Raw genomic sequence first — 144,179 nt, 5'->3', positions numbered from 1 at the left:
AAATGGTTAGGGTGACCATTCGTCCCGGTTTTGCCGGGACAGTCCCGTTTTTTTCATTCCTGTCCCGATTGCCGGTCCGTACCGGTAATGTCCCGGTTTTTGGCCCTGGTCCCGGTTCTTATAGCAGGATGCAGTGGAGCGCGATGCGGGGGCACTGCGCGATGCGGCGGTGGCGACGCACGGGCGATGAGGAGAAGAAGCGGAAGCAGGTGAGGATTTGCAGAATTCCGGGGGGTTGGACTTTTGGAGAATGCCGGCTGGGCCACAGGAGATTGGTAGAAGGTCGGAGGAAGCCGGGGCGGGGCTTTGCAGGATGCCAGGCTGCAGGGGACTGATTGGTGGACAGAGCACACTGAGCTGCTTCCTTCTCAGAGCAGGTAGAGGGCTGTGTGTGTGTGGCTGTGAGTGTGTGGCTGTGAGTGTGTGGCTGTGAGTGTGTGGCTGTGAGTGTGTGGCTGTGAGTGTGTGGCTTTATGAGTGGCTTTCCGAGTGTGTGTGGCTGTGAGTGTGTGTGTGTGTGTGTGTGTGGCTCAGTGTGTGTCTGTGTGTGTGTGGGGACTGTGTGTGTGTGTGTGGGGACTGTGTGTGTGTGTGTGGGGACTGTGTGTGTGTGTGTGTGTGTGTGTGTGTGTGTGTGTGTGTGTGTGTGTGTGTGTGTGTGTGTGTGTGTGTGTGTGTGTGTGTGTGGCTCTGTGTGTGTGTGTCTCTGTGTGTGTGTGTCTCTGTGTGTGTGTGTGTGTGTGTGTGTGTGTGTGTGTGTGTGTGTGTGTGTGTGTGTGTGTGTGTGTGTGTGTGGCTCTGTGCCTTTGTGTGTGTGACTGTATGTGTGTGGCTCTGTGCCTGTGTGTGTGTGACTGTATGTGTGTGTGTGTGTGTGTGTGTGTGTGTGTCTGTGTGTGTCTGTCTGTGTGTGTGTGTGTGTGTGTGTGTGTCTCTGTGTGTGTGTGTCTCTGTGTGTGTGTGTCTCTCTGTGTGTGTGTGTGTGTGTGTGTGTGTGTGTGTGTGTGTGTGTGTGTGTGTCTCTGTGAGTCTCTGTGTGTCTGTGTGTGTGTGTGGCTCTGTGTTTGTGTGTTTCTCTGTGTGTGTGTGTGTGTGTGTGTGTGTGTGTGTGTGTGTGTGTCTCTGTGTGTCTGTGTGTGTGTGTGTGTGGCTCTGTGCCTTTGTGTGTGTGACTGTATGTGTGTGGCTCTGTGCCTGTGTGTGTGTGACTGTGTGTGTGTGTCTGTGTGTCTGTGTGTGTGTGTGTGTGTGTGTGTGTGTGTGTGTGTGTGTGTGTGTGTGTGTGTGTGTGTGTGTGTGTGTGTGTGTGTGTGTGTGTGTGTGTGTCTCTGTGAGTGTGTGTGTGGGGGTGGGGGGCAGTGGCTCTGTGTGTGTGTGTGTGTGTGTGTGTGTGTGTGTGTGTGTGTCTCTGTGTGTGTGTGTGGCTCTGTGTGTGTGTGTCTCTGTGTGTGTGTGTGGCTCTGTGTGTGTGGCTGTGTGTGTGTGTGTCTCTGTGTGTGTGTGTGTGTGTGTGTGTGTGTGTGTGTGTGTGTGTGTGTGTGTCTCTGTGTGTGTGTGTGTGTGTGTCTCTGTGTTTGTGTGGCTCTGTGTGTGGCTGTGTGTGTGTGTGTGTGTGTGTGTGTGTGTGTGTGTGTGTGTGTGTGTGTGTGTGTGTGTGTGTGTGTGTGTGTGTGTGTGTGTGTGGCTCTGTGTGTGTACGTGTGTGGCTCTGTGTGTGGCTCTGTGTGTGTGTGTGTGTGTGTGTGTCTGTGGCTCTGTGAGTGTGTGTGTGGGGGGAGGGTCAGTGGCTCTGTGTGTGGCTGTGTGGCTTTGTGGCTTTGTGTGTGTCAGTGGCTTTGTGGGTCAGTGGCTCTGTGTGTGTGTGGCTCTGTGTGTGTGGGGGGGAGGGTCAATGGCTCTGTGTGTGTGTGGCTCTGTATGGCTGTTTGTGGATCAGTGGCTCTGTGTGTGGGTCAGTGGCTCTGGGTGTGTGAGTCATGACAACAGGACACATTATGGCGCAGAGGTATCACGTGATGCCACATTGTCATGGCAACATGTCACCGCCTGTCAGTGTCTCGTTGTCATGGCAACGTGGTGCGTCACGTGATGTAATTTGTTTTATAAATATTTTTTTTAATGTGTCCCAGTTTTTCATTCTGAAAATCTGGTCACCATAGAAATGGTCAGGGCTCATAAGTGCATTAATGCAGGCTATGTGCCCTTTTAGCGCAATATGGCCTGTGCAGCTATTCACATAGCTTCGTTAACAGGTCAATATCGCACTAAAACAGCTTTTAATCATGGTATAACACTCTGGCTATAACCTCTAAGGGAATTAAAGGGTTGGAATTGATTTGTTGTTGGTACAGGGGTTGGGTTAAGGTACTTGTGCCATGGTGGGTGTTTAGGCCTCGCGGGAGGGTTGCAGTAGAAGTTAACCCCATTCATTACCTTAGCGGTTACAACCGCTAAGGTAATGAAGAGATTAAATCCTCACGCTACCATCCCGCAAAACCTAAACAATCACACTGAGTCAACTACCATCTTCACCCACCCCCTGTACCACCAACACCACACCGGAATGGGTAAAAGTGCTATTAGCCAAAGATGGCTAATAGCGCTTTCCCCCATTCTAAAAAACAGTACAGTGCAATACAATAAAAATAAATACAACCCCTCTCTCCACCCCCCCCCCTCCCTCCAACAGTTGTACTTACCCCTGCCAGGATGAAAGCCATCCTCGTCTTCCTCTACATCCTCTGCATATTCTGTGGGCTGCAACATTAAAATACAAAAAACTAACTACTGGCCACTAACCCCTTAATCAACTTAGCGGTTAGTAACCGCTATAGTAATTAAGGGGTTAACCCCCCCCCCCTGTCTGACTACCCACCGGGAGGCCAAACCACTCTCGCCGGGAAAACGACCCCCACCCCGCACCCCCTCTACCCATTGATCGTCACAGTGGTAAACCATGCCCACAATATGGGCATAGATTGGCACAATTTTTATTATTTATTCTACTTTTCATGTAGCCCGGACTACACCAACCTCTCACAAAACAAGTGCAAAATTAATACCCTATTCTCTATCTGTAATGCACTTAACTGAACTCATTTATTTTCATTATTTTACATACAGTATGATTTGGGTTATTTAATATTCATTCACTTTATTGGAGATTGCCATTCCATATGTCATCATGAACTAGAAAAACAAATATTATTTTTTACTTTATTTCATATATTATTTTGTGGACGTGCACATTTAAATAACATGCTAAATGACAGTATATCAGTCCTATACAATAGAAGTGTGCTTTGTTACGGAATGGAAATACTGAACTCAAATGCCAAACTGTTGGGAGGACACCATTTGAATATCTGGGTTTGAGTGATTTCAGTGCATTCTATAATGGAATAGATTACATTCCAAAACACTATACTGTCATAATGATACTGAGCAGAACATATCATAGTGCAGAAGGGAGCTTATTTCTTTATAAAATGTTTTACCAGGAAGTAATACATTGAGAGTTACATCTCGTTTTCAAGTATGTCCTGGGCACAGAGTTATGATGACACATATATGGTTACATTAAGTGAGCAGGTTTATACATTATATACAAGACATTGCATGCTTAGCATTGCGCTACAATAAAACCCTAAACAGCAAATCAAAACAATAACTTTAGTGAAATGCACAATATTGTTTACTTGCTGTCTCCCTCTATTTTCTTGGAGTTGTAGAGATAATACACTTCTGATGGGCACGGTGACACTGTTATATGTGCTTTATAGCTGTTTTTTAGCTCCAGATCATTAACTCTGTAAGACTATTTTGAATCTGCATTTTTAATAGTAGACTAGAAATAGTTAATATTTACTTTAGACAGTGTATGTATCCTGAAACTAGGGTCACGTATTGAGGTATGAATAGCTTCAGTTAGCTTTAACTCATGTCTTCCCTCTTCCAAAGCATGACAAGTCCTTAATGTCTTTCTTAACTTTATTGCAGAAGTAGAAAACAACAGGAACTTGTAGGTATAGTGTAGGCAGAGAGTGCTTCTCTATGTGTATGAATACCAGGTAACCAAAGGTTAACTATCCAGGCGCTTCCAAGAGTCATAAGACAGCTGCCTCCTGATAGTAAATAAATGTACCAAGTGCTGGCTTGTTTCCAACATAAACCGATGAAACAGTCTTTCCAATGAACAAATAGCTCTCCTCAGAGCACCAGTAAGATTGTAATGGTAGACTCACGGTTATAGAAGTAATGAAATGCCAGTAGTAGGTATAAACAGCAGCACCAGGGATCTGCAGACCACTAGGAAACTTCTCCCTGCCCACAGGGAGGCATATCTAACTTCAAATTTATTGGCATTGAACATGTCCCCATCAATGTTAGAGGAGGAGATAGAATTCAACTTCTCAACAGGAGAGAAATGTATTGGATCTTTTCTCTCCACACACTGCATCCATACGGTTTAAACGTTTATTGGGAATTGCAGCATTTTCTTTAGAGCAACCTATTGTGATTTTGTGACCCACATTGTTTATTTATACATATTACAACCCTGTTATACCTATCCCCCCTCCCCCTCTCCCCCCACCCTCTCCCCCCCTCCCGTCCCCTCACTCCCCAACCCCCCGCTCCCTCCCCTCCCCCCTTCCCCCTCCCCCCCTCCGTTTACCCCCCCACTTTCCCTTCCCCTGCCTTCCACCACTCTCCCAATTCACTTATCATTATTGTGTTCATTTTTCATTTTGTCATTTTATAACATTGTTTAAAGGTTGCTATCTTTATATGTTGTTTCTTGCAGAGAACTATAGATACTATGTTTCATAATATGTCATATTACTATACATGCAGTTTCATATATCCTTCGTCCATTATTAATTTTATTATGTTTAATATATATCCATGCATTATTGTATATTTGTCCACTTATTCATTGAGTCTGGTTTTGCCATTGTTTTTAAGCTTGTTCATCAGTTGCAGAGTTTGAGTGTGTTCTGTTTGTATATCCTTATTAGCAGTGGTCGACAAATCACTCAAAAATCTACTCGCCAAACTAAAAAATCTACTCGCCACCTAGTACCACACGTGTGCTGCTTGGGCCAATAGGAGCTCGCCACGATGTTAAATCCACTCGCCCGGGGCGTGCAAATGTATAGATTTGTCGAACACTGCTTATTAGTACACATTTAACCAATGCCATATATCTGCAATCTGTTTTTTAACTTCTGTTACCTGTATGCCCGGGATGATTTGTTATTTGAGGCACCTGTTGATCATTACCTGGTCACAGGTGTGCTGTATTGTGACATCTCATATTAGGGCGGTGTGTATACTGGTGGATCACTCTTTGACAAAGGCCCCTGGGCTGAAACGCGTCAGAGGATCCGCCAGACTTTTTTTACCTGATGTTTGATTAAACCTTTTTCTACACCACCTCTGCCTGCTGTGGTTTTCATTCGGCTGCGCGCCGTATTTGCCTCCCACGGGAGGAGTGTTTCTATGTTGCTTCTCTATGTGGAATGCTTCTATGAGGTTAGACTACGGTAAGACAGAAAGGCCTTACCAGGGGTGGATGCAGACAGGTCTGTACTCACTGTGATCTTAGATGGAAAAGGAAGTGAGGGGGAATGTGGGTAGCAGGAATAGTCTTGGGACAGACTATCTGGAGGCAAACAAGAGGGGAGGGCAGAATAGCCCATTCTGAGAAGAATCTCAGAGGTTGCTGTAGCAACTCACTGGCTGCCTGCTCACAGGCAGAAAGGGCAACATATTGATACATTACACAGGTGTGTGTATGTGGAACAAATGCCTGCAACTGAACTTAAGGAGCTGACAAGCAGAAGGGGGGTCAGGCAGAAATGTGAATCTTGTTCCATGATACTCCCCGTCTGGTATCTGGAGATACCACTATATAACTGGAATATGTGGAACATATGTGCAATGCATAACAAAGATAACATCACATTCTCAAACAATGCAAGGGTCCATGTCCACATAGCGATGTGACACCGGCCGGTATCACTGGTATCAAGATCCCTTGGCCAAGGTTCTTTGGCAAAGGATGCAGGGTGGATGCACAGCTCCAGGTTAGCTGGTTGCACCACAATGTCTTTGTGTAAAAGTCTCTGGCACTGTTTTCTTTTAGCCTTGTGAGAGAACAGTCTTTTTGTCTTTGTAGTTTTACCTACAGAGTGCATCCCCTTGTAGGTATGCCAGTCGTGGTAGCCTGTCACTCTATCACCTGGCGTTTGGCAGAAGGAGATGGCTTTTGGCTCCTTGCGGAAGCGGAACAACACTCCTGGAAGACTGGTTGTCGAGTCTAGTCCAGTAAAGAGGGCGTCGTTCAGGGAGACTCCCTGGAGCTGAGCGCTGGGGCTGAACACTACCCAGATTTGATCGTGTTCCTGAGGGTGGTAGGCCCCAGATGATTGGAGGTACCAGCATTCTTCACCTTCCTTCATTAGAGGTGCTGGCTTTGCGTGGCCGGTAAGGAGTCTCTTCTGGATGAAGGCCACAAAGTTGCTTTTGGTCTCCGGTTTCCTTTGTAGGTCGCAGCGGTGCGAAGTGAACCTAGAGATGGCATGTTCTCCATTATTGGGGAGGCGCCTTTGTGTCTCTTTGTTGACTGCCCTCAGGAGGTTGTTCTCTCCCTGGACATGACGAAGAACAGTCTCTTTTGTCCTTGTAAATCCTTTTGGGAAATGTCTCTGCAACTGTCTCCTCTTACGTGTGTGAAAGAACAGTCTTTTTGACACTGTGGCTTCACCTGTAGGGCGCAATCTTTTTCGGCTATGCCAGCCGTGACAGCTGGTTGCTTTGTCACTTGATACTCTGTGGAGAGGAACAAATGTACGTCTTAGTCGTGCCATTGCTCACGAGAGGATCTTCCGATTGTTTATTGTCTTTTGGACGATCCCTTTGTCGGTCACCTTTGGGAGGTTACTTTCTTCCTTCAGTGGAGTCGACTCATCATCCTTGGTTGTCTGAACCACTAAGCATCCTAGGCCATTGTCACATCCCCCTGATGTGAGGATGTTTTTGTTGATCTCAGTGGTATGACCTTGTCTCTTCTCTTCACTTGGCCCTCCTGTCACTTGGAGATGGCCAAAACACGGTTCGGAGAGGGATGTGTGTCCACATTCTGTTATCACAGTTCTGCGGGCGTCAACATAGTCTTGTCCGTGCCCTTTGTCAGTGCACGCGCTGCCCTCTATCACCCATCCTAGGTCAAGTCTTTGGGCGTATGGTGCGTTGTGGGGTTCGTTATGCTGTTTACGGACTTTATGTACCCTCATGATGTCCCTACCGAGCAGCAGCAAGATCTTGGCGCCTTGTTCTACCCATGGGCGTCCGCAGAAATGTTTTCAGGGGGGGGCATAATTTTAACTAGACAGAGAGAGAGAGTGGGTGTGGGGGGTGTGTGGGTGACGGGGTGGGTGACTGACACTTGGGTGGGTGACAGACTGACTCGTGTGTGACTGACACTTGGGTGACTGACTGACTGTGGGTTGGTGTCTGTATTCATTCACAGGCAGACAGACAGACACAAACACACACACACCCTCCCTCTCAGACTCTCCCTCTCAGTCTCTCCCTCTCAGACTCTCTCAGACTCTCCCTCTCAGACTCTCCCTCTCAGACTCTCCCTCTCAGACCAGACTCTCTCAGACTCTCCCTCTCAGACTCTCCCTCTCAGACTCTCTCAGACTCTCCCTCTCAGACTCTCCCTCTCAGACTCTCTCAGACTCTCCCTCTCAGGCTCTCCCTCTCAGACTCTCTCAGACTCTCCCTCTCAGACTCTCTCAGACTTCCCCCCCCCCCTCAGACACTCTCTCCCCCTCAGACTCTCTCAGCCTCTCTCCCCTTCAGACTCTCTCCCCCTCAGACTCTCTCCCCCTCAGACTCTCTCCCCCTCAGACTCTCTCAGACTCTCTCCCCCTCAGACTCTCTCCCCCTCAGACTCTCTCAGACTCCCTCCCCTTCAGAATCCCTCTCTCACTCTCAGACACTCTCTCTCACTCTCAGACACACACACACACACACACACACACACACACACACACACACACACACACACACACACACACACACACACACACACACACACACACACACACTCACTCACTCACACTCACCTTGTCTGGTGCCACTCTAATGCAGATAGTCCCAAGGTGTAGCCCCATCTCTTTCTTACCCCCTCTCTTCTTCATTCACTCTCCCCCCTCACCCCTCTCTTCCTCACTCTCTTCCTCACTTCCTCTATTAACCCCCTTTCTCCTCACTCTCCCCCCTCCATCAATGATCCCCCTCTCACTCAAACCCACTCCCTGAATCCGCCCTCCTCACATTCATTACCTCCCCCCCTGATCTCAAACACACACACACACACACACTCACACTTGCACTCACACTCACACACACACTCAGACTCAGACTCAGACACACACACTCAGACACACACACACACACACACACACACACACACACACACACACACACTCAGACACACACTCAGACACAAACTCAGACACTCGCAACAAGGGGGAATCAGAGCGGGGGGGGAAACGGAACGGGGGGGCCAGAGCAGGGGGGGAAACAGAACGGGGGGTGACCGGAGCAGGGGGGGAATCGGAACGGGGGGGGACCTGAGCAGGGGGGAATCGGAATTTGAAGGGGGGACCGGAGCAGGGGGGGAATCGGAACGGGAAGGGGGGACCGGAGCAGGGGGGGAATCAGAACGGGGGAGACCAGAGCAGGGGGAAGATTTTGGAACGGGGTGGATCGGAGCAGGGGGGGGGAATCAGAGCAGGAGGACAAGGGGGAAGCGAGAGTGGCACGGAGCAGTACTCACCTGACTTGCTCCATGCAGGAAAGGGCGGGCCTCGCTATGCAAGCTCAGATAGAGCTTGCGAGGGCCAAAAAAAAAAAATCCTGGCAGCGTGCCAACACGCGCCAGCCAATCAGGAGACAAGGGAGGTTTTTTTTTTTTGCAGAGACGTGCGTGCTTCCTTGCACATCGTGAGCGCGTTAAATCCTGTCACCCTGTGGTGACCGGGCAACGGAATTTATCGAGGGGCACAGCTGCGCAGGGGGCCTGGGCGGCCAGGCCCCCTGACTCATGGGGCCTGGGACACCAGTGCCCTCTGTCCCCCGCTGTTGGCGGCCCTGGATCCAGAGGGGGGGGGCAAGCGCCCCGCCTTGCCCCCTCCTGCGGACGCCCATGGTTCTACCGGCAGGATGTAGTTGGCTATTCCTCTGAGGTGCGGGTAATGGCGTGCCACGTCTGGTGTGGGAATCTCGTCCCTGTTTGTGGCCATGTGGTTGCACTCGATGATTGTGGGAGAGCTATCTTCACTCGGTTATCCACTGAACATATGACGTAACCGCTTGCTCTTCTCCCTGTTGACTCAGTTGAACCTGCACAGGTTCTGAGGGTGTAGGGTGAGGCATTGTCTTGTAAGTTGAACAAGTTGAAGAACTCCGTCTTCGCCAATGATCTGTTGCTTTGGTCGTCGAGGATTGCATACATCCGAATAGCCTTCTCAGGTCGTCCCTGGGGGTGCACTGCGACAAGGCATATTTTGGAGCAGGACATTTTGTTGCTTTCTTTTCCACAAGATGAGATGTGACGGATGTTGGCTCTCCTTCTCCTTCCTCCCCGCCATGCTCCGCTACGGAGTATGGGTTGTTGAGTTGGTGGAGTGTCAGCACCTCTGGATGTAACGATGTACGTGCTTGTCACTTTTGCACCCTGTACATTTGATATCTTCTTTACAGTCTCTGGCTAGGTGAGTCATGGAACCGCAGCACCTGAAGCAAACTCTGAATTCTCCAAGTAATCTCTTGCATTCCTCTAGGGACTTCATCCTTAACCCAAAGCACTTGTTAAGTGGGTGTGGCTTCTTGTGTTTGGGTCCCTTGGTTCCTCGTCTCCGGCCACCGACTGATCGGGAGTAGTTTGGGTCAAGGGTGGTACGTCAGTCCTGTGGACCGAGATGGGTGTTTGGATGTTACTGTATCTCGCCACTGGTCTCTCATTCCTCAGGCTGTTTGCACTGTGTGTGGTTTGCGCACCAAAGATGAAGCTGGGATCGTTCCTTGTCCTTGCCGCTTCGCGGATGAAGCTCAAGAAGAATGAGAATGGGGGGAAGGCAACTTGGTTCTCCCTTTTGTATTTGGAGTCTTGTGAAATCTACCTTTCTTGGAGGTTGAAGGGTAGCTTCTCCAGGATGGGTCTCACTCCACGAGCTGAGTCTAGGACGTTGAGACCTGTTAAGGAATTGTCCTTTCTTGCAAACTCCAGCTCTTGCAGCAGGTCCCAGAGCACTCGTAACTTCGAGTAGTCTCTAGCTGTGATCTTGGAAAAGCTGTCGACTCTTTTGAAGAGCGAATCCTCGACTGCTTCGGGGCTACCGTAGCACTCTTCTAGCCTTTTCCACACTAGGTCAAGACCTACTTTGGGTGGTTCGCGTTTGCCGTCCGAAGTCTCTTCGCGTGCTCCCTGGATTCGTTTCCCAGCCATTTGGATAGCAGGTTGAGCTCTTCCCTTGCTGAGAAGCCCAGGCTGTTGATTGTGTCCTTGATCATGAACTTCCACGTCCGGCAGTTCTCAGGATGGTCGTCAAAGTTGGTGAGTCCTGTTTGCACCAGGTCACGCCGGATCATGTACTTGGCTATGTCTGTCAGGCCTGAGGCATCGGCGTGTTGGTCACGTTCTGGGGTAGTTGCTGGGAGGGTCCGTGTGGTTGCCTCTTCCTTGGCGTGGACGCGTGATGACTGCTGGTCAGTGTGAGGGGCTGTGTTCTCCCGTGTGGGTATACCTAGATTGCGAGCCTGTTGTGGTGCATCCGTGTGCGCGCTGGCGTGTGGATCACTGTTGCAGCTGTGGCTATCACAGGCTATCACAGGAGCAGCGTCTTCTCCTCGTGGACCTAGCAAGTCTTCGGTGTCTGTGGAGTCACTCCCTCCGTGTTGAGATGGTGCACTGGTGTTTATGCTGAAGAGGCTCCTTACCTAGTCTTCAGTGCATTGGACTGGATCCTCTGAGCCTATCCGTCTGTACAGTTGCTCCCCGCCATCCTGTCGCGCAGCTGCTTCTAAGACTTCGGCTTGGGCTAAGGCAGCAACGGCGTCCTCTTCTTTGCTTAGAGCTTCTAGATCCGCGTCCAGTTCAGCCTTTCTATGCGCAGCGGCGGCATTATTGGCAGCGGTGGCGGTGGCAGCAGCGGCATTGGCGGCGTTCTGCTCCTCCTCTTCTATGTGCGCTCTTTCTGCCCTTACAGCTGCCTCTCTCCTACCATATTCGTCCCTGCCACATGCGGCCTCTGCGGTGGCTCGCGCTGGCGCTTGCGCTGGACACGTTAGATTGCACTGATCTAGCTGACCATGACGAGTGTCTGGATGTGCTGGAGCGCTGTGATGCGGTCTCCAGGAGAAGGTCTTTCTCTGGTCTTCGGCCTCAGTGATAGTGGTCTGCACAAAGCCGTCGCGCTCCCGGTCAGTTGCCTTCTGCTGGTCACGTTCGCTGAGGCTTTCTTCTGTGTTGATTCTTTTCAGGTAGGCGAGATATGTTTGTGAGAGCATTTGGTAGCGTTTGTGACTTGACCTCAATTGTGCTGTCGCTTGCCTAATCTGTTTCTCCTGATCGCTAGTACTTGCAACGTTATATATTTCATGACCAGTGTCCTCCCAGGCCTTCTCTAGTTTAGCGCGGTGCGCTTCAATGCCATTCTCATATTTTTCACGGGCCTTTTGTGTCAGTGTGACTGTTCGTTTAGGCCTTGCGTCTGCCTGCGCCTGATGCAGTTGCGCAGCGGTCTCTTTGTCTGAGTGGTCACTCTCCTGTGTGGTGTCTGGTGAGGCTCTGAGTTCTGCCATGCTGTAGGTGTGTGTAGGCCTTTAGCCAGTGCGTGTGGCGTGCGGTCTTTTACCTGTGTCAGCGATGGGCGACTGTCTCAGATGATGCCGAGTGGTGTCCTGCAGCGTTCAGCGTAGGGGTAGCTGTACTCACAGGTGTCCGGTGGCTCTGACCCGTGTCCTGGCTGGCGTCCGCTGGCGTGGCCCTTGGTGGTGCTAGCCGTGGGGACGTGCGCAGGTGTAGGTGAGATGGTAGCTCCTCACTATGGAGCTGTGCAGAGGGTGAACTCAAACAGAAAAAGGCAATCAAAGTTCTGTGTAAGATGTACTGTCTGACTGCAGCGCTGCTGCCTTGTGTGAAGTTGCAGGCTCTGTGACCAGTGTAAATCTGCTTGCTTGTTTGTAAGGCTGCAGGCTGTGTGCAGTGTGCTGTATAAAGCTTGCTGCCCTGTCTGGCATTGTAAAGCTGCTTGCTTGTCCTGAGGTGCAGAGACTATTCTGGATTAGCATAAAGTCTTTGAGTAGTAGCTCCTGTGAGATTTCCCAACACACGGTCTCTGTTTTACTTTCCTGAAACCAGGGTCACGAATGATGTATGATTAGTTCCAGTAAGCTTAACTCATGTCTTCCCTCTTCCAAAGCACAAACAAGTCCTTTTCTCTTTCTTAGTTTTATTGAGGGAAAATCACAGGGAGAAAGGTACTTGTAGATGTAATGTAGGTAGAGAGTGCTTCTTTGTCTGAAGTGCAGTGTATCAACGATGAGACCGTGTAAAACAGAAAGGCCTTGCTGGGATAAATAGCAGGCAGTTACTCACTCAGAGTTCAGGGTGAAAAGGAAGTGAGGAGCAAGGGTCACACTAGATGGGAAGTGAGACTATACTATCTGTCAGCAAGGACAGGGGGGTAGGAATAGCCCACTCTCAGCTAAGAGAATATGAGCTGCAGGCAACAAACACAGGCTGTGTAAACAACATGTAGCAATAATGTTGCCCTTTCACATGCAGCAAGCTGCTGGGACAGGGAAAATAACAGACAGCCAAACTAGGGAGAAATGAATCCCAAAACTATAAAGGGGAACAGAGGAATATGGAATATGGTTCCAGGACAAGCATTATAATCCTACAGCCACGTCCCTGCATGACCACTTTGCAGGTATGTAAGAGATGTGTGCAGAGGTACACTAATGGAGACTGATTTGTGTGAAATTAAAACATGGCTTTATTGAGCCTGTTCCTTTAAACACTGTACAGCATACAAAAAGAAAAAGAAAAAAAGCAACTAACACCTACTGTATCCCTGTGTAGCCATGGCTGGGCCAGCTACCTTTCTGCCTTCCCTGTTATGTAAGTTCTAGTAAGATCCAGACAGTGACAGGCTATCCTGTGAGGTTTTCCCCTCCTCCTACAGCCTCTTTGAGTGACTGAAGTGGAGGTGACCTGGGAGTCTGCATGTGTCCAAAAAGGATGCAGATCCTGTGCCCTCCACTTTTGCACCAAGGAGGATGTGTCCTAAATTAAAGAGATGAACCCAGCCCTCACAGGGTGGGGTTCAGTCAGTTCCCTTTCCCCCTTCAAAGGATGAGGATGTAACCCAAGTCTCCTCCGGGCTGGGAGGAAGATGTGCTGAAATTTGTTATGCAATGTCTTGTAGTTTATGCAAACTCCTGTAGATGTCACTGTTGACCATTAAATCTACAGTATCTCCGTTTTTCATCAGTTCCATTAAAGAGGCAATCCAGGTGCTTTCTTTTGACATTAAAATTAATTTTGTATAATTTGTACACAGGATTCAAGCAGGGGATCTCCGGAGCTGAACCCCATTAATTTCAGCTCAGGGGACCCCTGCTTCCAGGGATACATACCTCTGTAGGGGGTTTCGTGGATAAGACCATAATGTGAACCCTTGATGTGAGCCTAAGCAACTGGATACAAAATACTTGGTACGTCTAATAAGCGATAAGTTATTCAGCTAATAAGGCGTCACATAATATATGCTGCAGTGCGCGTACACACACACCAGCCCTCTTACATGCATATGTACCTACATAACAGACTGAAAGCTATAGAGATTATACTTGCCCTGACATACCACACCCAACCTCTAAAAACAGTCCCAGCCAACCCATTTCAACACCTACCCACACCATTGTTATACACTCCCCTGCCACACACACCGTTTGTAAAGCGCTGTATACACTGTGGGTGCTTTATTAATTAAGATTTACACACGTACATATACAGACAAACACATACACACAGTAAATGCGCACACACATTCTCTTACATCACAAGCATTCAGGGACCATTTAACACCTCGGGTCATAAATCGCATACTGCCCAGGGGGGAGGGATAGCCTTCACCCAAAGATGCTTTGTTTCAAGAAAGTTTTTTGGCTGAATCAATTTTAACATCGTCCGAAGAAGAGATCAGTGTATCTCGAAAGTTCACACAAATAAAAGCATTAGCCACAGAATGGTATCGACTATCAGTTTTTGATTATTAAGCTTGGCTAACACGGTACAGATACATATATATATATATATATATATATATATATATATATATATATATATATATATATATATATATATATATATATATATATATATATATATATCAAACACACAAAAAAGGAATGTTGCTCACACTATATGTAAGTGGCTAAACCAGGACCTAAATATCACTGATTTATTGGGGATCAAAAATAAACCCAAAGAAAAATCAGAGATGAAATAATATAGGTCAGCTGTTGGTGCTGGGGGATGAAAAATAATATAAAACACACAAGAAAAGACTAAGGCCTTGCCCCCGCTGCCTGCTACAGCGTCCGCTGTGGCGGACGCTGCGCTCACGAGAGCCCTCCCCGCAATGGCGCGGGGCCCGCTGCGAGGGGGGGCCACAGCGCTCGCGCGAGAGCTACTCCTGCTCTCAATAGAATTGAGAGCAGGAACTCGCGTCGAGCGGCTAGGCACGCCCCCCGACGGTTCAGCCAATGAGGGCGAACCTGCCGGGTGACGTCATGGCTGCGCCCCCGTCACTCCTCTGCTACGCCCCCCCCCCCCCGGTCTCTGCTCCTGCAGTGAGCTGCAGACCGGGGAATCGCCGGAACGCGCAGCCAAAAGCGCGGCCGCGCATTACAGCGCCGTGACCGGGGCCTTAGCCTAAGACAATCCCCTAATGTAGCACTCTAAAATATACCACAAAAATAATCAAAAAATAGAATATAGCAAACAAAGATCCGGATGCTCTGTCAGAATAGAACATGAAAAAGATTTTATTAGTTGAACAGCAATAAACACTAACTTAAAAACATAAACACACTAATGGCAGCTCAAAATATATAGGCTATGACTCACTAAAAGAAAAAATATTAAATAAATGCTAACTAATGATCCAATAACTATGATGTGTCTAAATGGTAAGTTGACACAAAAAAAGTTAATTGATACAAAGAAAAACCCATGTAGTAAAAGACCTTGCTACAAACTGTGAACTGCAACAACAGGCATAATGAAAAGTATGATGTAAAATAAACCTATATGCACAACAGTGTATATAAGACAAAGATATAGCTTTTACCAAGGGAAAAACACAGGGGAGAAAAAAGATACTAATAAGACTCAAACCCTGGTCAGCAAATACAAAAAATAATAAATAAATAAACAGCATGAATGCATATGATGTCCATGGTCCTGGCACATAGGCAGACAAAGTGCAACAGTTAGAAAAAATGCAGATTGCCAGTGATCTTAAATGAATCAAACATACAGAGCATAGATCCCACGGGGAACCCTGACTCCAAACAGGATCTTTTTCATGTTCTATTCTGACAAAGCATCCGGGTCTTTGTTTGCTATATTCTATTTTTTGATTATTGTTGTGGTATATTTTAGAGTGCTACATTAGGGGATTGTCTTAGTCTTTTCTTGTGTGTTTTATATATATATATATATATATATATATATATATATATATATATATATATCAACAAAAAAAGAGGATAGATGTAGCGCCTACTATATTCCTGAGCTAATAATGAACTATATAATATGTAGCCGTCATAGATCGCTATTATAAAGAATATTAATACCTTGTACTGACCAACATATAATGGAGTAAGTGCTAAACTACTAAAATACACTAATTCGAACAACCTAATAATACAATATAAAACAAAAGAATGAAAACAATTATAAATCAATATAAATTACCAAAAAAGTGTATATAAAAAAAATGTTAAATTTAAATTATAAGAAAAACTAGTCCCGGTACACAGTCCTCCGGAGTCTTTGCAGCCTAAATACAGGGATCACTAATCCCTCATGGATTTCTATGGGGGGAAAAAACAGAAAGAAAACAGGTGCAGTCCTAGTGTATTCAAGGTTCAACAATTTTTATATAGGACTGGAACAATATAAAATATGCACTCACAAACATAGCTAGAACATCAGCATTCATGAGAATAATCTCAAACCCCAGCAATGCAAATTGGATCCACGAAGCTTCTGCTATAATCAGGTGCCTCTCTCCGCAAACCAGATGTGGTAGCTGTGCGCCGTTTACTCTACAGATGCGGCTCCTCTTGCTACAAACACTTCTCCACTGATCATCTCGGCTCCCACTTGGTACCTATTAGGACTTGCGGTATGGATCCTCTGCTTTAGCTGCCCTCAGATGTAAAGGTTTTCCGTTATAGAGCGTCTCAGCGTTTGCACAATAAAATCAATAACTGCTGCACTTGTCTCTCCCTCTGGGATATATATACAGTATATAAATTCCTTTCAGTTATTGTATAAAACTGCAGCAATGGGCCGTTTCACTTGAACAACAGACATTGGTGATTAATGACAAGGAAATATATATATTTTTTGAAAATGTGTATTTCAAATGCATTTGTTTGTCCGTCTTTACTGCAAAAAGAAATAACCCTTCCTTGTTATAAAGCAAATTAGGAAAGAGAACACATTAAACAGAAGAGCAGTACCCTCCACCCAGTAGCATAGCTAGAAATGAGCGGGCCCCCGGGCAAAAAAAAATTCAGGGCCCGTTTTTATTAATATTGACTGCAATTGTTTTCTCCCTCCCCACCATCCTCTTCCCTCATCAACCCTCCTCATCTCTCCCCATCATCTTTCCCCCTTATCATCACTCCCACTCGTCATCTCTTCCTCTCCATCTCTCCACCTCCCTATAATCTCTCCCCTTCATCATCATCACCATCACCAGCTCTCCCCCTCATCATCATCACCAGCTCGCCCCTCATTATCACCACCTCCATCACTATGCCGCCACATATGATGGTATGCGGGCCGCCACCGCATACCATCTCCCCCGTCTGTCCGAAGAGAGATGGCCCGCTGACAGTGGTGGGGGGGGGGGGGGGGGGAGAGCTGGCCCCCAAGAGTGTGGGCTTTGCCCGGGCTATAACTACACCCCTGCCTCCACCCCCATTACCTTCAGTTTCACAAACACTGGTCTCATATTTGTAACCCCTCGAGTGCCAGAGGAGCATTGCTGCCCCCCTCTTGCATCCAAGGATTTAAGATACCAAGGCTCTGATCCACAAAAGGTTGCCTAGCTTTAATACATCTATCTTCTCATTAATGTGCATGGAAGTGAAGGCATGCTTACCTCAGCTCCAGTCCCCAAGCCCTCACCCAGCGGCCCCCCCCCCCTCCACCCCACAAAAGGTCAGGTTTTCAGGATATCCCAGCTTCAGCACAGGTAGTTCAATCAGAAGCTCAGTTGAAGACTGCACCACCTGTGCTGAAGCAGGGACTGCCACCTTCTCCAGCTGAATCAGGGATATCCTGAAAACCTGACCCGCTAGGGGGGCTTGAGGACTGGGGTTGAGCACCCCCGGCTTAGCACCCATCTATGTACACAATTGTCTCATTTTCACTTCGCAATTTGTTCTTCTCCTGTTTTGGAGCCAGGAGACTTTGATATCTATTATTGTCACCCATGGTGTTTATTAAGGGTGAGTTGAACTCGTCAGTGCCGAAGGAGCCAGCAACAAAGAGATCCATGGCTTGCAAGGCCACCAACAGCTTTCCCAGGGCCCAGGACTTCAGTCTTAACCTGGGCCCCAGGTTGTTGAGCAAGGTAGAGTTCCCCTCAGGCTGCCGATAGCAGAAGTCCAAAGGGAGGGCCACTGACAGGGGGGGAGGGGAGAGCCAGGACAGGTGTCCCAGGCCCGGTAGCTGTGGGGGGGGCCTGACATCTGGACAGAACTGGTTGCGGTCCTCTTACCGCTGGGCCGCGTCTCTCCCCAGCTGCGGGCCTCCTTCACTCCATCCCACACAGAGCTGCTGGTGTGCGCCGGAAGCAAGCTGGGCTCAGCTTCCGGCGCGCACTGACATGAGAGAGGCTCGGCGTGGGACACATATGAGCAAGGAGAGCAGTAGCAATGAGGGGAAGGTGAACCCTTAGCTGCTCCTCTGGGCTGGCGCTCCCACCAATCAATGGCCTTGCCAACCCTCTGACACAGAAGGGGTTAAAGCAGCAATCACCCCCATTTTTTTTAACAGAACTGGGGGGCCCACCAGACTTGAACTGTGCAAATCGTAGTTCTGGGGTCTCTCTGGTTCCCAAGACATTTTCCTTTGTGTGTGCTGGTGAAATAAAAGTGAACTCAAAGATGGCTGTGCGTGTCATCCAATAGAAAGCTACTGTACCATGTCATACTCTGAGGGCATTCCACCATCCAAGTAGCCTGCAGAAGTTAGGTTTGGATAGCAGCCATATCTATTTCTCAAAAGGGACCATTAACACTGGCACATAAAAAGGTTCTTTCAGGACAAGGGGAGGGGGTGGCGAGGAGCCTATAAAAATAGTACTGTTCAGTTCCAGTCCATTCCAAAGACCAAATAGGGGAGCCTAAATATTTTTTATATTTCAACAGTCATGAATATAGCCTTTGTGCTAAATATCTCTAATTGTGGCACACCAACAGCTCTCAAAAGGCCATTTTGATGCTTTCACATTATTCCTTACTCCTTTTCCTAAATGTTACTTTTATGTCTGAAGCGCTTATGTCCATTATGTGTTATTTATATTATTAGGTCACGTGTATTACTGCTGTCAGGGCCGCCGACTACGGTTTCCAGGTATCTTCTCCAAAAATACTGGACACAATCGTGAGAGATGCGACACGCTCAGTGGGGAGGTATGTTATTTATAAATAACCAGACTGTCATTTTTTTCACTCCAAGTATGTACCAATTTGCACCATTTCACATTCTATTTTGTTTAAAGATTCTGGGGAGGGGTTTGGGGATTGAGCACCTTCCCACCATTTTTTACGAAACAGAATATGAAATGGTGCAAACTACACCCCCCAATACATATAAAAATACACCCCCCTCCCAATACATATAAAAATACAGAACCCCCCCCTCCCAATACATATAAAAATACACCTCTCCCCCCTTGTCCCCCAACACATATAAAATACAGACTTACCTTGGAGATGGTCTCAGTGGCTGCAGGGGGCCCCTGCTGCTGGTCCCGTAGTTGCCGCCAAGCCCCGGCTCTCCCCAGCTGCAGGGCCTCCCTCACTGTCCCACATCGGGCTTCTGACGTTGGCACATGCTGGGCCTCTCTCTCCTGCCGGCACGTGCCGGAAGTTCCGGTGTGCGCCAACGTCAGAAGCTTGGTGTTGGACAGAGGGAGGCCCCACAGCTGGGGAGAACCAGGGCCCAGGCAGCAACTACTTTGTCCAGCCACCAGGCCCGGGACATCTGTCCAGGTTCCCCCCTGTGTGTGACCTGGCTTGCGCAGCCCACAACACTGTCAGAGAGGTAATACCAGACACATACATGTCCGGTATTACCTCTCATTTTTTACCAAATACAGTAGCAAAATACCGGTCAGTCTGGTTTAAAAATGGACACCTGGCAACCCTACCGCCGACAGGTGCCGTGCCGGTTTTTGGACACCCTGGCGAGCGCGGACTGCGCATCCGACTGTGCATGCATGATCGCCACTTGCTGGCTGCTTGTTCATATGCGCAATTGTCAAGCTCCAATCACGTATGCACATGAGCAACTGATAAACGGCGTTTAAGCATGCGGCAAGCTCTCTTCGTCGGGACTATTATGGTCAACCTAATTCTAGCACTATGCTTATCCAGATAAAAATCTACATCTGAGGATTGCTTAAACTGCTGTTCTGCTCACAAATTCTGTCTGTATTTCTAATAGTAAGAGACAGGGCCACCGACAGGGTGGGACAGCCAGGATTGCTGTCCCGGGCCCGGTGGGGTTAGAGGGTTTGGCCCCCTGCCCTCACATTAGTTCCTTGCAGCAGCCCTGAGATACAGGAAGCAAAGAGGTGAAATCCCTTCCTCTGCAGAGCCTCTGTAGGTGGGCGAGAGCCTAGGCTAGGGGACAGGGCCTTGAGGAGAGCGACATGGGGCAGAAGCTGCAGCCTGCTGGGAAAGGGGGTTGCAAGCAGACATGAAAGGAAGAAAAAAAAACAAAGAAAATAAAGTACAAAGAGAAATACATACTGTAAGAGGGGGACAAGGGGGGGGGGAGAGACAGGAGGGTGGAGAGAGTGGGAAAGGGGGAAGGAAAGAGAAAATTATGGTTCGGAAAAGAAACATCAGGGGGGATAACAATGAGGGGGAAATAAGGAAAAGACATATGGGTAACATGGGGGATTAAATAAAGAGAATGGAATTTGGGAGAATAGAGAAGAGGGAGGAAAAAAGACACAAGAGGAACTAATATAAATACTTGAGGGGAGAACAGAGAAATAATGAGATGAACAGTGTGAGAAGAGAGACAGGCTGGGGGTGGGGGAGACAGTTTGTGGTGGGCGAGGGTGGAGACAGCCTGGGAGGGGGGGAGGAGAGATAGGCTGGGGGGGGGGGGGAAAGAGATGCTGGGGGTTGAGGGGGAGAAAGATATTCGGGGGGGGGGGGGGAGTGAAAGACATGCCAGGGAGGGGAAGAGGAAATATATGCTGGGTGGCAGGGGATGGAGAGAAGACAAAGACATGCTTAAGAGAGGGGGGCGAAAGACATGGGGGGGTGGAGGAAAATTGAGAAGAGAAGATTTTAATGTTAAAGAGAATTACATGAAGGGGAAAATAAGTTAAAGGGGGGAGAGACATTGGAGGAAGCAAACCCATGTGGGTGAAACGAAAATCGTGAAATACATTAGCGGAAGGAAAGAAGAAAATGACATTAGAAGCTAAAGAAAGACATGTTGATGGGGGGGAGGGGTTAGGAGACATACTGGAGGGAGACAAAGACATGAGTGAGGAAAGAGGAGATATACGAGGAGGAGGGGGAGAACTAAGACACAGAAGGGGAAAAAGATGGAATGACATAAAAGGTGTGAGAGAGGGAAGGGGGAAAGCAAAGACATGAGGGGGAACAAAGAGACATGATGGGGCAAAGTAGATCGAAGGTAATGTCATAAAATTTGCAGGGGCCCGATTCTCCACGTGTCCTGGGCCTCAAAAATTCTGTTGGCGTCCCTGGTAAGAGATGCTGCTTTTGGTCTCACGTGTTGTTGCGATAGGGTTAGCAAGGTAAGAATAAGGGAGAAACGGATAGCTTTGTATACTGACAAAATATATTTGCTACTGTTGCTTTACAGCACAAGATAAATGTGACAGTGGTGAGCGGTGTATACATCTTGCATCTGATCCTGAAGGTCATTTCTTCTCCTTTCTCGTTTCACACCCACAATATACTTAGCACATTTTGTACCAGAAAAACAGACATTCAGGCAAAGCACATAGTTTATTCGCTGTATGAGATGCTGATGTGTTGGAACTAGATCCAAGTATTAAAGAGCAACACATATTAAAACTGGTCATTATTAGTTACCAATCTGAACCCAGGCCCTAGTATTTATTCAATTTAATTAAAAAATCAGATTGCTATTGCCAAAGAACAATAATAACAGTTTATGTAACTACAGTGTGTTAATGTAAATATGCAACATACTCATACTGAAATAAAATGTTTCTAGTATTTTTAAACCAGTCTTTCCAATTACACATACTAGGCCTTTTGTGATGAAAGAAAAAAGGTGGGTCAAAAACCAAATGAATAACATCAGTGTCATTGACTCCCTTATAGATTCAATCACCCATAGTCATTGGCTTACCTATTTCTATCTTGTGAAAAAAACAATATTAAATGACTTCTTGCCCGGAACACTAGCTTCAAGCATGCCAGCTACTTATGTTTAATCTCTTTCACCAATGATGGCACTATAATTACTTTGTAAACAAAGACACAAAGCTAAGCTAGAAATGTTGATGACCAACTTTCTTTTAGTGATGAGTTGAGGTGCTAAGCATCGTCAAAACACTCCAAACCAAATGTTTTACTATGGAAATGTGAAAAGTTAAAAAAATATTTTAAAACACTACTTACCCGATTCTTAAACAAACAAAAGAAAATATCAACCAGCTACATTTAACTTGTCACTGTTTAGTTCACTTTTGTTCTAGGTTGGACATCCCCCTTTAAATTTCATAAGGGACATTGGGACATCATCGGTGATGCCAAGCTTTCTTTTGCTGGGGAACCACAATTACAATGAATATGTGGCGGGAAAAAGAGAGTCAATGTATTTGTATTCTACCACTTGTACTGCAGCGTTGCCGAACCAAAGATCCAAAGTTCTGGTAAAAAGCTTGAAAAGAACGACTCGACAGACACATTTCTTATAGTAATTAATAGAATAGTACTCGCTCAACAGCAGAAACGCAACTGCAGAAATGAGTTAGGTGATAACTGCAAAGATTTTCACAGTAGGGCCACCATCAGGGAAAGGGAGGGGGGTGGGGGGTGGTGGTGGAGCACTGGGACAACTGTCCAGGTCCTGACCGACCAAACCCAGAAGTTATGCCTGACAGGAAGTAGGTGGCAACCCCCTCCCTCCCCTCCCCCCCCCCCCCCTCACTTGAGGCACTGGATTACATGTTCCAAACATGTTGACGGGTCTGTTTCTCAGGGACTTGCATTGAACACTTCATACCTACTGCTGGGAACCCACTATTTAAAACTTATGTTTCACTTGTGAATATATATAACTCAGCTCATATTCTTCAACAATGTGTTAAAAACTCAGCAAGATAAAGTAAGCTAGTTCCGTTTTTAGTTCTCTCATTTCAATATGGTTGAAAGGCAAAGAATGATACATTTTTATTAAATGTATACACTATATATACACATATACACGCATACATATACATACATACATACACTTTAAATTCAGAGGTGAAGTCACCTAACCCCCTGAGTGGCAGAAGAGACTTCGCTTATGTAAGAAATCCAGCTCAGTGATATAATTATATTGCAATATGTATGAATCGATTATGAAGACAAAATGTCAAAGTATACAGAAAATTGTTTGATTTGCAATAGTTCTTTCTTTCTTTGATATATTCTGATAAATTCAGTCACATTGGGATGGTATATTGATAGTGCAGCTGTGCTGAGTTCTCTGTAGACTAGCCATGTGTTGGTGACATTTGAGTGACTATAGACAACAGTGATTAGAGCTGATGTAACCGGAAGAGGCTATGGCATTAGGTGGGATCTTTCCAGAAGACATGCCATATTAGGTTATTCTCTGTATGGAGGCATGGCAAGTTCCTGATCAGATAACATCCGTTTGAAGCTGAAGGACCTGATTTGGTAATAGAATTAGTGATGATCAGCTCTTGCGAAGGGTGGTAGCTGAAGGATTACACCAGGAGGAGAACAGAGGGATAACATCAGAAGGGTGTGAGAGAGATGGGTTAACACCAGGAGATGGAAAGAAATTTTATCATGATATTAAGATCAAATACAAGGATTCCACTCAAACAGAAAACTATGCAACTATCTTTAAAAATATTATGACTTCTTTGGAACGTCACTGCCATTTTGTACTATTTTTGTATGCGAGTATTTATTAAGTGAACACCTTCAAAATAAACATTTCCTTTTTTGTGTGATAAGACCAGAATGCAGAGTATTGTGGTGCTGGGTTAATCGAAGACAGAGAAATAAGGACATTTTACAACTTCGTCTAAAGCATGGCTTAGTTTAAATACTTTGCAATGCATTGCTGTCTCCTCTGGCCCCCAAAGGGGTTAAGCAATATCTGGTCATAAGAATAGGTTAAGTGGCAATCTCACTTAGCAGACAAAAAAATGTTAAAACTTAGCAATGTAACCAACCTATTCAAAAAAATATTGACTGTCCCTTACAGGGGAAATATCATGTCTATTATCATAATGTTATCATTAGCCCAACCATTAAGGCTGTAGGATTATTTTTTCACTTCTTAATAAAAAATAATAAAAAAAAAGAAAACCAGCCAAAGGCTGGCAATTTATGGACAGGTGGCTTCTACAAACCGTCCTATATAACAGATTAGATGATTTTGGATAACTCCTAGATCTTAGTTACCAGGGAAGGTTTAAAATATATTTTAAAATATTTCTACTTGCCCTGGTCAGCCACTGACTTTTCTGCTCTTATTCTGCTTACTTAGTAAATGCTGCATTGCTTATTTTAGAAGAGGAGACAAACGTTACCCACAGTCACGCATTTTAGATATTATCGTCAGGGTGCATTGGGGTGCAAAGAAAAGAAAATACAAGGGAAGGAACTTGAGAGTATTAATTCACTATAAAAATCAGAATACATTACACTCCTTGAAACAGAAGACAAAACACATTACAAGACCATGCACGTTACTTGCCAAATTAACAAGCACTCTTTTCAAATTTTCAAGAACTATTTCAACTAGAGCTTTAACAAAAGCCCCACGAAACGCAACAGTAAAACATTTTTCCTAGTCATGAAAGGGTCACAAAATTACAATTCATAACAAACATGTTTTTTAAAAAAAATTCAGGTTTCATATCAACACCGAATTGAAAAAAATACATTCCAGTGTTAACAATCGTATACATTTTCATAGCTAATTAAGCAAGACGTTTGCAATTACTCGCGCCATAACCCCCTCCCACCAACCCCCAAAAATACATATCTTTTTCATTATGAAAAATAGACAGCAGAACATTAAAAGAGAGCATTGTAAGCTATACAAAATAAATAACATGTCTAGTTACATGTGATACACTGGATTTTGCACGGAATGGTTGGAAATATGCAACAATTCCTCAAAGACTGACATTTTCCAGCCAAAGAAGGTCATTTGTCAATGTAAATGAACATGGCGCATAAATTCACCTGTTTGCAACAGTTCAGCGATATCTATTAAGGTTCAAGAGATAACAAGCAAACATCTATGCGAGATTCACTTATGTGTTGCAATAAATGTATCAATATTTCTAAATATCCAGTAACTGATCATACGAAATGTTGTATGAGCCAATTGTTGTTGCTGAATAATACAAAAATCAAGAAGCTTGGAGCTTCGATCATGTCTCGGATCTTGAATGCCCTTCTTGCAAAGGGTAGTTGCATAAAAGCCACCCTAACGAAAACGTTTTGTAAGAAACACTTCAAAGTGTCAAACACCAGCCAACCAGTGGTGGTATCGCTCTACCCTGCCCATGTCTGGCTTTTACCTTCATGTAAATACAAATACTAATGTGATGTAGTAAAACTGGCACATAGTGCATCATTTTACATTGACCTCACTCCCAGGATGCTGACAAACGAACCCCGTGTACAGATCTAAAAAAACATTTTCTTTTCCTAAATGTTGCTCTTTAACAACTAAGCTGAAAATGTTAATCAACAGTACCGCAAACATCCACAAGAGGCACTGGATAGGTGAAGAAAATTGCCAGATGAATAAAGAATAAAAAATAAAAATAAAAAAGATATATTTACATATGTAAAAATACCCTTAAAAGCAAATTCAGTCTGTCTTTAACAATAAATAAAACATTCATCATAAGTAATTGATTTGTTTTTGTATGGCAACATTACTAAAGTACACACGGTACAATAACTTGTTCTCCATTTCCCCTCTTTCACATTTTTGTGTTCCTTCATTCTTTTTTGCCCTTCATTATCTTCTGTTTGTTTCACCAAGAGAATAACAAATCTGATTTCCATATAGTCCCATCTGGACTACTCCTTTCAGGTAAGATTTCACAGTTTAGTCCAGAAAACAATTCTCCTTCATGTTATTTTTCTCCAAATCCCTTATTTCTTGAACGGTGTAAGTTTGGTGATTGTGTTCCAGAAAGGGGAGGTCTTTCGTTTGGGTTCTGCCAGGGAAAAAACCTGCTGTTGAGGAATGCTGGTGGGGACGGTTACATGACGCTGGTGAATTGGATGCAAGTTCTGATGTGGGGGTACAGTTGGAAATCCATTATAAGCAATACCTGCATTGAAGAAAGAACAATGAACATCAACAGATGTGACAAACAGTAACAAAGGGGTCATAAAAAGAATAGATTTATGTTTTGTAAATGTACAAATCTCATCATCGATTTTTACATGGATTTCACTGCGGTCTGTTTGTTACTGGAGATCTCTGCAGGTCTCAAAAGCTTACACAAAACCATTTAACCTGTGGATCCATTAAAATGCATCACAGCCTAAAGCAGTAGTTTCCAACCTTTTTTTGAACCCTATGTGAAATACTGGAGGAACCTCCAACCATCTCTAATAGCAACTCTTAAGATGAGATACATTGTAAATTCTCCTGTATTTGATTCAATTTTGAAATGGCCAGATAATTGCATGGAACCCTTTTTAGGAGTATCTTCCAGTTGTCTTGAAAAAGGTCAACGACCCAGATACACCAAGCAGTGGAAAGGAAAACTGGAGTTGTTAACTCCAACCTGCATGCTAGTTGACCAACAATTTACACATTTTTGGAGATGACTCCAGTTTTTCTTACCACTGCTTGGTGTATCTGGGCCAATGTTGTTTTGGTAATATAACGTTAAAGCAGAAGTCTGCCCTGCTGTTTTTTTGGGGGAGAGGGGGCGGGTTACTACCTGAACCAGGTATGAACCTATTGGAACAGATCAGCGGTGCCCCAACATCCAGGGCCCTGGAGTCTCAAAATAGAAGTGCTTTTGTGCACCATACAATGGCACTTGCCTGGTGGACATACTATGACTGTGGGGTAAGGCTAGGGTTTAACCTCATGCATTATTATGACATGTATGGGTTATGTGCACTCATTAATGCATAGACAGAGGATGAGACACGCACTCAATATCAATGGTAATAGAGGTGGGGTACTTAGTTGCCGGTGCGCTGGTCCTGGGGAGCTCCTGTAGTCCCAAATGTTCCAGTACAAAGAAGAACAAGCAGGCACACGGTCTTACTCAAAAGGAGGTTTAATATGCCATAAAGTCCAACGTTTCGGCAGTCAAATACTGCCTTTCTCAAGAAAGGCAGTATTTGACTGCCGAAACGTTGGACTTTATGGCATATTAAACCTCCTTTTTGAGTAAGACCGTGTGCCCACTCATTAATGCAGACACTTATGTGGCACCTTTAAAATGAAACAGCCTAACAAAAAAAGCATACACCAAAGCAATAATAAAGGTGCCAAAAACATAGCCCCTATTCATTAATTATTCATATTATTTAATGGTAATAGCCATTACTGATATTTAACAGCTAGTGCGTACGGGAGTTTAATTAGGAATAAATGAATCTCCCTCAACATTTTTTTGAAACTTCCTTCTAAAACAGCAAATATAATTTTTTTTTAAATGTGATTGTTAAAATAAAACAAGGAATTGCCAGAATTGAAAAAGAACTAACAGCCATACTAACTATTGCACAGCATTATTTTTGGCTTGAAGACAAAACCAAAACTGAATAGTGACTGGTAACTTTACAGGACAACAATGAACATTTTAAAATCACTGCCTGCAAAAAAGTATACGAAGAAGAAATGTAACAAGCACATACGTACATACATACAGTACATACATACGTGTAGGAACAACATTTGGATTATCCGTGCCTTGTGCACAGATGTACTATTACAACATACTATTGGTTAATTCAATGCATATACTATTTGATAATTCAATATAGAAATATAAAAATGAATGGTATATAAGGCTCATTTAAAACCTTGCCTTCCCAATTTTCCTACTCCCATATGGTCCTATTTGGTGTACCCTGGGCATTCTGGAATTCACCAACTGTATTCTGTATGATATAATTAATTGCACTACCTACCGGTTTCCCTTTTATGATTCTTGTTATATTTAACATAAAATAAAGGGGACCACGGCAGATCGTAATCTATTTTGTCAACATTTTTAAGAGAAGTAGATTAATATTTAGCACTTTGAAATGCCTCTTAAAAACACTGTTTCGTTCTTTAGAACTGCAGAATACATTGTAAATGAACTCTGGAGTGTCCTCGTTATGAAATGAGGTCCAATTTTATTTCCAGTCAGTTATAAAGGCGTCATGAAATGTCCTAGTGCCAGGCTCAGCTGCTGCCTCGGGGTTCAGTTTTTTCCCCGTGCTATTGATGACAGATTCCCAACATAATTAGACTGAACCTGCGACCTGAGCACGCCACAAACATTTATTTCACACGGGACTGGATGGTTTGGAGTTTACGTTTATTTTCTTGTATTTGGGTTTGTGAAAGTCTTGAGGAGCCATTTAGTGTTGTGCAAATAAGTAGTGGGCTTAGAGCATGACATAAACACATGCTCAATGTATGGGGTCTGAGCCCAGGAGTGTCTCTCCACGTTAAAGTAAAACCATGCAACAACAAATATACAATATTGTCTACAGTCCCTGTTGCATGTAATACTTTTTTTTCGGGATTTACGGTTAATACAATTAATGAATTTTAAACCTGTAAAAATGATACCAGTCCACAGCTGGTGCTTTGAATATGAAATCTATCCAGAAGATGGAGAAAAATATGCAATATTCTGACATGTATATTTACACCTTACTGTGTGCCTTTCTTGCACCACGTGTTCTCACCATTTTCTGTCTTCCATTTAACTTCCCAGACATGACACGATCAGTACTTGTTACTTAGGATCACTGTCTTGCATGACATGAACCTGTTCAGCATCTCTCTTTCCCTCGTGTCACTGACTTCTTCCCCACCCTCCTGATATTTATCATCACTGTCTTTCTGGGTTTTTTTTTACAAAATTTGTAGATCTGAGAAAAAAAACTATTGTTCTCAAAAGTTGATCTTAAAGGTGCAATCCCACAGACTGCAAGTAAACAACATTTTGTGAAGAATTAGACAGTCTTATTGGTTTCACCTAAACAAATCTAATGAGGAAGTGTCAATCAATGAAGTGTTTTCTTTACCCTAAGCTTTTCCTGTCCTTTTTCATAGAGCCAATAACGACAAGAGGAGGGCTGGGGTGTCTGGCTGTGCAAACTCTTTTTAAGCACGCAGACATCACACAAAAGGGAGCAGCCAGAAGAAACCGAACCCCTTCCCAAGTCTCGCTCAGGTCACCACATTTACCAACTAACTTTAAACAATTATTAATAATTGTAGGTGTCAGATTTGGGTAAACAAAATAATAATACGTTGATTACCTATATGTAATCCATTAAATATCACTAGAAGGGATTGCACCTTTAAAATACATTGTTACGCCAAATAAAAAAGGCATTGCCTACTATGCCCTCGTTTCTGTACAAGAAAAACACAATAGTGCCACTAAAACAAAAATTAACACTTTGATTTCTCTCGGTAATTATAAAATATGCATTTAGAAGTAACTGAATTGTTGTTATTATTATTGGAAGGGCAGTGTTAGTACAGTACAGGCTGTATTCACTTTTTTTTTTAATATAGATGGCACCAGCCACCGAATAAGGGGAATTCTGTTTATAGGAAACAGTGGCCATTTTTATTTCACAAAGTAGCAGGACTTTGCGCGTAAATAACTGGTGCACTTGGCCCTAAATTTGTGAATCTCAGACACTTCTAACAGCAAATGTCAGACATTTTCTGTCCACTAAGTTTACAGCAGCAGCCATGTGGTTAGGCCATGCTACCAAATGAGCATTTATTTGTAATGGCTTTCTTGGTTTAGGTGTTACACTGTATATTATTATTATTATTATTATTATAATTATTATTATTATACAACTCACCTTTCATCTTTCCATGCCTTGACCTCTTGGCGTTATCCATGGCTTGCTTCTGTTGGTCTTCTGAAATTTCCATTCCTAGGGTTAAGAAAGAAGCACTTCAGTATATTGTCAGGCCAGATACAAATCTGTCCTATAGGGTATGTCTGGTTACTACTTCTGGTGTTCACACAGAGATAATGAAACCATCAAGTTCGGAATCATTGGTTTCTACTTTGGAAACTCCCAGAGTCGGGGATTCTAAAATAAAACAGAACTCCAGTGTCAGAGTCATATCCAAGGTCAGATTTAATTAGGAACAACGCATATGCACCATAGGTTACACATTGTATTATGCAGCTATGTCCCGATAATTACGTGCAGCAAAGTGTTCACTTAACTCGTGACATAATTTAAAAAATAAAATAATTCAATGAAGACAACCTTCTCAATCCCAGATTATCTAGGTTTGTGGAAGTGGTTGATGCCTTTTTAAATAAGACAACTGTAAGTCCTCTTTTGTAATGTGTATTTGCAAATATATCTAAATTGAATCTGGCAGGGATTTTACTTGTTTTAACTACACTACTCGGACAGTATTTGTTGAAAAGAACATATCCTCCATTTCTCTACGGGTAATGTGTCCTTCTCATAAATAGATTAACACTTCCAGTTAGTTCTCAATGTCAGCGACTCCCGCTACATTTTTTTTTTTCAACTTATTTTTTTTGGCAATTTTCAATTGGGATACAGAAGATAAAATAGGAGCGGTAAGGATGTCATACAGCAAAAACCACGACACAAACAGTCCGGACCCACAGATCCCTATTTAACGAATAGCCAAATTGTTGGGGTCCTCCTTGGCATCCCACAATAACTCTACAACTAAATAATAATGGACACAACAAAACAAGGGGAAATGAGGGGGAGGGAGAAATGAGGGGGAGGGAGGTGGTAACATCATTTGTAAAGGTCCAAGTATATTTTTCTTGCATGCTACAAGTCATACCTATTATTCATAAGGAATAATTATTACTCTAGCTCATTTGAGTAATGGCTCTGTGCCAGACCAGCCCGGGAGGATTGTCGTCTCCTGTCTAAACACAAGCCAATTCACGGCTATCTCCACTGGCCCCATTCTCCTGCCGCTATTTTACATGTCTGCCAACACATGCTTTGCTGACAGGGCTTTTCAAATGCAAGGTGTCCACATACAATTAACCAAAATGGCTTCCTCACATTGTGCCTCTTCAGGATGATGACAAGGCAAACGAGCCTTTCAGCTACATGTTACAGGTGCCTCGGTAAATATACTTTTATACTCTCTTAGATTGTAAGCTCTTTGGGGCAGGGATTTCCTTTCCTATTGTCTGATTTTGCTGCTCTTAATGTATTTTAACTCCCTGTACTGTATTCTTTGTGAAGCGCCGAGTACACTTTTGGCGCTATATAAATAAAGACATATGTAGCCGGGCTCCCCTCGCCCGCATTTGTTGTTGTCAGGTGGGAGGGTTGCAGCAGGGCAGGGAACGCTCCGGTATATCGGAGGTTCCGCGTATCAGGGCGCCGCCATGTTGAGAGTTGGCGCAGGTGCAGTAGGTGTGGAGCAGGAGGTCGCGCAGGCGCGGGGATAGCAGACAAAGCCCGCGAAGGAGGAGTAGCTCCCATAGGGGGGGGGGAGGGGGAGCATAGAGACTACGAGTCCCAGCAGCCCCGCAGGACCAGGTGACACAGGGGACCAATCGGGTGGTTGGGAGGAAGGAAGGAGGATATAGGGGTCGGAGGGTGCGCACGTTACTCAGAGCTAGCGGGAGGAGGAAGGAGACGGAGCTCCAGGTGTAGGGAAGCATTCAGCCCCTACCTAGGCCTTATACCCCAGGCCCAGTTAGGCCCTGAGTCACCATAGTGCGGAGCAGAGATAGGGACTGGCCCTAGACAGGTTCCGGTTCCCTTATTGTGCCGTTCAGTGATCGCTTAAAGAGACAGTGTGTATCTAGCAGGTGGTCTGGGATCAGACCCTGCTATCGTACGTCTGGGTGTGATCGCCCTGGACGTCTACTGCCGACATCACCTCGGCCACACTGATCCTTTGTGAAGACCCTTGCAGGCCCGGGTACTGGAGTGCCCGGCAGGTAAACCACAAGTGCACCAACGATATCACCTCTTATTCAGGACACAGTGGCTGCGCAGACACACACATATATAGGCTCAGTATCTCACTTGAGGGTGGGGGATATATTGGACTGGGGGGAAATTGGACACGGGGTGGGATCACCCGGTGAAGGAGGGAAGTTAACGTCCTGCGAGACGCCGTAGATAGTGCCCCTCTAGAAAGTGACACCTGTTGATACGTGAGAGACACGCAAACCCTTTCATGCTAGTAAAGTTATTTGGTTGGTTATACTGCTGTGTGTGTGTTGATGTACATAAGTGTCCTGCGAAGAACCACTCCCCCTCTGGCGGGAGCTGTCGCAGGTGGAGGCGCTGTACCAAGTATCAGGTATTAGCTATTATATTGTGTGCCCCAGGCTCTCCGTGGCGGAGGCTCAGGCCCTGTCAGCCTGCAGGTCATACAGCATAGGGTAGCAGTCTGTGTTCACTAGGAAACAGGGCTACACATACAATACAAAGAAAATGAGTAACGCTATAAACATAGTTAATATATATATATATATATATATATATATATATATATATATATACACATACATACATACATACATACATATATATACAGCCTTTGATTACATTTATTGAAAACTAATTACCTAAACTGTCGATCAATTCATTCTCCCGTGATCGATCTGCAAAGATCCTGCTTCCCAGGGTTCACTAAATGGCTGCCTTTCAGATTCAATCAATCTTTCAGTAAGTGTAACTCAGCAGCTACAATGTATTCTTATATTGCTAAGGTAACATTATCTATATTTACAGTTTGCAGCTCAAACTGCTGGGAATATTGGCAACAAATTATCACAAACAGGAAAGTGTGACAAAGATCTTGCACTTCTGGGGAGATGTGCTAAAGCAGGGGTGCGCAAACTGGGGGATGCAAGATTTTTGAGGGGAGGTGCGGCGGTTACAGAGGCCCTCCGCTCTCTTCCCCAAGGCATTTCAATGAAATGGCCGGGGATGGCGCGAGGCCTCTGCAACTTCCCTTACATTGGACGATGCGTTGCCATCATCAAATGACGCTGCGGGTCACGTGACGTCACATTGCTACCTGATCCGCCGAATCACGTGGCCCTGCAGCGTCATTTGCCGCCGGAGACAAGGTAAGGAGGGGGCGCGAGCAGGGGGGGGGGGGGGAACAGGCAGGGGGCGCAGACTGCAAAGTTTGCCCACCCCTGTGCTAAATCCTGCTATAGAAATCAAAGTATATTAAAACTCATTAAAAATGTTATTAGCAGTTGAATTAATTGAAAAAAATGTAGTAAGTATCACCTAATACTACAGAACGGATGTAAAAAAAACACATGTAGGATATTGCATGAACTGCTTCTTCAAGTCCCTTTCAAATGAATAAAGCTGACATTTTCTAGAGGAAAGGGAAAACTGCTTCAAATCATATTGAGTAGGGGTCGTACAGTGTATTATATAGGCAATTCTACCTCAATTTCTCTCGGCACTAATGTATTATGACAAAGAATATTGAATCAAATTCCTTACACTAGGGGTGCGTAAACCGGGGGGATGGAAGTTTTGCTGGGGGGGCGCGGGTCGTTGCAGAGGCTGGGAGATCGCGTGAGGCCCCTGCAACACTTTACTTACCCAGATTCAGCCGCTCTATGACGCGTCGCCATGGCAACGCAGCGGCAAATAACGCTGCAGGGTCATGTGACATGACGTCACATGACCCGCAGCGTCATTTGACCCAGCTCTAAGGTAGGGAGGGGGGCCGCGGGCGACGCAGCAGGGAAGACAGGGGGGCACAGCACAAAAATGTTGCACTCCCCTGCATTACACCACGTACACAGTGCTTACGGTATTTAACACAAAACTTGTTTTGGCCTTAGAAATGAAACAGACCTCCCTGATAAAGGGACAGGGACTATTTACCTAGATCTCTGAGCTGCAAAACTCGAATAATACTGATACAAAACAGCACCAGATTTATGAAGGATAGTTCCAATGGGGTTTCTTTCTTGGATGAGCTTGGTGTTGCTTTTTTACACCGGATTTGGAGCAGGGAGCTTAAATAGACTAAATAGTCAATGGATGGTGAGAGATCTTCCTGCACCAGAAGGTGTCTTATGGCAGAAATCGGCTTGTAAATCTGGTCCTTCAAATGTAAAAATGCTTAGAAATGATGTGTGTCCAATGTTACTATTGTGTTTTTGGTGTTTGATTGCATATAAATGCTCTCATTTAAACTAAAGGGGTCATTCAATAAAGGAAATAAATAGTTCCATAGAGCAGAGATGTCAAGGTACAAAGACTGAAACCAGGGAGATGTGGTGGTTATTGACCAAGAAAATGGCGCTGTAATGGAAAAGTACTGATTTCATTCACTAATGCTGAACATCAGGGGACTGGCTGCAAATCAGAAGAAAAGCCACAATTCTGTTACACGAGTATTACTCCGTAAGCTCTATAGTACCACACTAGTCATTACTTGCTAATCAAAACGTGTGTGTGTATATATGTGTGTGTGTGTGTGTATGTATATAAATATGTGTGTGTATATATATATGTGTGTGTGTGTATATATGTGTGTGTATATATGTGTGTGTGTGTGTATATGTGTTTATATATGTGTGTGTGTGTGTGTGTGTGTGTGTGTGTGTGTGTGTATATATATTCGATTAAGCAATGAACTATACCTGCATTGTATTATGCAAACTAGATTCCGCATGCAATAGATATTGCCACAAGTAAAGTGAAAAAGATGATTACTTGCCCATTTCTTTATCCTCTTGAACTCTTTTCCTTTCATCTGAGAATCCCTGGAGCCACCTCTGCTTGTCCTCCGGCTTCTTTGCACAAAACAAATGAACTTCCTCTGTTTGCCTATTTACCATTTTAAACGAATTCTTAATATTCAGGTTAAAGTCTCTATCTTTCCCATCTTCAACATTGGTAAACTCCATCTCATCCATGTCAATCCGGCCCTTGTAGTACAAGAGGTCCCTCCGCAATAAATCCTTCTTGCAGAACACCAATTGATGGTCAAACAGAAAGAATATCCGCTGCTGGCTCTTGCCATGCTTGAAGATCTTTGTCAGTTCTCCTGAATGGATCAGTTCGGAACTTCGGGCTAAAATATCTTGTCCCTAAAACCAAAAGCCCTCATCATTCATACTGCTTATATCATGGAACCTTTAGGAGCTTATTCTAGAGCCAGTCCGACACTACCGCACGAAAAGCCCCATTGAAATCAATGGGGTTTTCTGTGCCGCAGCACCAGATCAGGGATGTCGCACTTTATAGAATAAAGCCCTTCGTAGCCAATTACTTGACAAATATGAAATCGGTGCTGTAAAACTACAAAGTGAAAGTCAGTAATGACAGAGCATATTGCCTGATTTTCATAATTTGCCTGTACATGTGTGAATAAACGTTTTTATTTCTCCAAGAGTACAGCAATAGAAAGTCTTAGGCCAGGGGTGCGCAAACCTTTCAGCCTGCGCCCCCCTTCCTGCTCACCCCTCCCCCCCTTACCTTGTCTCCGGCATCAAGTGACATCGTACTGCCATGGCAACGCGACCCCACTGTGGCATTTGATGCTGCGTTGCCATGGCGACGCGTCGTCCGAAGCCGTCGGAGACAAGATAAGGGAAGTTACAGAGAGCTGTATTAGTGTCTGTACATTGATGGGATACAATGACAAACCTTTAGAAGAGAAGTCTATTTGTTTTGTCATTTTCTGTCCTTGCACCATCGATACGTTCATTTTACAATTAACATATATTTTTTTAAACTGAACTCTGTCTGACTGTAACATGTCACTACATTAAAGACTTCTTAGTAACAATTAATGGAACTTACCTCCCACCCTACAATGGAAACCTGCCAGCGAGCGATCTTGTCTATACTTTCCAGGCGCCTTTTCCGCTCATTAATTAAGCAGGCAACATTTTTCATGGCTTCATGAGCTTCTCTTATTTTGCTGTAATCACTGCAAAAATAAACAACAGCCTTTAATTACATTGGACATCCTTTAATTACATCTGCCGTGATCTGTAAAATACAATTAATATTACCTCGGTTCAAATAGTGTAACAGACAAGGGGAAAAAGTTACGGTACAAATTGCTGTTTGAAGAGGGAGGAACAATGTCAATGACAGACGGTTACTAATTGCTCAACAGAAAATAAGGATCAGCAGATAATTACGTGGATTCTCTCAACGGTTTATTGTGTTATATTTTTTGATGCACTTAAAGCAGCAAGCCGGTCGGATTGTGTAAAAAAAAATAATACATATTTCACAATATTTTTTTTTTTTTTTTGCAGCATTGGAACTGGGAGATCCAAGAACTAAAACAGCTTTATTTTAAGGTCTGGGATCCCTGGTTCCCGAGATATTTGCCGGTGTAGTTACCAGGGTTAAAGCTTCCTCCACGGAGCTGTCAAGTCTCGTGCGTCTTGCGGGCCAATAGGAAGACGCTACATCATTGATATCGGCTTCCTATTGGGCGGCCATTTCAATACCCAAGAAGTAACACCGTTCACACCAACGGTAGGTATCTCGGAACCGTGAAATCTCCGGAGCTAAAGATACAGCTCTGGAGTGCCAGCAGTTTTAAAGCAATGCAAAATTTTGGAGAACAAAAAAAAAAAAAAAGAGTTTTATTGCTAATTAAATAAGGGATTGTTGCCTTAATGTTAAATCTCACATGTAACACACATCATATACAGACATGTTTTATTTTAGCAGTCCATAGCTGCTGGTTGTGCCGTGTATACAAATCGCATTGTAATTCCATTACTGTGACCAGTTCACATTCTGTTCCCATTCAACTGCGCCTCTGAATTTCTAATGCATTCACATTTCTGATTTTCCGTAACTGACACGCATATTACTTGAAGATTAGGGTCAACAAAAATCCAACCCCATCCCCGCACTGAAAGAATACACTATTTTGCAGCTTTCACACATGACTACTTTTGAGGCTGTCCCCCTGCTAGGCTCAAAACAAATATCCTCCACAGTACTCTCCATTGTACACTGGAGAGCACAATTCCCTAACTCGGATCAAGAGAAATCCCTGGTCACACGATACACTAAAAGCATGGGTTGATAAGAGAAACGAAATTAGGAATATGTTTCGGAGGCAAGGAAACAATAAGCATGAGAGACATCAAAATAGCATTGAAAGCCAAATGTAGATGAATGTCCCGATTCACGAGTGAACACTGCCAGTTTGTACTTGTGGCTGAGAAACGTCTCTGTGAATGTTCCATGCACGGGGTCGGGGAGGGGGGAAATGAAGCCCATTAACTGGTTGCATTTGCATTTTTTTCCTCCATTATCCAGATGAATGTTGCTACTCGGGAAAGTTTGAAAGTTCCAACAGATTAAAGACGTCGACATGGGCGAATTGTCTATATGCGAATGGCACATGTTAACTAAAATGTCGCAGGCCACTATATTAACGCCCATACATATTCCAGGCCCATGGAAATAGTCATCTTGGAAATTGCACAATTGGTGGCGAAGCGGCCAAGTGTCCCTACGGCGAGATCACTTGCCGCTAAATGCCAGTGGTCAATTAGTCATGGCGAAATGGCCGTGACCAAAGGTCCTAGATGGTTTCATTGTGTGTTGTGGGTTTCAACTCTATCCCATTGCTGACAATGTGCTTACCTGTGCTCTTGAGTTGTATATTTCAATAACTCTGCTAGCTGCAGAGGGTATTTACAGATCTTCTGGACCGGAGTCAGCAGGAAACCATCAATAGCAATGTCTATCATTTGCTGCAGCAGTCGGCAGGCCTCAAAGAAGTGGCGATATTTCCCTTGTTTCATCAGGTTAGAGAGCTCCAAACATGCACTCGGGTGGTTGTTGCAATACTCAGAGTAGATAGAAAAACAGTCTTGCTGCAAAGGAATGGAGGAAAAACAAAAACAAATGATAGATGACATGCTTTTTTTGTTTTTCATTTCTTTGCCAGCCGTGTACATGTTTGGGGTTATTCCTTGTTTAATTGGATAAGCACTGGGGTTCAGATTGCGATGATGTTTTGCCTCAAAAAAGCTATAATAATTAATCTAATAATAATAAATAATAAATGATAATTTCATCTGCTTATCCCAAAGTGGCCAAGTAGGTGGCAATTATACGGTAACCTGACATTCATGCAGTCGTTCATTCTGACAGCTTGACGTTTCTAAAAGGCAATCAAGATGTATGATGCTTTTGAGAAGTGAATAAGCACTTCATATGTTATATCAGATTATAGAATAGTTTACCTCACCTACTGAAAAGTTAAAATCTAACCTTACGCTCTACCACCGGGGTTGCCACCTCTCCGGGTTTCACCCGGAGACTCCGGGTTTGGCATCCCCTTCTCCGGGCTCCGGGTTTGTCCCTGAAATCTCCGGGTGGGCGGGTTATTACAGACAGGGCAGCACAGTAAGTGAGTTCGCATTGCTACATCATACATCACTCACAAATCCTCTGCATTTCTCACAGGACTATCTGTGTGCACTTCACAGCCTACTACATCCGGGTCACAGCCCTATGCTCTACTGCACATGCTCACAGGTAGGGGATCATGGGAGTTGTAGTTTTTATTAGACAAGATCGATTGGCACATAAGCAACACAGTAACATTCTTAGAAACCCTGCTAGAGAACACACACCAACCCCATGTATCTTATCTCCTCTCTCCCTTCTCCCTCCCCCTCTCCACCCCCCCTCTCCCTTCTCCCCTCTCTCTTCTCCCCTCTCTCTTCTAGTCCCCCTCTCTCTCTTCTCCTCCCCCTCTCTCTCTTCTCCTCCCCCTCTCTCTCCTCCTCCCCTCTCTCTCTCTCCTCCTCCCCTCTCTCTCTCTCTCCTCCTCCCCTCTCTCTTCTCCTCCCCCCTCTCTCTTCTCCTCCCCCTCTCTCTTCTCCTCCCCCCTCTCTCTTCTCCTCCCCCCTCTCTCTTCTCCTCCCCCTCTCTCTTCTCCTCCCCCCTCTCTCTTCTCCTCCCCCCTCTCTCTTCTCCTCCCCCCTCTCTCTCTCTTCTCCCCCCCCCCCCTCTCTCTTCTCCTCCCCCCTCTATCTCTCTTCTCCTCCCCCCTCTCTCTTCTCCTCCCCCCTCTATCTCTCTTCTCCTCCCCCCTCTATCTCTCTTCTCCTCCCCCCTCTCTCTCTCTCTTCTCCTCCCCCTCTCTCTCTCTCTTCTCCTCCCCCTCTCTCTCTCTTCTCCTCCCCCTCTCTCTCTCTTCTCCTCCCCCTCTCTCTCTCTTCTCCTCCCCCTCTCTCTTCTCCTCCCCCCCTCTCTCTCTCTTCTCCTCCCCCTCTCTCTCTCTTCTCCTCCCCCCCTCTCTCTCTCTCTCTCTTCTCCCTCTCTCTCTCTCTCTTCTCCTCCCCCCTCTCTCTCTCTCTCTCTCTTCTCCTCCCCCCCCTCTCTCTCTCTCTCTCTCTCTCTCTCTTCTCCCCCTCTCTTTACAGTAATGCTGCTTCAGTTCCTCCCTTTTGATAGCAATGAGGTAACCTTGTCTTTGTTAAATTAACTCAAGTAAAGTTAACTGAGGTAAACATTGTAATAAATTAATATTGGTCAGTGACGACTCTGTTTGCAACAATTGTCATCAGCGTTAGTTATAAATAATAGAAATGATGTAAGGTATAATTCCATATACCATTAACGCAGCAATAGTGCCAGCAATAGCAGTCTCCCGCCATCTCCCCCTGCAACTACTCTCAATATGGCTCCGCGGCGTCAAATGGCGCTGCGTTGCCATGCCAACGGGAACGTCACGTGACGTAACAGCATCACGTGATGCTCGTTGCCATGACAATGAGACGCCACATGATGTCACGACGTCATGCGGTGCCACGTTGTCATGGCGACTTGACGCCACGTGACGTTACATAGCATCCCGTTGTCATGGCAACACAGTGTCATTTAAAAAAAATAAATCTCCGGGTTGACCGTCAGTCGAAGGTGGCAACCCTGTCTACCACTAAACTTCTCATTACTTATTTTAAATAGCAGTTACAGGCTAAACCCATTTGTCTTGAAAGAACAGTGACCAGTGCCTAATTAGTAAGATCTAATCAGTGTAAACATGATCATACAGTAAGAAGCACACACCAAGACTTACGTTTTCAATGAAACAGCCCCCAATTTCACTCAAGTGGGGCTCTTCTTTGTTGTACTGTTTCTCAAGGTCTTTCAAAAACTTTCTTTGAAATTTATAAATGTCTTCAATGTTTCCAAAAATGGTATGTAGCTGCACTTCTGTGAACATGCTTGTGTGCTTTCGACACTGCTTGATATAGCCCTGAACAGAAGATAACAGAACTTTTAGGATGTGCAATGTCATTGAAAAATGAGCAGATGGATAGCTACAACACGTCTTGCAACCATTGTGGATTATGTTTCCCTGGGCTAAAGAGTTTGTAAGTGTTCTTTCTCGTTCGTTCTCTCTCAAAAATGCACAAGAATGATTGCAAGACATTCTTAAAACTGAACTTAAAGCAATTCCCCCACAAGTCTATACAAGTTTAACCTATAATGTGAGGATATTTTGCTTTTTTTTTTTATCTGACACTTAAGATTTCAACTGTCTCCTGAACAAAGCCTCACATTTAAAAAATAAAAGCGAAATTGGGCAAATATAGATCTCTTAAGGACAATGCTACTTTAACTTGATGGAGAGAACCCTGTTTATATCTCAGATTTAACCAGACCTGACCATAAACAACACGATGCGACATGCTGAGGCCCTTATTCTGTAAGGTGTGATAACGCAGATAACGTGATATCACATGAAAAGTCCCATTGACTTTAATGGGGCATTTCATGTGATAGCACGTCATCTGCTCTATCACACCTTACAGAATAAGGGCCTAAGACTTGGTCCCCGCTGGCTGCTGCAGCGCTCACTATGGCGGGCGCTGCGGGGACAGGAGCCGCCTCTCAATGGGGCCGGGCCCGCTGAGAGGGTGGGCTGCCGCGCGGCGAGTTTTTCAGACATACATTAAAATTGTGATTAGACCTAGCGACAGATCGCTAGGCCACGCCCCCCCAGCAGTTCAGCCAACGAGGGTGAACCTGCCGGGTGACATCATGGCCGTGCCCCCAGCACTTCCGCCCCCGTCTTTTCCCCTGCAGCTCACTGCAGAACGGGGAACTCTGCTGCACGCGCCACCAGCCTCGCAGGCGCACATGCAGCGCAGGCAGTGGGGCCGTAGCCTTAGGCTTAAAACCAACTCCTGACAAAGGTATCCAGGGGTATGGAATAGTGCCACAATTATTTTTCTTATTCCCATGTCTAGGCCGCAACAAGCTCTAGTATACAGACGTGCACCTCGTGTAACTTTTCCTTTGCCTGTATTTGTACTATTTCATATATTCCTATGACGACTGTGAAGTATTATTGCATCCTTTCAGACACGGCAAATAACCTTGTTACAAACATCTCAATTTCACAAAGAATGATGATTAGAAATATACTGGTTGTGACCGTTGCATCGTACCTCACATATATCTTTCAGATGCTTTATGTAGACCCGCTCCGTGTTCATTATTTCCCGGATGACGTTTGTTCTCATCTGATCCTTGTTTTCAGCATTCTTATGGCGGAATTTACCAACATCTGCATCTTGTTCTTCGTCCTGAATACTGCCCGAGTTTTCTGACACATCTTCCTGATTGACTCTCAACTAAAAAGACATAACGGCAAGAATGTGGAATTAGAACTTGTTTTTTTTTTCCTTCTTCTGTAGATTGCAAAGAAATGTTTTTTTTTCTAGCATCTGTTTAATGTTTTAAAGCAGTAAAGATTGTGAAGCTGCATTACGTACATTTATACAATTACTTCCAACAAAGCAGCAATTTACATGTTGCATAGATGGCCCGTTCGGACTATAAATCTCACATAATAAGTTATATAAAAGAATAATATTTTCTTGGTTGCACCAATATATTATTTTATTTTAAACCTTATCATTGGCTGTTTTCCCCCCATTTTGTATTCAGTGTAATTCTGCTGTGTCATATTATAAACATTCCCAAGAAATTAATGTGTTTGACCACAGCCTGACACATGTAGAGCAATATTTGCATGACTTACCCTGACAAAACTTGCAGGAAACCAGGACTCATTGCCCCCAATTCTTCCCCACCACCAGTCTTTATTCGAAGCCTCAAGAACTCGAATAACATCTCCTGCTTTAAAGGCCAGCTCCTGATCATCCATGGTCACGTGATCCCACAACGCTTCTGCGTACACCACACTGCCATCACTTATTAGCTGGAACAGGACATAGAAACAAACAATGAAGAATGCAGAAAGGAATCCTATTCAATAACTCAGCCATTTCTCTTTGCTCTGCTACACCATTGGATCTTTATAGAACTTTTTGTTACAGAATAGATCTATAATGTTGGGATCATCAGTTCGCCAAGCTGCGAATCCCTTTAAAAACATAATAATACGTTTTTTCCCCCTTGTATATCGCTGATCGTGTACCCAGCACTGTACATATCATTTTTGCAGGCACGTAGAGCTTACAATCTATGTTTTGGTGCCTGAGGCACAGGGAGATAAAGTGACTTGCCCAAGGTCACAAGGAGCCGACACCAGGAATTGAACCAGGCTATCCTGCTTCAAACTTAGTGTCATTGTTTACAGAGTCAGTCTCTTTACTCAATGAGTCACTTCTCAAGCTCAAACTCCAAAAAGAGAGTGTGATTTATTTGTTTAGACACAGTGTTGTAAATAATGGACACAGTAAAGCATCAGCAGCATCAAGGGTTTATCTCACTCCTTTTACCACATCATACTCTTCTCTCTTGAACTTTCATTTTTCAGTTGTTTATGGATTTCCTCACATTGCCTAATTTCCATTTACGCCGTGATTGGATCAAAATGTTAAAAACAACCAAGTAATGGTTCAGTAATAGTCACTTAGGGGAAAAAGGTCACCACCAAAAAAAACCATGATACAGGTAGTCCTCGTTATCCAACGTTTCACTTTACAACGAATGGCATATCCAACGCTTTACAATGCAACCCTATGGGCTGTTTTTCGACACCTGAATGCGTTATCCAAAGCTCACCGCCACTGATTAACATGGGACTCACTTTACAACGGTTTCACTATCCAATGCTACTTCCAGAACGGATTCTGTTGGATAACCGAGGACTGTCTGTACTAGAATATTACTTAGCTGAAACTAGTGGCACTTACCAGAACACACTTCATGTCTCTGCAGGCAGCGAGATGGGGACACGGCTGCACACCTCATCTGGAAGGGGAGTGTCGGTATTCTCTCTCCCATCAAGTAAATAATTAATACTGCGGGGGTCCCATTCAAAAGCATGGACCCCCGCAGTGTTAATCCTCCCAGGCCACAAACCTTGCTGTCCTTGTGGCCGCATTTTTCTCCGTGGCCACACAGACAGTAAGCCTTGCCACCATGTCTAGGACAATAGAGTACTAATGCTTGTGACGTGTTTAAGTTACATCTGGGTGATGAATGACCCTTTTACCCAGCTTAGACACCGATCAGTATATATACACAGCAAATTCTTATTTAAAGTAAGTTTGTAAACACATTGAGCGGAGACTTCGGAATTTGGGAGCCGCTTCATTTCCTCTGGCTGCTCCCTTTTGTTTTTAATGTCGCCGTGTGCTCAGCAAGTGCTGGTACAGCCAGAGCCCCTTCTCTCCCCCTAACCTTATCTCTATTGGCTCGCTGATAAGGACAGGATAAAGGAAACACTTGATTGACAAACACTTCCCCCTGAAGGAGCCCCTAAGTCTAAGGCCCCGCTGCCTCAGACCACGCGCCCGCACTGCAGACAAGCGGCGTGTGGAGAGGCACTTGGGGCTTTTTCCGGTCCAAAGGGACAATTTTTGCGAGCGGGGGGGGGGCGTGGCCAAAACGGGGGGCGTGGCCATGACGTGGAGGGGCGGGACCGCCCGTCAGCCATTCAGCCCCTCAACTCAGCCATTCAGCCACTCAGTCCCTCAACCGCTGAGCCCCTCAAATCCTCACACACAGACACGCACTCAGGCACACACACAGACAGGCACTCAGGCACACACATACAGGCACTCACGCACTCAGGCACACACATACACACATACACACACACAGACAGGCACTCACGCACTCAGGCACACACATACACACACACAGACAGGCACTCAGGCACACACATACACACACACAGACAGGCACTCATGCTGCTTTCCCCCCACACTCTCCTCCCTGCTCCCCGAAGCCTCCCCTCCTCATTGGCTCACAGCCACACCACGTGACACGTCGCCGCTTGGGATTACAATTCTCTTCAATCCCCTGGCGGCTGACGCGTCACAGCGTGTAGTGAGCTGTGCAGCGAGGGGGGACTGGGACCGGCTCGGGAGGATTCCCCTGCTGGTGGGGAACGCTCGTGCGGGCGCCCGCGCCGCTGGGTGCAGCGGGTCCCAGGCCTAAGAAACACAAATGTATAATTCAATTCCACACCAAAAAATAAAACAGCCAAATATTTGCTATTACGATGGCTAGGTTTCTTTACGGAAGCCAATTAGACTGTTACATTCTTTACAAATGGTTATTTTCTGTCTGGTTACATGGGATTGCACTTGTAACACAGAAGAGTTTGACATGCAATACAATGCATTTAATTATATTTGGGCCACTATAAGGAGCGACGGGGCTGGCATTACATTAACCCATTTGGTGCCAGAGAGGACTGAAACACATATATTGCAGTCCCCTGTAGCAGCCACGGTGTTACAAATATTTTAAACACATATGTATTACTCAATGTAAAGAAGTGTGGCAGTTATTGGTCCGAACTTTAATAGTTCCCATTATAAAAACTTCCCCGAGCCAGTCCTCCACTTCCGGACAGTTAAAGGTGATGCTGACAATTAGACACGTCGAGTCTAAAGGACGCACACTGAAATGGATTTTGTATGTGTCAGTTTGATAATATAATACCATCTTGTGACCCTTAATAAAGATCATGGTGTACGCCAAGACTCTGTTCTGGGACCTCTCCTTTTCTCTCTCTCCACACTATCAGTTGATGACCTCAGCAACTCCTTTGGCCTCGGGTATCATCTCTATGCAGATGATATGCAGATGTATCTATCCACCCCAACCCTCACTCCTGCAATCCCCATGGCTCCGCAAGCCTTAAACTTCATATGTCTAAAACAGAGCTCATCATATTTCACCCTAAATCTGGCCTAATTTCCCCCTTTTCCTTCACAGTAAACGGGACAGTGACTGATCTATCCTGTCACCAAAGCACGTTGCCCAGGAGTAACATTTCTCTTCCCTTTCCCATTCACATGCATAGCATGGCTAAAAATTGGCCCTTCTTTCTATGTAATATTGCCAATATCCTCCCCTTCTGGTGTCAAGCTAATGCTAAAACCCTAATGCATGCCCTTTCCTCTCCCGTCTAGATTACTGTAACATAGTGCTAACAGGCCTCCCTGCCATACAAATTTCTCCTTTGCAATCTGTCCAGAATTCGGCTGCTAGAATAATTTTACTTTCTCCCAAAATAGTATCCGCTCATGTTCCAAGTAAAATCCCTCCCCTGGCTGCCCATCAATTTGCAGATCACCTACAAAGTTCCCCTCCCATCTGCTCCTTCCTACATATAAACTTTGAAATCTCGCTATGCTCCTGCTTATCTCCTGTGCTCTACCCATACCGGAGTGGGAGCTCGGCGGGGACCCCCCCTTTCCTTCTGATGGGGCTTGAAAACATTCATATGCTATTTCACTAGCAGTGACGTATCACGGACTTTACTCGGTTTTCTACCACTGAACTTTAGATCTTTGAATATAGCTAACTCTGCAGTACACTTTATTCTCGGATATTACACTCACAAGTGACGATTTGTTTTATGTATACTCTGCAACATACTCCAAAAAGAGACTTGCTGCTTTTTGAGATTCTTTTGGATACATCTCTTGTTACATTGTCCTTTTGCACTTTATTTTTCTTCTGTGTGTATGTTGGCCACTGTTGTGACAGTATTACTGCATGAGAGTTACATTGTACTGTGATTTCAGCATATCCCTAAAAGGCTGGGGCCATGGTGCCTTCTCCCGTGCGGAGGCGCACGGAGGATGAGGGAAAGCGGGTGCTTTCCCTGGCCATGCTAGACGGGCCGTGGGGGGCGCTCCTAGTGACGTCACGGAGCTGGTTAGCCCTCATTGGGCGAACCGCTCACGTGACCGGTCTGTCACGCTGAGAAATCAGTTTAACTGATTTCTCACGCTACGCGCACCCCCTCCCGCTTCCGTGCGCCGCATGGACGCGAACACTGCTTTAAGGCAGTCTGTTCGCTCAGCGTGCGGACGGTCTGCTTTACCATGTCCGAGGCCTAAGTCATCACTGTCTTTAGGTCTTTCATATGCCTTTAAATATCACAAGAATCTTCACCACTTATTACAGTATATCTTTGTACAGTAGGTGGTATTGACATTATATATCAGATCTTTGCCCTGTGTCTTTATATTGAGCTTTAGAGTTTTGTCCAGCCCCCCTCAGGATTTGAGTTGGAGTCCCCCGCCTTTTAGATTGGACCAATGTTTTTATTGGTTCATTAATAAATTCATTGTTTATACTTTAGTTGGTATACCCGTGTGCTTCTTCAAGGGCATCTTTTCTGTTGTTCATAGATATTATATAATATATAATCATATTTTTACATAAACTAAATCCTGCAAAAAATTTAAAAAAAAAATGTTTTCCTTGTTCCCATCATTCCCTATCACTATGTTATGGTGACAGCAGCTTTCATCTACTATGTCCCAGAATGCAATGCAATCGCCATGACCTAAATACTGCAGACGAATATAAACAGCGGCGAATAAAAAACCGGAGAAGCATTTCCTCGCATGATAACACAAACACCCCCTCTCCTCCTCCTCCCCTCCCCCCGCAACCCGGAAAGGTCAGTCTGATTTCTATTGAGGTCATCTGCAATATCTTGTACACCACGACATGAAGTGAAAAAGTATTGGCCAACGTACCTCGTTGATTGCTAGCTGTTCTTCTCCTGGTTGCAGGTATCTTGGGTTGGGCTGACAGAGCTCTTCATAGCTGTACTCCTCCTCACTACCATTATCATCAACAAAAGCAGAAGACTCCGCTCCTCCATCTGTTGAAACTGTATACAGAGAATCAGAGTTTCAATACACCATGAAATATCAGATTTCCATAAAAGCTTTATATTGATGAAATGCACTTCATGCAGGTAATGCATTATGCCGGGGGGCATCTAGGCACTTTTTAATAGGGTTTGAGCATGCCAATACGACAAACACCAATTGGGACAACATTTAAAGCTATGTTTTTAAAATTGAAGCACTCTAATCGGCCTATTTTTGTTGTTTTCAGTTCTCATTAGAATTCCTAAGATACTGTAGGCAGGAGAATAAATTCTATTATAGGCTAAAGCTGTACAATTCTGGGCATTATTGAAATCCCTGCTCTCTGATTGGTTCAAATTCTGGGCATTTGTTATGCCTTTAAAGAAAAATAAATAAAATACAAAGTTTGAAAAAAAAAAAAAAAAAAAAATTCCAGGCATTATTCCTTCAGTAATCCCCGGAATTTTTGGCAAGTTTTTATTTCTAGCCAATCAGCTTTTCCTTTGTCAGAACAGCTGAGACAGTGCAGGGGATTGGTCAGGAGGCAGCAGCAGGGACTTTAACCCAGTCAAGGCATTATTGGCCAGTAATGCCCTGTTCTTCGGGGATTATTACTTAAATACAGAAACGTACAACTTTGTAATGTGCACATATCAGAGGATTCCAGAACAGTATTTATAGCAGGGGTTGCCAACTCCAGTCCTCAAGGGCTAAAAACAGGTCAGGTTTTCAGCATATTCGAGCTTCATCATAGATGGCTCAGTGTAAGGCTGCATCCATAGATGGACCAGCCATGCTGAGGCGTGCGGACACTCCGCGCTGAGCCCCTGCATCCTCAATGAGGATGCCTTGAGCGTCCGCAGGCGTGCTGACGAGTTGGAGGTTTCAGCCGAGTGCCAAGCTGTTTTTCAGCGCGCTGTCGGCTGAAAACCTCCAATCACAGCACAGCAGCGTCAACGTCACGGCGCCGTGACGTCGGCGCCGTGACATTGACGTCAGTGCGTCGCGGGCGATTGGCCCAGCGACGTCACTGCCCCGCCTCCAACCACCTCCCCCGGCGCACGCTGGCTCGCCTGCAAGTCCGTGCAATCGCGCTGACTGAAGCAGGCGAGCCTCAGCGTTAGCGCGCCTCCGCTCTCCTCACCCCTCTATGGCCCGGGCCTAAGGCTGCGTTTCCACTCAGCACTGTAGCACGTGCGCCCGGTGGGGGGCCGGCGCGTACATGCGTGGAAACCGCGATCTGTGGTCTATGGTGAGATGCAGAGATTGTGACGGGGGGCGGGGGTTTTGCAGGGGCGTGGCTGTGACCTGACGCAGCTGGTTCGCCATCATTGGCTGAACCACAGGGGGGCGTGGCCACCCCTCCGTCGCAAGTTGTAAATACAATTTTGTTGTATTTGGAAAAACCCGTCATAGAGCGCGGCTGCCAAATCCGCGCCAAGGTACCGATTGAGGGGCGGTACTTGTTCATGTAGCGCACACCAAGGTGTGCCCTGTAGAACGTACTGGGGACGCAGCCTTAGAGTGGAGTTGGCTACCCCTGATTTATCGTATGTATCATTACACTACAAATAAATTAGATTGGTTCTCCAGTAGGAATTATTTGAGTGACGACTCTGAAGTTCCACATTTTTAACATGCTTTGTTCCCTTAGACCAGTCCAGTGCTGCTCAACTCCAGTACTGCTCAACTCCAGTACTAAAGTATCCGCAACAGGTCAGGTTTTCAGGATATCCAAGCTTCCCAGTCAATGACTGAGCCTCTGATTGAGCCATCTGTGCTGAATCAGGGACTGATTGAGTCACCTGTGCTCAAACAGGGATATCATGAAAACCTGACCTGTTGGGGCATCTTGAGGATTGGAGTTGAGCCCCCTGCCTTATACGACGCTTCCCTACTGTATTATTTAGATTTAAAACAGATTGGTATCAAACTGAAAATGTGTATATTTGGATTCTCTTGTTTTATTTCCTTACTGCAATTTAAGTTAATTAATGTCTGCTAACTTGTAGTAAAGGAACGTGTTTTTGCTTTGGTTCAGCTCAGGAATTACAACTTTATTTATACTGCACATAAAAATACCACTTGTGGTGCCTTTGCACGTCTCAGACAGGTCTGCAACCCTGTCGTTCCCCATTATCTCTTAGCAAACCATGCTTCTACTGCAGCCAGGAATTCTGGGTAATAATATGCAAATGAGCACAGTGTGTCACGCTTTACTTCTTATCCATTTTAACATGGACCCCTATAAGCTTATCAAATATTTTACCAGGAAATAATACATATCTAGTACAAAAACTATAGGGAAGTGAACCCGTGAACCAACCATCCCAATAACAAAAGAACAAGAGAAGGCAGATATACTTTTATTATTAACGCACAGTTATTTGTTAAACTAGTACAAATGAACTTTCATGTTGCATAGTCATATCTATCCTATCATTTCCATCTGCAACATTAGACCATAGCAGGGCTATAATGAAGCCGCACTTGCCAACATTTGCTTTCAAACAGGTCTTGCACTTCATGGGCTATCTTTACTGAAGAACGATTATGTCTGAAGCCAGAATACATTTTTATTTTCACAAGTTGACTTCTCACTGCAGTACTGCTTGCCCCACCACCCTCCCTCCAGAGCTATAGGAACCCAGCTCATCTTATTAGTATATAGCCCAGGCCTGCACAACATACGGTCCGCGGGCGGGATGACTCCAATGACTATCCTCCCTCCCCCCCACCCCCGAGCCAGCTCTGCAGACACAGGAGGGAAGGAGCGCATTGTGACACACTCCCCCTGCACCCGCTCTGCCGAAACGAATGAGTGACAGAATTGTGAGTGGGGAAAGATGGCTAGCTTTGTGACGCAGGGGGGGAGAAGGTGATGTGAGGTGCAGGGGGGAGAAGGTGATGTGAGGTGCAGGGGGGGAGACGGTGATGTGAGGTGTAGGGGGGGAGAAGGTGATGTGAGGTGTAGGGGGGGGGGGGAGAAGGTGCGGCCCAAATCTGTTTTCCATGGAGCAGTTCGGCCCTTCTCACTTTAGAAGTTGTGCAGGCCTGATACAGCCCATGAGCATGTCCTGCTCTTTAAGGGAGAAGGAGTCTTGTTCAATTCCTGGTGTCGGCTCCGTGTGACCTTGGGAAAGTCACTTTATCTCCCTGTGCATCAGCACCAAAAACATAGATTGTAAGCTCTATGGGACAGGGACAGTGTCTGAAAAATGTCTCTGTAAAGCGCTATGTAAAACTAGCAGCGCTATACACAAACAAACAAGTATTATTTAAAACAAAAATGGGGAGAGCTCCATTTTAAACTCCCTGACGCTTAATATTTCAAAAGCTTATATCTCCTGAACAAAACATCGGATTTCAAAAAGAAAAATTGAATTTGAAAGGGTAAGAAGATATATCTTAAAGTTAACAAAAATAATTAAATGGATAAATAAGTGGTGACCAGCGTGGACTGCTGCTTCCGTGTGCGTGTATGGGAGAAGGAGCGGCTGAGTGAGTAAAGACACTGACTGGCACTGAGTTTGAAGCAGGGGAGTTGGTTCAATTCCCGGTGTCGGCTCCTTGTGACCTTGGGCAAGTCCCTTTATCTCCCTGTGCCTCGGTCACCAAAAACATAGATTGTAAACTCCACCGGGACTGTGTCTGTAAAGTGCTACATAAAACAAGCAACACTATTACAAGAACAAACAAATATATATAATTGGGCATTGACAAAAATGTTTCATACAGTAACAGGTCTGCAAATGTGGTGCTGCTTCAGTGTAACAGTTTTATCTGTAATTTATGCATGAAATAATATACTGTGTCAGTAGGTCATGGCTACTATATGCCCAGCAAAAGCTGCATAACTGGCATGATAGATTAGTATTATGATCATTTATTTACACAGTGACACTATAATAAGGTCATAAGCATACATGTGATGAACAACATCAAGCACTGATAGGAATGAGGTCTCAGTGATAAATGAATGATATTATATATTATAACACAAAAAGGTGACCTTTGGAATTCACTGCCCCTCTCCTTCCTACAGTAAATGTATGACACGAACAAACATCTGTTAATTTTCATTTTCCATGTAACAGTTTGTCTTAAAAATGGGCTAGATGTTTTTATTATCGGGATAAAAGTGCAGCGAGGAAATAAAATTGCTATTAAAACCTGCAAGTGAATAATTCCCAGGTAGATGGGAGAATGTGTGGCATCCAGTACTGCTAAACGTGCTTGTACTGAATACACACTACTAACACTCTTGGCAATTCACTTGTTCCTTGTGCTGAGGCTTATCCACCTGTAGTAGGTTAATAATAACAATACCCTTTTATGCACTTGGAGATTGTCACAGTCGCAGCACAATAATGCGCTGCCAGGATCCACCCATGCTTGATGAACACACTGCAGTATGATGCAGCATTGCTCTCACACATGCAAAGCATCTTCTTGTCGAAGAAGACACACACAAAGAGGGGAGGACGTGGGAACTACCATAGGGGGTGTCCTGTTGGTTAATGGGATGCGTTTCCACACACAATCAATCTGACAGCATGAACGCCATCACACGCAGCCCGCATGGAGCCCTGAAAGGGTTAAGCAACGTTAGCTACCCTGCTACGTTTCCTGTGTGAAGTAGTGCCCACTCACCCCGTGCAACCAGACACTGACAAGATCTCACACCTGATTCACCAGCACACAGCAGAAGTAGCACTTCCCATTAGCAGCCTGCTGGGCTGTACAGGAGAGGAGCTAAATGCACTGGTTAACAAAGGCTTCAACATGTACAGTAATGTACTGTAGCAGATACTGTGAAAAAAAGCATTTGTTCCACTTGAGTTCTACCTGCAGAACAAGATCACACTGGGAAAATATTTGTGGAGGAGTGTGGTACATAACTTAGCACTGACATAACTGTTATTACATGGCATCCCCAACTCCTTCGTTGCCAAACAGGTTTTCAACTGACTCTTTTTGACATTTTTTTTTTAAATAAGCACTTTTTACTGAAAATATTAAGCACATTTTGGCTGCAATAACTGCCCTATTAAAATTATTCTTTATCGTGCAATTTGATGCACTCTGTCAATTATTCCTTTTTTTTATATGCACAAAACCTAATCATGATTATTCTCAGCATGTCTACAATTTTAAAGTGAATTTAATTACCCAGTTTGTAAACTAATATAAATTGTACTGCCGAGTTGCTCATTTCTTACATTTGCCACAAAAAATGGGAATTAATTTGCTGTCAAATCCCTCTACAAGTAGTAAAAGATTACGGGGCAATGTATAGAGAATGTATTTATTTTTTAAAATAAATTGAAAGTGCGCCTTGCTTAAAAAAAAAAAAAATTCTCACCTAAACTCATTAGCGACATATGTTGTCATTATTCATGTGCTTACATTGGGCGCGCGTTTTCTTATTCTTTATATGGCCGGCATCAGGTTCACACATATGAATGGATTAAGCAAAGTTGGCGTCTACTTGCATTCGTCTTTTGCGTTAAGAAAAACCTTGGACAATGTTGATGCTTTGATAGCGCTCAAAAGTGGCGCATATTTATAGATCATATACTCCCTCCTACTGTCTCTGTACGTTCTCCCTACCTACCAATTAGACTGTAAGCTCCTCGGGGCAGGGACTCCTCTTCCTTAATGTTACTTTTATGTCTAAAGCACTTATTCCCATGCTCTGTTATTTATTTGATTACCACGTGTATTTCTACTGTGAAGCGCTATGTACATTAATGGCGCTATAGAAATAAAGACATACAAAACAATACAATATATGCGCCACATACAACATCCAAACTCCGCCTCTAACTCCCGTCCCCTCCTGTATCATTTCTTTCTTTGGGAAGTTGCACGTACCTCCCAAACACACAAATTGGTTCCATGCATGGGAGCCCGGAGACCCCAAACTGGTTATTCTTCTGTGCGTCTGTTTTACGTCAATATCACTTCCAGCAAAGCACATTACACAGTCCCATCAAAGTTTTAGGAAGGTAATGTATGTTTTCTGAGCAGAGCTGAAAGGTTCCTTTAACCCTTTCAATGGTACAGAGGCTTGCAACATGCTGCTGTGCTGCAGGCCTGCACTAATGAAGGTGTTAAATATACAGTGTCAGCAACGTTCGCCCGAAGCTTATTAACATTCTTGGAAAACATGGCATAAAAAAAATTAAATCTGGATTTAGAAGCCCGACTGATACTCCCTTGCTTTCTGGACCAGCTGTTTCATGCAGTATTGCAGAAATGTAATCTCTGTCTATAGCTGCCGCTGATTGCCTGCAGTGAACATGTCAACAGATAGCACGAATATTGCAAATCATGTACATTTAATGCGCTACATTCAAAAGAGCAACACACAGAGACATTAACCTTTTACACATACCCATGTGAAGGCTCTCCAGGCTCCAAAAGCGTGCCATTTCCCCCCGGGCTACCATGCTGTTTTCCAAAAGAACGCACAAAAAAGGGCTTGGCCTTAAAAAGCAGAAGCATTAACAGCTAAAAAGATGCTCGGTCAACAGCAGACACTGTTCCTGCTACACAAGCTGCAGAGAGTGCTTATTCACTGTGGTCGTCCTCTACGCCTGCATTTCAGGCCAAAGACTAAGAGAGCATTGACGGCTCAACACTGTGCTGCTGTGAATGTAGTTGCTTTAGTGACGACACCGTGGGGTGCCCTTAGGGAGGAAGTGCTAAAAACAATAAAACATCAATATGAATGCAGTCTACCAACTGGTAGTTTGTGCCAGCAGAAATACCCATAACGTGAGCCCTCACCACTTTCCATTTACGACTACTAACGAAAGCAATCAAGCAGAAGTCAAAGTTTAAAGGCCGCTTTTCAATGAGAAATGGGCACTTTATAGAACTATAAATTACAACTACTTTGGCCAAATAACAGGATTAATTATTATACTTGGTTCTATGGTTTCTTTTATTTAGAATACAGTTGAAACAGCAGTTTCCTTCCCCAGTGCTAGTTTCAAGTGCTTAATATTTGTCACACATTCCAACTACACACATCACTCAAATCGGGACAGTCCTATATTTGGTGAAAGCAACAATGTACAGTAGTATAGCAGGGGTGCGCAAACTTTCTGCGCTGTGCCCCCCTGCCTGCTCTCCCCCAGTGTCGTGCCCCCCCCCCTTACCTTTAATACGGCGTCAACTGACGCTGCGGGGTCATGTGACACCACATGACCCGCTGCATCATTTGAAACTGCCCCAGTTTATGCAGCCCTGTACTTTAGTTTACGGAGGGGCGGTAAGGTTCAAGCAGCAGTGCCACCCACATACCTACCAAGTTTTTTTTACATTTATTGCGATGACTGGTATAGTGCCAATACTAAACTTTACCAGGCTTACAGAGATAAGTCATTTAAGTTGCTGGTAGGAATTAGGTTTAAGTTCAGGGATCAGGCTCTTCATCAAACTTGACGCAGTAGGATTTGCTTAAAAAGCCTCCTCCTTGCGGGTGTAGCAGAAGCAAGTTCTATGTATTCTATCTCTCTCAATGTCTTGTATAGCGCATATATATGTAGCGGTCATGTAAAATGCCTACAGTCATCTCTCCTGCTGGCAGTAAGGCCTGGTAAGTGTGGGCATGCCAGCAGTAATTATGGAGGTTTCCCCTCACCCCCTGGTGGGGTGCTCTGTGTATGGCTGGGACTGGTCACATGCTCTGACTCCATGGTTAGTGATGTCAGAGATGTGTCAGCCTCAGAAGCTTACATAAGGCACAGCACAGTGTTCTAAAGTTGTTAGTAGTTGTTCTGCAGAGAAAGGAGTTCCAGTTCTTGTCAGAGCTGAGGAAGGAGTTCAAGTTCTATCAGAGTGTCAGTTATGTTATAGTAACTCCATGGGAGGCTGTGTCCAGGGACCTGGCACAGGACAGTGATTCCTGCGGGAATAAGTGAATCCCTGATCTGGGTGACATACCTAACTAAAGGGAGCACTGGCGAGATGAGCGGCTGAAGATACTCCTTGTGGAGGGCAGCTATGCCCACCGTGTCAATAAAGATGAGTTCAGCCAGAAACCCTCTCGTGTATCTATCTGGAATGAGTGTACAGAGAGGAGCACCACGGAGGAGTTCCTCGCCAGGATCATCCCTTTGCGGACGCAGGGACCCTGGTGAGGTGGAGGCGCTGCACTGGAACTAGGTGAGACTCAGCACACTACCTCAGCTGCCTGTCTGACGGGTTCTCCCCACACACCATCATGCGGGAGACTCAGGAGTCCTGTAGCCAGCAGGTGCACCATCAGGCATATTCACACTGTAATGGGGTCCGGTTAGACCACAGGGGCCAATGTGAGATTGGGTGGGTCAGGCCGGGCCAGAAACACCGTTACATATATAATAAATTAGTTCTTCAGTATTAGGTGATACCTTTTTTATTTGGACTAACAATTTATGTCATAGGACAAGCTTTCGAGAGTTTTCTTCTCTTCTTCAGGTCAGCTATACTGATATACAGTACAAAGGTTTCTACGACTTAGACAGGGATTGGAAAAGAAAAAAAATGAAGAATAAAGAATTCCAGGCACTGGAAGGGTGTTAAAACTGAGATAAGGAAGGTGAGAATTAGGGATGGTGGGGGAGGGCTGTACATCCACAGCAGCACAGAGGGGGAAGAGGATGCTGGGGGGGGGGGGGGGAGGGGGAGGTATGGAATGGCACAATGGCAGGGAGAACCATTACAACAAATTATGATAGTGTGTGAGAAACCCCATGTCTGCATTAAGTCCACTTGTTTTGGTGTCAAAGAGTCTTATCATTCTGAGCTCAAATGTTTTCTGTTCTTGGGTGTGTTTGAACATTCCATTGAGATTTTTAAATCATTTATATATATATATAATACTTCACCAAAATCAAATAACCAGGGAAAGAGGCACAGCACTACAGGAAGATGGGGGAAAAAAAGGTATTTAATCCATAGGTATACAACGTTTCAGAGGAATCAAAGTATATCTCCCTGGTCCTATGCACCATTCATGGGCTGTAACTTTGATGTCTTATTTCCACTATCCAGAAGATTTGGGGGGTTGGTAATACTTGGATTTGGATCAGGGGAAGCATTCATATTCACTTGGTAAGGGGGTTAAGGAAGTCATCATGCAGTTATGAATGGAACTTCAGATGAAGATCCCAGAACATCAAGCTTGCCTTTCTATCAGACAGTTTAATTAAGTGGGGAGCTGTTGCACAAAGTTTTAAAGACAGAAAGGAGAAGGAAATAGCTTGAATCATAACGCATACATCAGCAACCTACCCTACAACACGCAACCACTGGTCATATTTTTAAAGCAGCAAAACCCCTACTTTATATTCAGCTCAGGGGACCACTCTGTTCCTGAGATACTTACCGGTTAAGTTACAGGGTTTGAATCTTCCCCCAGGCAAACAAATTAGTCGCCACATTTCAGGCCACTAGAAGTGTAATAAAAATGGCGGGGAAATTATGAAGTATTTTAATCAAGTTTGTACTTCAGGGGGTAGCGTTGGTTAGAAATTCTGATAAAAATACAAGAAATTGTGTCAAAAATACAAGGAGTCAAAACCCTTCTGGTGTGTCTGTGCTTATCTACAAAGAGTGCTTACTGGGTGGGGGTGGGGGTGGGGGGGGTTGCGTCGCTATCACTGATGGCCCACTAAAAGTGAAATATATGTATTTAGAAGGCTGGGGATGATAGTCCGATCCTGGGCTGTCAGCCTCAAAGAAAACTGTAACAATCTTGGGATCTGTACATCACAGAGAGAGGTGACAAACAGGTCAACACTTACAGTAGTTGTAGGACTTTATTAAAAATGAGGATATCGTGAGAGGACACCTATTCTGAATAGCAACAACAACAGGTACATATATTTGGCATCTTTGCAATAACACAAATCAAATCGTACCACACTCTTTATGATTAAGAGACGCAAGAGACAGATAACTGTTTCTCCTGAGAAAATCGGCCATTAGGCTAAGGCCCCGGTCTCTCCGCTGTAACGCGCGCCCGCGCTTTTGGCGGCGCGTTCAGCCGATTCCCCGGTCTGCAGCTCACTGCAGGAGGAGAGACCGGGGGGGGCGTGACGGGGGCGCGGCCATGATGTCACCCGCAGGTTTGCCCTCATTGGCTGAACCGCCGGGGGGCGTGCCTAATCGCTCGACGCGAGTCCTGCTCTCAATTCTATTGAGAGCAGGAATAGCTCTCGCGCGAGCGCTGCGGCCCCCCCTCGCAGCGGGCCCGGCACCATTGCGGGGAGGGCTCTTGTGCGCGCAGCGTCCGCCACAGCGGACGCTGTAGTAGGCAGCGGGGGCAAGGCCTTAGGCTGTCAAATTTTAGGTGCAGGTTGCACAGACGCAAACGTGAAGATAGCGTCTGTCTTAAGTATTTGGGAAATTAAGCCTTTATTTAGGCAGACTTTACACGTCAAGAAATTTTGTTTTTTTCCCCTCCAAGTTGTAAAACTGTCAACCCAGTCGCTGGTTTATGACAGGGGTGGGCTACTGTGGTTTCAATGGGAAAGAAATAGTACAAAAGTCTCACTACGGTTATATGAAAATCAGAATTAAACAGAGGTGTTGATCACACGTGATCAATTCAACATTGCAAATGCATTCAAAGAAAACTTTGTGGGGTGTGCTACTAACTTATTAGCAAAATGCAACCCAAACCACAAATATGAACCTCAATCTGAGAGTACCCCTATAGCCTCACCCTCTCCCAACACTGCTCACAATTTTCAATTTGTCCCCAGTATCTGAATAGGAGATTACACAAGCCCTCCTCAAATTAAAACTAAGCGGCCAATGTGGACCTGACTTACTGCAATCTAAGTTCCTAAGTCTTGGTGCCCCAGCAATTACCAAACCAATTGCTTCCATAGTCAACTCTATTCTTTCTGCAGGCCATACCCCATAGACCTGGAAAACGGCCAGAGTTGTCCCAATCTTCAAAAGTGGGGACAAAAACACTGTCTCAAACTACAGGCTAATCTCCTTTCTCCCAATCCTATCCAAAGTCATGGAACAATGTGTTCACTCCCAATTAAGCGATTACTATACCAAACAAATTTCCCTAGCCAATTCCAATCTGGCTTTCACCCCAAACACTCCACGGTAACTACCCTGCTAAAAGTTTGCAATGAAATCCAGTGTGGAATGGAACTGGGACAACTCACTGGTGCAATATTCCTAGATTTTGCAAAGGCTTTTGATACTGTTCATCATGTTATCTTGCTTAACAAACTCCAGTGCTCTGGAATAGGGAAGCATGTTTTAAACTGGTTTCATTCCTACTGTACCTATCAGGTAGATCCCAACATTTATCTATCTCAGGCTCTAACACCAACCACTTGGATATCACCTGTGGTGTCCCGCAAGGCTCTGTTCTGGGGCCCCTACTCTTCTCAATGTTCAACAATGATCTTCTTACAGCTTGTAAGGGAGCTTCAAAACCCATGTATGCAGATGACACAATCTTATATGCACACAACCTTAGCCTCTCCGACCTTGAACACATACTTCAATCTGACTTGAAAATTGGATTTCCCAAAACAAACTGTTTTTAAACATTGACAAGACAGTAACAATGGTATTTGGGACCAAGGCTACATTTTTAAAGCTTCCAATGACTGAACTCCAGATCAGAACCACCGCTAATACCACCCTGGCCCCTGTTACTAGTTTTATATACTTGGGCATATGATTTGACTCCCATTTAACATTTGGTATGCACATTGATACCCTGACATCCAAAACCTATGCCAAACTAGGTGTACTTTATAGGAACAAATCCTCCCCAAGTCTGCTGGTCAGAAAGCGTATCGCACAGCAAATGCCAATTATCGACTATGGGGACATAGTATACAGCTCGGCACCCCAATCCCACCTTAGCAAACTTGATACCCTCTACAATTCAATATGCCATTTTGTTTTCCAATGCAACTACAACACACATCACTGCGAAATGCTCAAAGAACTACATTGGTCATAACTTGAGTCTAAGTGCAAAGTTCATCTTTTCTGTCTTGCCGTCAAATACTTACTGGGCAAGCTAGCAGTCTATCTGCAACAAGATAGCCAACAAGCTCCTCGCCCCTACCACATGCAGCACTTATCTGAGATCTGACTCCAAAAGACTGTTCATGGTCCCAAGGTTCAGCAAAGTATCCGGACGCTCCTCCTTCTCTTATCGTGCACCTCACAACTGGAACAGTCTACCGGAGACTCTCAGAGACGCCACCAGTCTAAGTTCTTTCAAAACTAAAGCTGTCTCACATTTTAATCTGGTCTGTAACTGTTACATACGCCTATAATATATATTATCTTTAACTGTGCATGCTATGTCTTGTATATAATGTTCACTTATGTAACCATGTATTATTTGTTTTAACTCTGTGCCCAGGACATACTTGAAAACGAGAGGCAACTCTCAATGTATTACTTCCTGGTAAAACATTTTATATGTAGCGCACTTTCCCCCACCCTATGGGAGATGTGGCAGCTACTGAGTGTGTGGTGCTTTACCTGTGGCTCACAAAAGCGTGAACCTCCGCTGCTAGGAGTCTGGGGTGTACCCGATCCATCTGGTGACAGCGCCTCCACTTATGAGGGATCCTAGCTATAGTGGATAACCCTGTCACAGGACAATATACCTAGTAACACACACCAGAGTATGGTATAACGGTATTTACTAGGCACAAACTTAGAACACACATATAATATGCAACAACACCTTATAATACGTATATTGATATACCCACACAGTATTCCCACAGTACTTGGGTGCAGGGGCACCAGTGTCCCACCCATGATAAGCACAGCCCACAGTAGAATGTTGGTGCACTTGTAGATAGGGTATACCTGCCAAGTGCTCCAGCACCCGGTAGCGCCGAATGAAGACAGAGATCCGTCCGGTCCCATGCCGTCGCCGATGGCGTCCGCCTCCACGTTGGGTGGCATCCAGCTGGAGGGTCCCACCTTAACAGTCTCTTTATACATTGCCACCCTGCACACACAACCTCACCTCCCTGTGTCCCAGCTCCAACTGGCGTGACTCGCAGCGTGGCAAATGTATCAATTCCAAGGTGCAGGGGAATCTGGCAGCGCGATTGGCTACTTCGCGCCATGTGGTACATCGCCCCTGTGCATTCTGGGGGCTGTAGTCCCCGCGGAGCCCTCTGTGTATTGGCCGCCACTCCTGTCACCCTACTGCGCATGCTCGCTTCTGTAATGGCCGCCGGACCTCAGATGCCACTGCACATGCGCCGGGTCTCGCGCATGTGCGATCCTATACAAGATGGCAACGCCCTCTGTGGTTAAGCCGCCGCAGAGCCTCCGGAGCGCTCCCTACCATGCCCTCCCTCTTCTCTGCCTCCCACCGAGTGGCCACGCGCCCCTGCCAGCGGCACCCGCGCTAGCCGCAATGGAGGTAGGGAACCAAGGGGAATACAAGGGGGGAAACCAGGACCAAGGCTATATATAAATAAATAAATACAAATTCTCTTCTACTCCAGTGACCTCTCAGGGACAGGACCTACGGTAACACACTGTAAAGGGATTTGGGACAGATTGAGGGGAGATATTGTTAATTCGAGGGACCTTTGCGAAGGTGAAAAGTGGGCCAGCTAGAGAGCTGTGTATTAACCCTTGTCCCATATGCAGGTCACGTGCTCACAGGTGTGCGTACGTGACAAGGAGGTTGCAATATCATCAGTTGTGGCTTCCTATTGCATGGCCATTTAAATCACCTTTGAAAACCACAAAGTAATACTTGTAACTTCACTGGTGAGTCTCTCAAGGACCAGGTGATCACCAGGGCCGAAAATAGCGCTTAGCGCTGTGCAACTCCGGTTCCCATCCCATTCCAGAGAGAGAGGATGTGGGGGGAGGGAGGATACTTCTGGGGTCTGCAGCTTTGACCCATTGAGTTTTGATCACATGATCACTCAGTCACTGGTGCTGGGACAAAAGGGAAAAATCCTCTCCTTCCATTCCACCTAGTGACAGATCACGATGTCCCCTGGTAAAATGAGCAGGGTCTTTAGGACGTCAGAGACCCTGGAGCGGAATCGGACATTTGGTTGTCTCGCCGCAAACATGTCTCCGCAAGACACTCAGCCGCCGGCCACTTCATCAATAAGGTACGTTAAATTAAAGGGATTTTAGTGGTTAGGGTGTGAAGGATAGCGGTAGGGGTTTTAGCTTGGGAATCAAGGCTTTTAAGGGCATGGATCGCCAGACCCCATGATGTCATAACTACATCCATGGGGCACTCAAATAGTTAAATAAGCCAGGCCTGTGTGCTCACCCCTTGGTGTAAGTTGATCAGATAGGTATATGCAAGGTCAATAGAATGCAAAGTGCCACAAGTCTAAATGGAAACACTATGAGATGGGTTTGTCTGCCACAGAGAGCTTGCAATCCAGGCACTGTATTAAAGATCAACACAGAAAATAGAAATGCATATAAGTGAGCAGAATATAACAATATAGCAATCAAGCAGAGAGGCTCCTTGCTCCTGAGCAGATTCATTATTGCATGAAAGTGAAATAAAGTTCAACATTTAGTACAGTATGTAGCAACAAGCGGAGAGGGGGAACGACTACTGAAATACTCCATTGAGTTTCTAAACAGGGAAAAGACGTTGGAATGCAGTTCCAAAGTGAAGGTGCTATAACAGAGAATAACTCCGTATACAACAGTAGTGAGGTGGTATTAGCAAGGGCAAAGCAAAGGGTCCATGCAAAAGAAGATTCAAAACATACAGCACACTACACATTTGACCAAAAAAATGACAATATTGATATATTGTGAGTAATGTTTGACTCTCCAGATACTGGCCCACACTTACTAAGCAGTTTTCTGCCACCATAAGATACCTTCCTGCACGGGAAAACACTTTGGAGTCCATTGACTTCAATGGGCTGTAAGCCTTACGGCAGAAGACTGCTCGGTAAATAAGGCCCATCATCTTCGGTGAGTAACATGGCTATTTTATTGATTACCACCACTGTGAATTTCCTTAGAGCTTCACATAACTCATTCAAGACTGATTGTAATAATCTGTGCAGCATGCTTTCCTGTACATTATACGGTACCAATGAAAAGCTGTATTGATTGTACACAATACCATTTAAAGTACCGCTTACACAACACAATATAGAAAGTGTGTAAGTCTTCAATTATGAAACAAAAATCCGCAGCTTTGGCAGCACACGTACTTTTGTTGCTGTTACACAGTTTACGTCAGGGGTGGGGAACGCCAGTCCTCAAGGGCAACAACAGGTCAGGTTTTCAGGCCATTCCTCCTTTAGCACAGGTGGCTCATTCAGTGGATCAGTCTTTGACTGAGCCACCTGTGCTGAAGCAGGGATATCCTGAAAACCTGACCTGTTGTGGCCACTGAGGACTGGCGTTGCCCACCCCTGGTTTAGGCTCTTCGCTTCTTTCTTACTGAGGTATATTGATTAGTTTGGGGATTGAGAAAGAAAGCCGCACACCCTGCTAATACTGTGCCAGTCTCACATCTCCAATCTCTCAATACGTATCATACTACCTAAAAAAAGTGACGTTATTTTTCTCTCCACCGACTAAAAATGAAACCCTATGTTTGGTCAAAACAAGCACACAGTTTACAAAAAAAACCATTGTGAACAGGATAGGATGACTCATTTACAAGAATTACACACAATTCAGCACAGTATTTAGGCAATATCAAGTTGTATTTTCAGTTTAAAAGTTCCTCATTTTCACTATTTTTTTTTAAGTACCCATTTTAAATTGGTATTTAAAGCAACAATACTACTTTTTTCTATATGTCCTTTTCTTCTTTCTATATGTCATGCATGTGATAATGAATAATTCTACATTCTTACCTAAGCTGGCAATCGTTTTATGCTCCTGTTATAAATCTGTCAAAATCCTGATTGTGTGTCAGTGTAACTCAGCAGCTACAATCTTTGCTGCCCCATGGCACTTACATGTGTCCTGCCATCTCCTAATTAATTTGTATTTATTTATAAAAATGTTTTACCAGGAAGTAATACATTAAGAGTTACCTCTCGTTTTCAAGTATGTCCTGGGCACAGGGTTATAACAATACATGGTTATATTAAATGAATGGAGTTATACAGTCAATTCCCAGACATTGTATGGGCAGTTAGAGTTGGAAAATTAGGTACAGGGGATAAAAGGGCTGGTGAGTTTCAGATTGAAATATAGCAGCTTTAACATCACCAAACATCAGCGAATGGCAGCAAACGGCTCACACCCTTTTGGCTGCCCTTCGCCTGCGCCAAAGGCTGTCAGCCTTTGGGGCAACGCAGCTGTAGACTGAAGGGGTTCAGATTGAATGCAGCTGTGGTTTCAAAAAGTCCTTTATCCTCTTGTGTCATTAGCATTCCAGAGGGTGGGGCTGACGAAATACAGCAGTAAGCAAATGCCGATATTAACCCTTAGCACGCTGGATATGTGCAGAGGGAAGCAGCTCTTGGGGAACCCCATCAGTCATCAGCCTTTGGGCCTGAAGGGGTGCCGTGTGACATCACGTTGTGGCGTCCACAGCGTAATTTGATGCTTGGTTTCCAAAGGAGATGGGGGGTGACACCAAGGAGTTGGCAGGACACATGTATGTGTCTTCCCATTAGGTCCGATAGGCCAGAGAGCGCGGCAAATGCATATGGCATGGAAATATTTGCCACCCCAAAATGTTGCCACCTTAGGCCTGGGCCTAATGGGAAATCCGCTACTGGATACAATGTAACCTTATAGTTGTAACCCTCCCTACCCGGTCCTAGGGAGTTTACATCGATGCACACTATTTGGCTTCTCAGCATAGCTTAACTCACTTCAGGCTGCTGGATTCAGGTGGCTGGGCAATGAGATGGCAAGGGTGACAATGATGGGCGCCAGGATTAGCCTTTATTAATGTCCCCAGGCACGGGTACACCTCAACATCATTGTACGTTGCTTTACATACTCTTGATTACTCATTAACACAGTGCTTCCCTAGGTGCCCACTCAATCAAAGGGAGGTGCATTTACTTTGTTGCATTACTTGTATTGGAGCGTGCCGCCCTTCAAGGTAACATCCATAGTACCCAGTCTACTTTGGGCTCTTACTGGGACCCTGGCCGATTCTGTGCAGGTACCGACTATACTCCATTCCTGATTGGGACCTGCCACTTCCCTACTGGTTGAGGAGAATACATAGGTGGATCTGCCTGTAGAACTGATCTGCTGACACCCAGAAGCCCTCTGCATACGGTCCACTGTCGCGTGTGTCTCTCCATCTGTGGTACCTGTGTGCTTCCATCGCCCATCTAATTGGGTTCCTTACTATAAGGGCTCTGTCCCCATCTGTAACATAAACAAGGGGGACCTGATCTCGTCTATAACTTCATGAACATAATACTTATCTACACTACCTGAGGCTTCTCTATTCTTCGAGGAACCTATCTTCCAGAACCTTCCTCCTATCCTATATACTCCCCTATGACAACACAGGGTGGGGCCCAGCATATGCTATTCTGCTATTAACCCCTTACAGCAAACCGGTATCCCTACATATTACTAAGGGGCTACATATTACTAAGGTAAGATTATCTATCGTTACAGTTTATAGCGCAAACTGCTGGGAACATTGGCAACACATTATCACAAACAGGAAAGTGTTGCAAATATCTTGTACTGCTTGGGAGGTGGCTACAACCTGCTATAAAAATTAAAGGATGCTTGAAAACTCATTAATAATGGCATTAAGAGTCAAATAATAATTTAAAAAAAACAAATCAATTATCTAAAAAACACACGATTTAACATGTTTTGCGGCTTTTTTTATCCTTAACATGTCCCCGTTACCTATATTTTACAAATGCCACTAGCAAACAAATGTGTTACAAATCCAGATGCATTAAAATGGCCCATAACTGGTATTAAATTATATATTCGCCTATATTTGTTGCAAATTGTGATAATTATCAATGGACCAACATAACACATCTTCATAGATCTATGCATGTCTTTATTTATATAGCGCCATTAAGTGTGTGATACGGGATTTAGTGTGTGGAGAATTGAGTGTGTGATACGTGATTTGATAGGAAGCCAGGAGAGTGAGTTGAGCAGGGGAGACGCTGAGACAGATTTAGGAAAGAGTAGAGTGATTCTGGCAGCAGCGTTTAGGATAGGTTGTAGGGGAGACAGGTGAGAGGTAGGAAGGCCGGACAGCAGGAGGTTACAGTAATCGAGACGGGACAGAATGAGGGCCTGTGTCAGCGTTTTAGCAGTCGAGCAACAGAGGAAAGGGCAAATCTTTGTAATATTGTGGAGGCAAAAGCAACAGGTTTTAGATACGTTTTGAATGTGAGAGGAGATTGTGAGAGAGGAGTCGAGTGTGACCCCTAGGCAGCCTGCTTGCACTACTAGGTGTGTGACAGAACTTCCAACAGTGATGTGGAAGGAGGTATTGGGACCAGCTTTGGGCGGAAGTATGAGGAGCTATGTTTCTGACATGTTAAGTTTAAGTAGGAGAACACCACGTCAGACCAGACCCAGATGGCTGCTATGAGCTGAAGTGTTTTATCTATTATGTGAGTCTATGTTTACTTTTTTATGTTATAAAACGTATATTATTTTAACTTGCCGTCTATATTATCCTTGCTGGGACGGCACATGGGACAAGGAACAAGATCTGTGATCGTGGGCTAACACTTTGGGAACTGAAGATCCCTGAAAAGATACAATTTCCTAGGAAGGGGCCAGGGGCTCACACATGGCCGTGTGAGTATATGTTTATAAACTTATATACCCATCCCATCCCCTGATCCCCGAGTGAGGTTTTGCTCACTGCGGGGCTGTTACAGTCTTGAACAGTGTTTTATGTATTCAACATTGCCTGACTGACATTGTGTCATATATCTTTATATATCTATTTCATATGTACGCTCACCACCTCCTCCATTCTACCTGGTCATTTTATACCAGTTGCTTAAGCATCCACGTGCAGTTTGTCACACTGAATCGCACTTGTAAGTTAAAGTAGTGTAAACGTATATTGTGCAGATGTTACAACTGCTGGCAAAAATGTTGAAATAGAATACTTTATCATATATCAAATTAAATTACAATAAGCGTGACGCCCTTCTGCTCCTAAATCTTTTCAGATCCGGCCCTTTTGGAAAACTGTGAAGTTTTAAAATCACAATACAGAAGCTACAATATTCCATCATGCTGGGTCAATTACAACACAACCTCCAACAGACAGACATTTTTCCAGGGTCATTACGGCTACTAGAACTCTGCACGGTCTCTAAATCCACAGGTTGTAGAATAGAACGTTTGAATTCCTGAGACAATATGTTGGTGTTTTCCATTCCTATTTTAAAGGAGCAAATCAGAGTGGGCCTTTTATTTTATGTTTATTTTTTTACAGATAGGATTGAAGCAGGGGGTCTCCAGAGCTGAACCCCATTCATTTCAGCTCTCGCATCACGTGGGCCAATAGGAAGCCACACACCAGATGCTGTCACGGCTTCCTCTCGGCCCACAGGATGCGGGAGCTTTGAAAAGCCGCCGTTACGAGATCCCGGTTAGCGACCCGAAGTGGCTACCGCACCCTCTACGGAGGCAATTATCTCCGGAAGCAGTGGGTTCCTGCTTGGATTGCTGTTTTAAGTGTTGCCATTTGCTGCATTCAATTGAGAGAGCAGCAATATACATATACATGTTATAATCCCCTCATCAATACAGCATAGGCAGCATTGTATTATTATTTTTTTGACGTTATGAACGCAGCGAAACAAAAAGGTAAAATTTATTTATTTTGTGGGTTTTTTTTTTTAAACCAACAATAGTCATAAAACCTATAAAAGTAACTCAGAATGTATCACAGTCATATACAGCTGCCACTCTCACTAAATCAAGCCGCTACTTTAACCATGTAATTAACTATTTCCTTACGTTTCATTGCATATATTTAAACAGACTTGTTTTGTTCATACTCGAGACAATAAGAAGATTGTATCTATATGTTACTTGATACTAGTTTACGAACGCTGAATAGGTTTTAATATCACCACTCATATGAATGGGACAATTCTACTGGTGAAATCACATACTGGCATATGCATACAAATAATTAGCTTTCCACAAAGCTTTTTATTTCATAATCTTTTTGTCCTGTGTAAAAGACCTTACAAGGCTAATGCTTAAATGTCCACATCTGAGACATTTCAAACGAGTCCCTCCAACTGCGATGCAAACATACTTTTTACATTGCTCGGATACCACCAACAACTACTGTACTACAAATAATAATCTTTCTATGTGAATAATGACTCTGGCCTCCTCCTGAAATGTAAAATCGCTGAAACATGATGATTTTCTGTAAACATCCATCACAGTTTATTAAAATATAGCACTACAATTAGATTGCACCTTTAAAAAAATCAAATTAAAAAAGGGGTGGGAGTATATTACAAACAATTGCAATCGTTGCATCCATTTTTTCCGTTGTGAAAGCCAATACTACAGTTGTGCAGAACTTACTGTTAGAAATCCTCATCTGTCTTCTGCGCCCAACCCGATCCAAACCAATTGGTGTGCTCTGGGAGAAGGTGAAGGGCCGTAATCGGGCAGAGACAGCCTTATATGGTGGCACTTGGTGGGCTGGAACAGGAGGTCGTGTAACAGGCTGCAAATAAGAGACATAGAATAACATGACATGGTCACCCCGTAAAAGGACTAGCAAAACTAATATTCTGCAAATAAACATAAATATATAAACATATCTATACATACATATATACACACATACATACATACATACACAAACACACAAAATATTGTAGGTGCGCAAAAATACCAAAATAAGTAATCTAAAGACCATTAAATGCTGCCTCAAAATTCCTAACCTCACACCAAGGTTAAGATATATAAAACCAAACAATATGAATAAAGGGCACAAATCAGTGGATCAATAAATAAAAAATATCAATATACAATGGGTCATCGAAGGTGTCCAAGGTGGTAATAAAGTCCCAATTTCTTTGATCCTAAAGAGAATGAAAAAAGGGCCACAATAGTGAAGTACTAAAAGGCAACTTTATAAGCAGGTAGAAAATTGGCTACTTACAATGTAGCTGAAAATATCAGGCAGTGTGGGTGGGTGTGTGACACCGCACAGACAAGCTGCATACAGACCAGCAACTCCCTTTCTGCTTGGAATCCTCCGTCTTGGAAGTTGATCTTCCTGCAGCGCGGTGTCACGTCTCAGCTGGGTCTGCTGTGTCAGCAGGTAAACGCACAAATGCACAAGCATAAAACTTTGCGCGTTCCGTTCCTAGCGTGGGAACTTCTTCAAAGGTAATGGTCCATCTGAAGAAGAAGTTACCACGCTAGGAACGAAACGCGTAAGGTTTTATGCGTGTGCATTTATTGTAAGTGCTTTTATACAGCGACATCCACTCTTTGATAATCTGTTACCCATCTGGCTTAAATATCTTGGGACTGTTTGCTCTTTGGAGTTTAACAATGGACTTTTCCTGGTATTGATATCGATTTAGGGATTACACTGCCGTAGCAGCAACGCTGGTGACTGGTGTGAGAGCACATTAAAAGTTTACCTGCTGACACAGCAGACCCGGCTGAGACGTGACACCGCGCTGCAGGAAGATCAACTTCCAAGACGGAGGATTCCAAAGAGAGAGGGAGTCGCTGGTCTGTATGTAGCTTGTCTGTGCGGTGTCACACACCCACACACACTGCCTGATATGTTCAGCTACATTGTAAGTAGCCAATTTTCTACCTGCTTATAAAGTTGCCTTTAGTACTTCACTATTGTGGCCCTTTTTTCATTCTCTTTAGGATCAAAGAAATTGGGACTTTGTTACCACCTTGGACACCTTCCGATAACCCATTGTGTATTGATATTTTTTATTTATTGATCCACTGATTTGCGCCCTTTATTCATATTGTTGTATATATATATATATATATATATATATATAGAAACCCTGTCTTCCCATAAGAAAAGGCACAAAAGCAGCAACACTCAGATAAAGCAAAAAGACATGTATTAGCAGTTACAAAACAGCACACTATAAACCCAACGTTTCGGTCCAAGGCAGGACCTTCCTCAGGGGGGTGCCTAGGACCGAAACGTTGGGTTTATAGTGTGCTGTTTTGTAACTGCTAATACATGTCTTTTTGCTTTATCTGAGTGTTGCTGCTTTTGTGCCTTTTCTTATGGGAAGACAGGGTTTCTATATTGATTTCTATGGAGCATGCACCTTGACTTTACATTTGTTGCTTGGAGTGCTGGCTGCTGCTTTTTGTTATATATATATATATATATATATATATATATATACACACACACACTACATATATATTTATATATACATTTATATATACATATACATACATACATACGAATACAGTATTTTAAATTTGTCTACACCTGTGAAATCCCTCTGTCTCTCTGTGTGAATTTCAGCTCCGGAGACCCCTGCTTCCAGAGATACTTACCTTCGTAGTGGTGCCGGTATCGCTGCAGGCAGACAAACGGTGTGTCTAATCTAATCGCGGCTTAAATGTGCCGCGTCACATGGGCCAATAGGAAGCCCTGACTTCATCTTGTAGGGCTTCTTATTGGCCCCAGTGACCTGGACTGTTAAACTCCGCAGAGATAACACCACCCTCTTCGGAGGGAAGTATCTCTGGGTCACACAGAGCTGAAATTAACACAGTTCACCTCCAGAAGCCCCCTGCTTCAACCCTGTAATTAATATATTAATATATATATATATATATATATATATAATATATATATATTAATATATATAATATATATATATATATATATATATATATATATATATATATATATATATGTTAATCCATATTGCTGCTTTAAATCAGTCATTTGATTATATTCTGACATGGTATTCTATCCCAAGGGACTTCTTTCATTTAGAAAGTGCAAGGTCCAAAAGGTCCGAAGAAATGTGGAGGAAAGCTGTTAGAAAAATTATGTTTAAAAAAATAAAAATAAAATACCTGGTCATATAGTGACTGCATCTTTACAAAAGTAAAGAAGTCACCTTAATATTATTACCAGAACTGTAACGGACTCTTTCAAAGGCATATAGCATGTAAGGGAAAATACCAAAAGAAAACCCCAGGTAAATAATTCCTGTTTTAATATTATTATTTTGTCAGGAAATGTAAAGGCTTACAAAGGAATGCAGTTGTAATCGGAAATCATGGGTTTGTGGTGCAAACACAACCACTAAAGCTTCTAGGTGTGAAGGAAAAGCAGAATGGGGGTACCAAGAACTTGCAAAAACAGAGAAGTGCTGTTCTACATTAGTGTGCGTTTGTTCTCACACGGAGGGGACAAAGTGTCAGACTTTTCATTTTAACCCCTCTACAGTTTGCTTCCAAATGACGATTATATAATATATATGTGTTTGCATGAAAACATGCACCTTAAAAAGGTTTTTGTGCAGTACTTAAATGTTAATCTAGTACAGGGGTGGCCAAGTCCAGTCATCAAGGGCCACCAACAGGTCAAGTTAAGGATCTCTGCTTCAGCACAGGTGGCTCAGTCGTTGACTGAACTACCTGTGCTGAAGCAGAGATAGCCTTAAAACCTGACTTGTTGGTGGCCCTTGAGGACTGGAGTTGGCCACTCCTGCTCTAATATATTCCATTCCCCCCTTTGATATGAGCAATAACTTGCACTGGAATATGTTGCTGGCCTCCCAACGTCTTCAGATGTCCTTGCAGCTGTGTGCCTTTCCTTGGTGTTACTTGTTTAGGGAAGTCAATTCATGACATTCTGGTTAACAAGAAGAGGCCCAATATGCACAAAGAGGTAGGAAGGCGAATCCCCTGAGGTTTGAAAGCTATATATTGTATATTTGATAATAATACCTACATTCGTAGCCTTACTTTAGTTTTTCAGTTAACAATTAATTCAATTGTGCTTGAGGGAAAACAACCCATAATGCTTTCATTACAAAAGCTCTGATAAGGTTATATTATACAATATGTCGGTCCCCACACTGATGATAAATCGGTTGTGTGTCACCGACTGACCTCCCCTTCAATTACCATTATATAAACAAAGTTGCAATATTTTGGTTTGACTGTAGTACTGTCTGTGCACACACGGTGTTCACGGATTGCATGAGTTGTAAGTGTGGATATGTGTCTTTTTCACCAGTAAAATATTATATTTTCTCTAACTCCTCATTGGCCCCTTTCTGCCTTTTCCCATTCACTGTGCCAAGTCTCAAAGAGCCTCAAATAAGAGACAAAAAGGTTGATATAAACGGCATTTGGATTTTGGCTTTAAAATGTGTATATTGATACATGACCCTTCCAAGGATTGGTAAACAAGAGACAGCACTCAATGTTTAAAATCAAAGTGTATTAGTGATAGCAAAAATACATCCAGAAACCCAACGTTTCGGTCCCATTCTGTAGGACCGAAACGTTGGGTTTCTGGATGTATTTTTGCTATCACTAATACACTTTGATTTTCAACATTGAGTGCTGTCTCTTGTTTACCAATCCTTGGAACGGTAACGTATAACTACATTCTCTATATGGGATGTGCACCTGTGGCTTACCAGCACCTATTGGAGTGCCAACTGCCTTATCTGACATATATATATATATATATATATATATATATATATATATATATATATATATATATATATATATATATATATATATATATATATATATATATATATACTGTGCTTCTGGGAGAAAGTAGATAATGTGTGTGCTACAGCCCCCTACAAAACAGACAAGTTACAGAAACTGGTAAAAAAATTTTTACCCTAACCGGTCAATCGATATGGATGTGCAAAAATTAAAATAAAGACATAAAAAACATGATGGTAACAGACAAGGCTTCTAGCGCTCTTTTAGAGTAAAACATACACGTTATAGAGGGCCCTTGGAGGGCAATGGCCCCAAAACATTGCCCCTATGTGTCAGTGCATTTGCGCATGTATTAATAAAGAGTGATGCAAATTTTAATTTCAAGGAGTGCTGTGGAGTTCTTGTCTGTTGTTCCTGTTGTTAACCTTAGTGGTGATCAGCGGTTCCACCTTCACCTGTCATCCACTATCAAGCTGCAGAACACGTATGTATTGAGTTCTGTCCACAACCAGGTTTGCAAGTAAAACACTGTCCGGTGGAGGGGCTGTGTCACTTTTTTACCCACCTTCACTTGTACAATGTGTGGTTGAAACCTCTTTCAACTTCACATTGCAACACCAGTATAACTAGCCTCACACTGACAAGACCCAAAAGGTCCAAATAGCTGTCTGTGGGTAGGTTTACTGGCTCTGCACTTCTGTAACCCAGGCTGTACTGAAAAGCTGTGTAATACTGCAGGCATATGCTGATAGGGGTCAATGTTAAAATGAACATGAAGCAAAAGGTGACACACTGTGCTCATTTGCATGTCATTACCCAGAATCCCTGCCTGCAGTGGAAGCATTAATAGGAGTTAATGGGGGAAAGCAGGGTTATAGACCTGTCTGAGACATGTTAAAGTGTCACAAGTTATATTTGTATTTGCAAGTAGAAAACAGAATGCAGCTTATCTTAATAAACTTAAATCACCAGTATCCCCAACACTGTTCTCAGAAGAAGCAACTATAATAAAAGTGACTTAAAGTATGAGTATGGAGACCAAATTAGTTTTCACCATATGCTGACAACAGAGAAGAAAATCACGGATTCTCCAATAAAGCCAATGAAGAAGTAATTAAAATGTATAATCTCTGGTCTGCATCTTCGGGATACTTCTAGTGGCAAATCACAGTCGAATTCTGTTCCAGGGGGGACTGGAAACATAACTACCTCAGTGCTAAATATGCCAGCAACCTAATGCTGGCAGTGAAAGGGTTGAAATATTCCCCTGAAACTGAGGCATGTCAAGTAATCGCCAAATTCTCAGTTATCACTAATACACCTCTAACAGTTTGACCCAGAACGGTGTCTTATGCAACTGTGGAATTAAAATGCCATAAATGCTCTTCGAAACCTAGATCACCAATCATATGAGCTTGCGCGTGTATAATTAACGAGAACTTTTATATTATGTGATCACTTTGCATGCAAAACATGAAAAAATATTAATGTACACAGGTTATTGCATCTGATCAATAGCAAATGAGAAAAAACAACCGTCATACTTTAATTCAAATATTGTTCAACGTTCCAGCAATGGTAGATAATTAGTTGCGAAGGAAAGAAATCAGTAGTTAGTTTGATGACATGCATAGTTTTATTATTTCATTCGAGTAAAGAAGGTTGGAGATTATAAAAAAAAAAAGTGGATCAGAAGGTAGAGAATACAATTTGCAGTGAGACAGAGGACAGCTACAAGAGGTTTCATTTCATAGTGAGCGCATGCTTTCCAAGACTCTTACTTGTTTAAGCAGCTCTCCAATGTATTCATCCTCACTTGTTCCATAAAAGTTGACCCCACCTATCACAGAGATGGGTCTTCGTTTGCAGTTCCCCTGGTACATAGTGGGATGTTTTTGAATCTTGGACTCATCACTGAAAGACTGCAAAGGAAATTTAAAATTCCCACTATCAATTTCTGGGGATTCCATTGGAACTGAATCTTCTGGGATAGAGAAACTCCGAATAGCCAGCTGACCATAGTCCGAAAGAGGCCTAGCTCTGATTTTTCCTGCTCCCCATCTTCGAGATGCCACCTTTTGAGCGTCTGTCTTTTCTTCATCCTGTGATGGAGACCTTCTCAAGGAGTCTTCAGTAGCAACCTTTTCAAAAAGGTGAACAATGCAAATAAGGTGCATTGGTGTAAGTTAGTAACATTAAAATAAGTGAAAATAGTTGTATACATTTAAGTGAGCAATGTGAGCAACACAAGCAACGAATGTACTAATCCACCAAAAAGGAATACCAACAACTTTGTAGGACTTCCAAGAGAGATGTATTTATTACTAGGAGGGTTCTGCAATACGGAAAGGTCAATAATTACCCATGAGAACATGTATTCAGACCTTGCAAAGAAATTATACCTAAAGTAGTCTGAAAATCATAAATACGAACAATGGACTTTGATTAATTACATATTCATTCCCATGCCAAAAACTGCCACGATTCATTTTGAGACATGTATTGGTACAGAAAAAGGTACATTTAAATAACTACTAAACATCTAAAAATTTGATTTTTAATTTCAGGGGGGGACACAGAGCACAGAAATCATTTTTTTTGCAGCTGTAGTTATCATTAAATACTTTGTACAATTAGAAAGTGCATGAATTTATGTAAATAATCCTGAAGTGGTTATCCTTACAAAGTATATTGGATCCATAGGCAAAAGCAAAGAGAACCTTGCAGCATATTCACCTGATAAAACTATCACCATTATGATGTCTTCATCCAAAAAGGAGTTACTTTATCCGAAATTGAATGCTGCATATAACAAAAGACATAACTCAACTGGACTTGTTAGAAATGTAAAAAGCCAAGTCTATTTTGATCGACGGTTACCATGGACCTTTCTCAAGATAGTTTGGACCGAAACATCGATCAAAATAAACTTCGCTTTTTACATTTCTAACACAAGTCCATGTGACTGCTGTCTTTGGTATATGTAACATTCAGCACAGTTAGCTGGGACCTCTCCCAGTTTGAGAGCAGCCATGACAGTATCAGCAGCGGGAGTGCTACTACACAGGATTTAGTTTCAAGCAGCAATACGGGTTTCATTTTCTAATTTAATTACAGGATTGAAGCAGGGGGTCTCTGGAGCTGAACTGTGTGAATTTAGCTCTGGGGACCCCCTACTCCCAGAGATACTCTCCTCCGTGGGGGTGCCGGTATTGCTGCAGTGAGAGAAACTGAGTGCCTAACCTAATGGCGGCGTTTAGATATCCCGCGGGCCAAGAGGAAGCTATAACGTTATCTGGTGCGACTTCCTATTGGCCAACGTGACCGGGACATTTAAACTTGGCAGAGATACCAGCATCCCTACGGAGGTAAGATCTCTCGAAGATGGAGGTCCCCGGAGCTGAAATTAACACAGTTCAGCTCTGACGACCCCCTGCTTCAATCCTGTAATCATAATAAATTAACAAAAATGTTAAAAAAAAAATACAAATTCCAGCGTGAAACCCGCATTGCTGCTTTAACCCAAGACACACAGTATGTAAACATTTCAGAAATCAATTTGTGAAATCACACGTAAAGAATCGACATGGAAATAACAATCCTTTCAGACTGGCTACATGCATTTAGAGCATATAAGAACAAATACATGTCTAATATATCATCTGCATTCTGACAGCTTGTCTATTACAATTAGTCTGACATGGCTAATGTATATTCAACTTGGAGTTTATTTTAATTGGACATGTAGGACTACTCCTGAATACCAGAAGGGATCAGATTTAGAAAATAAGGAGTGAATTCAAATGTCATGATGACTGAGTTTGGTTGGCAATATCACTGGTGGTATCACAGTGCCTAGGGTTGACTGGATTTCACTTACATCAAATGCATAATTTCACAGTTAACACCCTAGGAGTGTCATTTCCTGCCACATATACAGTAGTAATACAAAGAGCTACCCATAAATATAGCAACAGAAATATACCACATTGCGTGTAAAACAGCATTTGTAAGCCACATTTAAGCAAAGAATTTTTTTTGCCATAACAAATAACACTTTACCTTAAAATAACACATAACCAAGTTGAAAGCATACCATCAAATATAATTTAATACTTGGCCACCTAACCCCCAAGGTGGACAAGATAAATAAACTTTTCAGTATTCATGCTCAACCGCTGAAATCCATTGCCAAAAATAAAGAGCCCCTTCAGTGATTGAGTTCTGCGAGGTATTGTTCAGCTTCTCGACCACTGAAGGGAGTAGCATTAGAAGGTGTGAAATGAAAACATAGGTAGCGCGCAGAACAAAAAGGATCTGATATCCAATATTTTCCAAGCCAAGCAAACACTCCAGGAGAAAATCCCTGCAATCGTTTACATCTTATGGACCAAACTTCAAACCCGAGTCATACCTCTTTGTTTGTTACTGGCAACGGGGTCCCACACACGCACTGAAACAACAAACAGCTGACTGCAGGCATCCCGATTTCTCAGCATTAAGTGCAATCTATTCCACTGAGAAACAACACAGATTTTTTTTTCCACTGAGCAGCTCCCTGATATTTGTTCAGTGTATTTGCAGTTGGACATTGTACCTGTCACCAAGCCTGAAGCAGCTGTCCCAACACAAGCAATTGATATAACCAATTAAAAGGCAGGCCACACAGGAACATATTGTAATTGTAACAAAGTAAAAGATCTTAGGGGGAAAAAAAGTGTTCAATGACTAACAAGTGCTTTGTAATTAGGCTTTACCTCAGCCTAGCTGCAAGAAAACACCACATTTCATTTTTTATTTAAAACAATTTAAACTGCATCTTTCAAATCTTATTCTTCCATCTAGGCCATATTTGATTTCTGCGCAATGTATCTAATGCAATAGAGGGGACCGCTCTGCTGATCAATACTTTTTTCCGTTTCATAACAGAGGCTTATTGGAAAGCAAAGTTCTTGCAATCTCATCTCACGCAATTGTGCCCCCCAAGCACAATGTATCTTGTAGCCGGGGATCTGATATGAACTCCTGCAGCGTGGAAGTCATAAATCAGTACATCGCCCCACCAAAAAAAAAAAAAAAAGACATTCTGCACATGTTTTCTCTAGTTTAAATGTAATCTAAAAAGTGACAATAAACGTAAATAACTTCACAACCTAGTTACAGGCGGACCTGTCACTGTCAGAGGGACCTGTATCACATTGCTGTAGAATAGATCATTCTTCTAGAGCGTGTTAAATAAAAAACAAAGCAAATTTAAAAAAAGCTGTCCTTCAATTTTTCAAGGTCAGTCAGGCCAGACATGGAGCTACTCGACTAGCAATGATGCTATCTCACATGGATTTCACTTTTGCCCAAAGTAGGCAAATGCACTTTGATGTACAAAGATGCAGTACAGTATAACATATATACATATATATACATACACACACACACACACACATATATATATATATAATATACACCTACATATATATGTGTATATATGTGTATATATATATATATATATATATATATATATATATATATATATATATATATATATATATATATATATATATATACACACATACCATACATATGTATAACATACTGTTGCAGGGTACATGCAACCACACACGCAGGTTCTCTTGATAAGGCTTATTTATTGAGCCTTCAAAACATACAGCACACAAAAACAAAATAGCTTCTCTTCAGCATACAAAAACAAAATAGCTTCTCTTCAGCAGACAAAAACAAAATAGCTTCTCTTCAGCATAGAAAACAAGGCAGCTTCTCTTCAGCATGCAGGACACAGACAGTTCATCATACATGTACTTGGAAAACAGACCATATAGCAGTAATCTCTTCAGTAGTTCAGTCCTGTCTCCTGACCAGCTAGCCTGCATGTGTACAGCATGGGGGTTTTAAACACCTCGATTATGCAGCTGGAGTCAGACTAATTAAGCAGTCCTTCTCAACTGAAACTTAACCTCGTCACTGCTGCACTGCAAGCCTAAACATAGGTTTGCGAGGTATATGGCTGGTGACGTTCATTCACCCTGTCACATTCCTCCTCTGTTAGTGTGTGGCTGGGGCCACGCACGGCTGAAGCCCGATCATCCACCCCTTCTCTAGAAAAGAAGTCAGCATTGCATTTTCTTTTCCAGGACTGTGCTGAATCCCAAATGAGAATGGTTGGAGAGCCATATACCACCTGGTCAATCTAGCATTGGAGTCCTTCATACTATTTAACCACTTTAAAGGAGCATGGTCCGTCACCAGAGTAAAATGGACTCGTGCCAGGTAATGCCTCAAAGCCTCGATTGCCCACTTTACTGCAAGGCCCTCCTTCTCAATCACTGAGTAGTTTTTTCCCTCTGGAACAATTTCCTACTCAGAAAAAGGATCGGATGTTCTACTCCCTCAAACTGTTGTGACACCACTGCCCCTAGCCCTATCTCTGATGCATCAGTTTGCACTACAAAAGGCCTGTTGAAGTCTGGGCTTCTAAGGACGGGACCCTCTGATAGACACCTTTTTATGTCCTCAAAGGCTCTCTGACACTCCCCTGACCATACCACTCGTGTAGGGGCCCACTTTTTTGTGAGGTCCGTTAATGGGGCTACAACTTCCGAGTAGTTGGGGATGAACCGCCGATAGTACCCTGCTACACCCAGCAGAGAGCGTACCTGCGTTTTTGTTTGGGGGGGGTCGGAATTTCTTTCAGGGCAACTACCTTGTCGGCTAGTGGCCTTACTTTTCCACCTCCCACTGCATACCCTAAGTATTTGGTTTCCGCCTTACCTAAGGCACATTTCTTAGGGTTGGCTGTGAGCCCTGCCTCTCTTAGAGATTTGAGGACCGCTTACAGCCTATTTAGATGGGCCCGCCAGTGTTTACTATAAATGACAATGTCATTTAGGTAGGCTGCGGCATAAGCCCTATGGGGTCTCAGCACTTTATCCATGAGTCTCTGAAATGTGGCTGGGGCTCCATGCAGTCCAAATGGCATTGTCACAAATTGGTATAAACCCATGGGAGTGGCAAAGGCTGTTTTGCACTTTTCCTCTAAAGGTATTTGCCAGTATCCTTTTGTTAAGTCCAGCGTGGATATATATTCCGCGTTACCAAGGGCGTCAATTAACTCGTCCACCCTTGGCATCGGATATGCGTCAAACTTGGATACCGCATTGACCTTTCGGAGGTCCACACAAAATCTTACCTTCCCATCGGGTTTAGGGACCATAACTAGTGGACTACACCAGTCACTGCATGATTTCTCAATCACTCCTAAGTGCAACATTTCTTGTACCTCCTTCTCTACCAAAATGCTCGACCACATCTAGGTGCTTCCTAAGGTCCAATACATATTGCAGGGTATTCTTAGAAGGGGACTGCTGTTCCTCCCAGGACTCCTTTAGGAGGTCTAGGATACCCCGGGGTTGGCGGCCATACAGCAGTTCAAATGGAGAGAATCCCGTGGAGGCCTGGGGAACTTCCCGCACTGCAAACAGCAGAAAATTGAGAAGTTCATCCCAGGCTCTCTTCTCTGAATCTACAAATTTTCTCAGCATCCCTTTTAAAGTTCGGTTAAATCTTTCACCAATCCGTCAGTCTGTGGATGGTAGACCGATGTCCGAACAGACTTGACCTCTAGTAATTTTAAGACATCCTGCATCAGTTTAGCCATACCTAAACCTTGTACCTTGGTCTGTCAACATAACCTGGGGAAGTCCAACTCGTGATAACAGCTCCAACAACTTGTTGGCTACTTGCTTCACCGTTGCTGTTCTCAGGGGGAACGCCTCAGGATATCTTGTTGCATAGTCAACTATTACCAGAATAAACCTGTGTCCTTTTGCAGAAGGTTCTAGAGGTCCTACCAAGTCTACCCCAATACTCTCAAAGGGAAATGACACCAAGGGTAGAGGAACCAAAGGGGCTGGTTTTTGTCCCTTCGGACTAGTTAGCTGGCACTCCGGACATGCCGCACATAACTTCGCAATATCACTATGCATCCCTGGCCAATAGAATCGGGACAAAATACGGTCCAATGTTTTATCCCTGCCAAGGTGACCACCCCAAGGGACAGTGACGAAGTTGAGACATTAGGGGGTCTGGCATAACAACATAACAGCATTTAGGATGAAGCCATTTTGTGTGAATATTTCAATCCGCCATCTTGTCTTGTCTTTGTGAGTCTAATTTCTGTGTTTCATTTCTGTATAAACAAATGTGTGAAGCAGAGGAATGGAATTTTTGCTCCTAGCTAAATTTATTGACTCTTCCTCATCCAATCAGCTTCAAATTGAAAGTGTAAACAGGCTAAAAGTTATGAGAACCCATGAGATAAGTTTAGATTCTTGCAGTAGAATTTATTCTCATAACATATTGCTAGGCGACAGAATAGGCACATCCCATTTAACCCCAGAATGGTTTCTAGCTGACAGGTAGTTATACAATATTGTTATGTATTACAAAATGACATCAACTTTAATATTGTTATGTATTACAAAATGAGGTAATGTTTAGTGACGTGCAAGCCCCCCCATAAAGGGGTGGAGCTTTAGGATTTAGGGTATAAATATATGGCATATCGTGTTATTATTTAGAGAGCTTTTGTTTTGAAGCTGTCTCCGTTGTGCACTTGACTTGAATAAATTCACGTGTTATTCTGTTTCAAAATAACCTCACACTGTGTTTTTTATTTACGCTTTCGACAGATGGCGCAATCCGAAGTAGGGACTCAATATCATCGGAATCGAGCACCCGGATGAATCACTCCTCCATCACTCAAACCTGAGCTCACATATGAATCAAGGTAAGGCTACCTACATTTTTTAGACAAACAGCCTGATTAAATTGTTTTGAGTGGTGCGGGGAGCTGATTTTTGAACGGTGTCTTATCTGATGTGACGAGTAAGAATCCCTAGCAGTTTCACGTGAATTTATTATTCTCTGTTCCTGTATTCATTTTAAAGTGTAAGAGTTGTTAAGAGTTGTTAGGGGCTAAGGTAAGAGTCCCGTTAAAGGTTTTGGTGTTTTGGTGATGAAAGTGAGTGTTTTTGTGCTTAAAGGGATTGTTTTCAGACCGTCCTGGGTTGTGATAAATATTTTTGTTGTCGGAGCAGGACGGGTCCCTGATTGTACATTTGCTCTGTTTTGTCATTTACATACCAAGTGAGTTCATGGATATCTGGTTAGAAGGTCTTATCTGTATCCATGTTATAAAAGTATAAGGTTTATCAGGACTGGGTTGGACCCGCTGAAGTGATTCAAGTTTTTCTTTGGTATAGTTATGGTGAGAAAATGTGATTGGGGAACAGTCTCGTGACAGGTCCTTATCTGCATATTTACACTATTCAGAACAATAACATGCCAAAAGAGTTGTACGTAATCAGCTTGCGTTGATTATTGTAACGCTAAATTGTACAGGTCAATTAACAGTTGATTGCTGTAGCCGAAGTATTGTACAGGTCAATTAAATTTGATTTCTGTAACAGAAGAAGTATTGTACAGGTCAATTAAATTTGATTTCTGTAACAGGGGAATAATGGGAAACCAAAAATTCTCAAAGGATTGTGTGTCTGCAGACGAAAATAATAAAGAATGAATACAGAGAACGAAAAGAGACAATATAAATATTTTGTTGGCCAGTGAATGGCACTGTTTTTGTTTGTACTATTATCAACTAATTGCGCAGATGTTTAAATGAAAGAGGGGTCTTTTTCTGTGGGATTGATAAGCTCAGGGAGCGCCGTCTCGTGTGTTTTTGAATCCCACAGGGAAACATACCTTACGTTAATATGGGTCAAAAGAATTCTGTTGAGGGACAGAAGGGTCCTGCTGCATTAATTTTTACCATTGCCAGGACAGAAGTTAATATAATAACAAGTGAAAAAGAAAGTGAATAGGAAAGAAATAGCAAGTGAATTTGCCGATAGATAATTAAGGCATATGTGGTGTTGAGGAAGTAGAGGGTTATTTTTATGAAAAGTTTATATGCAAAAATTGGGATAAAATTAGAGACTGTGTGTATATTGTTTGGAAGGGACATAAAGTGTTATAAGTGTAAAAAGGTAGGACATGTTGCCAGTAATTGCAGAGCAGCCCTAAGAGAGAGCGTAGAAGAAAAAGAATAGAATTGAAAAGATTTGTTCGTACTGGCCACACGAATAGGTCTTTTGAACCAGAAAATATTCTTTTTCCTTCTGTTCTAATGGCAACTAGAAAGAGAATAAAAGCAGGTTATTTATATGAGAAGCTGTGTAGGAGAGAAGTTTGTGTCTATGTTCTTTGGGTGTCTGTATTGTGTGTGTTCTGTATTGTGTGTAACCAGTAAAAACACATGGAATATTTTGTGTTTAAAAATATGGGTAAAAGCTCATAAGCATTGTTTGAAGTATATATTGTATTGTATGTTTTCATGTATAGAACGCCATTAATAGGCTCAGCGCTTCACAGGAGTGGTGCATGTCGTAATCATATAGTTATCAAATGGTAAAGGTAAGAGGTCATAGAATAAGTGATCCAGACATAAAAGTAAAAGTTGAGCAAAGAGAAGTCACTGCTCTGAGGAGCTTACAATCTACTTGGTAGGTAGGGAGAGCATACAGAAACAGTAGGACTTGATTAGAAACCAGGAGAGGAATTTCAGGAGGGGAAACGCAGAATCAGAGTTTAAAGAGTAGAGTGATTCTCGCAGCAGCGTTTGGGATAGATAGTAGGGAAGACAGGTGAAAGTCAGGAAGCTGGGATAGCAGGGGATTACAGTAATCAAGAGGGGAGATAATAAGGGTCTGAATCAGAGTTTTTAATAGTTGAGCAACAGAGGAACAGGTGTATCTTTGTGATATTGTGGAGGAAAAAGCAACAGTTATAGAAATGTTTTGAATGAAAGAGGAGAATATGAGAGAGGAGTTGGGAGTGACCCCTAAGCAGCGTGCTTGAGCTACTGGATGGAAGATTCAAGAGTAATGTGGAAGGAGATAATAGGGTCAGGTTTGGGAGGAAGTATGAGGAACTCTGTTTTTGCCATGTTTAATTTAAGGCGAAAGAGGATCTTCCAGGATGAGATAACAGAGAGACATTCAGAAACGTAGGTTTGTATGGCAGGTGTAAGGTCAGGGGTTGAAAAGTAAATGAGGGTGTTGTCAGCATAGTGGTGATATTTAAACCTAAGAGATGTTATTAGGTCACCTAGAGAGAGTGTGTACAGAGAAAAGAGAAGAGTGTGGTCCACAGAGGCAAATGCTTCAGAGAGGTGGAGTAATAGGAGCAGAGTGTGATGACCTCTGTCTTGGGCAGCATGTAATTCATGAGTTATTTTAGTGAGAATTGTCTCCGTGGAGGGAGCAGTGCAGATGTCAGATTGTAGAGGGTTAAGGAGAGAATGGGTGTGAGAAAATGGAGCAAGCAGGAGAATGCAAGACAAGTTCAGTAGTTAGAAAGAGAGGTAGGGTCAAGCTTGCTATTTTTGAGTCATGGTATAACTATTACATGTTTGAAGGAGAATGGAAATGTAGCAGATTAGAGGGAGAAGAGGAGATCAACAGTGATGGTGACATTCTTTTGAGACAGTGGAAAAAGAGTCAAGGAAAGCAGGCAGAGAGTTGGAAGCAAAGTAGGATAGGAGGAAAAAGAGGGAATGTTCTGGTGTATGGATTCAACCTCTTTCTTAAAAATAGTCAGCAAAAGTCCTGGGGTGAGATGAAGGAAGAATTTGTGTGGGGTAGACTTATGAGTGTTGATTAATGGAAAGAAATAGGTTTGTGTAGCTTGAGAAAGGACAGAATTGCAACAGGATAGCATAAATTTGTAGTGAATTAAATCAGTGAAACTATGAAAGTTCATACAGAAGGCATCCAAGATCAGAGTGGCAAGGTACAACATGAGTTAGATAAGATAGGAGAAATTCAAGAAAGACTTAGGAAGGAAGGTGACACAGACTGGGACCTTTTGGGGCTGACTGGATTGGTGGGATCACTAGGAGCAAAATTTTTGAATGCGGTAATGTGTGTGAGTGTGATACTCGTTGTCATCTATGTTTGTGTTACGTTTGTCAAAGGCATGATCCACAAATATGCAACCCCCTCTGCAGACATGACGCCATTGTTTGCTGAACCAATCTACAGCAGTCCCTTGAAGAAAGAAGATGCCAAGTACAATGTTCTAACTCCGGAAAAGAATTTGGCTATAACGCCATACTACGAGACTATGACTACATTTGGCAGGCACCCTCGTGCACTGTCCTACACCCTCAAGCAACATTATGAAATGATGGAGCACCCTTGTGCCTCCCAACGTGTTTCTGGACAAAAATCATACCAATAATTCTCAAAAAACAATGTTTTAAAGAATCAGAGGAGGGACTGACGAAGTTGAGACATTAGGGGGTCTGGCATAACAACATAACAGCATTTAGGATGAAGCCATTTTGTGTGAATATTTCAATCCGCCATCTTGTCTTGTCTTTGTGAGTCTAATTTCTGTGTTTCATTTCTGTATAAACAAATGTGTGAAGCAGAGGAATGGAATTTTTGCTCCTAGCTAAATTTATTGACTCTTCCTCATCCAATCAGCTTCAAATTGAAAGTGTAAACAGGCTAAAAGTTATGAGAACCCATGAGATAAGTTTAGATTCTTGCAGTAGAATTTATTCTCATAACATATTGCTAGGCGACAGAATAGGCACATCCCATTTAACCCCAGAATGGTTTCTAGCTGACAGGTAGTTATACAATATTGTTATGTATTACAAAATGACATCAACTTTAATATTGTTATGTATTACAAAATGAGGTAATGTTTAGTGACGTGCAAGCCCCCCCATAAAGGGGTGGAGCTTTAGGATTTAGGGTATAAATATATGGCATATCGTGTTATTATTTAGAGAGCTTTTGTTTTGAAGCTGTCTCCGTTGTGCACTTGACTTGAATAAATTCACGTGTTATTCTGTTTCAAAATAACCTCACACTGTGTTTTTTATTTACGCTTTCGACAACAGTATGGGCTAGAGTGAACAAAAACACATAGAAGTTCCTCCTTGAATGCACTCAGAAAGGTAAATGAGGATGATATGGTAAATATAGTTAAAAACCTTTTAATCACATAAGTAGTAAAACATGTTTGTATAGAGGGGGATGGTAAAAATTCCAAGGCCAATCCCTACTAACAGACCAAGAGAATCTTCCAAAATATACACATGGAAGATAGTGTAAATGACAGTACATCACCTAGATGTGGATACATAGACTGCAGGAGTCACCATGTACATCCTCAGACTTGGAAACCTGTCCTGTCCACAGTGTTCCTATTTACAAAAAACCGTCAACCTCAAGAATTGAGGCTGATGGTACAGAATCTGAGGGGGTGATAAAGGAGCAGTCAATGCGGTAATGAAGTATACCTACAGAATGTCAGTGACCCACATGAAGGTATAATGTATATCAACTCCAGAACAGGATGAAATCAAAATAACATGAGGAAAAAGTAACATATAGTGAGAACAAAAAAAACCACACAAAAAAAACCACTAGCTACGTGGCTTAGTGGTATAAAACTCTGCGAAAGGGCATGCACAAAGTGTGCTCTGCTAATGCCCAGAGGCACGGTTCTGTGACCGTATCCAGTTATAGCCTCATATACTAAATAGGACAGTCAGGCGCAGAGATGCATATATGGAGTCTCATAAATAGAACAGTGGTATAAAACTCTGCGAAAGGGCATGCACAAAGTGTGCTCTGCTAATGCCCAGAGGCACGGCTCTGTGACCGTATCCAGTTATAGCCTCATATTGTCAGGGTTCTGCTCGCCACAAACCAGGACCGGACCGCGAGGCTGAGGTGGGGTTGTAAAAGCACCGACCTGAGACCGCGCAGGCTGATCCGGATTGCGCAGTTCGTAGTCATATGTCGCAGGATCAGGATTGGAGAAGACAGCGTCGTCGTTGTAGAAGCCAGGGTCAGGACAGGAGACATCAGGATAAACATTGTACAGGCAAGAGTTCGGCAACAGGTAGTCAGGAGAGCCCCGCTTCAGCTTAGGAGCGCGGGGTTGGCCTTTGCGCGAGCGACGACCATGGCCCATGGTGCTGGTCACAGGAGATGGTAGGCAGACCAGAATAGCACACCGTCTAGCTGCACGGGTGCACCAGTGCTACAACGCAAAAGTCCTGAGCGGGCAAGGGAATCCACTGTTTCAGCGCAGGAACCAGGACACGGCCTCTCTATATTAGGGAAAGAGTAGGCCCCAGGAACCAGGAAGCTGTAGATACAGGGAAACCTCCGCTACAGTGCAGGAATCCAGGAGACTGCAGAACGCAGGGACGAACCTCTACTTTAGTGCAGGAATCCAGGAGGCTGAAGGACGCAGGAACGAAACCTCTGCTTCAGCACAGGGGAACAGAAGCTGAAGGACGCAGGGAATACCTCCGTATCAGCATAAGGGAACAAGCGGCTTGAAGGGAGCTGAAGGATGCAGGACGTAACCTGGAATCAGCCTTGGAGAACAAGCGGCTTGAAGGAAGCTGAAGGACACAGGGCGGAACCTGGTATCAGCAAAGGAGAACAAGCGAGAGCTTGTGGCAAAACAGTTGACATCCAGTTAGGACTATGCTCGGCAGGGAGCATTATGGGAAGACAATACTTAAAGGCCAGCGGGCCAATCCCCGGAGGGGGGTGTAAAGGTACTGCTCCAATGAATGAATGCAAGTCTAGGTTGCAGTGATAAGCTGCACAGCTGCAGTAGATACCAGAGGGAGTGTGTATTGCTTTGATGAGTGAATCCAGGCTGCAGCAAACCTCAGGAGAGCTGATCCAGAACTGCACCGGTCTGCAAGGTAAAGCAACCAGTAAACCGTGGAGCGGATTCCTTACAGTACCCCCCCCTTCACGCGAGACCTCCGGGCGAACATGAGCACTCCTAGAGTTGGAGGACCGGGAATTGTTGCTGAACAGTCTAGGATTGGGGTTAGAGTCGTACTCCAGAGACTCATGATTAGTCCTTAGTGTACCCCCACCCCCCGGTGAGAACTGTGGCCAGACAGGACCATGCATGGGCCTTGGGGACATTGAGTTGTTCCTAAAATTCTTTAGGTAGAAAGGGCATCCGTAAACGAGCAGTTCTTTAGTGAGTACAGTTCTAAGAAATAAGAGTAGTAGAAGAAACATCCTTGGTACATGGCTCGCCCCCGCAAAATGACTTGGAAATACAGGGTTGTGAAGAACCAGAGGGTTCCAGAGCAGAAACGGCAGAAGAACCCCTACAGGAAGCCCAGTCTTTAATAAAGGAACCTGAATTTAGGATCAGCGGCCCTGATAATTGATCGAATACACCAGGAGGAACTTTGTAACAGAAAAAGTCTTGGCTGACCACTGCATGTTGAAATTTGCGAGAAATTTTTCCTCTAGAAGGCTCCCAGGTAATGGTTAGTAAGGGTATAGGCTGGTTGGAAGCATCTCCCGGTATTGGTATGGAAGGTGACAAGGCAAGCAGTAAACCCGGCATAGGGATCGAAATCTTGGGATACGTACAGAGTATTTCCAACTGAGAGGAAATAACAGGGGCAACTGAAAATTCCGAGGGACAAACACATGGTTTAGCAGGAGCAGAGAAGCAAACAACAGTAGAGCTCTCCAATACTGGGAAATCTTCATTGGGAGATAGTATTGTCAGTGAATCAGGAATAGTCCTTGGGATCTTCAAATCAGTAGCTTGAGAAAAAGGCAGAGCCAGGGTAGTGGTGGGAGGGAAGCTAACATCAGAAGCTGAAGTCTGTACCTCAGTGACAGAGCCTTGAGAATCAACAAGCAGCAAGTATGAAGTATGAAAACTCTTAATGACAGGCACCTTAGGAGTACAAGGAGTCTTTTCCGAAACTGCAATGGCCCTAACCACAGAGGTACCTAACCTGACAAAAACATGAATAGGTGTGTTTTCTAGTGCAAAATCTCTGATCACAGGACTCCTAACCGATAGTGAGGGTGTCTGGGTTTGATTAGAGAAAAAATCAGATGTATTGATAAGTGACTTAGAAACAACTACTGAGGTTCTAGATTTGCTGGACATGTGAGAAAAAATACCCTTTAAGATAGGAGCTTTAATTTCCTCCCAGAGTAACCCCATGTTTGCTGGGACATATTTAGACACAGTACTGAGGGACTGGGTTTCAGCAAAGGCAGGACAGCTAAATAGCTCAGATTTAAACCCCAGGACTTGTAATATGTGCATGGTGACCTCAGACAGTACTAAGGGAGTGACCACAGATATGCTGATCCCCAAAGGATTAGCCTGGAGAGAGAAATCAGGGGGACCCCCAGACAGGATACTCATTGTAGAAAGAGCTTCAGAATCAGAAGGAGAATCATTACCTCTCAGAGTCTCAAAACTAGTAAGACACAATTCAGCGAAAAGAGAAACCGTGTGCAAGCTTTTTACTAATCTATATGAAAAAGCGTCACTTTTGGGAGAAAACCGTGTGTCAGCAAACATTCCTGGGAACACAATATGAACCCTAGGAGGAACATACAGACTACTGTATGCTTTTAACCCTAAGCATAAAGAGGAGAAGAACTCAGACAGTACACGGGGGTTAATCATAACTGTACTGGTCTCTGAAGTAGGTATTTGGTAAGGAATATCTGGGAAACCAGAAATTACTGCAGACTCCATAATGTGGGAACTATGCGCTGAAGCAGGGATCACCGCTATGTGGGCGACAGGCTGGTTCAGTGAAATACCCGGGAGAAGGAACTCTGCGACCAAGCTTAGGGAAAAACCTGACTCCTGACTACATTTATCAGGAACCAGAACTTTAGCCGAAGTCTCCGGAGGCGAAGCTGCGGAAACTTGAGCTGAAGCAGGGGATTTATAGCAAAGAATATCTAGGGACTCCGTACGGTTATAGGAATCCCTCAATGCAACCTCTGCTGTCTGACTTGTGGACTCATTCTCTGAGGCTAAAACGAAGGCATTAACTTGGAGGCAGCAAGAATTTACAGGGGTTAATGCAGACAGTGCCTGAGAGTAAAACACAGGAAATTTTTTCTCTGTATTAGGAGAGACAAGGGATCTCTCCTCTGGAGCTAGGGGCGTGACCGTGGCTGGCAGAGAACAGGGAATTATCAAAGGAGACTCAGAGAGCTGCCCCTCAGGGGTTAATACAGAAATGACCCTGGGAACAGAACTTAGGGATTCTTTCTCTGACGGGGAAAGCGCACAGGACTGCCTAGCAGAGTTTAAAGCTGGAAAACCCTGAAGAGCTGGAGTGACAGATTCGGAGTTAGAAATAGGGGAACAAAGGGACTTATTCTCTGATAGTAGAACCTTAGTGTTGGCTAGTGAAACATATGTATTCTCCAGGGGAACCTCACAGGACTGATCGGCAGGGGTTAACGAAAACATATCATTGGTGTCAGGGAACCCGGGCATACAATCAGGGCAAGGATCCGTGGTAGACCAGGGATACAGCCAAGCGGCAGCGAAGCTGGCGAGGGAAGGATCCTGTTCCTTTATGCAAATGTCCAATGTCATGGAAAGGATATGGAGTGTTTTTTGGGCATCAGCCAACATGAGGAGAGGGTCCACTTTTGCTATATAAATGTCTAAAGACAAGGCCAGGGAAGAGAGTTCCTTTTGGGCGTCGTCCAATTCTAAAGGGTACACATTTTCCCAAGTTAAGGGGTAACCAGGAAAGCAAATACAAGCGGCCAGCGATTGTTTTAAGTCCCGGAGGCGGTAAACCTTCATCATGAGATCACTACGGCATTTGTTTTGCAAAGGGGTTAAACCTACAAACACAATCAGATCCTCAAGCATGGGTAATATCTCACATAGAAACTGGTATTCACACTGGGACTGGTTTACAGGCTGGGACAGGCTTTCAGACAGAAACTTACCAACCCTCACCACAGGGCGGTCCGAGTTTGTGCGGCCGAGCATACTGTCAGGGTTCTGCTCGCCACAAACCAGGACCGGACCGCGAGGCTGAGGTGGGGTTGTAAAAGCACCGACCTGAGACCGCGCAGGCTGATCCGGATTGCGCAGTTCGTAGTCATATGTCGCAGGATCAGGATTGGAGAAGACAGCGTCGTCGTTGTAGAAGCCAGGGTCAGGACAGGAGACATCAGGATAAACATTGTACAGGCAAGAGTTCGGCAACAGGTAGTCAGGAGAGCCCCGCTTCAGCTTAGGAGCGCGGGGTTGGCCTTTGCGCGAGCGACGACCATGGCCCATGGTGCTGGTCACAGGAGATGGTAGGCAGACCAGAATAGCACACCGTCTAGCTGCACGGGTGCACCAGTGCTACAACGCAAAAGTCCTGAGCGGGCAAGGGAATCCACTGTTTCAGCGCAGGAACCAGGACATGGCCTCTCTATATTAGGGAAAGAGTAGGCCCCAGGAACCAGGAAGCTGTAGATACAGGGAAACCTCCGCTACAGTGCAGGAATCCAGGAGACTGCAGAACGCAGGGACGAACCTCTACTTTAGTGCAGGAATCCAGGAGGCTGAAGGACGCAGGAACGAAACCTCTGCTTCAGCACAGGGGAACAGAAGCTGAAGGACGCAGGGAATACCTCCGTATCAGCATAAGGGAACAAGCGGCTTGAAGGGAGCTGAAGGATGCAGGACGTAACCTGGAATCAGCCTTGGAGAACAAGCGGCTTGAAGGAAGCTGAAGGACACAGGGCGGAACCTGGTATCAGCAAAGGAGAACAAGCGAGAGCTTGTGGCAAAACAGTTGACATCCAGTTAGGACTATGCTCGGCAGGGAGCATTATGGGAAGACAATACTTAAAGGCCAGCGGGCCAATCCCCGGAGGGGGGTGTAAAGGTACTGCTCCAATGAATGAATGCAAGTCTAGGTTGCAGTGATAAGCTGCACAGCTGCAGTAGATACCAGAGGGAGTGTGTATTGCTTTGATGAGTGAATCCAGGCTGCAGCAAACCTCAGGAGAGCTGATCCAGAACTGCACCGGTCTGCAAGGTAAAGCAACCAGTAAACCGTGGAGCGGATTCCTTACACATATACTCAATAGGACAGTCAGGCGCAGAGATGCATATATGGAGTCTCATAAATAGAACCCACTGACTCTAATGGCAGAAAATCCCCCTTAGGTCACAATAAAGCATGTAGTTCATGAAGTGTAATCTGTACTTTTAGAAACACAGTTGTAATGTCGCCATGTATATAAACCCCCAAGTCAGGTATACAGCGGGGGCCCTAAATAAGGTAATGGCTATATGGGTGATATCTTATCCCAAATTGACAGGACACTGTTGTCATACAAGCCCGTCTGGACGCACAGCTGAGTAGTGTACAGCAATAGTATACAGCAACAGGGTGCAGTCACCTTTAACTGTTGCGTCTAATTGGAAAATTGTATACTTAGCTCAGCACATGCTGTGTAGGTCCGATGCTGCTTAACTCAATCCCGTAGTAAGGGAGAGTGTGGGGGCAGGGTGCCTGCATGGAGGTTTTTTTTTTGTGTGGTTTTTTTTGTTCTCACTATATGTTACTTTTTCCTCATGTTATTTTGATTTCATCCTGTTCTGGAGTTGATATACATTATACCTTCATGTGGGTCACTGACATTCTGTAGGTATACTTCATTACCGCATTGACTGCTCCTTTATCACCCCCTCAGATTCTGTACCATCAGCCTCAATTCTTGAGGTTGACGGTTTTTTGTAAATAGGAACACTGTGGACAGGACAGGTTTCCAAGTCTGAGGATGTACATGGTGACTCCTGCAGTTTATGTATCCACATCTAGGTGATGTACTGTCATTTACACTATCTTCCATGTGTATATTTTGGAAGATTCTCTTGGTCTGTTAGTAGGGATTGGCCTTGGAATTTTTACCATCCCCCTCTATACAAACATGTTTTACTACTTATGTGATTAAAAGGTTTTTAACCATATTTACCATATCATCCTCATTTACCTTTCTGAGTGCATTCAAGGAGGAACTTCTATGTGTTTTTGTTGTTACTACAGTCTCTATCCTCTTTTGCACCTGATTTTGGTTGTACTTTACTTTACATTACTCTATCCATGATTGTGCTGATGCGGGAGCCACCCTTCCCCTTCCCCCTCCCCCTCTTTCCCACTACCTGATTTACTGGGCTAGAGTGAACACAGATTTAACAAACGCCTTGGGAACCAATATCTGTCTGGTGACCTCCCCTGTTTGTGTCTGCCTATTCACCCTATACAGGATATCATTCGATAATTCAAAATGGGGGAATACTACCACCCCCTGTGCATTCAATATCTGCTTATCAATTTTTACTACTTTATCATACTGTCTAGCAAGGACTGGTCTTCCCTTTGCCTCTGGCGAAAATCAGCGAGATATATGTCTGGTAAATCTCCAGGGCCCATATCCCCCTCCCTCTGGCCATCCACAGTCATCACTTGTGACTTCTGGCTACTTGAATGGTCACCTTGAGACTCAGATTTCTGCAACCAGTCCTGTTTGTCAGAGCGTCTTTGCTTCCGAGTCTTTTGAACCCGGTGTCTACTGGGAAAAAGGTCTGCCGAGAAGGGGAACAGTTTGCCAGGGTTCTCCTGAGCCATAGAATAAGGCTCCTCGTGAGAGACTGGAGCCATTAGATCTGAAAAGAAAGGCCAGTCCCGGCCGAGCACAACGGGGGCAGGGAGCCAAGGAGCGACTCCTACTTCGAGGTAGGCCTCCTGACCTTTTACCTGTAGCCGGATTTTGGCCGTCGGATAGCGTTTTACATCGCCGTGTATACATTGTATACACCTTGGGGAGTCAAAAGAACAGACGTTAGGCGGTAACAGTTCCTGGAAGACCAGAATTTTCCCAGAGCCCGAATCTACAAGGGCCTGGATGTTTTTCCCCCCAACCTTTGCTGGAAGTAGCCAGGGCTTGTAATTTTCTCCAGTGAAGGCCGAGGCAACGGTCCTGCTGAAGGAACAATCCATCTGTGGAAAGTCCACATGCCGGTGGACTTGTTCTCCGCAGGCGGAACATGGAGAGGGTTCCCTCGCAGGAGGGTGCCGTGGATAGCGCTTTGCTGGACCGGATACTGGAGACCAGGCATCTGGTGGGTCCTGTGGGCGACGTCCTCGGAAGTTCCTCTCATTTGGCGACAAGCCGACATCAGGAAGGGGATGAGGGTCTAGGCGGTGCCCGGCGTTTTGACTTCTTCCTTGTTGGAAGGACTGCTCCTTTAATGGCACTTGGCGGTTGCGTAATGAGGGGTCGTTGTTTCCCCGTTGTTCCAATCTCCCACTTTCGGTATCCGCAAGTGTGTGTGAAGTTGGATCCGTCGGGTCCAGGGCACTCGCCTGATCCTCGGCCCCAAAGAAGTTCTCAACGAGTCGGACCGCCAAAGCTAGGGTTTCAGCAGCATGGAGTTTTACCTACGAGCATGCGGAAGGGGGTATTATCTATAGGAATTGTTCCAAAACCACTTGCTCAAGGATTGCCTCCTTAATGCGCTCCGCGGGTTGTATCCAGCGAGTACACAAGTCCAATAAGCGCTGAGCGAGGACCCAGGGTCTCATCTTAGCAGTGTACTTCAGGTTACGGAACTGCTGCCGGTAGGTCTCTGGGGTGAGACCTAAGCGATCCAGTATGGCGGCTTTTACTTGCTGGTAGTCCATTGCCTGATCTGCTGGGAGGCCCTGATATGAGGCCTGGGCTTCTCCTATGAGGAGCGGAGCCAAAGCAGTTGCCCAGCGATCTGCAGCTCAGCCCTGAGCTTCGGCAACCCTTTCAAATGTCAGTAGAAAAGCCTCTGGATCCTCGTTCGGAGCCATTTTCCTCAGGAGGACCGGGGGTTTGTTCGCAAGTTCTGGACTGGCAGACCCCTGGAATTGGGTCAGCAGCTTGGCCATCCGCTCATCCTGTGCTGCCTGCTGCTGGGTTAGGAGATGGGTTTGCTGCTGCAATAGTAGTTGGGCCTGCTCCTGCATTAACAGTCCCTGCTGTCTGGTCTGCTCGCACAGAAACTCTTTAAAAAATCTTCAATTTTTCTAATTTGTGTGTGTGTGTGTGTGTGTGTGTGTGTGTGTGTGTGTGTGTGTGTGTGTGTGTGTGTGTGGCCCTTCAACTGCAGGGGCCTCTCAAAATCCCGGCACTTCTGACACCATATGTTGCAGGGTACATGCAACCACACACGCGGGTTCTCTTGATAAGGCTTATTTATTCAGCCTTCAAAACATACAGCATACAAAAACAAAATAGCTTCTCTTCAGCAGACAAAAACAAAATAGCTTCTCTTCAGCATGAAAACAAGGCAGCTTCTCTTCAGCATGCAGGACACAGACAGTTCATCATAACAGACCTTATAGCAGTAATCTCTTCAGTAGTTCAGTCCTGTCTCCTGACCAGCTAGCCTGCATATGTGTACAGCCTGGGGGTTTTAAAACACCTTGATTATGCAGCTGGAGTCAGACTAATTAAGCAGCCCTTCTCAACTGAAACTTAACCTCGTCACTGCAGCACTGCAAGCCTAAACATAGGTTTGCCAGGTATATGGCTGGTGACGTTAATTCACCCCGTCACTCACACATACACACACACACACTTATATGAAAAAGAAAGTACACCCTCTTTGAATTCTATTGTTTTATACATCAGGACAGTACATAATAACAATCATCTGTTCCTTTGCAGGTCTAAAAATTAGGTAAATACAACCTCAGATGAACAAAAACACATGACATATTACACTGTGTCATGATTTAACAAAAATAAAGCCAAAATGGAGAAGCTATGTGTGAAAAACTAAGTACACCCTTACTGCTTTCATAGGAATTAAGATGCTAAATAGCAGACAGGTGCTGCTAATCAAATGCCCTTGATTAATTGATCATCAGCAAGTGTGACCACCTCTATAAAAGCCGAAGTTTTAGCAGTTTGCTGGTCTGGAGCATTCAGGTGTGTGTTAACACAATGCCAAGGAGGAAAGACATCAGCAATGATCTTAGAGAAGCAATTGTTGCTGCCCAATCTGGGAAGGGTTATAAGGCCATCTCCAAACAATTTAAAGTCCATCATTCTACAGTGAGAAAGATTATTCAAAAGTGGAAAACATTCAAGACAGTTGCCAATCTTCCCAGGAGTGGACGTCCCAGCAAATTCATCCCAAGGTCAGACCGTGCAATGCTCAGAGAAATTGCAAAAAACCCAAGAGTACCATCTCAGACTCTACAGGCCTCAGTTAGCATGTTAAAGTTCATGACAGTACAATTAGAAAAAGACTGAACAAGTATGGGTTTATTTGGAAGGGTTGCCAGGAGAAAGCCTCTTCTCTCTAAAAAGAAAATGGCAGCACAGCTTAGGTTTGCAAAGTTGCATCTAAACAAACCACAAGACTTCTGGAACAATGTCCTTTGGACAGACGAGACCAAAGTGGAGATGTTTGGCCATAATGCACAGCGCCACGTTTGGCGAAAACCAAACACAGCATATCAGCACAAACACCTCATACCAACTGTCAAGCACATGTGGTGGAGGGGTGGTGATTTGGGGTTGTTTTGCAGCCACAGGACCTGGGAACCTTGCAGTCATTGAGTCTACCATGAACTCCTCTGTATACCAAAGTATTCTAGATTCAAATGTGAGGCCATCTGTCCAACAGCTAAAGCTTGGCCGAAATTGGGTCATGCAACAGGACAATGATCCCAAGCACACCAGCAAATCTACAACAGAATGGCTGAAAAAGAAAAGAATCAAGGTGTTGCAATGGCCCAGTCAAAGTCCAGACCTCAACCCGAATGAAATGCTGTGGTGGGACCATAAGAGAGCTGTGCATAAACAAATGCCCACAAACCACAATGAACTGAAGCAACGTTGTAAAGAAGAGTGGGCCAAAATTCCTCCACATTGATGTGAGAGACTGATAAAGTCATACAGAAAACGATTACTTCAAGTTATTGCTGCTAAAGGTGGTTCTACAAGCTATTGAATCATAAGGTGTACTTAGTTTTTCACACATGGCTTCTCCATTTTGGCTTTATTTTTGTTAAATAAATCATGACACGGTGTAATATGTCATGCGTTGTTGTTCATCTGAGGTTGTATTTACCTAATTTTTAGACCAGCTAAGGAACAGAGAATTGTTAATAATGTTCTGATATGTAAAACCATAGAATTCAAAGAGGGTGTACTTCCTTTTTCACACAACTGTATTAGTATACTATTGTTTTGGCTCAGAACCCACAAATCTCACAGATTTTGGTCTTTGGGGACCTGTAAGTCGGACATCAATATTGGGGAAGCTACTTGAAGGTTTAGTATGGGATACCATTCAGGAATACCCAATTGATAACAAAAATTATTAGTAATAGTCAGCATTAATTTATTAAGGATAGATCGTGCCAAACTAACCTTACTAGTTTCTTTGAGGTAAGGCTGCGGTTATAGTGCTGCGATGCGACAGCGCATCAAAACAAATGCATTGCCGCCGTCGCATGCGCTTGTAGTAAGCGCGACGGCTTGGTCACGATCGCCGGAAGTTATCTCAATTTGATTTTTCCAGCGAACGCAGCCTGACGTCACTGTTGCCGGCACTATAAACGTAACCTAAGTAGGAATTTAGACCACGGTAATGCAGTTGATGTGGTCTACTTAGATTTTGCAAAGGCTTTTGATACTGTTCCACACGAGGCTAGTGTACAAAATAAGGGAAATTGGACTCAGTAAAAATATTTGCATTGAAAACTGGTTGAAGGATAGACAAGAGTTTTCATAAGTTGACATCTTTGCATAAAACTAGATGCCTTTGGGCCAGTTGGGTTCTGGGCATAGAATGTACCAAACAAACATATGTTTGTGATATGACAGAGTTTGAAGCCTGTGGTAGGAGGTAAATTATTCTGACCTTTTGCCCTGACCTTCATTATATCTTTTTTTTTTTTTTATGCAAGAACAGTCAGTCATTATTGTTATAATTTTTACAGTAACTGAACAAAGTCACACGTTGCCCACATCACAGAATCCTGGTTAATATTTACGGATGATTATATTTGCTAAAGCAACCGCTTAAATAAAATAAATAAATAAAAGGCACAGAACAAAGGATCTAGGGTTTAGATCTATCTAATGATAACATACTATCTTTGCCTTATTTCATACACCCCTTGCTAGCGGCAGCCTTTCAAATTGCCTGTTGATGCTCTTCACATAAATATGTACAAAGATAGTATGTTATCATTAGATAGATCTTAAATGCCACAGAGCTTTAAAATATCACTCAACTTTGCACCTAATTGGCCCTGATTGCATCGGTCTGTGATTTGCAGTATAGAAGGAAATCAGGAGATTAGATTTTGGATCATCACACACTGTACTGAAAGTGTGACACCACTCAAAAACAAATAATATACATGATTTTATATATATATATATAAATATATATATATATAAAACTCAAAAGATGTTTGTCTGTGGGTTTGTGCTCGATCTCATTGGCTGTCATTGCCTGTCAAGCTCTCTCATTGGCTGACTGCGGGACGGGCCTTGGCTCTCATTGGCTCCCTTTGCCCGACTACGGGGCGGGCCTTGGCTCTCATGGTCTCTGAGGGCAAGGCAGGGTGACGTCACACATGTTCGGAGATGGGGAGGACCAGAGCCAGCCGCCGCACAACTCTCCCGCCCGCCACCGCAGCGGACAGCCGTCAACCAGGGCCACCAACAGGGGGGGTCTGCCACTGTTGGCGTCCTCAGCCGCGCCCGCGCCCCTGCGTGGCCATAAAAACAAAAAAAACAAACAGCATTGTGGCTGCACCCGGCTGCTGCAGCGCCGGAGGTCTGCTTTGGGGTGAGCGTGAGACAGGTGCCTGCAGGGGGCACAGTCGTCGATCCCCCCCCCGCAGTTCCTCCAGGCTGCTACCGAGCCCCCCCCCCCCCCCCGGCGGCCCCCCGCAGCACTCTAACCCCATGGCCGCCCCCCGCTACACCACCAGGACCCCGCAGTACGCCAGGCTGTTTTCGCCACCCCCCCCTGCCGGGCCTCCACAGCACTAGCCCCCCCGCAGCACTGTCACCCCCCTGAGGCCGCCCCCCACAGCACCGCCAGTCACTGCTGGGCTCCCGCAGTACCACCAGGCTGCCAATTCCCCCCCTCGCAGCACCGCCATCCCCTGCGGCCGGCCCCACCCCCGCAGTACTGCCAGCCACCGTCCATCCGCCCCCCCCCCACCTCTTTTGCGTTTTATATATATAGATAGGAGTTTGCACAGTCAAAGCCCTGTTCTCTCCACATACTCTTATCTTTATTGACTTGGATAAGGACAGGGTAGGAAACACCCTAAAATTCAGAGGCTCAGAGGCTGTTTTCTGATTTTACATGTCAACCAGCACCACCAGCTCAACTGTGCGCGAACAGGCTAGCAAATGTGATGACCAGAGCCAGAATGGACTATTATGATGTTTGGTTTAATGGGATCTCAGGAGAAACAAGTGTGGATTTCTATTGTACTGCTGACCGAGTCAGTTGATTGGTATGTTTATGTTCTAGGCTCTCTCCTTTCTCATGACAACACTAATCGTTGGAATTCTATGTAGAGAATTAATAAGTAACCTACATGTAGATTTAGGCTCGCTCTCCTTCTTGCAACATAATACCTGTCGCACAAAAGGTGAAGTTTTGCTGCCTAGCAAATGCTTCTTTCGAAAAACAATTCAGTTTTCTTCTGCAAGATAAAAATCCTGGCTGAAAAGAAATTAATTAAAAGTACTATGAGATATGTACATTTGTCTCAGTTTTTTCCCCAAATCCTCATTATAATTCCTATTACTAAAGTACATGAAAAAACAGCAGCTATTTTAAAAGTAGTCAAATTGCTGCAAACCTAGTGCTAAAAAAAGCATAAAAACAAACAAAATTATGTACGGCATACCCCAGTTTAAGGACACTCACTTTAAGTACACTCGCGAGTGAGGACATATTGCCCAATAAGCAAACGGCAGCTCACGCATGCGCCTATCAGCACGTCCTGAACAGCAATACCGGCTCCCTACTTGTACCAAAGCTGTGCGCAAGCGGGGAGACTATAGAGCTTGTTACAAATGCATTATTTACATCAGTTATGCACGTATATGACGATTGCAGTACAGAACATGTGGGGAAAAGGTAGTGCTTCACTTTAAGTACATTTTCGCTTTACATACATGCTCCGGTCCCATTGCGTACGTTAATGCGGGGTATGCCTGTACATAGAAATAATGCAAAAAACATTTTAGAGGTATAGTATTGTCTATTTTGGATATCACTTATTTTAAATGATAATTTGGGGGTCTATTAAGAATTGCATGTCTTCTCAAAACTGTTCTGTCTCTCTGGTATTTTAATTTTAGAACTGATTTCCTTAGTTAAATATTAATCTGCTAGTTAAAGTCGTGTGTCTGGCTATTCATAAACAAGCACACCAATTAGTTACCAGTCACAAAACCACTTCCACTGCGCCGTGCTATCCAAACACTACAAGAAAGGTTTTAATAAGCAATTCCCAACCCAAAGCCTAAATGAGTTACTCAAATAATGTTAGTATCTTCTGCTGCACTGACTGCCATTTAATGAACCCCCGCGCCGAATCTTCGCCGACCGATCACAGGAGAAAGGATTTATCCGCAACATAGCTAATTACTTATCATTGTGTGGATTGTATTGATGCACATATTAACAGGGGGAGGGGAAACGGGAGGGGGAGGGGAAATGGGAGGGGGAGGGGGAAATAATCAAATTAAATAAACAGCAGCATGGGCTGCTGCTTTAACCTTCACACTGCACTTGGGAGAGCTCAATTTTAACCTCCTGGACACAAAGCATTCCCACCCCTTTTTTCTTTTACATATGTAAACCATGTGACAATGTATAATTCTACATTCTTACCTATGCTTTGAATCATTTCGTGCTCCTGTTATAAAGCTGTAAAAATCCCGATTGTGTGCCTAACAGATTGGCTGCAGGCTGTGAAATGCTGCACCTGATAGTAATATAATGTTAAATAAATTTAACACATTATTACAGCTTTCAGAGTAATGGACAGTCTGCTGTTTGGAACACAGCAACAGGTCTGTTTGTGATACTTTGTTGCCAAAGGGCAGAACTCTAAAAAGGTGTGTGTCATAGCCTATTTCAGAAGAGGATGTGGATATGACTTTCTAAATCAGGGGTTCTTAACCTTTTGTACTTCAATCACACCTAAGGGAGCAACAAGGTCCCCAATCACCCCATACGAATAAAGTGAACAAAAATAAACCTCAAATTGTTAAAAAAAAAAAAAAAGCACCAAAAATCAATGAGAACGTTGTTGTTTTTTTATCAATTAAAACCTGGAAACTAGGGACAGTTTAGTATAGGGCCCTCTCCCTTTAGTAAGTACAGTAAGTGTAACAAACAGAGACGGAAAATTATGGGTGGATCCCTATTAACCATGCATTTATGTGGCGGGAGATAAAGAAGCTTTCGCACGATGTATCAGCCACGTGTTATTTTAACAGAATAAAAGTAATAAATGTTACAAATACAGAATGGAAATGAATCTTTGGTTCTAGTTTAGATCATTTTTAATATTAAAAAATAAATCTTCAGCAAAACCCAGCACCTTCTCAATCACCCCCTGAGCCCCTTTCAATCAACCCCTGAGTCCCTTTCAATCAACCCCTGAGGCTCCTTCAATCACCCCCAGGGTTGGGATTACCCCTGGTTAAGAACCCCTGTCCTAAATGGTTGTTGTAGCAAACAAAGAATGATGAGTACATTAAAAAAAAAATCATTAAATATACAGTAGCATTAGGCGTTTAAAAAAATGCAGACAGTATTATCTAATACTACAGTACTGATTTATTTATATTTATTTACTGCTTTAATATGTCAGATGCTTAGATCTCTTGCATAGAGCATCATATTTTAATTAGAAACACCTTTGGAAGGGGATCTCTTAAAGTCAATCAAAAAATGACATGCAAAAATAAATAAACCTGTGTGTATGTCAAATGATAAAAGTAATGTAGCCGCGTTACTTGGACTGAAGACTGCACAACCACATATAGGCTTTCCCTACCGCTCTGGAGAGGCTAGAATATAAACAATATCTACTGTACATAGTGTGCTCCAAAGCCAATTAGGGGGGGTGGTAGTTTGTTGCTTCCGATTGGGAGATGCTAGCAGTAAAACAGGATCTCTTTTCTTTATATGTCAAACAGGAGTGTCCCTGGAATAAAGCACAGCCCAGCTCCAAAGGACACCCCAGTGCAGCTAATGAGCAGGAAGGATGCTACTATAAGGCTGGGGCCATGGTACTGCAGACCGCGTGGCGCGTCCGCACGCTGAGCGAACAGACTGCCTTAAGGCAGTGTACGCGTCCATGCGGCGTGCGGCGCGTCCGTGCGGAAGCAGGAGGGGGCGTGTATTGCGTGAGAAATCAGTTAAACTGATTTGTCAGCGCGACAGACATGTCACATGAGCGGTTCGCTCTGTGACATCACTGGCACGCCAATAGACACGCCCACGGATGGCGTGCGCAACATGGTCAAAAAACGTGTTGGTTGACATCACAACCGAGCACGCCTCCGCGCGGGCGAAGGCACCATGTCCCCAGCCTTAAGCCTCGGCCAGGGTGGCACTGAGCGGGCACGCGCGCTCACGCTGGCCGCTCTGAAACACATTGAGGCAATGTGTGTGGCCAGCGTGAGCGAGCGCCTGCGCATGCTCGGCACTTAGATGCTTGCAGGGCAAGCAAATTTGATTTTGCCACTCGCACCTAGCCAGCCACGAATAGCCCGGTCGAGCAGGGCGCAGCGCACGAGCTCCCTGCCTGGCTGCAGCCTTAGGCCTCGGGCATGGTCAGCGCTTAGTCGCTGACCCGTGCTGAGGCGCGCTGGTGCTTACCAGTGAGCCCCTGCAGCCGCAATGAGAGCGGCTTTAGCAGGGGCTCGCGCACGCTTCCGCAGGCGTGGGTCTTATGAGAATTTTAGATTCAAGCGCGCAAGGGAGCGCAGGGCCGGTCACGTGAGCGGTTCCCCCTTCCGACACGCCCACGGACGGCGCGCTAACCAAGGCCAGGGAAAGCCCCTGCTTTCCCTCAGCCTCAGCGCGCCTCCGTATGACTGCTGCAACCCTGGACGCAGCCTAAGGCCTCGACCATAAAAAAATGTATGTTGCAAACAAGCGGAGCAATGTAATTACACAGCAGGGATTCTTCTTTAATGTTGCTAGTTATACTCAAGGGGGGAAAGGAATAGCTGCAGAAGCTGCACTGCATCAGCACAGACATGAATGTTTAGTTGGCTGCATCCAGTTAGCTGATGCACAGAATTCTGCTTTGCTTTATTGGGGCCGTTTAACTTACAGTAGCATTTTTTTTTTTTTTTAAACCGTGCAATTTGCAGCGTTCCTGTCTCACATATTCATCTTTGACCAGATTCAAGTGTCACTATTTGGTTGAGAACACCTTAATTATATTGATCTATTTGACTTATAACGACACCGTAATTACTTAACAAATAAAGATAATTTTACATGTGCCTTTTCGGCCCGGCAAACAGTCTCATCTTAAAAAGGATATTAAACCATCCAAAAAAGACCCCAAACAAACAGAAAGAACTTGCACTTACCATTAATATTTTCTTAAAAGACAAGCAAACAAAAAAAATCTAATTTCTTATACATTGGTGCTCAGATCCACTGACTCCACCAATATGCTTACAGACAATATAGGAACAACAATGGTTTGGATCGTCACTCAAAAATTAAGAGAAAAAATAAAAATCTTACAGTCTGTGTATTCAACGTCTATAAAAAAAAATTGCAATGTATAAGGGTCAATGCCCTTTCCTCAGACTGAAACGTTGCAATTTATGTAGTAAAGCAGGGGAGTGCAAACGTTTACTGCTGCGCCCCCGTCTGGCCTGCTCTGGAGCAACCCCCCTCCCCCTACCTTGCAACTGCGTCAAATTATGCTCCGTCCGGGGTGACATAATGTCACATGACCTCTGCTACCACCCGCGCCCCTCCAGAAAAATCTCCCGCCCCCCAGTTTACGCACCCCTGTGGTAGAGCGCATAGAATATATATATATATATATATATATATATATATATATATATATATATATATATATATATATATATATATATATACACACATATACACATATATACACACACACACACACACACTTTGCAATTCAAACCATTGTTGTTCCTGTATTAAACCCTCCAAAGCATTACTTTACTATGGAAAAGTTAAAAATATCAAAATATACTTAAAACTTGACCTTAAAAATAAAATAATAATAATAATCTCCATTTAACCTACTGAACATACCACGGTCCTCAATTCACTTTCGCCCAAGGCAGGACTGTTCTGTAAAAGGAACAAGGTGTACTAATGCCAGTGACACGTTTAAGGAGGGGTTACATCTGGGTGATGCCTTTTTAGCCAACTCTGATTTGAAAGTATTTTTGTAAAAGTTATTACGGAAATATGGTGAGCTGGGACTTGGGAGGGGCCTGATATCCTCCGGCTACTGCCTTTTGTCTGATGGTACCAAGTGTGCAGCAAGTTCTTGTACAGCCAGACCTCCCTGGACCCTCTTTCCTCATCTTTACTGGTTCTCTGATGAGGACAGCATGGACTATGGAAGCACTCGATTGACAAACATTACCCCATTCAGAAGCCCCTAATTAATACAATGTGTAGATAATTTCAGAGAAACAAAAAGAAGCCACATATTTGCCTGTAACACCGTTCGATTGGTGTCAGGAAGCCAACTGGATTGTCAAATTGTTTACACAGGTTTTTTTTTTTTAGTCTGGCTACATAGGATTTCTCCTTTAAGGGTCGAAGAGAAGCTTCATTGACGAGCGCTCCTATACACGTCTACTCTGATCTAGGTTGCCAAGTAAATGCAGTTGGTAGTATGCACTACTCACCAAGCGCGTGGGAGAATTCCTTCTCCCACCTGGGAAAAATGGGTCCATTGTTACACAGGGAAGATTGTCTCCCAGCAGATACCCACAAAGAAGGGACTTAGATCTTTTATCCACTACAAATGTGCACGGAACCTGTTTGAAGAAGTGACTTGAATGCTGCACGGTTGCTTACAATTTTTGCAAACTGGTTGCACGAGATCCTCCCACCCCATGTAGATGTTAAGATAACAACCTCAATCTGGAAGGTTTTGCAATTGCTCCCTTGAATGTGTAATATGGTACTTCCTTCCTACTCACACACCACACAATCATGCATTGAGCTCCTAGCACGTCTGCTGTGTAAATATTCAGAAGGGCAACTATAAAAACATTTTAACCTCTTCCCTGCCAGTAGGTTATGAGATCTATATACCACATATACAAAAATATAATACAGGCATACCCCTGTTTAAGGACACTCACTTTAAGTACACTCGCGAGTAAGTACATCTCGCTTAATAGGCAAACGGCAGCTCACGCATGCGCCTGTCAGCACGTCCTGAACAGCAATACCGGCTCCCTACATGTACCGAAGCTGTATGCAAGCGGGGAGACTATAGAGCCTGTTACACATGCGTTATTTACATCAGTTATGCACGTATATGATGATTGCAGTACAGTACATGCATCGATAAGTCGGGAAAAGGTAGTGCTTCACTTTAAGTACATTTTCGCTTTACATACATGCTCCGGTCCCATTGCGTACGTTAATGTGGGGTATGCCTGTATATACTGTATAACACATTTAAAAAAAAAAAAAAAAAAGGAATTAGGAGCCAGCCTGCATTTTTAGGAGCCACAGTTTGGTTAAGCAGGATACGTTGCGCTGTTGCAAGTCGCGGTAGTGACCGACAGGTGTCAGCCAGCACTGTGCCGCAACACAGGTGCCGAGGTTGAATTTTTAGATGCCAAGTGCACCACGCACACATCACTAGCAAAGCAAGTCAGTATGGCAGCCTATGCAACTTTCCCTCCCAGGGTATCCTTAGTCTTTTGCAGAATATGGCTGCTGTACTTGTTAGAAGCCATACTGTACATAGATTATGCAATCTATTCTATAAAACAGGGGTGCGCAATCTTTTTTCCCCTTGCGCCCCCCTGCCGGTTCTCCCCCCCCCCCCCCCCCCCTCTTACCTTGACTCCGGAGTTCTGATGTCATTTGACACCGCGGTGCGTCTCCAGAAGCCGTCTGAGCCAAGGTAAGTGAAGTTTACAGAGGCCTTCGCCTTTAATGTAAATGCCTTTGGGAAGCGCCCGAGGCCTTTGTAAACCTCGCGCCCCCCCCTCTCCCCCCCCCCCCCCCGCAGAGAAGCTTTCAAGGGATTTTTCTCTCCCTCAGATCAGCAATAGGAGGAAAGAGAGAGAACTCTCCAAAGCTTGTCTTATAATATAAATTGTTAGTCCAAATAAAAAAGAAAAAAAAAAGGTGTCCCCTAATACTGAAGCCAACAGCAACTGAAAGAACTGTTCAAATCAAATTGCACATATCACCACTGGGGGGCAACAACGCAGCAGATATCCTGCCACTGAATGCAGACACAATGTAGTGATAGCCAATGCAATTCATTACTGTCAATAACGAATTCCAATAGCTTGTCAGTTGCCTAGATCCAAATCTGCCATGCTTTTGTTATTAAACATGCTGTAGAGAAGATACTCTGTTCTTTATGCATTAAGCTCTGCGGCTGCAAATGTGGATACAATTACTACATAAGGGGTCAGATCCAGCAGGACAAAATATAAATGTAAGCTGCCTTTGAAAAATTATTTTAAGTGATTAAATCTCGCTTATATTTGCTTCCAGTGTAAAAATGAGTACGTTTCTATTGTAATCAGGTGCTTTTAATTATAACCTTATTTGGTGCATCTTTAAACTAATTATGCAGCCATCACCAGCCATACAAAACAACAAATGGAAAATAGTCTGGACCAACAATTTGCCTGCATGCGCAGCAGCTTACAAAAGCGAATCCATAGAGATCTGTAACACGCTCCAATGTATTGGGTTACTATGAAGATATTACAAGTCTAAACATACATATCGGAGGTTTAAAAATAATGTCAATCACCTACAATTGGCCTATTAAGCATCCTATGGCAATAAGTGCAGCTTGATTCCTAACAGTGACTGGTTCTTGCAAAGTAAACAGACTATTACTCTGTACAGAACTGTTTGCACGGCTTGAACTTTATAAAATGAAGCTTTAAATTAGTTTCATTACTCACAGGAAGTTAGCAGAGTGGATTCAATTGGGCATTTGTAGTCATTAAAATTGACTTTCAGACAAGATTCATTCTTACCTCTTCTTGCTTTTCTTCATTGACTACATTGAGACTCATCTGAGAGTGGCTGCTTATCCCGCTATCCTCATTTCCATCATCGTAATAGGATGGCTTTACAGGGTCTTTAGCAGACTGGGGGCTCCTATCAGCCTTTGGGGCTGTTACCTCTGCTCTTTCCTCACTTTCCATTGAGCTCAATGACAAAGTGCTGTGGTGGTTTGGGCAATGAAATGAAATACTAGACTTGTGCAATTCAACACTTGGGCTCTGAGGCTTGGGAGCAGTGGGTCTTACAGGAGTGCCAAGAGGTTCACATTCCGATGCAAAATGGGCAGAGCGTTTTGGTTCCTCGCCATCCGCATAAAAAACCTCAGTGGCCAATGGACACTGGTTACTAGAGGTAGGTGATGGGCTACAAGCTTCCACACTGAGGCCTTCGGATGTCATTTTGCATTCAGTAGGTAGCACATGTATTTTAATATTAGGACTATCATTGTGGGAACCGGTGGAATTTAGCAGACATTTACTCTCAGACAAAGGGGAGTGTGGGTTAAATATGCACCTCTTCCTCTCATTATTAGTGCTGCTAGAAACCCTCCTGGAGTAATCGTCATGCAAGCGACTGTTTGGTCTAGTTGTGTTGGATTCTTCGTTAGAAGGAGAGTCACACTTACTCCCTTCTCTTTTCCAAGGGCCATCTGTAACATTGCTCACTAATTTTAATACCCTATCAAAATCCTTTGCTCTAATTGGACTTTTCCAACGCTTTGATCTTCTTTCTGGAGTCCCAGCCATTTTATCTAAATCGGAAGAATAGCTTAGCATGGTCTCTTGTAGAATTTCTTTTTCACTGCTGGATTTTATGTCTGTTAGATTTGAGACCGATTTCCTCTTGAAGGAACTTTTTCTGAGAAAGTTTAAATTGTCCGTGCTTTTGCTCCGTCTGTAAATTATGTGGTTGTTTACTGAATCCTTCACTGTAAGCTCACAATTCTTCTGCTGTGGCCCTACTGGAGACCAGGGCCTGAGAGGGCATTGTGTGATATGTGCTTTGTCAACATCTATCAAATGTATCCTTCCAACTCCATAAGCACGTCTAATGCTACGAGATCTATGAGTACTTCTCAAAAATGAGTTATCGCTTTCCTCGACATCTGATCCATCTGACTGCAGCCTGTCAATCCCATTACAATCATCTAGGACAGGTCTCCAGTTAGACAACCTGCAGGGTGTGTGATGGTTTACAACTCCCTCGGTAGAAGGCTCACGCTTCTGAACATCGCTTCCCACCTCATTATCATTTAAAATACTAGCATTTTCTTTTGCCTGAATTCCTTGAAGAACCGATGACTTTAGTTTTTTGAAGGAACCCATCTTTCTCAATGAGGATAAAGCATTCCATGTTGAGGAGTGGCCCACAGTTACCATGGAACTTGGCCGTTCATTGCTTGGGCTTGTTCGTTTTTTGGGGGTGGCAAAAAAGTGCAGTAACTTGGAAGAGTTCAGATGATCATCCTGTAATTCTGCTTTGTTTTTGTTGCTGTTGTCACATGCTCCACTGTGACAGTTCACATTAGCTAAAGTTCTTAAGTCACTTTTATCCATAACTTGAGAGGTAACTATGGTCCCATTCCCACAGCCATTAGGGAGCGATGTCATACTCTCAACCATGTGAGCATCAAGATAGGGTGGGCTACGCTTCAGACCCACAACACTGTATTCATCAGCTGTCTCGCGATCCAGTCTGTCATTTGTTGTAACTCCTTTTTGTCTTGTTTCCACATTTATTGTTTGCATGAAGTTTCCCAGGGGAGAGCACGGCCAGCCCCTAGAAAACAAAGCCACTATTTAGTCAATCTTTTTTTTTCCCCCACCCAGCCCTGTTCAGGAGGGTGGGGGGGAAATCAGGGGTTTAAATGAAAGCTCACGGATGGCCTTTAATTGAAGACACAAAGAGGAAATTAAAATGCATATCATGGATGAGTGTTTACCAATTGGGGCAGATGCTCATATATGTAGTTATTACAATTGAGAGTAGTTTACTCAGTATGTAAAAAAATATTGTCTTAAAAAAAATATTGTCTTAAGGTGTATCATTAATGAAAAACTAAAAATGTGACATTCCTAGGTAAAACTTTGGGTTAAAAAAGGTTAATGCTCAGGTTCTACAATACGACATTCATAGATATTTTTAGCAAGAGTCTACCGCCTAAAAGAGCCTCATACAGTCAGTGGAAACAGTACGTAACAATATTCAAAATAAAACATTTACAGAATGTTTTCCTATGAAATGAACAGTGCTCTGTTTGCAGGCCAGCTTGCTGCACACTAACCAAAGCTGCCTTTATACATTTCCACCTCCTAATATTACACTCAACTACAAAACAGGCCTCTGTCATGAGAAATGCACGGAGATTAAAATACAGTTATTTAATATATTTGTTTTGGTGTTGGAAAGGCCACTTGTTCCAGAACAAACTCCACCAGAGGCTGAAGTGTGACGGTACTGGGGCAGTGTATCACTACTTTATTCACAAACACAGAATACCATTACTCTGTCATTCAAAAGTATTTAGTTTATGTAAGATATTTATTTTAAACATGATCTCTCCTTTTCTGTTTTTATAGCTTATATTTTGTATAAACGGTTAAAAAAAAATTTCATTAAGTACAATGAGCTGTGTCCCTTTACTAATCTGGTCTAAAGTTGCTTTAAAAAATAGAAACTGTACCACTCAAACCCAGTATTGAATACGATATTTTATATCACTGTGTATTAATCAATGAGAAAAAGAAAAATGATCAGTTGTATCTTGGTGGAATAGAAACCAATTGCACACATGCTAATTAGAGAGTATTCACGATGAGAGCTTTTCAGCCAGTGGAGGTCTTTCTTTGTCTGCTTTCTTCTAGCTGGGTTTCTGGGCTAATCATGTGAACTTTCTGGGCTTAGGGCAAACAGGAAGCAAAGCCCCTTAGCAACCAGAAAAGCTGTGAAGAAGCACTGGCCCAGCAGGGGAGCAGACAGCTTCCCCACACTTTACTATACCCCTCCCTGACTTCATCAGATCTCACATGCTACACTTACTTTGCAATAATAAACCAGCAGCTTCATGCATTATTCTGCCAAAACACGGGCCGGGTGACCATACATATTTAATATGCTACGTTAGCACAATAGTATGAACATGCTTGTTGGGATTGTAAGGCTAGTTAGGGACAGTAAGGCTAGTTATATTTTTGATCACATCAATAGAGCACCCATTGGATATGCTGGAATGTATGTTCAGGGCAGAAGTCAGACGTGCAATAGTGACAAAGAATGAAATATTGCTATAATAAAAAAAAAGGTATACATTAATGATCCTATTGGCTAAAATCTTGAGAAAGAACTGCCCTCTCTACTTAAGCATATATCATTATCTCTGTGTTAGTAGTGGAATAAGCACTGCTTTCTGATCTACTGTATTGCTACAAGAGCATGCATAGTAACAGGTGCACTGCCAGCTCACAGCACCACCACCCCTTATGTTGCCAAGATCACATCTCTCTGTGAGCCCCACTTCATCAAGCTCACTTCGTCAGACTTGCAGCACACTCCTTGTGATCATCATTTTGCAGTACAGCCAGGTACTCAGGAGTTGGGTTACCATCAGGTAAAAAAAAACACAGTAGACCACCAACCTGGTGACAGACAGCGGCTTCTTCAATGACAAAAGCGTAATCAGTACACCAAGGGTGTAGATAAAACTCTGCCCTTCCCGGTCTCTATTATGAATGCACTCGAGAGTTGGGTTATCATCAGGGTGTATTGCAAGGCTAGATGACAGGGTGGCAACTGAACTAGTCAGTCTCGATTTCCCGATCACAGGTCTTCGTAGCGACGACATTCACACACACACACACACACACACACACACACACACACACACACACACACACACACACACAATGTATATATACACACCTCCCCTTGCTTTTCTGCTCTGCTGTAGGTGGGAGTCCTGCTTACCTGGTACAGCGATGCCAGCAAGTGTCCCCGTCTGATCAGCTGCAGGGGGCAGCTCTCCTGGACTCTCTGCCCTTGCAATACATTGCTTGGTAATTCAGGAAGCCAACATCCACAGACAACAGTAGTGATCACATCAACAAAGTATTGAACGGGTTCGCTGGAAAGTCCAACCCCCTTCCTCTCCCCCCCAAAAAGTCCAAAAGAGCAGAGGGGAGAGGAGCAATGACCCTTGTACAAGGCTATGAGCAAGCACTGTACAGCCTGGGAACAGCAGGGAGTGAATGAGGGAGGAGGGGGTGTGCTTAGTTACAGGAGGAGGAGGCGGAGGTGAGGTGGGAGGGGGTAGACGTTATTTCCATTTAGGATGAGTTTCTATCTCTTCCCACAGACGATAGATCCCCATATAGCTGGAGGCTGAAGAAGATGCCCCACTGCGAGCAGTGAGTTTAGCAGACAGGGGGATGTAAGACTTATGAAGGCACTCAATCAAAGTGGGGATGGGTCTCAAAGGAAGGATAAAACGGATTAAAAAAGTAAACCTCTTCCCAATGCCAACCCCCATGTGTTGTAAATGAGTGGGATGATGTGATTTACTTTTGACTCAGGTAAAGGGCAGGGTTGCATGCTGCTTTCTTTCATTGTGACAGTAACATTGCTGTGTCGCTGTTATATCAGTCACAGTGCTTTTTAGTGGATTACGGTAGATCTAATCTGTTTGTAGCATTAGTTTTATTAGAGGTGCTGACACTCTTATTTTTAATGTTTGCACCTCTTTTGTGTGCTCATAATTTGATTTGCTTATATTTTAAGCAAAAGGTGACACTGTCTGCTCATTTGCATGTCATTACCCAGAATCCCTAGCTGCAGTGGAAGCACTGTATGCTAAAACAGGGGGGAGCAAACTTTTTTCCCTGCACCTCCCTACCGCCGGTCCCCTCACCTCCGCGCCCCCCCCCCTCGCTCCGGCGTCACAACGTCACGTTGCCATAGTGACGTCACATGACCTCTGCCGCGTTGCCATGGCGACGTGTGTGAGAAGCCGCCGGAGCCAAGGTAAGTTAGGTTTACAGAGGCCCTGCAGCTCCCCCGGCACTTAATTTAAGTGCCTTCGGGAAGCGCGCGGGGCCTCTGTAAACCCCGCGCCCCCCCACACTCAGTTTCGCGCCCCCAAGTTTGCGCACCGCTGTGCTAAGAGATAATGGGGAAAAGCAGGGTTGCAGACTTGGACTGCGGCCCCGCTGGCGCTGACCGCGCTCATGCTTGAGAGTGGTGACGTCACCAACTCTCTAAGCATGAGTGCCGGGTGTCCTGCCTATATTGCAAGCGCAGACGGGGGGGGGGGGGGCGCATTGCGGGCAAGTTGAGCGCGCTTGAAAGTCAATTTTTTTTGTTTGCTCAAGCGCAGGGACTTCCACGTATAGGCATATGTAAGTAAAAGCAGCAAGCACCGTTCGCTCAGCGGGGACGCAGCCTTGTCTGAGGCGTGAGCGTGCTCACAAGTGATATTTGTATTTGCTTATATTGAGTAGATTTCCTATTTGCCATGGAGAGTTTTTGTAGCAGTAATCCTCCCCCTCCTCCCCCTCCTCCCCAAGGATCCTATATGAGTGTAAATCATCTAATTGTTAGTATCTTGTCTTATCCCCTGCGCTTTAAAATATAAAATAAAAAAGTTTATTTTTGTGTTGAAAGATTATGATTTTCATAAGCCCTAGTAACCTTCGGGCTGCTCTGGGGAGAGCTTCATTTTAACCTCCCAGGCACTTTATATTTCAAATCCTTTATATCTCCTGAACAGTGCATTAGATTTTAAAACGAAAAGCGACTTTTTGGCAGGTCAAGAAGAGTTATAATAAAGTATAAAATGAAGGAGGAAAAAATGCGTACTGCTGCTTAAAGACTTTACACCTGTGGTGCCAGGGGTTAATAACAAGATCACTTTTTTGCTTCCCCATGCTCCATTTTAATATTTTTTTTCAATCCAATGCAAATCAATAGAAGATAAACCCTCTGCCCACTGCCAGTGGGGCCGGTAACAAATTGCAACGGATTGCTGGCTCCAGTGGCAGCAAAAGAGTTAAAAGATGTTTCCTTCTAAGGGGCTGGTGCTATCGGGCGCTGCGGGACATGAGAACGAGCCCCCACATTTTCCATTTGGTGGATATTGTGACCATTGCACCACAATCCTCGACCAGTAGAAACCCATTGCATTTGCACTTCGCATTAACTGAACTCTGCCTTACGATGTCATTATTAAAGCAGGTGAAGGCCTTTAACCCCTTCAGTGTCCTACAGATGTTTGTGGGGGTGGCACCCCTGGGGGGGGGGGTCCGTATAACGTACGCTGTACGTCATCGGGGATTGCTCGTTTTTTTTGGCGAACTAAACGGGGCATCGTCTTCCGCATACATCAACTGAAGTCGAATGCGACCACGTGAGCGCTCGGGAGATCCATCACGTGAACGGGTCGTGCCGGGGGGTTTAGTGGCCACAGAGGTGGCAGGAGCCTTTGGGACTGAAGGGGCTTAACGATACATTTACGAAATAACTTGGTGTATATGTAACGAAACCTCCACCACATTACATGTATCCACGCGGCAGCTGGAGATCACGGAGAGCGCCGTTTGGTGCGTGTTATATTGGTTTGAATGGAGCCGCTCCAAAATGTTTCGTAACGGATATCCTGCCAATACCCTTTAGTTGCATGTGAAATAAGATTCAATTCCAGTTAACAAATGCAAGGTCATTTTAGATCTTGTTCTTTTTGAAATTATGATGCTCTGCACTTTATTCCTTTTTATTTAAATAAAGTCAGTTTTTATGCAAAGTTATGAGAATGAGAGATACTCCCTTGTTATCTTGTAGCTATTGCAATCTCAAAGAACTTAATGCCCTATGGCAGGGATGCGCAAACTAGAGGGGTTGTGACATTTTCTGGGGGGGGGGGGGGGGCACTTACAGAGGCCCGGCGCTCTTCCTAACATTGAAATGAAATGCCGGAGGAGCGCGCAAGGCCTTTGTAAGTCTCTTACCTCATCTCCGGCGGCTTCTGAACATGTGTCGCCATTGTAACGTGGAGTCAAATGGCAATGCGTCGTCAGATGACGCCGGAGAAAAGGTAAGGGGTGGGGGCCGTGAGTAGGGGGGGAGCAAGCAGGGGGGCGCAATCAAAAAGGAAAGCAACTTTATTATATTTAAAGGGGCACATGTTACATAGAATCCATATGTAGCTCAGATCATCCCACTAGAAGTATTTCCTCATCTAACCAAATCGAACGGCATAGGAATTTAAATAGTAGCCAAAATTATAATAGATTCCATCCCCTACAAACTAAAAGAGAATTGAACATGGAAGGAGCCTGTGCCAAAAGATCCCAGAGATAACTTTTTATTTTATTTTTTAGATGAATGTCACCAGTGGAGAACAAAAATGGAAAAATGGGAAGAGAGAGAGAGAAAGTAGAAACACCGTTCAGTCTGAGAAGGAAAAGAAGAGACCAGACGAGGACAAAGAGGAAATAGAGGCAAATCCAAAAAAGAAAAATCAGAAGATTCAATAATGAATATGTAGCCCCTGCTACCAATATATGTGTAACAGTGTCGTCGTCGTCGTCGTCGTCGTCGTCCCCCCTCAATCGCAGATAGGGGCAATTCCTGGGTGTATGTGGTGCATACCTGCTGGTAACAAGAGGGCTGAGTCGTCCGCGATGATTTTGGGACACAGGATCAGGCTTCTGGGGTCCATACCCCACATAATACTTAGCAGAGCAGCGCCTCCATCTGCCGTAAGCTCCAGGGATGTATGGAGATGACCTCCCACAGTAGAACTTGAACTCTCCTCCCCCCCCCCCTGTTAGATCACACACCAGGCCAGAGGTATATTGCAAACAGGAACGGTTTATTACTACAGTCTTTGCAGTAACACACAGCTACTCAGCAGTCTTCTGCCGGTTACAGTCTCCTTACTCGCAGCTATCACTGGAGATGGTCCCTGGACCGACACTACAGACCAAGGGCACCCGCAACCATCCTAGCTCTTCCCCACCTTCCTAGCAGAGGCAGAGATATTCTCACACTCACTCCTCCCTGCAGGGAAGAGCACATGGGAAGGCCCCAATCTCAGGCTCCCAGTCGTGTGACCTGCCTTCCTCAGAGGGAAGGAACAACCAACTTTTGAGGGCAGTGTCTGCCTTTAAATACAGCCAGAACAATACAGAATTAATCTGCTCTACCTATCACATGGTTCAATAAGGAATGAGACACTACCCCTGATCTGCCTGGCAACAAATGACAGGAGATATGGGATTGGATAAGAAGAAAACCAGATACACTGTTGAAAGACACCGAGGGAGTTCTACTGCCCGTCTGAGACCAGGCATAGAGATAGAGAGTACCAGTCTAAAAGGCACACAGAGAGACAGCCCAGGTAACTGTGAGAGGGGCTTAAAGAGACAGCCTGAGACTCTCAGATGGTGAAAGAGAATGCTTTTATGAGAATGCTAGCCAAGGAGAGAGAGAAAGTGAGACAGCAGCAGGAACACCTCTCCTACACACAAAGAGAAGTGTGTTATGACGAGAAGAATCCACAGAAAAGAAAGATCCAGATACTTAGTGAGCTGTTAAGGAGCGACCAGTTAACAGACAGCCAGGAGGCATTTTCCTGCAACTTGAGTATCCTTTGTGTATTACACACACACTTCACAAATGTTTCACCCTTAACAGGCCTGCAACGCGACTACACACCATTTGGAGAACAGAGCTCCAACACAGTGGTGGCAATAAAATAAGCCTATGAGGCTTCTACATTGGACGCGGGGACTAGAACAAGGAAAATAAGCGCAGCGTCCTAGTTTATTGTGTAATGTATATGTAGTGTGTATTAAGTATAGCGTGATCCTTTTCTTTAAGAGTAAGGGCCGTCGGGTTAAGGATCACCCTTGGGTCATAAAGCACCAGTTTATTTATACACAAGTCTTTGTCTAGTTATTCAAGGGATCCAATGATGGTGTATTAAAGGAGAGAGGACTCATGCCCCGCCACAGCACATATAGACTGAGGCAATAGAGGGGTTACAAATATAAAACCCCTAAATATGTTTAATCTATCCAGTCATTGTCTCACTCCATACGAGATTTACCTACTCAAGAAGGGCCTTTTTTTTGCACTGATTAGTAAACCAAATACAGTTGAACTCTTCATAGATTTTCATACATTTATTACAAATCTTATGCTCAAAAGACATAATTTAATCCCATCTCTGGCCAAACAGATGCCCTTATCTCTAGACTATCAGGCCTATTAACTAGGCCTGATCAAGGGTTTAACAGGCCATACACATTTCTTTGTATTTTATAAATCAAATTGGAGATACATTAAGCCCTGAAGTACCAGATTCATCAAAATACTTAATATCTCATAATATCTTGACACCTCCCTCCTCAAAATGAGCGAAAGGGCTGTCTTGCACGCCAGTCCCGCGCTTACATGAATACCGTCTTCACCTTGTTGTGATGAACCGTCCATATCCTCCCAGTCAGGGGGCACATCTCCATTGGCTGTCTCTTTCCAACTGCCTTCCTCTGGCTGTCTCTTAGGCTCTCTATCTCCCTCTGAGAGTATTGCTTTCTTTCTTCCGGTCTCTTTTGCTCCCGATCTCTTGCTCTGGCAGTCCCTCTTTCTCTGTACTATCTCTCCCTCTCATTCTCAGCTTATCTCTCTTTCCTCTGCTGGCTTTCTCACTGTCGCTGTCTCTCTACCTCTCGCCCTGTCGTTCTTCCTCTTGCTGTCTCTATCTCTCCCAGTCTCTCTCTATGTCTTCCCTCTGCTTACTTACTGTCTTTTTCCCTCTTGCTGTCTCTATCTCTTCCTTTCCCAGCCTCTCTCTCTCTGCTTGTCTTGTGCTGACTGCCTCTCTCTTTCTCTGTCTCTCCCTTAGCAGTCAGGGCCTGTGCTGTCCTATCACTGTCCCCCAAGTCTGTAAACTTTGTCAGAACAAGGGTAATGGGCCACAATAGGACAACTCCCCTTTAGCACTTCCTCTGGTTCCCTTGGAATGACAGGCTGCTATGGGAATCTCTCTGTGCCCCCCTCTTTGGCACAATCCCCCCTTGGACACCCCTTAGGGGTCTTCTGTGATGGGGAGCTGTAATGGGAAACTATATTTGCACCCCACTTTGGTACAGCCCCCCCTGCCCCCTCAATCTTCCCATCATGGTACCCTGTGACAATGAGCTGTATTGGCAGCCGTGGGTAGCAGCTACTCCCCACACCCTCAGGTCAGCTGCCTAATGGTGACACGCTGGTAAATATGGTCCTATCTGTCTTCTTACACTGGGAACTAGTAATTAACATGGGAGGATCAGGGCAGCCATTTCACTGCATAGGTGAGTGGTTAGAAGGATTCGCGTTTGTATTTGGGGTTAACGTTAGGGAAAGGGGTTAAAATTTTTAGGGTATGGGTCCAATTAGGTGTTTTAGGGTGAGGTTTTAATGGGTTAGGGTAAAGGGTCCGATTAGCATTAAGAGGTTCGTTAAGGTTATGGTAAAGTGTTTTTAGGGTAAAGGGTCCGATTAGTATTAAGGGGTTAAGGTTAGGGACTTACCTTTGCAGTCAAACGGCCGGCGGTTAGCTGTCTCCAGCGGCGGATCGGCTGCGGTGAGATGGCCACGTCGAAATGTCCTAGACTGAAGCCAGGGGTCAGCTTTATATAAGGGCAAAATTCACGAGCTTGTAAAATTAGTGTATCGCACTTTCATGAAATTACTCCTAAGAATTGTATTCCCTAAACCACACTAGTATTCAGTGGTGTTGGAGAAACTAAACCACAACTGCACTTTGATTTTTATGGCCTTAAATCTAAACCTTTTACCACAGCAAGAAGCTGTGGTCTCCGGAACTGAACCCCATTAATTTCACCTCTTGGGACCCCCTGCTTCCCAAGATACAGACCTCCAAAGGGGGTACCAGAATCTCGGCAAACTTTAAAGCTCCCGCATCACTCGGGCCAATAGGAAACAGAACCTGATGACATCACGGCTTCCTATTGGCCTGCGGGGCGAGGGAGCATTGAAACTCTACCATTACTAGATCCCTGCTAACCGAGCAGCTACCAGCCACCACTACAGAGGTAAGTATCCCTGGAAGCAGGGGGTCCCCAGAGTTGAAATTAATGGGGTTCAGCTCTGGAGATCCTCCGCTTAAATCCTAAATTAAAAAAAAACAATTGTCAGCTTGGATTTCCGCTCTAAACTCCAGATATGTCAACCCACAAAGGTGCAAAAGCTAAGACTTCTATCATTGAGACTACTGAAGTCTATGAGATTACTCATACCACAAATCAGTTAGTCGGGATCCACATTTTTATTAGGATGAAAACGATGTGGTCCCGGAGCTGAAACACGCTATTTCCAGCTCCGTGAATGCCCTGGATCCCATGATGCTTGCCGGTAAAAGTACCCAGTGCTAGTCCCCTACAAAGCCAACAAAATGGTGGTTTGAATCTTCCTCTTCACGCGGGCCAAAAGGAAGCCACAGTGTGAAGCAGGGGATTTAAAAACCATGTACCCATGCTAATTGTACAAGTAAGTATGTCCAGAACTGTGGGGCTCTGGAAGAGAAATAAGGTTCAGCTCCTTGAACCCCGTTTCCCATCCTGGTTTAGTTTTAAAAAAAAAAGAGAGAGGAGTAGCTGGGGGCAGAGACTATCGGCTTTACGTGCTAGTTATTTAGAAATAGGCTTCACATTTTTCCAGTTCCCGCACATTTAGAAGTCATCCCAAATTGTGTAAATGAGACACTGTGAAGGAGTCAGGTCGCGCAGTGCTGGGTCGCACAGTGCTGACTTAGTTGTGCGCTGTTTATAACATGGAAAAGCAAGATCATTTCAAGCAGATTTCGTGCACTTGGTAATCAGTAAATGTGATTATGTCACTTAGTATCTTTTTTCCCCTTCTCTTTGTAGGATCTTGGCATTATTACAATGGTCTAATATTTGCCATCATTTCGCACATGCGCACTTTTCCAAAAATCACTCTCGGGGATTGTCCTTTTTTTTTTTTTTTTAAATTCCCAATAGCTTAAACAATACAATACACTTTCTCTGGTAGATAAGAGCCATGCGGAAACTTTAATATGAGAAATGAAAACCATACAAGATGGATGTTTATTTACAAAATAGTCTACTTTTATTAAACAGAGTGATGAAACAGGTGCTTTGTACTGCACGGGGTTTGCAAACAGGAAACGGGGACAGGTCTTATTTTTCTTGCTTTATACCAAAAATAGGAGCTGAAAGTGAGTTCAGTTGGTCTGTTATGATTATAAAATATTAATCCAATTGGAAAGGTGCATTTAATTACCTCCCATTGTTTTTTTTTAATCTCGTCTACTGGCACCTCTCTGTATAGTGGTCTTATCGTTCTGTTCTTTGGGGGGACTAATCATGCAAGTGTGACCCAAATTGTAAAGTTTCATCTGTGGTTATTCTCTTCCTCTATCTAAATAAATTAAGACCCATTAACAAAGGCAATATGTTTTCAATATGAACGTTGTAATTGCGTTATTTGCTCGTGACAGCCATTGTAAGATCTGCCGCGATATACAGGAGCTGCCTTTAGTCAAATTGGAATCATACATTTAATAAGACTTTTACATAAGGTGTTTTCTATGCTACGCCCTTTCTGTTGAGGATAATAGATTAACCTCAGTATCACAACAATGGCTGTAATGTAATCCGCAGCACCGCTGACATACTAAACTGTGGGAGATGAAGCACAGTAGTGTGTGAAATGCAGAGCCCCTAGATATAGTTTCAGGATGGCGTTTCATTGAAGAGTTTATCATCTATTTAATTATTGCAGCGAGAAACAGAAGGCAAAGGTCTGGGTAAATATCTCACTTATTGAGTAAGTGGCTTCCTGGGGAACAAATAAATCACTGAGTGATATAATCATATACTTTTAAACAAGCATAAACTAAATGGTAACTGTGAGTATGTTTGCACTTAACTGATAAGACTTTTACAATTGTTGCACTACTTATATACACTAAGTTTTTTTTTTTTTTTATAAATGCATGTGGTTTTTTTGGGGGGGGGTGGTAATTTAAGATTTATGGAAGATATTTTTTTTTTATACAAATGTACTTTTCCTTTTTTTTTTTTTTTTTTTAATCTGGATCACATAGTTCTTGGAAAAGTATCAACATATTTTATTTTGAGATGAGATCTGACATTCATCTATCCATTTCACTGCCAGATGACCATGTTATTTTTTTAATATTTGATTTGAAATGCTCCTCACTGTAATGTTGTAAAAGTGTTTTCCAACTGATCCGAAGTCTCATCAAATGTTGGGACCCTGGGCTGTTCTCTTTCAGTTACACATGGGGCTTATTCATTGTAAGATCATATGTAACTGAAGGAGAACAGCGCCCCCACCCCCCAAAAGAAGACCCCAGTATATTCCATGGTTTTTGTTCCGTTACTCCCCACAGTTCGATCACATTGCTACATTTGGAAAGCAATTTAAATCATTTGCAATTTTGTGTGTGTGTGTGGTAGAGGTTTCCATGTGAACCTGAAACGTGGTAGGTTTTTAACTTCCTGAAGCTCTTCTCTTAAACATGATGTTAGTGTGTTACGTAGGAGGTGTCCACGATGCCACTACTTTCATTAGCAGGTCTTTTGCTTGGGTCCAATGCAAAACTCCAATAACATATTCAAGTGGTCGGGCCCAGTGGTTTCAAATGTTGCCGCCCATAGGCACTCACCCCGGGCCGCCTCCTCCTGCAGTGCAGCCGTCCTCTTTCTGCAGCGTTGCGGCATCAAATGATGCAACGTCACGTGACGACGCGTTTCCAACATGGCGCCATGTGATGTCACGGTGTCATGGCAACGCGTCACTGTGATGTCGCAGCGTCATTTGCCGCCGCGATTGTGCACAAGGAGGAGGGCGGCACAAAGGAGAAGGTAAGAGACCTTTACAGAGGCCCCACGTTCCCCCCGGCAATCAGTGGGGAAGAGAGTGGGGCCTCTGTCTGCCGCCCCCAAATTTTGCCACCCTAGGCTGGAGGGAGTTGTACTAGGCTATTCTTAGCTCAGGGACCCCCAATTCCCATGGTACTAACCAGTTTAATTGCCAATCGCAGGTCCTAGAGCCAACATGCTTCCTATTTGATGACTGCAGGCAGTGACTTTTTGAAAATGCAGGAAGTAGACGAGTAAATAAAACTGTAATCACCTTGAGAATGGGGGATCCCTGGAGCTAAGAATAGCATGGTTCAGCTCCAGAGGAACTCCCGGGGGGGGGGGGGGGATCAATAGGTAAAAAGCAAATTTTCGTTTTAAATAAGGATCACATTTTTCGCGTTGTTGTTACTCTGTCTCCATTAAATTGCTGACTTCTGTTTCCCCTTCTAAAAATACTGTATGGCAGCTGTAACTCTTGCCATTAAATGTGATCATGTTACATTAAAAAAAGGTCCGTTTTTTTATTTTATTTTTAAGATTTAAACTCACAAACGACCCACCCTAATCATAGTGTTGCACAGATCCATCATTTTGCAACATTTACATTAGATCATTTTTGGGGCTGTTATATTTTTTTGTCTTTTGCAAATAGACCAAAAACCGCCGCTGAGTAACCATGGCGACATTCCGGGCCTTTGGGGAGTATTCCTTAAAATCCTTTCCCTGGTGACATGAGGCTGACAGGGATCTGTGTTCTGCCGATGTAGAAAGGAGTGGCTTTTGTGTAGTGAGCTCATTACAGTTACAGCTTTAGGTCAATGGGGGTTCAGATCATGTTTAACCCCCTCAGTGCTGAAGAAGGAGCCATTTATGCATTGCAGAGCAGTGTGTTGCTGTCTCCTTCACCACTGAGGGGGTTAAAAAAAAAACAGTTAAAATTGAAAGTGATGAAAAACATTGGGAAAATTAGACTTTTAGCTGCGATTTCCCCACCAGACCAAAAAAAAGTATATGGAGTGAGTGTATGGCACATTTTCTATAGAATGACATTTTAATACAGCGACAGATTGGTAAAAAGAGGTGCTCTTCTTGTGTATTTCCTACAGGGCTGTCTAAGAATAGTTACTACGGGATGAAACAAAGAGAAAGACAACCAGCAGCTCACCTGGCAAGGAAGAGGCCACTGTTGTTATGTCAGGTGTGGGCTCTGTGGGTTTGTTTCGAGAAGTAGTGGTAAAGCCTTTGAAGTGGGTGAACCTGGATCGGATCCCAGTGTCAGCTCATCGTGTGACCTTGGTCAAGTTATCTCCCTGTGACTCAGGCACCAAAATTGAATTGTAAGGGTAGTGACTCATGCTTAGACATTGTATCATTGTCTGTACAACGGTGTGTACTATAGAAGATAATGAGCACTCAATCACTAATATGATTTCTGAAATAGTTAAAATATATTTTAATGTCACAAAATGAATGTAAAATAATGGGTATTAAAATACAAACAACATATGTGTAGTGTGTAAGGAATCGGGGAACACGCCCCCTGCGGCGTGCTCCCTCCTTACCTGCCGCATCTCAGTTCCCGTTCTCCTTATAGAGTATGCACGCACCTGCGATTCCCTACTTGGGTTGGGTGTTTATTGAAGTGTTAGTTGATGTGGGTGTCACGTGGACTCCACTAGACACTTATCCCTTCCAGTCCAACTATATCATCACCTTGTGGACACCCCATTCTCATCTGGACATTTATGTTATAAACCTTCTACAGACGGAACCGTGTCTGATTGTTGAGCACCACATTCACTCTTCTACTATTCTACCATATAGCACAGTACTGACCCTGCCCACTGTCTAGTAGCCTCATAACATACTCCAAGGAAAGAATGGGTGTTAATCCCTGCACTCATACTGTCCACTCCAGCATCAATAACCACATCGATTTTGATTGATCTCACATTTAATTACTCAATTCATAAATGACAATGTATTTGTTGATATAGAACTGTGATATCTCACTCATTTGTGTGGTAACAAATACTGTATGTAAATAGGATATAGAAATGAATACATCCTATTCTTTATAAGATGATGTGCTCTCAATAACTCCTCTGTAATGATCCCTATCCATAGAGTTAGCTAATTCTAAATAATGCACATTCTATTTAGGTGGATAGTGAAATAATATATCATTGGTATCTTGTACACACTGTATTTATTATTCAGTCACCTGATTATTACAATAACTTGGGGACCTCACCATGTGCGACATCTCATACACCATACTTGCAATAATAATTTCGTTGAACTAATTTCAAAAGTATTGTGTATGAATCTCAGTGGATGTATAAAAATCACATACTTAGATAGTAATTGTTTTTTTTATTATTCAACCAAATTATTATTTTTGTCTCTTTTGGTCAAGAAAATGACATATAATTAGTGGTTTAAGTAAAACGCCGACACCTGTGCTAACAAAAAAAACATCTATGCACATTTAACAATGTATGACATTTTAATCTTGTTTGTACAGGCATACCCCGCATTAACGTACGCAATGGGACCGGAGCATGTATGTAAAGCGAAAATGTACTTAAAGTGAAGCACTACCTTTTCCCACTTATCGATGCATGTACTGTACTGCAATCGTTATATACGTGCAGAACTGATGTAAATAACGCATTTGTAACAGGCTCTATACTCTCCCTGCTTGCGCACAGCTTCGGTACAGGTAGGGAGCCGGTATTGCTGTTCAGGGCGTGATGACAGGCGCATGCGTAAGCTGCCGTTTACCTATTGGGCGATATGTACTTACTCGCGAGTGTACTTAAAGTGAGTGTACTTAAAGCGGGGTATGCCTGTTTTAGATACTAAAAAGATATTAGCGTTTAGGTGGAACTTTGTAAGCCGCTGAATTACCATATTAGAATTATTTTTATTGCACGTGGAGAAGTTGGGATAAATTATAAATAAGTGCTCCAGAGACAATAAACATGTCAAAATTAATCCGATTGCCAATTCTTGGAGTCAGGAAGGAATTTATTTTTCCCCATATGAGATATCATTGGATGATATGACACTGGTGTTTTTTGTTTGCCTTCCTCTGAATCAATAAGTAAGTATAGATATAGGATAAAGTATCTGTTGTCTAAATTTAGCATAGGTTGAACTTGATGGACGTACGTCTTTTTTCAACCTCATCTACTATGTAACTATGTATCCAACATCAAATAGCAGCCCCTGTATGAATAATAAAACAATATATGATAACATAATACAGAATTACTAAAGTCCAACTTAACATTTTTTTTGTACAGTAGGTTATTTTGTACACAGTGGTTTAAGTGTGAGGATACTCGGGGATAAAAAGAACCACTACTTTTATATTAAAAAAGTACATTACTACTTTTTGGTTACAATGTTACATAGTTACATACAGTAGTAGATGAGGTTGAAAAAAGACATATGTCCATCAAGTTCAACCTATGCTAGATTTAGGCGACAGATACTTTATCCTATATTTGTACTTACAGTATTTTGATCCAGATTAAGGCAAACAAACAAATCCCAGTGAAACATTATCCAATGCTGCCTCATAAGAGGAAAATTAAATTCCTTCCTGACTCCAAATAATGGCAATCACACGTCTCCCTGGATCACCATCCTTCCCATGTTTACTTATTTATTATCTCCCTGTATACCTTTCCTTTCTAAAAACATGTCCAACATTTTATTTTTTAAAGATATTTATTGTATCTGTCATCACAGTCTCCATGGGTAATGAATTCCACATTTGAACTGCACTTACTGTAAAGAACCCTTTCCTTTGCGGCTGGTGAAATCTCCTTTCCTCCAACCTTAATGGATGGCTCTATGTAATTTGTACTGCCCTTGTGATGAATAGTTCTTTTGTAAGCTCTCTGTATTGACCCCAAATATATTTGTATATAGTTATCATATTCCCTCTTAGATGCCTCTTTTCTAATGTTAACAAATCCAAATTAGCTAGCCTCTCCTCATAAATTAGATTTTCCATCCCCTTTATTAATTTGGTGTCTCCTCTGCACTTTTTCCAGTTCCATAATGTCTTTTTTATGAAGTGGTGCCCAAAACTATGCTCCATATTCAAGGTGTGGTTTACTAATGCTTTATAGAGGGGCATAATTGTGCTTACTACCCTTTAATCCATTCCCCGTTTAATGCAAGATAAAATCTTGTTTGCCTTTGTAGCTACTGCATGACATTGAGCACTATTGCAAAGCCTGTGTAAGGATCGGCGTTAGATCCCATCCCCGTGACGACATGGGTGACGCACTGCAGACCAGGGGGGCTACCCACAGGCACTCTGCCACCAGACACCGGAGTACCCCCAGGTTCGGCTTTGGCCCCGTCCCCGCATCCTGCCCCATGAGGACACCGGTGACGCACCACGCCGCGTCACGAGGAGCACACGAGGGGTTAATCGCTACTGATCTTGGATCACCTGCACCTGCGACCTAACTCCGCCCCATCTACCATTGGGCGGCTGCTTCCTAGTGGGCAGTACTCCCTATACCTGCCTGCAGCTCATTGGTCTAACCTCCTTTATATGCTCAGCCAGCCCACTGGCAGATTGGCTGAGCATAAGACTTCATTGCCTACAAAGTGCTTACTGCAATCCCTGCCTCCGTGTCTTGTACCTTGTATCCACAGTTCTTGTCTGACCTTGGCTTTTGCCCGGACCCCGACCATCTACACTCCTGACCACGGCAAGTACTTTCGACGATCTGCACCTCTCCGACCCTGTCCCCGGCTAGTACCTATGACGATCCGTACGTCTCCAATCCCGACCTGGCTGACGATGACCAATCTGCACTCCGGACCCGCTCACGCGGCTGGAGGTCGGTTTATTCAATCCCCACATCGGCTTTTGCGGTAACGTCCTGTTTGTGGTGAGCACTCCATTACAGTATGCTCAGCCACACAAACATGGACCCGCTGAGGTGGGGCGAGTCTTGAGCACGCACGCAAACATGTTCGCCAAGTTAGAAAAATATATTGAGCAAAATAATCAACGCATGGAGCTGCTGCAACAGACAGTTTAATCTATCACTGACCAGACACAACGTTCTCCTCTCCACTCTGTGCCTTCCATGGCAGCAGTTCCTGTCTCTGCCCCTGTGTCGGTGGCCACAGTCTCCGAACCACGACTACCTACCCCCAATCTCTATGGCGGTGATCCCCATTGTTGTCGCGGTTTCCTGAACCAATGTTTCATTCAATTCGAATTAATGCCTTCCAGTTTTATGTCTCAATCTAAGGTGGCATATATAATTTCTTTACTAACTAACGAAGCCCTGGCCTGGGCCTCACCTGTCTGGGAGCTGAGGTCGGATATCACTAATGACATTGCACGCTTCACCAAGGCGTTCCGCAGGGTCTTCGACATGCCTGGACACAAGGTAACTGCTTGTTAGGATTCGGTGTCCCCTGCGTCCCCCACACAGAACATCTACCTTCAGGGAGACCCTGGACGCACGGCGCAACCCTGCCCTACCTGCCTCCATGGCTCCTTGTCCCTGCCACCCTCGCGAGATCACCCCCCTCGGCGATTCCGCCGCTTTTCCCCCTCCTCGGCGCCGGGCGCGTTCACTTCTCCCCGCACGCACGTGTGCAGTTTCCTCCAGCGCGTGTCGGGCGCACACGCGCCTTACAGAGCGTGCGCACAGTGCACAGTCTTCTTCCTGACCCCCGACCTCAGGCTCCGCCCCCGCATGCTGCACGGCCGTACTCATTGCAGTACTAAGATTCACCTGGCTTGTAATGGCTGCACCAATCAGGAGAGTCTCCCGGCAGTTCCTCCTGACCTGCCTCTGTTCCTGATTGGACCTCCCTGCTTTATCTAGCTTCTCTGTCCTCTCAGTCCCCGCTCGACATAGTCTCTGCATGGATGATACTCTGTCTACTCTTGGTGATTTCACAGGTTCTGACACGGCTCGTACGACTACAACCTTTGGCTCTCGACCTCGGCACTCTCACGGATTACGCACTCTCTGGCTCCCCTCGAACACGGCTTGGACTTCGACCTTCCTCCACTCTCCGCTCCCTGACCTTGGCTTCTACACCCGGTACCGGCAAGTATTGTCTACCTTACTACATCTGGCCTGGCAACGCTTAATACCACACTCCGGAAACGCTCCCTTTGCTGCAGGTGCGTGTATTACCACTTCCCTCTTCAGCTCCGGGGACGGGTCTGATCTAACATTATATATAACATTACCGGCGTAACGTTATATCGAGCTCACAAGATGCAGACCAGACCAAACGTCTGGGAACGACATTTTGACCTTACCCAGGATTACCCGGCCTTTAAATCAGAGTTCCAACAAGTGTTCGATTCCCCCGCACGTCGGGAGATGGCTTCTGTTTCTCTCCTCCAGATCACTCAAGGGCGTCGTATGGTGATGCAGTATGCTGTGGCATTCCGGACCCTTGCCACCGAGACTAACTGGGGACAGGAGGCTCTCGTCTCGGTGTTCTGGCAAGGCCTGGCCGATCCCATCAAGGACCAACTCTCTCGTCAACCCAGGCCAGAACAATTGGAGTCCCTAATCGAACTTGCAGTCCGAGTGGATCAACGGATCCAGGTATGCCGCTCTTAGCGGCAGCGCACTCGCGTCCATAATTTCCAAACTCCTTTCCTCAGTACGCCCAGCAGTACTCCTGCACTTACAAGTGCTACGACCCCTTCTCGTCCTGTCCTGGATTTTCCGGATCCAATGCAATTGGGGGTACAGCGCGTCCGCTCACCGATTCGGCAGTTCCGCCATGCCGGGGGATTGTGATTCTACTGCGGGTCCACTGAGCATCTGGTCCGGGAATGCCCTCTACGTCTGGGAAACGGGAACACCCAGTGAGTACGGAGGGGCTCTCTCTGGGTGTAATGTCTCCACGTCCACTCCAACAGGGAGAACTCCCTAAGAAACTGACCATACCAGTCTCTCTTTCAGGTGAGAACTTTCAGACTTCTAACGCCGCTTTCATTGACTCTGGAGCAGGTGGAAACTTTGTGGATTTAGGATTCGCCAGGCTCAATCATATACCGCTTGTGAAGAAGAAAAATTTTATCGCACTCATCGGAATAGATGGACTTCCCCTTACACCAGCCTACATCTCCTTAGAGATGGCTCCCCTGCTTCTTACCACGCATCGTCACAAAGAGACCGTAGTTCTCGACGCCATCCATGCCCCTGGAGCTCCCGTAACCCTTGGTCTTCCTTGATTGCAGCTTAACAACCCACTCATCGACTTGACTTCCCCTACTCCTATCACTTCGAAACCGAGGTCAGGCGAAACCCAGCAATTATTGGCCAATACCTCAGCCCCTGGGGTTATCCTTCCTCCTGTCTACCATCAATTCCGGGACGTTTTCAATAAGGTCCAGTCAGACCTGTTGCCACCTCATAGGACTTACGATTGTCCGATCGATCTTGTTCCAGGCTACTCCTTACCCAAATCTAAGACCTACCCCTTGTCCTTACCTGAATCTCTGGCCATGGATGAATATATCCAGGAAAACCTCAAGAAAGGTTTTATTCGTTCTTCTAACTCCCCAGCAGGAGCTGGTTTGTTCTTCGTTAAAAAGAAGGACGGGACGTTAAGACATTGCATCGACTACAGGGGTCTGAACCGTATCACCGTTAAAAATCGTTACCCCCTCCCCCTAATTACCGAACTGTTTGATAAATTACAGGGGTCTAAGATTTTTTCCAAGTTGGATTTACGTGGAGCCTATAACCTAGTACGCATCAGGCGGGGGGATGAATAGAAGATGGCCTTCAACACACGTAGCGGCCACTACGAGTATCTTGTTATGCCCTTCGGCTTATGTAACGCCCCCGCTGTCTTCCAGGACTTTATCAACGATGTTTTCCGTAAAGTACTCAACATTTTGTGATAGTATACTTAGATGATATCTTGATTTTTTCCAATTACCTTCAGGACCATATACGCTACATCTCCTACGTTCTCTCTCGCCTACGTGAACATCATTTATACGCCAAGCTGGAGAAGTGCACCTTCCACCAGACGTCTACCCAATTCCTAGGGTACATAATTTCTGATGAAGGCTTTATGATGGATCCCGGTAAACTTCAAGCTGTGACGGAGTGGCCAAGACCCAATTCCCTCAAAGTCATACAACGCTTTTTGGGTTTCGCAAACTATTATCGTAAGTTTATACGTAATTTCTCTACCATCGTGGCACCTCTCACTGCCCTTATGAAGAAAGGAGCCGATCCTTCGTCTTGGTCACCTGAAGCCATTGCCGCCTTCGAGACACTCAAGCACCTATTCTCCGCCATCCCAACATCGAGCTTCCCTTTGTCCTGGAGGTCGACGCCTACGATTGCGGTGCAGGGGCAGTTCTATCTCAGAGACCCACGCCTCAAGATAAGTTACATCCCTGTGCATATTTTTCCAAGAAATTCTCTTCCGCTAAGAAGAATTACAACGTGGGTAACAGGGAACTTCTGGCCGTGAAAATGGCTCCTCAAGAGTGGAGGCATCTCCTGGAGGGGTCAAAAGAGCCGTTTACCATCCTCACGGATCACAAGAACCTTCTCTACATTGAGAGTGCCCGACGTCTCGGCCCGCGACAGGCTCGTTGGTCTCTTTTTTTTTTTTTCTCGATTCGATTTTCACCTTTCTTATATTCCCGGGACCAAGAACGTAAAGGCGGACGCACTTTCCCGACTACACTCCTCTGAAGAGGTTCCAGAAGAGTCTCTGGAGACCATCCTTCCACAGGAGAGGATTCTCGCCACTTCCTCCTTCAAGAATCTTGATAAGATTATGCTTTCCCAGAGACGCATCTCTTCCTCCTTCTCTTCTGCCTATCACCCACAGTCCAATGGACAGACAGAGAGAATCAATCAATCCCTGGAGAAGTACCTAAGATGCTTCATATCTGATTCCCAGGATGATTGGACTCAACTCCTTCCTTGGGCAGAGTATGCCGTTAATTCTGCCAAGAATGAAGCCACACGTGAGTCGCCCTTTTTTTATAAATTATGGGTTTCACCCTCCCTGTTTACCCATTTCCAACATTCCCTCGGGAGTACCGGCTGTAGACGAACGCATTTCCGCCCTCCAAACTGCATGGTCCAGGATTCAGTCTGCCCTCCTGGACTACTCTCTCAGATCGAAACTTCAAGCCAATCGCCATCGTCGTACGGCGCCCAGTTACAAGCCAGGGGATTTGGTATGGCTCTCTTCTAAGAATATCCACTTAAAGGTACCATCCCCCAAATTGATACCCAAATTCCTGAGCCCTTTTCCTATCTGTGAGCGGATCAATCCTGTGGCGTTCCACCTCCAACTACCATACAGTATGAAGATTCCCAATGTTTTTCATGTGTCCCTCTTAAAGCCTTTTGTCGCCAGTCATTTTTTTCCGGATCAGACTTGTAAACCGGACCCCGTTACCGTAAAAAATAACGAAGAATATGAAGTTCACTCTCTCTTGGATTCCCACCTATCCAGGGGCCAATGCCAATTCTTGGTACAGTGGAAGGGCTTTGGTCCTGAGGAGAGGTCTTGGGTCCCGTTAAAGGACATTCATGCCACGGGTCTTCTTAGGGCCTTCAGAAGAAAGTTTCTAGAGAAACCTTTTATGCACCGTCCTGAGGCCGTTCCTGAAGAGGGGGGTACTGTTAGGATTCGGTGTCCCCTGCGCCACCCACACAGAACATCCTCTACCTTCAGGGAGACCCTGGATGCATTGCGTAACCCTGCCCTACCGGCCTCCGCAGCTCCTCGTCCCCTTGCAGGATCACCCCCCCTCGGCGATTCCGCCGCTATTCCCCCTCCTCGGCGCCGGACGCGTTCTCTTCTCCCCGCATGCGTGCAGTTTCCTCCGGCACGGGTTGCGCGCACACGCGCCTTACGGAGCGCGCGCACAGTGCACACTCTTCTTCCTGCCCCCCCGACCTCAGGCTCCGTCCCCGCATGCCACACGGCCGTACTCACTGCAGTACTAAGATTCACCTGGCTTGTAATGGCTGCACCAATCAGGAGAGTCTCCCGGCAGTTCCTCCTGACCTGCCCCCGTTCCTGATTGAACCTCCCTGCTTTATCTAGCTTCTCTGTCCTCTCAGTCCTTGCTCGACATAGTCTCTGCATGGATGATACTCTGTCTACTCTTGGTGATTTCACAGGTTCTGACACGGCTCGTACGACTACCACCTTTGGCTCTCGACCTCGGCACTCTCTCGGATTACGCACTCTCTGGCTCCCCTTGAACACGGCTTGGACTTCGACCTTGCTCCATTCTCCGCTCCCTGACCTTGGCGTGACAATCACAATTCTACTTCTACACCCGGTACCGGCAAGTATTGTCTACCTTACTACATCTGGCCTGGCAACGCTTAATACCACACTCCAGACACGCTCCCTTTGCTGCGGGTGCGTGTATTACCACTTCCCCCTTCAGCTCTGGGGACTAGTCTGGTCTGCGGGCAGCACCGGCGTAACACTACTTCTTCATCCCTCTTGCATATCTCCCAAGGACCAACTCCACTCTTAACCATGGCAAGTACTTACGACGATCCACACCTCTCCAACCCCTGACCACGGCAAGTACTTTCGATGATCTGCACCTCTCCGACCCCTGACCCCGGCTAGTACCTACGATGATCTGTACCTCTCCAATCCCGACCCGGCTAACATGACCAAACTGCACTCTGGACGTGCTCACTTAGCTGGAGGTCGGTTTATTCAATCCCCACCTCTGCCTCATGGTCAAGTCCTGTTTGTTGTGAGCACAACGTTACAGCTAGCTATCTAGAAGCACTCCTAAATTCTTCACCATCTAGGATTCACCTAATTTTACCCCATTTCATTTGTAAGTCGCCTGTATATTCTTGTTTCCCAAGTGCATATCCGTACATTTATCTGTATTAAACCTCATCTGCCATTTACCTGCCCAAGTTTTCAGTGTATCCAAGTCCTTCTGTAGAGAAATTACATCTTGCTCTGATTTTACTACCTTACACAATTTAGTGTCATTAGCAAAGATGTAGACTTTGCTCTCTATGCCAAGCTCAAGGTTATTAATAGACAAATTTAAAAAAAGAAGGGGTCCCAGTACTGATCCTTGAGGTACTCCACTCACAATTTTAGCTTAACCTGAAAGGGGTGCATTTATGACACTATGCTGTCTATGCTTCAACCAGTATCCAATGTAGGAGCAAATATTTCTATCAAGTCCAATTTCCTTTATTTTGGATACTAACCTCTTGTGGAAGTGGAAGCTCGGCGGCGTGGGACAGAGAAAGGAAAGGTCATGCAGGCAGCTGAGAGCCGGGGCCTGACCGCGACCGGCAGCAGGGCCTGGCCAGAGGTCGGGGGAAATTTGCAGTGCCGGCCGGGCCCCACCCAGCCAGTGGGCCCGGCACACCGGCCCCGGCTGTCCCCCTCTCTCCGCGGTCCTGAGGGTATACACTGATAAGTGTGCTTTTCTAACAATGTTTTAAGGACTGCCCATTTATCTTTCAAAATGTTTCCTGCAAAAACATCATCCCAATTAATTCTTTGTAGATTATTCCTCAGTTTATTAAAATCTGCCTTTCTAATATTTTAAGTCATTGTTGATCCCATATAATATGTTGTTTGATCATTTATTTCAAATGAGACCATTTTATGATCACCGTTTCCCAAATGTTCCCGGACTTGAATATTTGTTATTACTTCTACATTGTTTGATATTACCATGCGGGATGTTGCTTGCCAGCAGAAGTTGAAGGAAGTTTACCGGATTTGGTTCCTCCAATGGGCCATGGTAACAAGAGTACCAATGCCGATAGCCTTGTGGCAGGGCTTGCGCTAACCTTTGGACATTGAGGATATGTGCCCATTGGTCAATAACTGGCATGATATGTTTCGATTGAACTGTATGTTTACATTGTTTGTTATGGAAATGTTTGCTGGCAAGTTTGTATGATGTTAATAAATGCTTCAGCCATTTTACATCCAAACTGCTGTTAGTGTGTTATTGGAATTTGGGTGGAATGGCTTAAGGAAGCAGAGACATGGAGGAATCGGAAAGTTATCAACTCAGTGAATCCATTTCAAATAATTGGAACTAAGATCTCATCGAGCAAGGGCAAGATGGCGTCATGGCATACTAAATAAGGACCACAGTCAGCAGTAAGACAGGGTGGTTACAGAGGTGTTTGTGTCGTGTTAGAGTATGTGCATTACTTATATGATAGAGACAGACCTAAACAGAGATACAGAGAGACTAATAGAAGAAACAAGGTATATAAAGAAAATTCACATAAAAAGCTAAAAACTGTTATATTAACCCCTTTGGTACAAGATGGTCTGGCTGTGCATACTGTAGCTCTGTCAATTAATGGGTTAATTTATTCAGCCATTGACAGAGTGGAGCTTAATGTATTTTATTTATTTATCATCAAATAAACATTCTCGCTGGAACATTTATCAGGTGTCTCCACATCAAAGCCAATGCAGTTATTAGAAGCGGCTTCCCACAGTATATAGATGTTTCATTTAATGTACGTGTAGAGAGCTAGTACACCTCTAATGGCTCTGTATAATTGTACATTTATATTGTGCACAATCTTACCGGGTAAAATTAACAATGGATTTTATGTCTAGTTCTGCTGTGCTTCAGCATAAAGTTAAGTGAAAAGCATTGATGTTTAAACAATAGGTAATCTTAGGGGTTTCTATAAAATAATAAACACAGAAACTCTGCAGTCACAAAAAGTGCAAACATTAGATGGTGATTCAAACACTAATTGTATTGGGTTCCACAGCATGTACATAAGTAGTATATAAAGCAGCCCTCGTGTTATTATCTCTGGTACAGTATTATGAACATTCCTGTAGTCAGTTTCCCCAAATCTGCACCAACTATCCATTTGAGTGTTAAAACCACTAGTAAATTCAGATGTGTGTGTGAAGCCTGAACGTTCGTTCAATGACCACGTAGACCAAGTTTAGACTGTGTAGGTGTACTACTACATATAATACTATATTTTTACTTATATAACACTGTAAAAAAAACAATTACAGGCACAACGAGTCCCTGCCCTGTAGAGTTTACAATCTAATTTTGATGCCTGAGGCACAAGGAGATAAAGTGACTCACAAGGTCACATGGAGCTGACACTGGGAATGGAACCAGGCTTCCCTGCTTAAAAGAGCAGGGTTATTGTTCTCCAAGTCAGTGCCTTTACTCACCAAGCCATTGCTTCATCTACAACAATAATAGCATGTTCTTGTATAGCGCTGCTAGTTGTACGCAGCGCTTTACAGGGACCTTTTTCTAGGCACAAGTCCCTGCCCCGTGGAGCTTACAATATATGTTTGCTTTTTTTGGTGCATGAGGCACAGGGAGATAAGGTGACTTGCCGAAGGTCACAAGGAGCCGACACCAGGAATTGAACCAGGTTCCCCTGCAACAATCTCAGTGTCAAATCAGTGTCTTTACTCACTGAGCCACTCCTTCTACCATATACTAAATACTATATACAACTTGTATAAATTGTACATGTACACATATTTAACCACTTATGTGTATAAATATGTATATTAACCCCTTCAGCGCCCTAATGATGTATGGCGTAAGTTAAGAAAAGTGCCACCCCAGGGGCCTTTATGGCATACGTCATTGTCCTCTGCGGGGGCTGTACGACTGGAGCATTGTGACAATATGAATATATAAAATATAGTAGTGTATTACAGATTGTTTTTAACATAATTAACCCTTCCCCCGCCCTCCACCAGTTACAAAGGTGCTCAGCAGTTTGTTTGCCGGAGTTACTTCATGAACATTAAGATTCACTAATCTCTGTCAGGCTATTTAACGTGACGTTAAGCCGGGTTGACGTAACATTGATAGTAATGTTGTATCTAATCACATGACGTTAAGCAGGTTTTACTCCTGTAAAAAGCAGCGTTCATATAAACATATAATATATGCATCAATATCACAAACCAGGGGTGGCCAACTCCAGTCCTCAAGGGCCACCAACTGGTCAGGTATTAGGGATATCCCTGCTTCAGCACAGGTGTTGCAGTCTTCAACTGAGCCGCTGATTGAGTCGCCTTGGCTGCAGCAGGGATATCCTGAAAACCTGACCTGTTGGTGGCCCTTGAGGACTAAAGTTGGCCAACTGTGTCATAAGCATACCGTATTTACTAAGCGATGTTGAACAGGGAAATCACATTCCCTTATTTAAGTCCCGCCTGGTGTTAGATATGAATTATGGCAAAGTGAATACTTAGAGTAGTAAATAAAAGTTAATTACATTTACTTTTATGCACTACCGGTATTTAATATATATCCCCCTTAGTATCCCAAGTGGCCTCCTAGCCATGGGCAACCCACGAATAGTTGGCCTCTAATTTCTCTAAAGCACTACAATGCAGTTAATATGTAAATAGCGCTAGTAAGGTGTTGCTTGGAAATAAATATATTGAATAAATATCAATAAAATAAAATTCCACTTTTTTTTTTTTTTATTTAATAAAAAAAATTGATGACATGCACAGATTCCACCAAAATTCAAAACCAGAACCAAAACCAGCAGCAAAAACAGAACCAAAAGCCAAAGCCCAAAACACTTAGAGGCAGAACCAAGACACGGGTCAAGTGAGCCAAGCATCTCTTGTTATCTAGACCAGAATCTGTAAGTAATGTCAGTTCCTATTTAGGTAGTGGTGCCAGACCAGGTTACACGTTAATTACTTAACCCTAGGATAAAGAATGAGTGTTTGGACATTAAAAAAAAGCCTTTTGCTCCTTATCGTAGTGTTACAGTGATCGATCAATTCCAAAATGTACTTTTTCTTGCATTAATTTATCTTAAGAGTTTTGAGTCACAGAACTGCGGTGCAAAATTTGTTATTACAAATGAGCTTTCTGGGACATAAAAATAAATATTCTTTATTATTTAAGAGCTTTCGCATTAGTGTATAGTCTCTTACTGTACATCAGTGGTTTCCAATTGTTTTAAACTGCATCCCCACCAGCCCCCCAAAATCAATTGCTCGACTGCAGATCACAATTGATACAATTCTCTATTAAGGGGGTATTTCTATATCGTCCGGAACTCCCATTGCCTTGAATTATCTTTGGACAATATAGACTTACCCCCAAAGTTTGGGTTTTCCAGGCACTCAGATACCGGTGTAATTAGCTAAAAACCATTAGTGCCTTTGCTACCAAGGAAGACCCTCATTGACACATTGCTTTGCACACTGTAGCAGGCATGTAAGTCTATTATCTATGTTTTATTTTTATATTCTTAACCAGAGGATCCCGATTGTAATCTACACAGAAGTAATGATTGCACACACAAAGGCCCAGATCCATAGATGGGTGCTAAGCTTTAGCGCGCCTTTGCTCCGATCCCTTTTGTGAATCTGGGCCACAGTTCCTTTAAGGGAATGAAGTAATAGATGTTGATAGTGCTAAAAAGGTGACACTGTGTGCTCATTTGCATGTCATTTCTCAGAATCCCTAGCTGCAGTGGTAATGACACCTGGGCATCATCCCACCACACTGCCTCTGGATAATTCACCTGGTAAATAGTACATGGCCATCGCATACATCACGTTGCAGTTTAGAGCAGATCATGTTGTTGCACATACTAGAGATAAAGGAAATGGCACCAAATTGGGGGAGAGAAAATCCCTTCCTCAAGTGGAAGGAAGGAAAATGTTTTCTGTGCAATGCTCATATTTACAATGCAAAAAAAGCTCCACTTCAAGCTCTGGGAACCCTGGTTCCCAATGTACTGATATTTTGTGTGCCAATATCTCAAAAATAAAACAAAACACTGGTTGCTTCCAAAGTCAACAAATAGAGAACAGTGATGTCATGGTCACAATGCGGTTGTGGCTTTCAACTAGTTGTGAGGAATGACCTGGTTAGCCTATTAGTATCACAAAATCGGTTAACAAAAACATACACAAATGTTAATCGCTCAAAGACATGAGAAATTCCATGTGCTAAAATTAGTGTCGTGCACGGCTGGATGTTCCTGGTTCAGAATATTGTGTACATATCATCATTGTCATATTCAGCCCTTTTCAATCCACTGCTGAGTGAAGGCCCAATGATCTTTCAGGTTCTGCAGCTGCCAGCCTCTACTCCACCATATTGCTCCAACAAATTTCCTAATGTCATCCTGCATTTTACTTTGGTTGTCTTCTTGGCTACTTTTCAAAGGATGTCGAAAGACCAAGTACCATCTTTGTCCAATCGTGATAAATTGTTCTTGCAATATGTTTGGCCCACTGCCATTTTCATTTCTTCACCCTTGTGATGATGTCACAGACTTGTTTGCTTCCAAACCCATTCATTATTTTCCTGTCTTTCCATCCAATCTACATTCTCCTATTGGTAAAAGATAAAGTGGTAGGCGGTCACTGCTCCCTTGAACTCAGCCAAACTTTGAAAAATAAAATCAGCTTTATTAGAACAAAATGCTGCACATCACAGACAGGAACACTCTGACGCGTTTCATGCCGACATGGGACTTTATCAAAGAGTATGAACCCTGAACACAAACACATACTCTTTGATAAAGTCCCATGTCGGGATGAAACGCGTCAGAGTGTTCCTGTCTGATGTGCAGCATTTTGTTCTAATAAAGCTGCTTTTATTTTTCAAAGTTTGGCTGAGTTCAAGGGAGCAGTGACCGCCTACCACTCTATCTTTTACCTATATCTACATTGGCTGGAGCACGCAGGCATCTTACTGCTATAGCAAGGGGGAAATACTCCCTTTTTCCAGTACGAGTGTTGGCGCCATCCGTTTGAACCTTGGAACACGCCGTAGAGCTTGGCATGCTGGGAAACAGCCGGGTTACAGCCTCTCATCAGCACAGGAGACAGCGTTCTTCTTATCAACCATGAGCACGGACCGGCTGGACGGGCAGCGAAGACACCGGGTCGGGTAAGGGCAGCAGCTTGTGGGGTCATGAGTTTAGGGGTGGCGTGCCTGCGGATGCATCACCTCGCTTCTCTATCTATCTTTCTGCTTAATAGCCCCCGGCCCGGAGTCAGGTCTTCATGCGCTACCCTCTCTAATGACTCATATATTGTGCTATACTTGCAGTGAGATTCCTTCCATTGGGGACTATATATTGGCCGAAGGTCTTGCAATCTAGCCATACACGTGACTTTGTAGCATCGGATTCATTGGGGTTCATTCCCCTTTTTTCTACATTACATTCTCCTATTGATTTAATTTATAAGGTTCCCATCCTTAGTAGCCAAGTTGTCAGGACACATGTACAGGGACTAATTTCTTCTAAGCAGCTCTTTAGCACTCAGCTGTGCTGACTGCAACACATGACCTCCACAGCCTACAAGAAGACACCTTTCTCAAACCTCCTTGCTTCACAACAGTTTTGCTTGCTGGAGTCAGGTTCTGCTTAAATACTTGGTACTTCAGTATTCTTGACTTCCTGGTTCAAGATCCTGGCTTGCCTCTGACTCTCCACTGCCTCCTGTTGCCCTGACCCTGGTTCATCCAACTATTCTCCTGCTTGCTGGAATACCTCTTTTCCTTCTCTCTATTGCCTGAATATCTCTTTTGCCTGCTCCTCCTGTATACTCTCCGCTGCCGGTTGCACTGCTGATCCGTACTTCATCTGAAAATCGAAGAAAGTAAATGGGTGTGTAGGGAACTAAAAGTGCTTTCAGATAACTGGGACCCTGTCCATGTAATGCTTTGAATGTCAACAAGCCCATCTTGAAATAAATTTGCCATTTTCCAGGCAGAAGGGAAGCAACCAGGCACGTTGTCTTGCAATAAAATGATTTATTTAGCAAATCCAAATTCCAACGTTTCGACTGCATAAGCAGTCTTTGTCAAGGTAAGGGCCTTTTTGCAGGTAGCCAGTGCAGAGAATGGAGAACAGGTGTCATGTGGGAAGAACGGGTCTGGTTAGTTAACAACCTGGCTGCAGCATTCTGCATCAGCTGCTGGTGGCGCATCTCTTTTTCTGGAAGACACAGGTAGAGTGCATTGCAGTAGTCCAGACGTGAGTACACAAAGGCATGGACAAGCATAGTAAGATCCTCTGGGGGTATCAAGTGCGTAAGTCTGGCTATGTTCTTTAGGTGGAAGAATGAAAACTTGATCACGGATGACACCTGATGTTTAAGGGTCAAGGACAATACCAAGATTCCGTACATGGACAGAGCTTAGCAACTGGGAACCCCCAAGCTTAAGGCCAGTTGGTTGACCTAGATGCAGTCTTGCTGTCTTCCAACGATGAGCATCTACCACGACTACTTCTGTCTTATCAGTATTAAACCTCAAACAAATGGCACTCATCCATTCCAGGAGCTCAGATAAACATATTTTGAAGACTGATAATTTGTCCTTAGTACCTGGTGCAAAAGACAAGTAGGGCTGAGTTTCATCTGCATAGCAGTGATAACCCAGGCCATGCCGTTTGATTATGTCATCTAGTGGCAGGCTGTACACCAAAACCGCACAGGAGATAGGATAGAACCCTGTGGCACTCCTAATGACAGGGGCATTGGTGCAGAGGGCAGAGGAGTACACTCCTGAAGATACTCTCTGTGACCTGCCAGTGAGAAAAGATCTGAACTAGCTACAATTCTGCCACCGCATCCACAAACATTTTTCAGGCGCTCCATTACGATTCCATGGTCAACGGTATAAAATTCAGCATAAAAATCAAGCAGTACTAAGATAGAACAGTCACCTCTGTCTCTCGCCACCAGAAGATAATTTAGCACATGAACCAGAGCTGTTTCAGTACAATGCCGTCTTCTGAATCCTGACTGGAATGGGCCATAAATATCAAGGGTTTCTTCATCAGGGAATAGGAAGAGACCTGTTGGTTTCGAAACGCGTAGGACATTTTGGTCAAGAGCTCTACCTTTCTACTAGTACCCTACTGCGCGAGCTGATCGAGTCTGAACGGCGCCGAAATCGGCGATTCCCCATGGTGACATCACCAACCCGGAAGTGTTCCACACGGAGGGGAGTGAGAGTACCCAGCTAGTGTTCAGCTCCGCTTTGATCAAGCACTGCATGGGCCAGCAGCTCCCGTTATACTCGTGCTCTGGGGAGCAAGGACCAACAGAGGTTTTCTATCTACCCTACTAGGATCCTGCACCAGAGAAATTAGCGTTTCTACCCTTGTGAGGACATCTGTTCCGGTCTCCGGAGGCGTTGGGTAACATATCCCGAAACTGCTTGTTATTACTGCATTGATGTACGCACATTACTCACCCATTTAATTGTTTATGTGAATATAATTTTTAATGCACTATGAGCGTTGTGCGCTGTGTCTTTTTTTGTATTTATCTGTTAGCTCTAGGGGGTCCCTGAGCCCCCCCTTCCATCGCAGCTGCAGACGCTCTGTTCAAGGTCACGTAATTAATTAATTTACCATTTTATCACAAATTATCACGTCACTTATTTATTAGCTGCGCACTTTATTCCTTTTCCACCTCATTCACAAGCAGGCAGCAGTATAAATTTAAAGTTTAGGCAAATGCACAGTCCAAAGCAAACCGAGGCCATACACAGGTAAGCCAATATAGTTTGAGGGGTTAAGCGAAAGCAAAGTCCAGTACAATCTAAGGTCATTCACAGGTAAGGCAATATACTTAGCTGGGCAAAAGCCAGGACGCAAGTGTGTCTACTTGATGGGAGAAGAGTTGCAACGACCTGAGGGTTGCAACTTCCTGACCTTACATACAGTAGGGAACATACATATTCCCCAGTAATATAAATGTATCCTAAATCAGTGGCAATGGCAATGTGACCTGCTGGTATTCTCCGGGCAGAGGACCTTTCCAAAAAGAACCAGAGAAGACCAATAGTGCAGACTGTAAAATTATTTGTAGCAATGTAAAAAGTAAAATGTAACACTCACATTGTGTTAAAAATAAAAAAGCATGGGTATCACACGGAGAGCAAAAGTCCGGTAGGGGGATAGCGCTCTCACCACCTCATTCTCCTTCACGATCCCGGCGTCTTTGTGTGAAGCTCCCGCACTTCTGGGTTGAAACCCCGGATGTATGAATCCACAGCACCGGCGTCCTTCTCTCTCGTTTGCTGATATCAATCACTCTACGTGTTTCACGGCTGGCGGGTTCATCAGGAGTATCGCTTATATTACTGGGTAATATGTAAGTATATTCCCTATCAAACTCCAACACACATTTGTTGAGCTCCCAGACATACAGTCCTGCACTATATTGTGAGCTTTTTCATTTTTTGGTTATACTATCTTTGCTCCCCCAGTCCTGGACATCTATACTGAGGAATTGAGGAAGCAATTCATACGGAGGGTTTGAGCAGCAGTCAGCGGTTGTTTTATTGATTATTATCATTTTAGTCACGATTGTTTTTTACACTCTGATCACATGTGTTTTAGTCACGTGTATGTGCACAGGTGTTATTAGGGTTGCCAGGTGGCTTCTCCAAAAATACTGGACACAATTGTGAAAGATGCAATGCACTCAAGAGAAACACACACACCCTCTCTGCTCCATGCTGTTTCATCCTCTCCCTGGTCCCACCCCCAGGCTCCTGACAAGCTGCATTACCCAGAAGCAGCCAATCATGATGGAGTAAGCTGTCCAGTCCACTAGCAGCAGCCCTGCTGTCTCCCTGCTCAGGGAAATCCCGCGTCCCCCCCAAGCTGGTCAGTCACTATGTCCAGAGAGGTAATACCAGACATATACATGTCCAGTATTACCTATTTTTTTACTGGACAGTGTGTCCAAATACAGGACAGTCCAGTTCAATACTGGACACCTGGCAACCCTATGTGTTATTTAAGGTCATAATGTGTTACCTATATGTAGCCATGTGTAAGATTGGTGTACATATCTCTTTCTCATGCTGGCAGTAAACCTGGTAAGTATGCAGGATTGCCAGCAACAATCATGGAGGTTTGCCCTCAAACCCTGGTGAGGTGTCATATATCCCCAAGGAAGTGACAGCATGCTTTATGTCCACCCTTAGTGACACAGAGCGTGTTTGTTCTCTGGGGGGTGATATAAGACACAGCACTGCCTAAAGTTAGTAGGTCAGTTCCTGTTGTTGTTCTGATTCTGTTGAGTCAGAGGCACGTAAGGTTTGCAACAGTGTTGCAGGGGTCTCATGCTAGCTGTGAGTCAGTGAGCCTACGCAGCAGAGTTAGAAGGAGCTGACAGAGAGATAGGAGCAGTTGAAAGAGCTGAGAGTCTGTGCAACACAGAGCAGACAAAGACAAGCTGGTGCATCTCTTTAAGAGGAGAGGTGGATAGCCACTCTATTAGAGAGAAGGGACCTTCCTAATGGAGTGCAGCAAAGAGAGGAGCAGCTGAGCTGCTATCTGTGAGGGGCAGCTTGCTCATACCATCATGCAAATAAAGATGACTTGTGCAAAGAGAATCCCATGGTGTGAGTTTGCAATTACTCTCCTGGGGCCCTCACCAACAAGAAGGAGTTCCTCATCAGGACCATCTACCTGCATCTGCTTAGATCCTGATGAGGTGGAGGCGCTCCACATGATGTAAGTAGGACTCGTCAAACACTACCTCAGATACCTGTCTTGCATGACATCCCCCAATACCATCAAGCGGGAGACTCAGGAGTCCTGTTGCCTACAGGTGCACCACCACACACAGACATGTAACGAGGCTGGATAGACCACAGGGGCCAATGTGAGATTGGGTGGGTTAGACCAGACACGAACAGGCGTTACATATATTTTATTTTAAATCCTTCATGTTAAGACTAAACAGTGATGTGAAATCCTATCATTACCATAGGTCCTCCTAACCTGTTTGAGGTTTCTTCATTGAATTTTTAGAATTCTTTTCTTGGGTGTAGAGCGCCAATGGTAACTTTCTTTTTCTATTTCTTCTTACATACAGTGGGCCTCAGAGCAAGATGTGGGCGAGTCCTAGGCTGCTAGACATCTGGGAGTTGTAGTCTTTTAATGTTTCCAGCCTGGTGGACACTTGTAGTAATGCCTCCTGAATGCATTTTCAAGAGAACTGATCTAGCTTCTTGCCAGGCGCTGATGAACCAGTCTGACATGGTCAATCAGTTTCAGGTTCTCCTCAACCATGCAAGACCTCCACCACTGTTGCACTGTTCAAGCATGCAACTCTTTTTCTTAAATTTCCGAATAGTACTGCGAAACCAAGGGTGTGGTGCTGTGAGATGAGGGGTCGTATGCGAACAGAAGCAATAGTATCCATCGCGGCCCCCAAATTTCTATTGTATTAATGGATAAGAGGGCTGGGATCCATGTAGGCCCTCAATATGTCAGAGTTATCCAGGTTTGCCGTCAGACCCAGGGGAGCTACAATCCTCAATGGTTGATACCTGGTCACCTCCGTGGGCGAGGGCATTGTGTGGAGGTCTTGAAAATATATATTTTTAAGATTTCAAAGAGGAAAAGGCTTTTAACATGTATTTTAGTAAATATCCACAAACACGTATTAAAAAGAGAGGGGGTGCTAAACATTTGCAAGCATTAATGAGAGGAAAAATAAAGTTTTTCATTTCCTTAGCTCAAGTTAATCTTTGATTTATTACTGGATGACCTTAAGAGCCCTATTCTAACAGATTTTACATGTGAATTTTCACATGATATTCAGCATAATTACAACACTCAGCAGTTTGGAAAGGTTTTTCCTTTGGCTGAGCAATGCAAATCTTTCTCTGGCATTTTTCTCTTATATCCTCTTAAAAAACAAAGTTATTTCTATCCTTGTAGACATTGCCATACTGTTCTTGTTTTATCTTGCTAATCTATTCCAATGTGAATCATGAGAGTATGATGGTTCACATACCATTATATGAAGAATGTCTCCTTATTAGTGCCGTGCAGCATGTATTTTGGGGTGACATTACTATCGGCTTGCTTTCAACAAGGATCCCAATTCCCAAGTTGAGTCTTCTAATCATTCAAAACTCGCTAGTAAAATCTTTTTTTTATCAGTTTGGACCATGCTGTGTCACGCAGGCCCAGATTCACTCAAGGGTTCTAAGCTTTTTCTTTGAGTGAGAGTTAGGATGTGCTGACGCTTAGCACCATTTAGTGAATGTAGGCCCTATTTGACAATCGGAAAAGAGGCTTATTTGTCTAGCACAGTAAATATATTCATATGTTTCAGAGCTGTCAAGGGCCATCCATTCCACAGCATAAGAACGGGCCTCACATGTTTGAGATCCTTCCTCACCTCTAGAGTAGTGATCTGGTGTCTGCCAGGGGCAGGGTATGTGAAGTCAGGGGGAGAGAGTTTTTCCCGTAATGTGGAGGCAGAGTCAGGGATGCAGGGGTTTAGGGCTGTGTCTCAGGATCTCCCAACACTGTGAGATTGACCTCATGCTGTGTGAGACCTTGAGACAGCCCTAATGCATGAGACTCACATAAACTGAGTGAGACTGATGTTTACATCTTGCAGTAAAGGCACAATTAACATGATTTCACTGCGTAGCTCCATCAATAATTTAATCCGTCAGTGGTAAAAGTGTCTCAAATTTATTTTTGGGAATGCAAATAAATATGCCTTGTGTGAGCACATTTACATGTCTCAGGTCTGCAGCCCTGAGTTTAATAATAATAATAATAATAGCATATTCTTGTATAGCACTGCTAGTTTTACGTAGCGCTTTACAGAGACATTTTGCATGCACAGGTCCTTGCCCTGTGGAGCTTACAATCTATTTTTTGGTGCCTGAGGCACAGGGAGATAAAGTGACTTGCCCAAGGTCACAAGGAGCCGACACCGGGAATTGAAACTCAGTGCCAGTCAGTGTCTTTACTCACTGAGCCACTCCTCCCATTCTCTCTTAGCATAAAATGCTTCCACTGCAGCCAGGGATTCTGGGTAATTGTCACGGGAGACCAGGTTATTTACACCTTTTTATCAGGATCATTCATTGAGCAAAACAAGGTAGCGAAATAAATTGTAGTTTATTCGGCTTAAATCCGCATACACACAATGGAACACAAAATACAGCCGAAAAGACACACTTACTGGGGTCAAAAACTAGACTTTCCTAGGTGCAGGGCACTCTATTGGGAGA

General features: G+C 44.1%; 1 protein-coding gene across 8 annotated transcripts; it reads right to left on the bottom strand.

Annotated features, from left to right (window-relative positions):
- Positions 1 to 24,487: 24,487 nt before the first annotated feature.
- Positions 24,488 to 110,403, bottom strand: SPATA13 (spermatogenesis associated 13). 8 transcript variants are annotated; one of them, XM_075592232.1, is made up of 13 exons: positions 110,073 to 110,403; positions 106,124 to 107,933; positions 73,667 to 74,026; positions 67,752 to 67,896; positions 47,076 to 47,212; positions 42,137 to 42,316; positions 41,541 to 41,726; positions 40,163 to 40,342; positions 37,714 to 37,946; positions 35,893 to 36,022; positions 34,805 to 35,177; positions 29,929 to 30,003; positions 24,488 to 26,186 (listed from the first exon to the last, which is right to left on the bottom strand). In XM_075592232.1, the coding sequence occupies exons 2-13, from the start codon at positions 107,900 to 107,902 to the stop codon at positions 26,005 to 26,007; spliced, it is 3,960 nt and encodes a 1,319-aa protein (XP_075448347.1). In that variant the 5' UTR covers positions 107,903 to 107,933; positions 110,073 to 110,403; the 3' UTR covers positions 24,488 to 26,004. The 8 variants fall into 8 exon arrangements, with proteins under 8 accessions (XP_075448347.1, XP_075448346.1, XP_075448348.1 ...); XM_075592231.1 differs by having other exon boundaries at positions 110,118 to 110,403; XM_075592233.1 differs by lacking the exon at positions 73,667 to 74,026 and having other exon boundaries at positions 110,118 to 110,403.
- Positions 110,404 to 144,179: the final 33,776 nt, after the last annotated feature.

The sequence above is a fragment of the Ascaphus truei genome, chromosome 3 (assembly GCF_040206685.1).
Source record: "Ascaphus truei isolate aAscTru1 chromosome 3, aAscTru1.hap1, whole genome shotgun sequence".
NCBI classification, from domain to species: domain Eukaryota; kingdom Metazoa; phylum Chordata; class Amphibia; order Anura; family Ascaphidae; genus Ascaphus; species Ascaphus truei.
The sequence above is the reverse complement of the archived record's forward strand: the minus strand, read 5'-3'. Positions and strand labels throughout refer to the sequence as shown.

Coding starts and splice junctions, on each gene's coding strand:
- SPATA13 (XM_075592232.1), bottom strand. CDS start 107,902: ATGCAAACAATAAATGTGGAAACAAGACAAAAAGGAGTTACAACAAAT. Junction 67,897..73,666: donor TTGGAGAGCTGCTTAAACAA/GTAAGAGTCTTG, acceptor TCTTATTTGCAG/CCTGTTACACGACCTCCTGT. Junction 26,187..29,928: donor AAGGCATGGAAAGATGAAAG/GTGAGTTGTATA, acceptor TCTTCAATGCAG/GTATTGCTTATAATGGATTT.